The sequence below is a fragment of the Triturus cristatus genome, chromosome 7 (genome assembly GCF_964204655.1).
Source record: "Triturus cristatus chromosome 7, aTriCri1.1, whole genome shotgun sequence".
NCBI lineage: Eukaryota > Metazoa > Chordata > Amphibia > Caudata > Salamandridae > Triturus > Triturus cristatus.
Window position 1 is genome coordinate 1,802,772,703 of NC_140590.1, and position 121,850 is coordinate 1,802,894,552.

Below are 121,850 nucleotides of genomic sequence, written 5' to 3' on the forward strand. Positions count from 1 at the left end.
GATTTTCTACATTTGTACTCAGGGGAATTGAACCAGCTTCCTTTTTTCCTCTCTCTCTCTTTGATTTATATAATAAGTTATAATAATGACAGTACCTGAAAAGGAGAAAACAGAGAGAGCAGTACAATTACATACTACACAGAATGATAGTTACCGATAATGGTGTGGAAACCAACCCCTTGGCCTAGGAGCTGGAAAGGGTACCCCGGGACAGGTCAGGAGACCAAAGAATTCAGGACAGAATTCAGGACAGGATAGGTGACCTCTTCTAGATCCGACACCTGCGTCGCACCCCTCTCTGATACTCTCTTCCGCCTCGATTCTTCTGCAATCTTCTTCTAGCTCTTTACCTAATTCCTTCCTCGATTCTTCTGCGATGTTCTTCTAATTTAGCTTTGGTTCTAAGTTCTGAAGTTCAGTTCTGCTTTAGGATCTGCTCAATCTACGGACAGAATCTCAGTCTCTCAGCATCTCTGCAGCAAGAGCTCTATTTAACTAACTAAACTACCTCAATTATACTCTCCTAATGGAACCCCCCCCCCAAATGTTTCAATGTTCATGAAATGCCTAATTCTGATTGGACAAGCGAGGGGGGGATGATCATCACACCGTGCTAAGTTTTAATATTTTCTTAAAGCCTATTGTTCAATGTTCCCACCCCTCAATTTTCTTTCCCAACCTTTATTTTCCACCCGTATTCACATTTTAATCAATACATTGTATGCAATTTGGTTCCGTTCACAGGACATCATGCTTGTTCCCAGGACAGGTTGCTGTTTTCTTTTGGATGGCATTCAAGGTTTTGCATCACGGCTCTTGGCTGGTTATGTTTGCGCATGTGAAGTAATCACATGGTACACAAGCTTCAGTCCCATCCAGAGGCCCAAATGCGAACTAATAGAGAGGCCAAAGAAAAAGAATATTAAAATCAAAAATACATGTTTTCACTGTATACCACCTATATCTACTCTAATCCTATTTACTTATAAAAATCTTTCCAGTTAGCATCTTGGTATATCTTCATGGTTTAGTTTCAGCAAAGCATGCACATTATCATGTGGGTTTCAAGCGGCCATTTTAAGAGCAACTGCGCAACTGCAAAGATTTCCCTCCAGAAAGTACGTCATACTACGTAGATACAGTAGACGCATGCGCAATGAGAATTCCTGCGTTTAGCAGCCATTTTAGAGACACTCGGGTTACTTGTTAGTAAAACACATATGCTAGCTTCCCCTAGATTTGGATATACAAAAATGTTGTGCGAATTAGTATTTACAAACACAAATATTACGGGGTTATGAGTTATTCGAGAGAATTGCTTCAGAGCAAGTCTCTTTTATACGAGTCCTTGCTCCATCAGTGTGGCCGGTGACCATTTTGTATAGTCAGTGTCCATAGGCCTGCATGTGTTCTCTGTTTGCCAGACCTCAGGTTTGTTGTTGTTTTGACCATTTGGCTGGCAGCCATTTTGTGTAGCAAGCCAGTGTGCTTTAGCAATAGGCCTGCATTTCTGCTTTTTTGTGGCCATGCCTCCTTGTTAGTTGTGACCATGAAATGAAATGACATACCAGCATTTATAAAGGGCACAGCTACCTCTGGAAAGGTGTCCCGGCACTGGGGGCCCTCGGGAAGATTAAGCGAGCTATTGCCCAGAGTCACATGGTGCTGGGCTAACCTGCTGACGGTGCCAGGGAACAAACTGTGAACCCTGTGGTCCGGAGTCAGGCACCCTGGCAGCTGCGCCATGCGGCTGGCAGCCATTTTGTGTAGCCAGCCAGTGTGCTTTTGCCATAGGTTTGCATGTCTTCTTTGTTGTGGCCAGGCATTCTTGCTGGTTGTTGTTGTTGTGGCCATGTGGCTGGTGACCAATTTGTGCAGACAGCCAGTGTGCCTTTGTCATAGGCATGCATGTGTTCTTTCTTCACCATGCCTTCTTGCTTGTTGTTGTGACCATGTGACTGATAGCCATTTTGCGTAGGCAGCCAGAGTGCATTTGCCATAGCCTTGCATTTGTTCTTTGTTTATGGCCATGCCTCCTTGCTGGCTGTTGTTATTGTTGTTTTGCATGTAATTTTTATTATTTTGTACAGGAATAATGTTGCACAGTTGAGTACATCTCTGTGTTTTCTAATTAATGTTGAATATTCTTTTAATTCACTATGTAGCCAAGTCTGCCACTGGGCCTTACAGCCAGTAGGCCCAGTACTAGTCATGGGTGCATGAAACAACTGCTTCTGTGGTGTCTGTTGAAATTAAACATCATTTAGGCCATGGATGGATTGGAATAAAATACAAAATGGCTGCATGTGTTGTTCTATCATTATGGTGTGCCCATGCCTCCTTGCTTGCTGTTTCACCATATGGTCATTGGCCATTTTGTGTAGGCAGACTGTGTGCTTTTGCTACAGTCCTGCATATCTTCTCTTTGTTCCAAATGCCTTCTTGCTCAGGCTTGTTGTTATTGATGACCATGTGGCACTGGCTGGCAGCCATTTTGTGCATCCAGCCAGTGTGGCACTTTAACTGATTACCCGCTGCGCGTCCTGGAAACTTTTGTTAACTGCCTTTGACTATTTTTATGTGATATTAGAATCGTTTGCTGCTTTTAGACTTATACTGCTGTTGTTAAAAAAAGGGGGCATCAGTACTAATTGCACTATTAACGAGCGCGACACTATTTTTAACGCTGCTTCAGGATATTTTAATTTAGATTATAGGAAGTGCTTTTTAAAAAAACAACATCTTACTTGCGAATGTTGCACATGTCACTTTAGAATTCGGAACCACCACTATACTTAGTTTTCAACGCTATCAAGGTGTGCTGTTGTATTCGGTCTGTAAGAGCCGGTCACCGGAACTCACGCCATCTTGGTTAGCGCTCTAGTGGCCAGACGCACTCCTCACTACTTAAGGAGACGCGATGCAAGCTCGCAGTGCACGTGCCGGTGGCGTGCCAAAGGCGTGCCTAGCGCAACCCCGTCTGCACCCGTCCGCGCATTGATCGCGCTCAGCGCCAGCCACGCTGCATCTCCTACCCCTCGCCTTACCTACACCAGGGCTGAACTCTTCTCCATAGGTGCAGAGCGGCGTGTAATCACTGGCAATGAGGGAAAGACTGGGGGTAACAACATCTTGGAAAGTACTGGGATAATAGTTCTTAAGTGCGGCATGATTAATGCTAGATCCTTTGTTAAACACCATTCGGAAATCAATTTATTGGTTGAAGATTCTAATGTGGATATTATGTTTCTTACTGAAACCTGGACACGTTCAGATAGGGAAGTTGAACTAGGCTTAGCCTGTCCCCCAGGTTTTAAAATATTTCATAAACCAAGAGCAGTGGGGTGAGGGGGAGGGGTAGGAATTATTGTATAGAGAAATCTGGAACCTGGCAAATATGGATGTAGAGGAGGTACAGGGCTTTGAGCTACTTGGATGTTCAATCAAAGAATATAGTGGCCATCTGTACTCTGGAATTCTTTGCTACAGACCCCCTGAGAGAGTTACTCCTCAATATCAAGTTTTGATTGATGTGATATATAATCTGTCACATACTCATACTAAATTACTGATTCTTAGTGATTTTAACCTTTGGGAAAACGGTAACTTGGAGACCACTCTTAAAGAATTGTGCCAAGCCTGTGTGAATATTAACCTACACCAGCTGGTATTGCAACCCACACATGTGTGAGGTCGGTCATGTATTGGATCTAATTTTTGCTAATCATTCAGATGTAGCTGTGGGAGAGATACTCCCACTTTGCTGGACAGACCATTTCTTGGTTCTTATTTCCTTGAGGTTAGCTACCTCACAGGAACCTGCTCTTAACCCGACTCATATTCGTATGGGCAGGGAGTGGTCTAAAGTTTTTGCTCTGAAAGAGCTCCCACGACTGGTCAATGATAGTTGCTTTGACATCAAAAAAACGGTGGATGAGAACTATGAGAAATGGAGCAATCAGATTATTAGTACATTAGACCAAGTGGCCCCAATGAAAAAAATGAAAAGCAAAAAGAAGCCGTCTGGTCCCTGGTACAATGAAGAGCTGAGGCTCATGAAAATTGAGTGTAAAAGGGCAGAAAGGAAATGGAGAAGGAACTATGAGGAAGCAGATAAAGCTGCATTTAAAAGATTGCTACAAGATCCCGGCCTCCCAAGAATTATGCGATAATTTGGCACTGTTCTTTGAAGAAAAAATGTATACAATTTTAACTGGACTGGACACTCCTAGTGCAGGAGAGAAGGATAGCACAGCCGATATTCAGATGTCATCTAGTAGTAGCACTCTAGATGAAGGATATACAAGAAAACACATGCCAGTTCTAGAACTTTTTCAGTTCCCGACACAAGAGGAGTTTATCATTTCAGCCGGTATCTCCTCAGGCTCTCCTCTGGACCCCCTTCCACATAAATTGTGGAAGGCGTAGGCACTTACACCTATTATGCTACCAATCTCTAACTATTGGCATGGTCCCAAAATGTTGGAAAAAGGTGTGGTGTCCCCACCTCTTAAAGAAAGCCTCTTTGGACCGTTTGTTTCCATCGAGCTACAGACGGATCTCTTTGCTACCATATCCGATAAAGGTTTTGGAAAGAATAGTAAGTAAAGCGATCTCGAAATTTTTGGAGGAAAATTAACTTCTGGATGAAGTTCAATTTGGGTTCCGTCCAGGACACGGTACCGAAACCGCCTTGGTGACAGTTCTTGATGGCCTTCGAATGCGGTCTGACAATGGCCAAACTGCTATTTTAGTACTTTTGGACATGTTGGCCGCATTCGATACGGTCAATCATAAGATCTTGATCAAAAGACTAGAGGAGAACGGTATTAGAAATAAGGCACTGGACTGGTTGCGTTCTTTTCTTTCAGATAGGCAGCAGGCAGTAACCCTGCCGCTATTTCTCTCTCTCTCAGTATAGTTCGGTAAAACATGGAGTCCATCAGGGTTCGGCTATTAGTCCAATCCTTTTTAATATTTATTTGCGCCCTCTCATTTCCCTCATTAGATCGTTTGGCATTGAAGTCATCAATTATGCTGATGATACCCAACTTGTTTTCTCTGCAGTTCCTTTGGAAAAATTCCATAGCTGTATGCAGGAAACCAAAAACATTGGTCCTTGACCACTTATTGATACATATGAGCCGTATGCTTTGCTTAGTTAAATAATTTTCTGATCCTGAGCTCAAAAACAACAATCCTTTAAAGAATGGAGCTCACAATATTAAATATGCAATTCAATCTAACAAAGAACAACATCCAATTCATTGTAAATTACTATACATACGTTTATTATTTTGGGCGTGGTCTGATGGAGTGTGTTGGTTTCGGAGGGCGGAAGGCCACCAGGTGATGTCCCAGGCGGTAGAGGAGGGTCCAAGGAGGAGTACCTCTGTCTTCTCCGAGTTGAGTTGAGCTTAAGGCAGCTGTTGTTCATCCAGTCCGCGGTGTCTTTCATTCCTTCCTGGAAACGGAGTCTGGTATCTTCAGGGTTCTTCCTCATGGAGAGGATGAGCTAGGTGTTGTCTGCGTAGGCTACTTGTAACGCCCTGAACGTCTCAGGATCGTTTAACAGACACGATAATGAGGACGCAAGCACTTGTGAAGGGTTAGTTATTTTAATGAAGGCAAAAACAATACAACGAATAAACAAAAGTTATAGTCACTGGAATCCTCCAGGCTAAGTACGTTACCAGCCCACAGCACGGATGGTCCTAACCGTCCTCTGCATATACGCCGATCCCGGCGTATGCCAACAGAGGGCAGAAATGAAATGGCCGACAATGCCAATCGGTAGGCTGTGAGGGGCACGAAGAGTGTTGGGGAGAATCGAGGAGTCAGGGAAACACCCAGCCGGGGTCTCTACCTGAAGGGAGCAGCCGCTCAACCTCTTCCTCAGACTGCACCGGGACAGGGAGTCACCTCCTGGTGATGCGTCACCGATACCCCAATCAAAAGCAAGAAGACTGAACCGAGAGCAGCCGCTCGATCGATCCTGTGGACTTCCGAGTCTGTAACGCGGCAAACACCTCCTGGTGTGCGTTACAGCTGGCAGTCCCTGTATCTCTGGTCGGGCTGGGAGTTACGACTCCAACCAGCAAAAGCGCCACTGCGCTTTGACTCAGCCGAGTCAAAAAGCGAAGCTCAATGGTTGACCGGTAGAGCTTCCGGGTCCTTCACAGGTGACGATGGGGCAAGACACGGCCCAGGGAGTAACGACTCGACCTACCTCCGTTCTTGCCTTACTGGAGCACCACTCCGGAACACTGCTCTTCACGAAGCAGGTACGTCGGTGTAAACACAATATCCGACAGCGTTGTACCTCCCGGTTCCTCCCTTTATAGGGCGTGTTTTCCTTGAGTTATGTAACAGCTCTCCTGTTTACATAAGGGCGTGTTTTCCCTTGAGTTATGTAACAGCTCTCCTGTTTACATAAGGGCGTGTTTTCCTAGAGTTATGTAACAGCTCTCCTGTTTACATAACCTCTCAACCGCTAAGCCTCCTGGGAGATGTAGTCCGTTTACGCTGGTTACCGTTTTCCTCCCCTCGCATGACAGGAATTCTTGACAGTACATCCTCCCTCTCAGCGGCTCCCCACGGGTCCAGCGCTGGCAGGAAAACGCCGATGGAACAAGGAGACCAAGCGCGGAGCATGAACCCCTTCAGCCGGTTCCCATGATTGCTCCTCCGGGCCATAGCCGTTCCACGCAACCAGGTACCACAGCTTCCCCCTGCGCCATTTGGACGCCCGTATGCCCGACACTTCATACTCCACCTCCGACTCCACGCATACCGGCCTAGGTGTCCCAGACGGCTTGGAGGGTGCTGGTTTGAGCAATGATACATGAAAGACAGGGTGTATCCGCAATGACTGGGGCAAGCACACCTTCACGTTCACGGGACCCATACACTTGGTAATGCGATAGGGGCCCATGTACTTGGGATGGAACACACTGTTCTTTCGAAACCTCATGTCTCTTGTGGATATCCAGACGTAGTCTCCAGTGCGGTACAGTGGCCCGGGCCTTCTCTTCCTGTCGGCCGCAGCCTTGTATCGTCTCTTGGCCTCTATTAGGACAGCCCTTGAGCGCATCAACGTGTCTTTTATGTGTGCCACCCTGTCCGCTGTGGCGGGAATCCTGTCCTCTCTGAACGGATGTAGAAAAGGCAAGAACCTGGGATGTTGGCCATAGTTGCTATAGAACGGAGATGACTGTGTGGAGCTGTGAGTGGCGTTGTTATAGGCTATCTCTGCAACCCATAGCAAGTCGACCCATTCTTCCCTGCCCTGGTCCACAAAACATCGCAGATACTGTTTGAGCGTTTGGTTCAGGCGCTCGGTTTGGCCGTCCGTTTGAGGGTGGTAGCTGGTGGACAGGGCGGTCTTAACATGCAGCGCAGTGCACCAAGTCTTCCAGAATTGCGCAGTAAACTGCGACCCCCGGTCCGACACGATCACCCCAGGTAATCCATGCAGTCGTACCACATTCTTTAGGAGTAGTGACGCCAATTCCCCGGCCGTAGGGACTCTCTTGCAGGGGATGAAGTGCCCCATTTTCGTCAAGTAATCCACCACCACCAGTATTGCCGTCATCCCCTGGTCTACCGGTAGGCCCACCACGAAGTCCAGTGATATGCTATCCCATGGTCTATCCGGGGTCGGAAGTGGATGTAAGAGCCCTTGGGTTCGGCCATGGTCGGCCTTCATGGTAGCACACGTAGGACACTCCTGTCCCCACCTCCTGACATCCACTCTCATGGTTGGCCACCAGAAATGCCGTCCCATGCAAGCCACCGTTTTTTCAAAGCCCAAATGACCTGCGCATGGAGAGTCATGGCACCAGATGAATGCTTGTTTCCTTAGCCTAGGCGTGGGTATCAACAGGCACCTGCCCTTCAGGGGTATCCCGTCCTTCAGCTGCCATTCTCTGTGACTGAGGAGCCACCTCCGCCATGCGAATGACCTGATCCCTCTCTTTATTCCCCTCAGGAAAGTATCCGGTTGGATAACCCCCAATACCATCCTCGGGGAAATGATGGAACGCTCGGTCGCAGGCAATGGTTCCTTAACTGCAGATTGACGGGACAGGGCGTCCGCCTTTCGGTTTTCCGTCCCCGGCCGATATGTGATGCGGAAGTTGAACCCCGCAAAGAAGATCATCCACCGCAGCTGCCTGGGAGAAAGGTGTCTTGTGGCCGTCATGAACTGTAGGTTCCGATGGTCCGTGTACACCGATACCACATGTCTTGCCCCCATCAACCAATGCCTCCATTCGGTGAAGGCGTCCTTGATTGCGAGAAGCTCCTTCTCCGCAATATGGTAGTTGCGTTCGGCGTCGTTGAGTTTGCGGGACATGTACGCAACGGGATGAAGCACCCCTGTGTCGTGGTTGCGTTGGGACAAGATAGCCCCCAGTGCCACATCCGATGCGTCCGCTTCCACCACGTAGGGGAGATCCGGATCGGGGTGAGCCAACACCGGCGCCTTACCAAAGGCGCTTTTCAGGGCCTCAAAGGCTTTGTTCACTTCAGGGGACCAGACAAAATCCTTGGACTTCCTCAGTAGCTGTGTGATTGGGGCCACCAATCCTGAAAATCCATCTATAAACCGCCTGTAAAAGTTGGCGAAGCCAATGAAACTTTGGACGTCCTTCACGCTTTGGGGCACCGGCCATTCTTTCACCGCCTTGATCTTTCGTTCTGCCATCTCCTGTCCCTCTGGACTCAGCATCACTCCGAGGAATTCCACGGATGTGACGTGGAAGTCACACTTGCTGAGTTTACAAAACAGCATGTTTTCCCTCAGCTTTTGGAGCACAGCTTTGACGTGGTGTACGTGCTCCTCCACACTGGACGAATAGATGAGGATGTCGTCGATATATACGACCACGTAGATATCCAACTCCTCTCTGAATACCTCATTCAAAAAGTACTGAAAGGCTGCCGGGGCGTTGCACAGACCGAACGGCATGACGAGGTACTCAAAAAGGCCGAACCTGGTCTTAAAGGCGGTCTTCCACTCGTCTCCGTCCCTCATGCGCACCAGATGGTATGCCCCTTTCAAATCCAACTTGGTGTAGATACGAGCTTTCTTGACCTGTTCCAGAAGTACACTGATGAGAGGCAAGGGGTACCGATTTTTTATGGTTATCGCATTCAATGCCCTAAAGTCCACACAGGCTCTCAGCTCCCCATTAGCCTTCGGGATGAAGAAGAGTGGCGAGGCGGCCGGAGACTTGGACGGGCGGATGAATCCTAGCTTGAGGAGTTTATCCAAGTACCCCCGGAGATGCACGTTTTCAGGCTCCGTCAGGGCATACAGCCTGCCGCTGGGAACGCTGGCCCCTGGCACCAGGTCGATCTGGCAGTCAAACTGTCTATGTGGTGGTAGCACTTCCGCCTTCACCTCATCAAATACATCCTCAAAACTGTGATAAGCCTGGGGGAGAGCTACATCTTTTTCTGCCGCTGTAGCCACCGTCTGACTCCCGCTCTCATCTGCGTCAAGGGATTCCGTTCTTATTCCACAATGCAGGATGCAATACGGTGACGTCATTTCGATGCGATGTGTTGGCCAATCCACAGAGGGGTTGTGTTTCTGTAGCCACGGCAATCCCAATATGACGCCATATTGGGGCGCTCGGATGATGTTAAAATCGATTTGTTCCAAATGGTCCCTCCCATATCTCATCGGAAGGACCCCCGTGTGCTGCCCGATGGGCCCCGTCACCAATCGCCTTCCGTCTACAGCATAGACGTCTTCGGGTACAGCTTTGGGAAGAAGCACTAGCCCTAGCCTGCATGCCTCGTTGTGGTCCATAAACATGCCAGTGGCCCCTGAATCCACCATGGCCACAACGGGTATCCACTGGTCATGCACTCCCACGTGCACCGTGAGAAACAGGTGTCGTTGTCCCTTAGTGACCGAGTTGGAAAGTGAAGGGATGGATGAGTGACTCCGAGATGCCCCTTCTTTGGTCTGGGAGTCCTCTAGTTTTCCGCCGGTATATCCACCACGGCTGTTACCGACCGGTTGGCCCGATAACGTGACGTCTTCGGTTTGGCAGGGCATTCACGTACGTAGTGGCCTTTTTTGCCACAATATAGGCACAATCCTTGTTTACGGCGTGACTCTTTCTCCGTGGCTGTGAGGCTCGCTCGTATTGCGCCGATGTCCATGGGTTCTCCCTTGGATGTGGTGGAAGTTTCAGGACTTCCCACCGTCACATAGGATGGAAGGGATTTTCCTTTTCTCCCATGATCCCCCTTTCTTTCACTTAGCCTATGTTCCAGCCGTAATACCAGGTTGATAAGGCCCTCACATGTCTTGGGTTGAGGGTCAATATGAGCCACGGCGTCCTTGAGCTCATTGCACAGCCCGTGATGGAAGAGCGCCGTCTGTTTAGCAACAGGCCACTTGGTTTCCGCAACCAGCCTTCGGAACGCGTTGAGATACTGCACCAGGTCGTTGGATCCCTGTCTCAACTCAAGCATTTCACGGTCCGCCATGTACGAGTCAGCCCTTCTGTCGAATACCTTCATGAATTCCTCGCGAAAAGCACCCCAATCACATAAGATGGGGTCGTCCCTGCTCACCAGAGGTACGGCCCATTGTGCCGCGTTTCCAGCCAAATAGGAAATAAGGAAAGCCACACGAGCCTGACTCGTGGGGAACGCCTTTGGTTTGCACGATAAATGTAGCGCCACTTGTGTGAGGAATACCTGCACTGTGTTAGGATCCCCACTGTACCTCTCTGGTGTTGCCAAGGGGATGGCTACCGGCATTTCCACTACTACCGCAGGGGTCTGGTTCGTGAGGGAGGTGCTGGGCGTGAGCGGGTCCAATTGGATAGCATCCAGTCTGGCTTTTACATCGGCTGTTTCTTGCCTAGAGGCAGCCACTTCAACTTGCACGGTTGCTAAAGCAGCCAGCACATCATCAAGTGTTGCCATGTCTGTTATCGACCGGGAGACAGTTAGTGTTATTACGGTCAGATATTTTGTAACGCCCTGAACGTCTCAGGATCGTTTAACAGACACGATAATGAGGACGCAACCACTTGTGAAGGGTTAGTTATTTTAATGAAGGCAAAAACAATACAACGAATAAACAAAAGTTATAGTCACTGGAATCCTCCAGGCTAAGTACGTTACCAGCCCACAGCACGGATGGTCCTAACCGTCCTCTGCATATACGCCGATCCCGGCGTATGCCAACAGAGGGCAGAAATGAAATGGCCGACAATGCCAATCGGTAGGCTGTGAGGGGCACGAAGAGTGTTGGGGAGAATCGAGGAGTCAGGGAAACACCCAGCCGGGGTCTCTACCTGAAGGGAGCAGCCGCTCAACCTCTTCCTCAGACTGCACCGGGACGCGGAGTCACCTCCTGGTGATGCGTCACCGATGCCCCAATCAAAAGCAAGAAGACTGAACCGAGAGCAGCCGCTCGATCGATCCTGTGGACTTCCGAGTCTGTAACGCGGCAAACACCTCCTGGTGTGCGTTACAGCTGGCAGTCCCTGTATCTCTGGTCGGGCTGGGAGTTACGACTCCAACCAGCAAAAGCGCCACTGCGCTTTGACTCAGCCGAGTCAAAAAGCGAAGCTCAATGGTTGACCGGTAGAGCTTCCGGGTCCTTCACAGGTGACGATGGGGCAAGACACGGCCCAGGGAGTAACGACTCGACCTACCTCCGTTCTTGCCTTACTGGAGCACCACTCCGGAACACTGCTCTTCACGAAGCAGGTACGTCGGTGTAAACACAATATCCGACAGCGTTGTACCTCCCGGTTCCTCCCTTTATAGGCCGTGTTTTCCTTGAGTTATGTAACAGCTCTCCTGTTTACATAAGGGCGTGTTTTCCCTTGAGTTATGTAACAGCTCTCCTGTTTACATAAGGGCGTGTTTTCCCTTGAGTTATGTAACAGCTCTCCTGTTTACATAAGGGCGTGTTTTCCTAGAGTTATGTAACAGCTCTCCTGTTTACATAACCTCTCAACCGCTAAGCCTCCTGGGAGATGTAGTCCGTTTACGCTGGTTACCGTTTTCCTCCCCTCGCATGACAGGAATTCTTGACACTACTATGCTGAGCCCATGCTGTCTGTCAATGACGGCGAGGGGGGCCATGTTGAAGAGCGTTGGGCTGAGTGAGGATCCTTGGGTACCCCGCAGTTGATCTCTGTGGGTTCGCAGAGGAAGAGTGGGAGTCTGATCATTTGGGTTCTGCCGGTAAGAAAGGAGCGGATCCAGTCAAGGGCGGTTCCTCTTATGCTGGCGTCGTGGTGTCTGGCTGCGAGAGTGCAGTGGGAGATGGTGTCAAAGGCTGAGGAGAGGTCTAGCAGAATGCTAGCCACAGTGTGGCCCTGTGGCGGCGAGGAGGGCGGTCTCGGTGCTGTGATTGCTGTGAAATATGGACTGGGAGGAGTGGAGGATGGCATGTTCTTCGATTAAATTGTCAGCTGGGCATTGACAAATTTCTTGGTGACTTTGACTGCGACGGGAAGGAGAGAGATGGGACGGTAGTTTTTCAGGCGAGTGTTTCTTGAGGAGGTACTTGACCTCTGCTTACTTCCAGTCATCGGGGGAAGATGCTTGATTCGAAGGAAGCGTTAATGGTCTGGCATAGTTTGGGTGCTCTAGCGTCTCTGTGGTAGATGTGCAGTGGGCAGGGGTCCATGGGGGCTCCTGAGTGGGTGGTCTCCTAGGTCGTGGCGGTGCCTTCGGTGGTAGCCGGATTTCAGGTGGTGATGGTGGGCTGGTTTTCGGTGGTGGAGAGGGGGGTGTTGTCTGGAGTCTGTTCGCTGAAGTTTCAAAACTGCATGATGAAATGTATTGATTGCTGCTAAAGCTGAAGCTCACAAATCAAAATGTTCAATGTTATTGGAAGTCTTTGTTGATTAAAAAAAAAATATAAAAATAATTAAAAATAATGATTTTTTTATAAAACTAAGCATAACCCTCTCCTATACCCTACATTAAAACCTATCTCCGACATTACTCTTACTCCACAGATACCATAAGCTTACCCCTAACAGAGTTAACAGAATTATGTTTAGATAGAGGAGCAAGTCCATAAAGCACCTGATTTCCCTTACTGCTGGCAAGCCTGTATAGCCCAATAAATACTCCAGAGCCCATGACAGTGCCCCCATCAGCCTACGAAGAGGAACAGTGAACTGCCACTCGATCCCTGAAGCTCTTGCTTTTCCCACCTCGCCCAGGTAACTGACCATCACTCCTTTCAGCCAGAATTGGATATAAAGTACTAAATTGAAGATCAAACCAACACAAATTGAATTCCTCCTGCCCTCCAAAAGTTCCATACAACTACAGACTGAAGCCGGGTTCTCTGACATGCACCTAAATGGTTTCACCCCTCAGCTGACTGGCAGATATTACAAAATTCATTGGATTTACCTTTGCATCAGAACACACATTTACAGATAAGATACCCAGAGGGCAACAAGGTCCCTGCTCTCCTCTTGAAGTAAGTGAAATCATTTCTTCCAGAAGCTGATTTTAGAATAACAGAACATGTCCTGGTCCTGAATGTCTGATAAGTTGAACAAGAAATCCAAAATTCACAGTACCATATGTAGTATGATGCGCTGATACACATTTTTCTCAACTGATACAGGTACATGTAAAAGTATGATGATGTTTGGATATATTCTGTTTGTTAGAAATGGGATCTCTGGTTGGCTAAGGCTTGCGCCAAAGCCAGGTAGAAACCACCACTCTAGTCAGGGCAAGGGAGTTACACGCCCAAGATAACCCCTGCTCACCCCCTTGGTAGCTTGGCACGAGCAGTTAGGCTTATCCCGGAGACCATGTGTAAAACATTTGCACACGCACACAGCAACAACATCCCAGACACACTACAAAAGGAACTCCACACAAGGTTACATCAAAAATAGCCTTTGTATTCTCATAACACAGTAGAATAGTAATCACATAATATACATGGTGCCACCTGGCACTAGGTCATATTTACAAGGGATTATTTAGACCTGACAGGGCCCACTGGACCACTGTCAGAACCATCACAGAGTGAACTTAGTAAAAGTAAAACATATCATAAACGTACAACCATTAACCACTGATAATCACTGTAGTTAGCATCAGCATGTAACATAAACTACATTATGCACAGTATCATATTAGGCGCAAATAACATTTTGCGCCAACCGCACCAGCATAAACACATTATGCAATCCTCTCAGAAGTCTAAACGCATTAGACCCTAACCTCCTAAGCATACTCACATTAGGGGCATAAGTCTCACAGTGGAACATTATCTCACTAGCATATCATTAAAAAAAACACATTTAGAGGTATCAAACAGGGTGCATAAATCATACTACTTGAATCACATTTCCTAGCACCACATAAACACTGACCCCCTGGCCAACTGGCCATCTCAAAGGGGGGCTCAAACGCCCTGTGTCCAGAAAGTCAGGGCTGCTGCCTATGCAGAGAAATCCAGGGTGCGGCACTGCGCAAGCCTAAACGTAGCAGCTGCCCACTATTTGCTGGGCAGCTGGGAAAACTCACTGGCACCTCTGTGCCTCTGGTCCCACTCAGGGACTCTCTCATTTGTGCCCCTCTTGTTGCAGCTGCCCGCGCAGGTGCGGAGCAGCTGTGGCACCTTGATGCAAGCATGGGCACCTCTGTGCCCTCGGGGTCCTCACTGGGACTTGGTAGCAGACACGAGATGCTGGCAAAAATGTGGCAGCTGCCCTCTGTTATAGGGGGCAGCTGGGGCGGGAGCACGAGCGCTGACAATGCACTCCGACCTGGGAGCCCCCACTAGGCTCTCTGGAATTAATACTCCCCCCTTCGTTGGAGTGGCCCGCCTCTGGCGGGTCCACTCGGAAAATGGCACTACTGACGTGCCTAACATGGAGTCCTTCTCACCTGGGCTTGGCTTATGTGGCAGGACTCCTCCAGAGAGACTGGAGCGGTGTCTTCACCCGCGGGGCTCTCTCTCCTCCTGAGAGCTCCGCTTCGAGTCGCGCCGGCCATCTCACACCCACGGGGCTTCCTTCTCTGCTGCGGGGACCAGCCTCACTGCTCTTCACCCGGGCCCCCTCCTGGGACCCGGGGCTTCTCTTTTCCAGCGGCTGCCACAGCGGGGCTCTCCCTCGCTCATGGGAGCCCCGCATCACTACTGGCGCCGGATTCCTCTCTCGCGGGGCTTCCCTTCCGTCTCGAAAGCCCCGCCCATGAAACCACAGCCTTGCCTGCCTTCCGGGTCGCGCTGGGCAGCGGCCCAGAAGAGATTCTAGTAGCGGCTTGGGTCGTGGCTGTGATTTCTCGCCGGAAACGCGGGGTGGGCACCTGCTATTTAAATAAAGGTATAAGCGAGGTGGGCACCCGCAAAGCTCCATAAGAATGCGGGGTGAGCACCCGCCATTTTCCATGCATATAAAGCAGGGTGGCCTCCCGCAAAAGGCAGGATGGGGGAATCCCTACGCTGGGGATTCCCTCTAGAAGCAAAGACAGCAGCTGAGCGCTGCAGAGCCCACGCGCTCTTTTTGGGGGAAGGAAAAGGTCTTCCAGGTCCTTATGGCGTCCGGGGCATGGAGGTGCCCAGGGAGGCCAGCACACAGGGCCCTCCAGCAGGGAGGCAAGCCCCCATGGTGGTTCCTCCTGGGCCCCAGCAGCAGCGAGCCTCCATGATCACAGGAAAAATAAGTGAACATTTTCATGGGGTCACAGCCCCTATATTTATATTACAAAATCCCTTTGTGTCACAGCACAGGGCTTGGGGATACCAGTCAGAACTGATTTAGGGGGGGATTTGGAGCACTTTGTTTTGTCCAGCTCCTCTCCCCTTTGTCAGGTGGGGGCTCAGTGATCAGACACACCACAGGGGGCGGAGCCAGCATTGTACTAGGGAAGCACCATCCTATTCAGAGTCAGGGGATTTCTCCTCCCACCACTCTCAGCCCAGGTGTCCCATTCAGCCTAGCTGAGTCATCCCGCCCCTCCTGGAGCCACCCACGCCTCTCAGCTCCTGTCAATCACAAGCCGGACATGCAATTCACATCATGCAGGCAGACACATAGCACACAGAAATGCCAACTTCTAAATGTGGCATTTCTCCACCAGTCACCATAAATATGCACACACCATTGCGTAGCATTTATCCTCATGAGTTCATACACACTAAATTCGACCCTGCACTCCTCTCATACCAGGAATTACCATAGACACACATATCCCCCTTGCATTCCTATGGGAGGGCAGGCCAATCTCACCACACGCACTCAGAGAGCACACGCACTTTACACTGGGCCACAGTGCTAAAGTGTCCAGAGGCCTAAAACCACTACCACCATGTCAGAGCTTAAGGCAAAAAGTTCAGGGGTGAACCTGCCACAAAGGGCCAAGTCCAACACAACCCCCTTCCAGCCAAAACACAGGGCAGACCAATCACCACCGTGATGGGCTTCCCTGCTTGGGGCGATAGAACACGACGCGGCCCGCACTGCAGGGACACCCTCCGGTTCTGTGCCACTCTGAACCCACATGGTTCTCTCTGAAAAAGAACTCTCAGGCCCAACTATGCTACCCCACTGGTACTACCTAGTTGTCCACGGCCAGGACCAGGCCCTAGGCCATCCAGATACCACTGGTCCTTGCCAAACCACAGAGTGGGTGGCAGAAACCCCTGGCATCCAATAGCCATTCTCCACTCTCCCTCTCAGTGTAGTTCCAAACTACCACTGACACTTCAACCTAGGGTCTGCACCCTCAAGCTGACCAGAGATCATGGGCAAAGCGTCTCCTCACCCTACCTCCACTTCTGGGGTTCTGCACCCTCCCAGGGGAAGCACCCACCAGAACACAACTCTCCCACCAGTTCAGCACCTCTCTCCATGAACTGGTCTACCACCTGGGATCCACATTCACCGGATGCACCGGGGTCAGAGGCGTTGACTCCCTCCCTCTGCACCCCCTTCCAGAGTTCTGCACCCTCCCACTGCAGAGCAGGGTCCCTTCACTTAAGATGAACCCCGCCTGCTCTCAGGGTAGTACTACGACACTAAGCCAGGGACCCTAAAGTTCCCAGCTAGGCCTGCACCACCCCTTCTGGGAAACAAAGGGTCCCTATCCTTTAAGATGGACCCCACCTGTGTTCACAGGGGTACCCCTAGAAGGCAAACCGGTCAGGACACTGATTACAGCCGCCCTGCTGTCCAGGTTAGGAAACACCTGCTCCTGGCTCACCAACCCAGGGACGCTACCCTTTGGTCAGATGCCCGGCGAACCAGGACTTCACGGGGAGCACGCATGCCCCCCGAGGGTGACACATAACTAATGTGTTGTGTGACAGTCTGCTTGGCGCAGATCTCACGACCTCCTGTCCATCTGACAGTGCGTGCAGATTCCCCAGGACAGAAGTGGCATCACCATGGCCAATCATTGGCGACTCAGCCCTTCTGGCTGGCCCCTGACCCACTGGGGACTCTTTCTCCCTCTCACCCCTCACTCTGGACTTCTGCACCCTCCCAACTGGAGCGGTACTGCCAGACACCAGAACTGCTGGAGCTCTGCTTACAGATGCTCCACGTTCTACAGACACTAGGAGATCCTCCTCAAATGGTCTATCAGTACAGCCTAGGCTCCCAACCTGGTGTTCCCCTCGAGAACCATCCAGGTTTTGAGACGGGGTTTCGGGCACCTTGAGACATGCAGTCCCACACTCACTCCTTCTCCTCTGAGACAGGACGTGAGTGCCTACACCCCTCCTACTACACCGGGACCTAGCTGGGCTACTCTGAACCTCTTCCACCACTCTGGGCTGGAAGACACCTCAGCCACTCCTTTTGGAATCACTCCCCAATGCCTCTGCAGGGCCTCTAGCACACAGCCAGAGGTCCACCTCCCATTCAAGCTCCTTATTTCAGAGAACTCACACCCAATCGTCCAGTGCAACACACCACTCATCCACACACACCCCACCCAGATCGGTGAGACAGTTCCTTACTGCCCCTGAATCTCAACCTGCACCCCTCTTACTGAGCACCAGGTACCATACTCTGGGAACGGGACGGGGACTTCATGCACTGGACTCACTTCTGCTGCCACCACTGGATCCCACCCTTACTGGTGAATCCAGACAACTCACATTGCACTTAGGGGATAATCTACCCTCCCGAGCTAGTTACTCCATGCCAATTAAGTCCCCACTGTAGGCCAACCCAAGAACCAGCAGACAGCACAGGGGCAGTCACTCCTTCAGCATCAGGCCAACCCAAGAACCAGCAGCATGGTCCAAGGGCAGTCCCTCCTTCAGCTTCAGGCCAACCCAATAGCAGTCTGCACAAGGGCAGTCACTCCTCCAGATTCTCTGGTTTCTGTCCTTGGCAGGACAGCCAACTCATAGTGCACAAGAAACACATTTCCAAAGAAATGACACTTGAAACAAACTTAGACACAATAATCCCTTTCCATGTGACTATCTAAAATGCAGAGTTTTGTAATGCAGCCAGTTGTTGCTGTGGTACTGCGCAAACGCAAGTCCTATCCTCACCTCTGACAACCAATGTTAGAAATGGGATCTCTGGTTGGCTAAGGCTTGCGCCAATGCCAGGCAGAAACCACCACTCTAGTCAGGGCAAGGAGGTTACACGCCCAAGATAACCCCTGGTCACCCCCTTGGTAGCTTGGCACGAGCAGTCAGGCTTATCCCGGAGACCATGTGTAAATAATTTGCACACGCACACAGCAGCAACATCCCAGACACACTACAAAAGGAACTCCACACAAGGTTACATCAAAAATAGCCTTTGTATTCTCATAACACAGTAGAATAGTAATCACATAATATACATGGTGCCACCTGGCACTAGGTGATATTTACAAGGGATTATTTAGACCTGACAGGGCCCACTGGACCACTGTCAGAACCATCACAGAGTGAACTTAGTAAAAGTAAAACATACCATAAACGTACAACCAGTAACCATTGATAATCACTGTACTTAGCATCAACCTGTAACATAAACTACATTATGCACAGTATGACATTAGGCACAAATTACATTCTGTGCCAACCCCACCAGCATAAACACATTATGCAATCATCTCATAAGTCTAAACGCATTAGACCCTAACCTCCTGAGCATACTCACATTAGGGGCATAAGTCTCACAGCCGAACATAATCTCACTAGCATAAACCATAATATGCAAAACAACCTCATAATCATAAAAAAACACATTTAGAGCTATCAAACAGGGTGCATAAATCATACTACATGAATCACATTTCCTAGCACCACATAAACACTGACCCCCTGGCCAACTGGCCCTCTCAAAGGGGGACTCAAACGTCCTGCCTGTGTCCAGAAAGTCAGGGCTGCTGCCTATGCAGTGAAATCCAGAGTGCGCCACTGCACAAGCCTAAACGTAGCAGCTGCCCACTACTTGCTGGGCAGCTGGTAAAACTCACTGGCACCTCTGTGCCTCTGGTCCCACTCAGGGACTCTCTTTCATTTGTGCCCCTCACGTTGCAGCTGTCCGCGCTGGTGCGGCGCAGCTGTGGCAGCTTAATGCGAGCATGGGCACATCTGTGCCCTCGGGGTCCCCACTGGAACTCAGTAGCAGACACGCGATGCGGGCAAAAACGTGGCAGCTGCCCACTGTCGGGGGGGGGCAGCTGGGGCGGGAGCAAGAGCGCCGACAATGCCCTCCGATCTGGGAGCCCCCACTGGGCTCTCTGGATTTAATACTCCCCCCTTCATTGAAGCAGCCCGCCCTCTGGTGGGTCCGCTCGCAAAATGGCACTACTGACGTGCCTAACATGGAGCCCCTCTCACCTGGGCTTGGCTTATGTGGCAGGACTCCTCCGGAGAGACTGGAGCAGTGTCTTCACCCGGGGGGCTCTCTCTCCACCTGAGAGCCCTGCTTCGAGTCGCGCCGGCCCTCTTACACCCGCGGGGCTTCCCTCTCTGATGCGGGGACCGACCTCACTGCTCTTCATCCGGGCCCCCTCATGGGACCCGGGACTTCTGTTTTCCGGCGGCTGCCACCGCGGGCCTCTCCCTCGCTCATGGGAGCCCCGCATCACTACCGGCACCGGATTCTTCTCTCGCAAGGCTTCCCTTCCGTCTCGGAAGTCCCGCCCACGAAACCACAGCCTTGCCTGCCTTCCGGGTCGCACTGGGCAGCGGCCCGGAAGATATTCTAGTAGTGGCTCAGGCCGCGGCGGTGATTACTCACCTGCAACGTGGGGTGGGCACCCACTATTTAAATAAAGGTATAAGCGGGGTGGGCACCCGCAAAGCTCCATAAGAATGCGGGGTGGGCACCCGCCATTTTCCATGCATATAAAGCGGGGTGGCCTCCCACAAAAGGCAGGTCGGAGAATCCCTACGCTGGGGATTCCCACTAGAAGCAAAGACAGCAGCTGAGCGCCGCGGAGCCCACGCGCTCTTCTTGGGGGAAGAAAAAGGTCTTCCAGGTCCTTATGGCATCAGGGGCATGGCGGGGCCCAGGAAGGCCAGCACACAGGGCCCTCCAGCAGGGAGGCAAGCCCCCATGGTGGTTCCTCCTGGGCCCCAGCAGCAGCGAGCCTCCATGATCACAGGAAAAAGAAGTGAACATTTTCATGGGGTTACAGCCCCTATATTTATATTACAAAATCCCTTTGTGTCACAGCATAGGGCTTGGGCATACCAGTCAGAACTGATTTAGGGGGGGATTTGGAGCACTTTGTTTTGCCCAGCTGCTCTCCCCTTTGTCAGGTGGGGGCTCAGTGATCAGACACGCCACAGGGGGCGGAGCCAGCATTGTACTAGGGAAGCACCATCCTATCCAGAGTCAGGGGATTTCTCCTCCCACCACTCTCAGCCCAGGTGACCCATTCAGCCTAGCGCTGACTCATCCTACCCCTCCTGGAGCCGCCAACACCTCTCAGCTCCTGTCACTCACAAGCCAGACATGCAGTTCACATCAGACAGGCAGACACATAGCACACAGAAATGCCAACTTCTAAAAGTGGCATTTCTCCACCAGTCACCATAAATCTGCGCACACCATTGCGCAGAATTTATCCTCACGAGTTCATACACACTAAATTCGACCCTGCACTCCTCTCATACCAGGAATTACCATGGAGACACATATCCCCCATGCATTCCTATGGGAGGGCAGGTCAATCTCACCACACACACTCAGAGAGTGCACGCACTTTGCACTGGGCCACAGTGCTATAGTGCCCAGAGGCCTAAATCCACTACCACCATATTAGGCAAAAACTTCAGGGGTGAACCTGCCAAAAAGTCCAACACAGTTTGATACTGGGAACTCCTGGAGTAATGACGAAATATTTACAATTTTGGAATGATGGACAAAAAAACTTTGAGGAAGTTCATTTAGCCCTGAAGAAGACTCATTGTTTTTAGTGATAAAATGTGTTGTCTGTCTTTACCGTTGTATTACGAGAACGAAATAAAGAATAATGTCTCAGCTGTGGGTATCTGACTCTTGGATTTCTGGTTCTACTTATCAGAAATTCCCGAGCATTGGCTTTATTGATCTGTAGTCACATTGATGTTGTATTTTGGGGTGCCCTTCTCATTTGTTTGTGAATTATGTTATTAACTTATGGTTTTTGAGCGGGTAACCCAGGGAGTGCCCCCCCCCAACCACATTGAGGGCAGAGACACAGATCACAATCGTTAAAGCCGGAAGCGTTACAAACCCTGGTCCCCCCCACTTGGATGGAGACAACAGCCTGCCTCACTCCATCCCAAATACCACTTTAAGACCATTAAAAGGCATCACACACACTGCAGCATGTGTCATCAAGAGTCTGAAAATTGTCCACCGCATCATGACTAAGGCTGTTGGAAAATGTTCTATGGGTTCTGTGAAGAGTTTCATCTTCAGTTTGTTTCTGGATTGAAGAAGAGAAGGCTCAGTTCTGATGTCAATGTAGATCCCATTCCAGATCCTATGTGCGTAGACTGGGAAGGTGTGTCTCCTACTTTTTTCCTTCCTACATGTCCTTGCTCCCACTTTCTATGTCTTCCAGTGTTGCTTTGCCCGTAAAGTATGGCTAATTTTTCAGACATGTGTGCAGAGGTGCTAATTTTGAAAGGCCTTGGAATTAATATAGCTGGTCTAGAAAAACAGGTGGGTGTGGAAGAATGTCCATTGAAGTCATTATACTCGGACTTTGAGGGCGCAAAGGATGTTTTGGGGTGAGAGGGTGACCCATACAAAAAGAACAGTTGATGGACAGAATGCTGGACAATGTCAAACATTCACCCCAGTTCAGAGATCTGGGCTTAAGTCCATAGAGACCTTCAGTCAGCTCCATAGCTTCCTCATAAACTCTTACCTAGCTCTCACCCACACTCAATCACTATAGGACCTCTGACAGCTTGAGTGACCCTAAGAGGCCTTTACCCAGCCTCTGGACACTTATTAGCCGATCCAGAGAAACACCAAACTTACCCTCAGTCATATGTCAGCCCTCAAGCAGCTCAGTTGGCCCTAACGCTCCCTCAAACTGCCCTAAAATGTCATTGGCTGGGACCCAGGCACAGAAAGCTAGACATGCTACCCTCTCTTGGTCTTCATGGTCCCTATAAGCCCTTTTCACACCTTCAGCCCATCATGAGAGGACATTAACTGACTCACACTATCCCTCGGTCAGTCCTCACAGACCCAAGCCTCACTCGGACTCTGTCTGCTACCTTTCATCTAGCATGAAAATTTTGCATTTAAAATCCTAATTTTAAGTTGTAATATTGACATATTTGAGATAGCCAACGATGTTCCTCTGCTTAAGTTATATAGGTAAAATAAATATAGAATTAATGCTTGTCGATTTACGTCATTTGTTTGTGTCATTTCGTACATTTGCTTCAATATCGTTCTTGTCTACTTGCACTGTGACTACATTTCTTTAAAAGTCATCACAAATATACTTTCAGTGAATAAAGTAACAACAGCAGGACTTAAGGGTTCCTATTTTAATATAAATGAACAAGCAATGAAATTGAATAGCTGTAGCTTTAAATGATGCGCCTGCACGCCGCGCCTGCTACAGAAGACACGAAAACAACACGGATACATATCGCGCGCCAAATGACTCACTTTTAAAAATTCGTGGCGGGAATTTTGAAATTTCCAAGGCAAGAACCGCGCTCTGATGCTGAAAGGCGGAAGCGACCGTGAGAGCGGCAGCTTCTAACCCGCAGCCCCGTACACCCCTCCCTGGACAGCGAGCAGATGCGAGATCGGAGGACCCCCGCGGTCTGGCCGGCACCTGGCACTGAGGGAGGGGCCCCCGGAAGTACTCATTGGCAGAGTTTGCCCCGGCCCGTAAAACCGACATCTTGCTGTCGCTTATCAATACATCTGTCCCCTTTACGAGGCCTCTCACGGTTTGCCCAGGATCACATCATTGCAACTAGCCTGACTCTTTTAAGTTCAGTGATTTCATTTTATTTATACCTCAGTTTTTGTCTTCTTCAATTCGGAGAGGAGCATGGTGGGTGAGTGTGCGCCGATGACACCCCTGAAAGGGGGCCCGGGCTATGATGATTCCGGCATCGCCTTTTCTCCTGGTCAGACCCCGTCGGGCCAGACTCCCTCTTCGCCCGAACAGGTCCGGACGCACCGCAACGGCGTGTCCCCTACCCGGAAGAGGCTGGAATTTGATGAGCACGATGCCCTCTTAAACAACGGGGTCAGCACAGAGGAGCGGGAGCGGAACTCCGAGGAGACAGATGTGCGCCAAGCCGGACCCATCGGGGACAAGTGGGCATGGACGAAAGATGGACGGGTGCTCATTACAGGTGAGCAACGGGGGCAGCTGGGCCGATACACGCCCCCGAGATACAATGTATCGAGCCTGGGACACCATGTAGCCTCCCTTCCACACACATAAGACGCCCCCTGATGCTGTAAGCAGAGTGGGGTAACCTCAAGGTGGGACTCGCACAGAAGATAGGCCGAGGCCCCAAAACAAGAGTGGCCCCGTTAGGGAATCCTATAGCTCGACACCCGGGCAGTTTTGCATTTTTAAGGGCTTGCGCTGTGGGCACTTTCCAACTGAATTCAGTGTTCTGGCTGCAGGCAATGTTTGTGGTACGATTATGAAACCGCCAGCTAACAAAATCCTGCAGGGCCCCAAAGCATGTCCTCAGACAACAGTAATACCCGTGCACTGCCGTGCCACACGACCCGTGTGGCACTGCCAGCCCGACCGACCCTGGGTAGCCGTGTCCGTCACCATCATTTCATCCTGCTGCCTGTTGCTGAAAGCACATTTTACGTCTCCTATCAATCTTATCATTTCTGTGCAATGTGTGTGTGATGTAAAGTGCTGCGACGCCTTACATTGGTATGAGTGGCGCTATACAACGAAATGAATCTGAGAGACAGTGGTTATGGAGACTTGAAGGGCACTGTTAAAGGGAGCGAGTGAGGGAATCCGTGGCATAGGTGGTCACTGGGGGGGCGCCAACAGACGGGTGTTGCACAGGGCGCCACCAGTGCTAAAGCCGGCCCTGGTTGAAAGCACGTTCCACGTCTCCTGTCAATCTTATCCTTTCTGTTGGGAGGCCTTTGCTGCCTTGTCTTGTCGCCTGCCAGCTGAGCCTCGCTTCCCACACTGTTGGCTGGTGGTTGAGCGCGGTCTCAGCTCGCACATGACATCCCGTTGGGGTGTGCGCGCGGACACGAGATGCGCGGTAGACCAATGGATCTGCTGGTAGAAGGTGGGACATATCCCCACTGACAGGCTTGCATACATTGCTTCTTGCTGGTGTGTGTTGTTGTGTACGATGGGCCCGATTCACAGAACTAACTTAAGACAAAATCCTAAACTTACTACCATTTTGGTATTCACAGAAGGCACTTACTCATCAATGAGTAAGTGCCTTCTGTGAATACTAAAATGAGTAAATGGTAGTAAGTTTAAGATTTTGTCTTAAGTTAGTTCTGTGAGTTGGGCCCTGAGTGTACCTCCTTTGTCCAGAGTTAGTTTTGGAAGCCCCCGTTGGTGAAAGTGCACCTGCGCAATATGTGATCCATCTACCAATCGGGGTTTTCAGAGCGTGTCTACTCACCTGTGAGGGTCTCAAGGCGCTGGGATGGGCATACACATGCTTTTAGAGAGCTGAGGGAGGGGCTGGCTGCTTCGGTCATTCAGATGGCCTTGAGGCAGAAGGTATACTTAGCATGACTAAAAAGAAAATGTATTTTTCTAGAGGACCATAAATCTGTTACCCATGCTACTGCAGGGCACCAAATGCCTGCAGCAATTATTTTATTTCAGTGTGCTGTGGAAAGTAAATAAGGCCTTGGCAAGCCTTTTGCCTTTAAACTCTGATGACTCCCTTTTTTAATTCTGTTCAGAGCTTCCTGAATGAAACATATTTGATAAGTAAACCAACAATTTTTAAGTACTGAAAATCTTGAAATAAATGTACAGCTTTTAGGCACCTTTATAATGTTTGTTTTTTCTTCAGTATTTTGAAACTTTTTTCAGTTTTATTTTTAAAATGATGGTAAACAGACACCATTGGGAAGGACAATAGCTTGGGACTCCCATGATAGACGCAAAACGTATTCACTGTGGCAATGCTAGTTGTATGTGTACATTGCCTAAAACTCAAACGTGTATCTCATAATTGTGCCAAGTTAATGCATACACTGCAAATACCACAGGTCAGAAATAGAGGTATTGTGTACACACTGTTTCCCAGGTGTGCTGTCTGCAGTTCATGCTCTGACGTGGATATGTTTTGACTTACCTGTATGAGCTTTCATAACCTCAAATGCATAAAACGGGTGCACATCCAGTGCAACTGTTAATAACAAAGCCCGTGGTGTCTATTTAATGATTTGTTAAAATATTGCCGGAATGGGCAATATGTTTTTTTCCTAAACTGTACAGTCACCAAACATTCTTTGTTTTTATTTACAGCGCTGATCACACTTTCTGTGTTGTTGGTGGTTTGCTTTGCCGTAATAGGGTATCTTGCAGGTAAGCTTTTCAAGCTCAATCCCATAATAATCCATTGATGGCTACTGCATAGAAGAATGGTTTTCAGACTTTTTTAATTCAGTGCCCTACCCCCTCCTCACATAGAAAAAAGTTATCAGGGATCCCAGATTAACAAACTAATTGTCACAATTATTCCATAAAATTGACCATTCTGAACAAATTTATCAAGTCAAACATTGTGGTTATGTGCAGCTATCCCTTTTGGACGTGCAGTTACACCATGGCCAACATTCTAAAAGTTAAAAAGTATCCACCGTGTGATCCTTTATCAGAAATATAGGGGAAGAAGCCTGAGGGATATTTAGAGCCACCCCCCTCCCCCTCCACTTTGACATCAACTTTCAGCCAGGACATGGCTGACCAAATCCATTATTTATAGCCCATTGGAGAGCACCCAACTTTTACCGTATCTTATTTCACTAAAATACACCACTGTTTTCAACATGTTTATCACTGTTCTCTAGGAGCATTTTAAATGATCCACTTGCCGAAGACCTGGTGTACCCCGTCCCAAAACCATCCGGCCTCTCTAAGAGAGCTTCCCCCACAGTTTAAAGACCTCTGGATTAGAGTATGTCCATGTGCTTTTGGCTTCACTCGTATGAGTCTCTTCTTGGTGACCTCTCAACTCCACCTCTACCCTTCTCTCAGAATCATTTCTTCGGGGATACCTTTAGCTGGCTCACAATATAATTATAATCTATTTAAAGGCAGAACTGTTTTGAACATGCACAATTTTATGTAGTTCCTTTGTATTGCTAGTTTTAGGTCTAAACACCAGCAGGAAATGATCATCGACATACCCCATTCTTTAACTTTAGATCCACACACTAATGCGTTAATAAAGTATCTGTTCTCTGGTGAACTACTTTGTATTTATAACTACAGTTCATATAATTACACTAGATGTGGCATATGATGAAAGCCAGCCTGTAAGGAAGTATGAGAACTACACAGACATTAAAAACGGATACAAATAGATGTATATGGCACCAATCTATCCCTCAACCCTTGAAGATTTTAAATACTATTGACAAAACATTGAAGTATAAAAAGGCTTGCATTGAGGCTTGTTGCTCTAATTCTGATAAAAGTTTTTTGGGATGTAGATACTGACAATTGCAAAACACAGCAGTTCTGTATTTTGTTTCTTGAACTGTATTGCTAAACTTACTGTTTAATTTCTATAGTAAGGGTAAATATGGCTAGACTTGATCCATATTCTGCTTGGTGTGATGCATGAAAATACTACAAATTGTCCCCTAATTTCTTCTTTTATATTTGCAATTAAAGTCCTGTTTGTACTGTATTTATTTTGCCTGTAGCCTCCTCACTGGCACATTTACATATTTACAAAACCAAATTCACATCCATCTGAGAGTGAAAGTAATATCGGAATTTATCTGAACCACATTTGCCATTGGCTAAGAAAAAGATTCCTAAGTTCTCCAGGGGCCTTTCTTGATTGCATAAACATACTGTGGTGGCAATACCCCTTTGCTCCATACCCCTATGTCCAAATTCCATCACTTACACATTTGAATTGAACATATTATTTCATTGAGGAACAACTGGACATTTGTAGCGGGAAGGAAAAGTACAGAGGGGGGAATGCATATATCGTCCCCCCATGCAATAATTAATAGAAATAACAACTTCCAAGATTCCGGTGCAATTCTCATACGTTACAATTACTGCCCCATCCCCATTCACAAGAAATTTGGACCCTGTACCAAATCAAGACATGACTGTTAGCACTAAAGATCAATCAACAATTAAACAGCATGTCACTAATGGTGTCCATGCCTTCCATATTTTCTCATGTTTGTTTAGGCAATTCATAGTTCGTTGATTGCGAGCTCTAATATTCTACATCTGTCCCTTCTTCCTTTTAGCACTCTCTAGGCCTTCACCACCCTCGAATCCAATTCTGTGTTCTGTTAATTCTGACATTTATTATATCAATCTAAAGGAAGTCTTTTTCACATGTGGTCGTTCTCAAGTCTTCGAGTATGTTTAAGAGTGCTATTTGCGGGTTTGGAGTTTCAAGGTGAGGTGTTGCTCCAATCCTCTGAAAGGGTTCAAGCAGTCACCTCCCAATACCTTTGAATGACTTTGCAATTCCAGACCATATGTTGGATGTCTCGTTCCCAAACTCGACTTCTAAAACCGAGGAGAATATATCCCACTTCATACACCACAGTCTTGTCCTAGGGTAATAAATGTGATGCAAGTATTTCAAGCGTACAAGTCTATAGTGTGCTATGAAAACCTCCCTCCTATAATCTTCTATGTGACTCTTAGCTTGGAGAATGTGTTGGGTGTATAAAGGGCTAATGGTTTCCAGGCCCACAAAACACCTTTTTCTTGGAAGCCAGGAGGCCTGGACGAAGGGCTATTTTATTGTGTGATGATTGTATTGCTGAGCTTATGTGTGGGTCGTTTTTGGTTTGTGATTGAGTTATCAAGGCTACTTTAGTTACCTGTATTACAGGGTATACAGCTGACTCAATCGGCAAATTCCATTTAGAGTGAAGAGTATGCTGAGCATCTACCAATGGAAGCTGCCTTTTAAAGTCCTCAATCTATCCCCATAGCTTCTTTCCTCTTGTATCCTTTCTTCATGGGTCTTTGTTATTTATTTCAATGTCAATTTCCTTTATTCAGTTTAAAGAATCAAAGCCATGAAAGATCCATAAAACATTTAAAACAGCAATCTTAGGTTAACATTCAATTACTCTAATTCATGCCCGATAGTAAAGATTAAGAAAGCAAATTAATACATGTTGCAATCAATAATTTCCTCAGTTTATGTGAGATAGATGCAAAATGGCCTTTTTAACCTCCTCCAAACCAACAGACAGCGAGACCTGCTGGGATTGAAGACTCGATAGAAGGAGCCACAAAACCCATATTATATTTCCCTTCAAAGTGGTATGTCCACATCTCTGAGGAATATGAGAAATGACTGAACCCTTTCTCTGAGTTATTACAAAATGGGTGGTTGACTACTTCCCAAAACTTGCCACACTTTTTTTTTTTCTGTGGAAGCTAAAACAAATTCCTCCCATGCCTCATTCTCAACCTCTTGTATTTTTTTCTCCTTATTCCTGCTAGAATCTCTGCTTTATAATACATTCTTCATACTGTTTCTACACTCTTTGGTTGCTCTGCATGGCCTTGAAAAGAATTCTGGGTATCCTAGAGCAACTTTTGTGAAAGCGTCTGTGGGCAATAAGAGGTCCAACATGATTAGGAAAGAAAAACTGAACCACTATCATGATCGATGTAAAAGCCCTGAGGACTGCCAATACATTTGTGGTCACTCTTTCCCTCTCCCTCCCCCCCCCCCCTGCCCCCACTTCTGTCTTTCCTCCAGCAAAGTTCTAGTTCCAGGGCACAGATCTCTCTCAATTGAGAGAGAGAGCGAGGTCTCCGGTACTACTGTCTACCACCTTAGTCTTCTCCCTTTATTGATAGATGTTATTCCTGGGACAATAAACTTACAAACCGTTCTTACCCATGAGATGCCCACTCATCTTCAGAGAGATAGGTTATGATCACTAAAACTCATAGTATGCACCATAATCTTATCTACGTTGTTAAACAGTTTACGTGATACTATGATGAAGTTGGCCACTGTCATACAACCCTACCCATCATAGTTGGGGAAGGATCTTAAAATTCTGTAAATCAAGAGCCTAAAAAGAACAGATCCTCTTAAATTCACAGATACAATCATTTAAGAGCTCTGCCCAAACCTGAATGTTCAAAATGGAATTTGTTGTCATGAATGTACAAAAACAGGGGGTCAAAGATGTTACAAGGTCCCTGACCTGAATAGAGGTGAAAGTTTCCCATCAATATTGTCTAGCAATGAGACATGCCTCTAACCCTCTGATTCCCAAAGTACATGCATAATGCAGCCAAATGCTCTGAGGAATTAGAGCCAGAAATAGCATTATAAAAATTGACCATTAACCGTTCCTGCTGCCTGCAATTTAGGAGACCCAGTTTGAAGATCATGAGACTTGCAAGATATAGGTAGAGATATCAATATAAACAGCCTGCCTTTGGGTCTCCCCACAGATGAATCAATCACAGGAACAAAAAAAAGTTTGAAAACCTTCCACTATGAAAGAATTGCAGGTATCCCATGGTTCTTGGAAGGCAATTATGTCATACCTAGAAATACAATTTTGCCACTCGGGCTGCTTTTTTAGAACTTGCAAAATGTGAACTCAGGAAATTTAAACCAGATTTGAATATGTCAGATACAGCATTGATGATTGGGGAGAACATTCGCAGGTGAAAAAAGTGACAACCATTCTTTCTGTAGTCACTCCACATTCTCCAGCATGATCAGTGGCTCAATATTATGTGAGGTTTGGATATTCTAGGGATCAGAAATTGTGAGCTAGGAGTAGCAGCATCGTATGCCCATGGCGAGGAAAGACCAATAACAGGCAAGCAGGAGGGATAAAAGGTGCCTAAAGGTAAAGCCTTAATACACGGGGCAATATGATGCAACCCACAAATATTAGCCAAAAGGCGGACAGCAACCCTCGCCTGGTTAAAGTTGACAACTGCACAGTCCCCTTTCTATCATTATGCGAAAAGCCAATTTAGGGAATTCTTACCATTAGATTGACTGACCAAAACGTCAACCCCCACGTGTATTAAACCAATGAGTGCCTTTGTTATTTATATGTGTATAGTTTTCTGACACCCACTCCTGTAGGTGTTGAACATTCCCTAGTATGACAATAAAGGGGGTTGTCTCAGTGGGAGGGGAGCCGATTTAAAGCTGTACCAAGCATTTGGCCCCTCCTTTCTCCTTGCCATCTACACTCAATCCAAGGTTCATCAATATGGGCTTGCGCTGGTAAAGAAACACGAAGGGGGCGTATCTGAAGTTCGTGGGAGTAGTGGGTGGCAAGCCATGGCCTACTGAGGCTCTAGAAGTTTAGCAAAAGGGTGGGCTGCAGAAAAAGGATAATTGAGAACAGGCTCCCATGAGCCAGAAATATGAGATGCGGAATTTTCCTTACATGTTCTCTCAATGCCCCTCCTCTCCAGACTTGAGTTGTTAACCAAATCACTAGGGGTACATAATCTGAGATTTTGACAATCAGACCCCACCAAAGGGAGGTTAGCAACCACTTTCTTGATAGCTGTCATCCTAAAAAACATTCATGAAGACATGGCTTAATCATTGCGTTAATTCTAACCAGCAAATTGTCCATAAATACTCCCTGACTAGGACCAAAGTTATTGCTGCTGCCTGTTTGGGATCCCTGCGGAGATCTTAATCTGTTCAGTAGAGCCCTTCAGGTCACTGACCCCACCAATTTGACTTAATGATTGGTCCTTCTGTTTCCTTTTGATTGCAAGCGGGCCTCTATTGGGGGAGGGGAGGAAACGGGGCTCATATTACTATTGCACAAGTGACCTTCTTTGAACCCGCATTAGCAACAATAGGGGTAGGAGGTACTCTAAAGATATTAGGGCTTGCGCCAGGGCCATCCAAAGAGATTGGTGGGAAAATTGCAATCTCTACTGATGGCACTACAACAGCATGCAAACCAAGTTCCTCCTCAACTGACGATATCTCCCCAGTAATTGCCCCACCTCGGATACCAGAAAACTCCGAATTGATTTTTCATTTGAGGCAGTCTAGCAAGAAGACCCTGGTGAGAGGCTGCATACTGGGGGCAATGAGCGGGTGGCTTAAGTTTCCCCATCTTTGCATCACTTGTACAATTGTCACAAGTCTAGTCCGGGGCAGGTGAAAAATGAGAGGGTTGGCCAGTCTGGTCTCCTATTGGCACAGAAAGGCCTGCCTTGGCCTGGTCTTTGCTTGGGCAGAGCCCAGCAGCGTCCTGCACTGTGGGATCTGTAGGTGTGTTAAATATGTCTTGGAGTCACCACCTCTCCTCTCTCCAAGGACTCTGGACGAGGTAGTCCCAGACCAAGAGTCACACCAACAACCATTGTGGCTCTATTATCTTTGAATTTCCAATGTTTTAAATCTACATTGCGTCCCTGTGCATATAATGAGGAGTCTGAGACCATCCATGTCAGGAGTGAAGTGTTTACTTTTGCAGTGCCGAGTGGAGTGCATTTAATTCTGAAATCATAGGAGTTGAATCCACTAAAGGATCCGCAGAGTATCATTGTTGTGCCTTCTGAAGACTGTGCTGATGCATCTGTATTAAAAAAGAACTGTTTTATAATCGGTGTGTTTTTATTGAAAGAGTATGTGGAATTGCCTGTTGATAATGTAGTATAGGAAATCCGGCTTTTCTGCTGGTCACCCAAGATTCTTCTGGACTCTACTTTCTCTGGACGTAGGATTATGTGTACTCGTACCCCTGCTAAAGAGAAGTAATGTGCATGTGCTTCCGCTTTAAACCTGGTTAATTTGGCTTAACCTTGATTGGCACATTAAACATTCCTAACACTAAAGGCCATATAATATGGTGTTGAAATACACCCAAATACCACTTGTGGTACTGCAGCATCTATTGTGCCAGAGACTCCAGTGGCAGTGAAAACATGGCTTTAAACCTACCCTGTGTAGTCTGATGGCAGCAATTGACCCATGCTGCATAGACCTGTCAAAATCACCCATTTGACAGGTAGGAAACACTGATTTTAAAATATGAAATAAGACACCACTATGTGCATTTTGCTGGCCACAAGGTAGGGTGCATGATTTTTAAGAGTCAAACATGTGTCCTTCCAGTGACTATGCCCAATGACTTTGTCACTGGTCGGACTGTAACTGGCACACAGAAAAAATCATAGTATAGTATATAAACTTTAATTTATCAATTTTAACATGCACCAAATTAAGAAACAGTTCAAAGATGTATTTTCACATTTATTATAAATCCAATCTTATGGCAAATTTGAATTTTTATTAAATATATTGGAAATGTAACCTTTATGAACACCCTTTACCTGCCAGAGCATTCAGAAGGCTTATTGGCATTAGCTTTTGACAACCCACAGCCTGTATGTGGCCTGAATGAGGTGTGAATGTGGTGTAAAATTCCTCCTGGTAGTTAAATAGGTTGTCTTAATTGACTGGTCAACCTGAATGGGCAGGGATCATTCCTCTGAGCTCAGCAGAATATTCAGTGCGGGGACTAAGGGCATCTTGCAGGAACAGCAGTGTCAAATCTTACCTGACAGGTCTAGCTGAAGCACATCTAAAACTTTGGAACACTTGAAAGGGAGCAAACCCGATGCCAGGACAATTCTTGTGTATCCCCTGCCTGGGTGTTATAGGACACTGTTTTTTTCCTACAACACTTCTCTCTCCTGATTTGTTGTAAATACATGGCCTGTTTCAGGCTGGAGTTTAGTGATAGATGTGGGAGGACACTAGTGGTTTCCTTATGAGACTCCAACACACACAATTTGCCACCTTGAAAATGCCCTGGTAGGTGGCTTTTTATACCTGTAAGGCACTTTGGTAAATGAAGACATTCCTGTGTTCTTAATATTGAATCGGACTCAAAGTGGAGATCCAAATGGTCTATCTTAAAGCTAATCGCATCCAGCACATATGCTTTCCACAATGGACCTATTTTTAATGACAACCAAGTGCACTGCTGTGAAAACCTTCTTTATTGGAACAGAGTGCATCTTTTGTGGCAGCACATAAATGCCATTTTTAGGCAATCTGCGTAGTCCGCACAAATGTGTAGACTATCTAAATACTTCCTGACTTGGAACATTTCTTATCAATAAATCCAGTTTATTGTCCTGTGTTTGGAAGTGTTCTGTAGTAATCATGTCTTTCTGGAGATCTTACAGGATTTGAGTGGGCTCTTCCTTTGAGCTTCTCCCCAAGAATTTGGGGAAACAAACAGAATGCCTGTAATTTAGTAAGTGTGCTGGGGAGTTCCAGTGTTCCATATTTTTCTAATCAGCGGTTGGGATGCAACCCGAGCGATCATCAATAGTTAGAGAAATTGCAAGCATTCCCCCATCACCTTTCGTGTGTTTTACCATTACAGGATGAAGTGAACAGAGAAACAAATCTATAACTGGGGATTTTAGGGTGGACATTGCAGTAATTGCAGCCATCCTAACTGCATCGGACTTGCCCTATTCGGATTCCTTTCCAACTGATCCCATCCGATGGGCTCGGTTGGAAAGGAATCTGCCTCGGTTTTCCGGATGGCTACAGACTGGCTCGGAAAGCCTGTCCGCCATCCGGAAACCTTTCAGTCTCCCCCGGCCGGCTCTTTACGGCCGAGGGAGTACGATGTCAGTTTCCCACGGCCTTTCGGTGCCAGCTTTTCTGATCTAGAAAGGCATTGGGAAACTGTCTTTGCTGGGCCCCCATGGGCGTGAGACCGCTGAATAGCGGCCTAGGGGGCACAGATGGTGGCCCCCTGTTGATCCCTGCATCCAGTAGCAGGCACCTTGGGATGCCTGCCACGGGGTGCAGGGATGAACTGCACCTCTGCATTTAACTATGCGAGCATGCATTCTGTTTGGAATGTATGCTCCCATTGTTAAGTATAGGATTGCGACTGAACAGGGTTCGGTTGCATCCTACTTGCAGGTCTTGAACCGACTACAAGAGCTCTTTCGGTTCCAGGTCCTGACCGATTTCGGACGGACTCCGACATCAGAATCGGCCCGCCAGTTGTTTCCCATAAAAATAATTGTTTTTGAGTTTAATTAGCTCTATAAAAAGTAACATGTACATAATAATAAACATACCTAGCAAAAGAGATAGAAAAGACAACACAAAGTATACATGTTTAACAACATAAACAGAAAAGCTGTTTATACTTTTGTATATTCTGAATGGAAAAAGGGAGATGTACAAAATGAAGGGAGGGAACCGGAAATATGTTATATCAATACACAATTGATGATCGGAATGCAGCATATATAAAAAAAAAGATTAAGACTACAACAAGGAAAATAAATACAAAATATATATAACAAAAAAGCAGAGATAATTACAATTTACTGAAGATTAAAGTTTTAAGAACGAGTATCCATAACATGCTGTTTAGCAAGAATATTCAAATAATTAGTTGGTCATCCAATATAAGTCTCTATTAATCTGTAGTCTACACAAAGAAGGAAATGCAACATCCAACCTATGATAATGACAAACATTGTTCCACTTGGCAGAAAGAGATATACTTGTTGAACACTTCCAATTGGAAGTGATTTGCTGAAAAGCTAATGCTAGCATAAGATCAAATAAACCTTTGTCATGGGCCCGTAACATAAGAACATCAGATAAAAAAAGCAAAGAGGTGGACATAGGACTATGCAGATTACAGACTGTTCTGCCCTGCACGTACCCTCTGTATTTAAAATTGCGGTTTATGTCACTTAGATTGGGGGAATGGCACTTTCTGAAACATTTACCTCTTTGGCATCGTACATCAGATGAGCTACAGTGCAGGGGCTGCGGGGACCTGGTGGAGTCCTTGGAGCAGTTTTATGCCTCTGCCCTGCATTGCTGGCCCAGCGCAGAATAAAACTGAGGCCAGAGTGGAACAGATTGGGAGTCCGGTCCAGCAGGCCAGCAATTATCGTGGCATTGAACCCAGAGAACACAGCTTTAAACATAAGCCTTGCAATCTTCATTCACCGTGCATATCGCAAATTCAACCAGCAAATTACAGGCCCGGCAACAATCTTGAGGATGTGCACAGGTGATTAAAACAATAAGAAATCTATGAAGCTTTATTTCAGTACAACCTGTGTTCTCTGACCCTGCTATACTATGGAATGCGATCCCGACGACTCGATACTGACTATCAACAACTGACAGCTGCTTCAGTGAACTGTTCTCATCTAGTGTCTCTCTGCAATTCACTGTCTTATTTGTAGATTTTAGCAGCAACACTTTTTCTTTTTTTACATTATTAATTGTTTTTAACGATATTATGCTACTATCTGGTTTTAAAACGCGTGGTCCTATTACACTTTGGTCATTTTAATCTCTTAGTTTTGTACACGTATGGTATGTATGTCTTGCTTTTATGATCATTGTTTTAATTAAAGAAAGTACCACTTGGTGTTATTCAACGGACTGTTGAAATTTGAGACTATATTTTCCTCCAAAAACCACCAGTAGGAGGACAGAAAAAAAGGAGATGTAATACATTTCCATTTGAATGTCCACATGACCTACAGGCCTTATTGGTACCCTTTGAAAAATTAGCAATAGAGGCAGGGGTGCGATATAGTCTATGATACAAAAAGAATAGGGTCTGGGTGGTAGAAGCAGTTCGCTAAACTTTAAATATTCTGGATCCAATTTTATTCCATAATTGGATACTCCAGTCACATCCCCCAAGTCTGCTTTCCAAGTAAATTCTATCTTAGTTTTTGCAGTGGAGGGAATTGGGCTCAAAGTATCTATAAATAAGGGAATCTTTAGGAGCAAGTGTAAGTAAAGTTAGAAGCAAAGCTGGAGGCATTGGAGTCATGGGAAAAGATGGAAAGGAACAAAGAATATCCAAAATAAGTTCCAGAAGAATTGAAAACTTGTAATAAAATGACAGAGGACAGTTAAAAGTGACCTGGCATTGAGGAAAATAATGTGTTTTTCAACCATCAAATAAGTCCTAAACCCCCAAAATTCCCTTTTGTCTCCAAGACTGCCATTAAATGGGCCTATTACTGATAGTAATAAGACAGTTCTACCAGAGTGGATAGTACAAAAAAAGAGTCGCAAGAAAAAATCTGATCTTGATAATGAGGCTTCAACGGAGAGAATGTATGATTGAATAGTGGCATAAAACTTTAATTTTGAGGAGAAAGCTAGGGCTTCTTTAGCAGTAATTGGTGACGGAAAGGAAAGCTCAACATCCAACCACAGAGGCCATAAAGATGAAGAAGGAGGAGGAAGCCACTTGGAAGCCTATTTTAAACAAAAAGCTTTATGATATAACAGAAAATCTGGACAATTTGCACAACTATCTGCCCTAAGTTTCTTGAGCTGAGAAAGAGAAAATTCTAGACTTGTTGCCGTTCCAAAGAAACTTGGAGAGAGTCAATTCGTTTAAAATATATAGATGGACTATGTATTGGGATCGTCGATAAACTTCTATTTTATTGCCTAATTTATCATCATTTTATTCGAATCAAGGCGGCCCCACCATGACAACAAAAGGGAATTACAAAGAGACAAAAGCTTATCAATTCTAATTAAACCGTCTTTCATATTGAGTTTGCCTGAATCTATAATAGAATTAGTGAACCAAATTCCCAAATATTTGATCTTAGAATTATTCCAATGAAAACCTGTGGTTGCAAGGGAATCCTTAACACAGAATTTTGTAATGGGTATAAACTCAGTTTTATCAAAATTTACTTTACATCCTGAAACAGAAAAATCTGAAATTTCATGAAGGAGGCCAGGAATGAAAGAATCTTCATTGAAAAGAAATCGAAGAACATCATTTGCATAAGCAGATTATTTCAAACTCTTATCACCATAATGAAAACCTGATATAAGAGTATTCTTGTGTATATGAGATAAAAAAGGTTCAAGAGCTAAATCAAATAAAAGTGGAGATAAAGGAATATTATTGCTAAAACCCTCACTATAATGAAAACTAATCGGAAAGACCGCCATTAACTAACACAGAAGCTCTCGTAAGTGAATAAAGATATCCGAGAAATCATCTTGGTAGCAAAACCATGCCAGGCAAGGAATGTAAATAGCATCAAGAGACACTGCAGCTAAAGGATAAGAAAGAGAAAAAGCTTTATTTAATACATTAAAGAAAAGTCTTGCTTTGTTTGAGGTCAAACAGCCGTTGATGAAACCACATTGCTCCTTACCTATTAATCTGGGTAAAATAGGCTCAAGACGCAAGACATGTAATTTGGCAGAAATATAAAAGTCAATTTTTACAAGAGATATAGGGCGATCATTTTTACAATGAACAGGGTCTTGAACATCCTTAAGGATTAGGCAAATTGTAGCACCGAGGACAGTACCTCCGGCCTTACCAGCATGGCAAAAGAGTTGACAAAGATGTAGAGGTGTGGTGCAGCGGCCAAGGCAGCTGACTCCGGAACACAGGACTCGTGGTTTGATCACCAGTGGCAGGTTAGCTCAGCATCAGGTGACTGGGCAATAGCTTGCTTAATCTTCCTTACTGCCCCCAGTGCCTTGAGACCCTTAGGGGTGATTAGTTTGTGCTTTACAAATTCCGGGTTATAATATCAGATTAGAGAAATGTAGATATAATTCCACAGTAAAGCCATCAGGACCAGGCGATTTACCTTTTCTAAGCATGTTGAGAGTGTTGGATGATTCTGAAATTGATAAATCATTTTCAAGGGATAGGGAATCAAACGAGTCAGGAGAAGGAGGAGGGGTATCATCGAGATACACCTCAATAAGAGAAGATTGAGCATGGGAATCAGGAGTATAAAGCTGTTTGTAAAGTTTCGTGAACTCCTCCGAATAACTTGATCCTTGAGTAAATGTTTCACATCAGAGGAAAGAGCAGAGGTACTAGCAGTACGTTCTTTACAAATCTTTAAATATTTTGCTAAAAGTTTCCCTACCTTGTTCCAGCCTCAATTATAATGAGCACTAGTACGCCTTAAGATAGATCAGTCACTATCCATAGTTATTTTATTGAATTCTAGTTTAGCATAAATAAGCTCTAGTAAAGAAGAATCTGAAGATGTAGTATAGAATTGATGTTCCAGTCATTTAATATTAGATGATATGGATTTATGCTTTGTAAGAACTTGTTTCTTTTTCATAGAAACCAAATCAATGAGCAAAGGATATAAAGGAGAAAACAAATCTAGTAAAAGAGAATTGTGAAATCTCTACCTATTTGACTTGGGATGCGAAGGGAGTAAATCCAAAATTCACAACCACTGGTGCATGATCAGAAATAGCAATGAGTTCAATAGTGGAGGAAATAAGATTTTCTTCTAGGGATTTATGAAGAAAAATATAGTTTAGACGAGAAAGGGAGCCATGTGGAGTAGAGTCAAATGAATGTTTATTAGCAGTAGGATTGCATAACCTCCATGCATCTACTAAACAATTTTGTGAAATTTGAGGACTGAAATTGTTTGTGGGATTTGTGGGGAATAAAACAAACTAAAAAATTGCGATCAATAAAAGGATCCATAATCTCGTTTCTAGCACCACCTTGAATAAAAAATTAATCTATTAATTGGAGACACTTGTTTGTTAGGCCAGAATAAATAATCTGGTTGAGTCGGACCATAGACATTGAACACAGTAAATGGAATATTATTAACAAGAAGTTTGACAATGATACCAACGAATCAATTTCTTGAGAAATGACAGTACTATTTAGCAGGAGCGGTTCCTAAATGAGGGCATAGGGGGTAGAGCACCACCAGTCCCAAGGGAAGGAGAAGGAGATTGAAAGACTGGTCTGAGGCTGCAACACGTATACTGTCCAGTCTGGTGGCAGTGCAGCACAGCCATGTACAAACACACCGCACATGTGAAGTGGATCACTTCAATACCGCCCAAATCACACATGTATAGTGTGTGTCTGTGAGGCAGTGGTGAGGGCAAGCAGGTACTACCTAAAGCAGCAGTTCTTCCAGGGCTTCGGTCGAATACTCAGCTCGCCAGGATCTATGACATAGCTCAGAACATCCTTCTAGGATCTAGCCTCCTCCTCTGACTTGCTGACTCTTGATACTGTCGGCCTATGAGAATAGGAGGCGGGATTTCAAGTACTGTCCTTTGTTTTTTATTTCCCTGCTTCCTTCAACCAGCTGCAGCTGGGCCTGAGAGACACCTCTGGGGAAAAAAACCATGACCTAGCTGAAAACGGTAAGTACATGTATGCCTTGCCTTGATTGTCAAGCTGACTGAGAGGCCTGGTGTGTGTCATCTGCCTTCCATGGCTGCTAAATTTACAGTCTGCTGGGATAAACGGAACATCCCTCCACTTTCAAAGTTCACCCGCCACCACTGCAATTTAGCATTTTATGACCTAAGAGAATTACTCAATTCTTCTTCATAGATGTAGGCGAAACAAAAACTAAACCAACCCAATTTTATTTGAGCTTTAAGGTGTCTTCATCTGTAAGATGAGTCTCTTGTAAAATGACTAAATAAGGGTTAGATGGAGGTAAATGCGAATAAATTCTCTGCTTTTAACAGGATTAACAAAACCCTTCATATTCCAAGATATTACTATGAATACTATAAGTAACGTGTAAATGGAAAATTATATGATCAATAATCTGATAGAGAGAAGAAGTAAAGAAAAGGGAGCAGAGGAAACAACTGGGAAGAAGAAACAAATAGAGCAGAAGAAGACAGCACATGTCAAAACTGACGGCTGAAGTATGTACCTTACAGGAACCAAAAAGGGACAGGAAGTGGTGACACATGAGACGGCACGACCAACAAGGGAGAATGCACCCCCCCAGCACGTCATAAGGAACCATTATGAAAAGGATAACAGAAGACTCTTGAAGATCTGCAAGAACAGTGAGAAGAGTTAGTTCAAACTAAAAATAAAAGTTAACAATGAAAAACCTATGAACCAGTCAGTAAAAACAACACAGTAGCAATTGGCAAAAGCAGTTGAGAAGGAAGTACCAGCCGTGTCCATTGACATCATCGAGTGAGACTGAATACTTTTTGTGAGATCTGCTGGACCTTCAAAATTTGAAGTAGGGTTTTGAAATGTAACTTTAAACGTGCAAGGATAAAACAATCTGTAACATGCAACCATAGAACGTAATGTAGGATGCAAATCAGGAAAGTCTTTTCTATGCTTAGCTGTAGCTGTTGAAACATCTTGTGAGAGAAACAGTTTTGCATTAGACCACATAAGTTGCTAATTAGTCATAGCTGCTAAGAAAACTTGTAAATGGTCAGTAAACTTCAAAAATAATATGACGACACCACAAGGTCTTGTTGGAGCAGGTGACAAAGACAAGCGAGGACCTAAGCGGTGGGCATGCTGAATATTTAAGTTGGTAGTTGAAAGCAAATCCACAAGCTTCAGCAAAAATGAGGTGAAAAAAGAGACGGGGTCTCCGCCCTCAATACATTTTGGAAAACCTCATAAACTTAGGTTATTACACCTATTTCTATTTCCTAGGTCCTCAGAGTGCTTTTTAATAATAGAACATCCTTCTCCAAAGCAGTAATTTCAGAAACACTTTCCTACACATCAACACATTTCTCCAGCAAAGTTATTCTAGACTCCACAGATGACCACTTATCGTCGATAGTCTGGATCCGGCTATTTGTATGCTCAATGAAGGGTCGTAAGGTGCAAATTTTCTCCAACATAGGGGCTGATTCCGATCCGGGTCGGGAGGGCACCGACGCGATCCGGCCGGAAAAACTACGAACCGTACGCGTGTTTTCCGGCCGACTCATACAGCTGTACGAGCGAGCCAGTATGATGCGAGCTACATGAAATTCACCGACAGTCGTTTCCGGGTCTGAACCGCTCCGTACGTCTCGGTCGTAAGCTGACCATGGCGTGCAATGGATGCGATTCACGACCGAGCCAGTACGATGCACACGTCGGACAGCCTGTGCGAGCCGGAGTGTCCGGCTCACAAAAGCTCCCGGATTTGAACTTCGGGGCTTCTCGTCTGACCCCCCCCGACAACCGCAGCCGTACGACTCGCACTCAGTGGGAGACCTATGGGTCTCCCCAACACAGGCATGTACGGTGTGGTTGGCACCAACGCGTACCCACTGTTGAGAGCGCACTTGTTTGAGACGTACCCATTCAGTCAATGGGAGCCCATGTACGCGTCGTACGACCGGCTCCCATTGACTCCTATGGGAGTCTGACCGAACCGAGTCCGGCAGCATACGGCCGCATCGTACTCGCTCAGACGGACTGCAGGCCTCCGGCTCGGTCGGAAAACACTCCGGATCCGACTCGGTCTGAGTGCTTTCCGACCCGGATCGGAATCGGCCCCATAGTATGAAGAGAGACAGGAGACGGTAACTTTGGAGGAGAAGGAGGATCCTGTTTGAATTTTTTATTGGCAGAAGGTGACTGTAGCTTTAACAGTGGAAGCACGCAGGCGACCACATGAGAAGAGACAGGTTGAGCCATATCAATAGATGAACATGAACCTTCAGCCAAAGACACTGTAAATGAACAAGCAGAGTATTCTCTATTGTTCTAAGACACCTTACTGGAATGTAGGAGTTTCTTCGCTCTGCCCATAAATGACACATGCACCACCAAAAATTCTGTATGAATTAAATTGGACAACTGAGACCAACAAGAAACCCCTAAATGTGAATAAAGGCAAAGCATAATAAAAGACTGATATAAAAAAAAGTAGTAGTGACTCCACTCCTGAAGATGGCTCAAAGATTATAAACATAAAGTTCAAACAGTTTTGCTGGAGCCATCCCTCAGAATGAACAAGTTGAGCATTTAAAAAAAAAAGTATTTATAAAAACTACTTCAACTCAATGAAGTCTTGAGGGGAAATGTGCAAACGTGGTAACAAATTCAAAATGGCAGCCACAACTGTGCAGGATAGCGCCGACCGGAGGTTCCAACCCCAAACTGCCATGCCAAAATTCCAAAAAGTTAGAAAGCTGGTCTCTTAATGTTTACCTGCAATGAACCAGCCATTTCAGGGACACAATATAGCGGAAGCCGATAGGAAATGCGAAGGAGGTACTGGTGTGTTGCGAAGCCCCGTGGCTAAGCGGCAGTCTTTATTGGCATCTAAGCCACGCCCCTCCCATGAAAAACAAATTTGTTAAAGAGGATTTAAAATTCAAAAAAAGAAGCTGCTATATTGGAAATATATACACCCTCACAGGTAAATATAAATCCCAATAAATTAAAAGCATATTGCATTTATAATTTGGTAAGTTGGCTTTCAAGGAGCTCTCATATCTTCCATTTGGAGCAGCTTGCATTGTTTTAGATCATGAGCAGTTATTATTATGTGTTAACGATTTACACTACTGTTCCAACATGTCTTTTCTAATAGGTGTACCTTAAGTCTCTCATTATGCACTTTCTATGGTCCGGGAAGAGCTTGCTCCAAACTCCACTTCAGATGTGTGAACAGATGTTCATCCAAGCCTTCAGAATAGGAGGTTGTTTAAAAGTGTGATATATAGTTGAAAGGTATTGAGCTTTCTGAATACCCATCTTTCAACAGGTGCTTCACTTCCTCCTTGCCCTAGGGACTGGATTTGGACTAATGGAAAATGTTACTACTTCTCAAAAGAAAAGAAGACCTGGGAAGAAAGTCAAAAGTTCTGCACATCCCATGAAGGCACACTGGCCATTATCTTGGATCAATACACTCTGGTAAGAAGTAGTGGGGAAATATTACTTCTATAGTGTGCATCTCATGGGGGTTGGATTGTTCTTTAGGGTAATCCAGGCTCAGATGAACTTTTCTTCAGACCTCTTTTAACATTTGTTTTAACCTAAGATGCCATTCACCAAGGTACTATAACCAACCTGGTGATTGCCCTACTTGGTAAAAAATAATTTTATTTACTTTCCCCATCTACTCCTGGTTTTTTTGTTTTAATAAAGTGGGGTTGGCATTGCAACTCTAAATTTGCCCTATTTTGTTTCTCATTCTTACTTATGCCTTTTTAAAAGTGCCCGCTTAAGACCTACACCCCTTTCTTCTACCGTCCTAATTGTCTATGGGGCTGACTACCTTCAGTCAACCACTCCTTCAACTTTGCCCAACCCCCAGGGGCTTTGAGGCCCCATCTTTCACACACACTCACTGACACACACACTCACTGACACACACACTCACTGACACACACACTCACTGACACACACACTCACTGACACACACACTCACTGACTCACACACACACACACACACACACACACACACACACCACACCCCACACCCCACACCCCACCCCCCCTCTCCCCCATCAAAGAGGCTAAACTAACCTTCACGGCAGCTCTCCGGGAGGGTAGCCTCTGAGGACCCAGAAGGGTTAGGACTGCTACATCTTGTGTTGGCTGACCTTGGGTCAGCCAACAAGAAGAGACAGGAGCCCTTCACTCATCAGACTGGGATGGGGTCATTAAAAGTTGCTCACCCCACTCTGCGGTGAGGTGTCACTGATTGACACTCGACCATGGGCACTTCAGGGCTTAAAACTAAATTGCCCAGGTCCAAGACAGTCAGTGATTCTCCCCCTTGTCATGAGGGGGAGGGCCTGGAGGCACTTTTGTTGGCTGAGGAGGTCACACCCACAGGGCTGTGAAATCCTCAGCATGGCAAAGTTCGGCTCAGGCAGCAGAAGCCTGCACATTTAGCACATGTCTAGCTCCTAGCTGCTTGACCTGGACAAGAAGAGTGTCAGTCACACTGACCTTTGTTTCCCGACTCTCCTTGTTTGAGGGGGGAAAAGGTGGAAGACATGACTCCTCAGCCCATACGGATGGTCCCCGCAGCCTCCTACTACTCTACCACATTTTTTCTATTCTTCTGATTTTCTTCTTTGCCATGTTCTTTTTCTCCTTCTTTTCTTTTTCATATAGTCCTAGATGAAAGACTTCAGTGGCTACTTTTTCACTATAACCGCTTCATGTTCTTAATGTTAGTTTTTAATGATATATTCTAACAGTTTGTAAAACCTAGGAATTGTACGAGAAATTGTTTAATTTGAACCAGGTTCAGGCTCCTCTTTCCATTAATATCAACATATTTTCATCAAATTGGTATTTATCATAATGAAATTTCCCAAAATTGATTTTTGTTTTCATTTTAATTTTGGAGTTTCATAAGGAGGAGTTTGTCAGGATGGTTTGACCAAAACTTGCAGACCTAAAACTGTTACTCAAATATATTTACTTAATTCAAGGCACGGTACAAATATAACAACCGGTCTCAACTGCAGACTGCTTTGGGTAGAGGAGCATCATGGTGAGGGTGAGAAGGGAGGATGCTGTAACCTCGCCAGGTTCTTGTCAATTCCAGTATCCGACAGACTGAAACAACAAATGTCTTTCTAATTTGCTATAGGTAGGTTTGTGTAAGGGATGGGGAAGCCTGAGTGCCTGAACAAAGAAGACTTGCTTTCGTGTCTATACCTATGCCTATTTCTTCTTCTCCACACCATCCTGAATACAGAACCTTATTTATCAAATCATCTAAGGCCTGGAAAGATTTAATGGCTTTCACTTTTAAGGTCCTTTAAGTGGCCTCTCTAGCTAAATGTTATGTATTGATGGACAGCTTCTATTTCCACACCTGCTGCTCTCCATGACAACAGTTTCGATGAACTCTTCCTACCAAAATTCATTTTCTTGGTTTCACCTACAAGAAAAGTGTTGCGGTCAGGAAACTTGTAATATGCTTGGAGTGCTGCAGCGGAAACAAACTGCATCATAGTAGGCCAAACCGCCCGCTTGAGTACCAGCAAAATTAGCTAACTATACGGCGTATATCTTTCAATGAAACCTGTAAAAAAATATGGAATGCTTTCTATATGCCATGGGAATGATTCCACCTATTGAGGAGCTTAGTATATAGGGAAGTATATTTGCTAATATGCTCACCATTACACATGAGACTCTCTCTGCAGATGTTACAGGAGGCTCTGAAACCAATACAGAATGAACATGAAGACCCTTCAGCAGTTTCCATAAGCATGAAAGTGAATGGTAAATACTGGTGCAGTCTCTTTGATCATTCAAGCAACAACTCGAGTTATGCAGTGTTGTTGGCTGCCATTTATTTCACAAGTGTATAACTCTATACTTTGAGATAACTTGGGTACTCACTCACCTAAACCACCCCTAGGTACTCACTCACCCAAAACACAACGCCAGCCTAAACCAGAGACAGAGAATGCTAAGAGATAAATCTCCCATTGTGAAAAAGCAAAAGGGCTATGAGAAAATCCGAATCGGATCACATCAAGAACAAGCGTTCGTATGGGGATTATCAACTTAGGGACTGTAAAGTATCGAAGAGTCTAAGGAGTATCCATATACTTGGTGCGGCCTCCAAATTATTTACGAAACTCCTGGGACAGCAGATGCTGAGAGAGACAGAAGAAAGGAGCAGCCAAACAGAGTATCGGAGAAAGGAAGAATATGACTCTCAGAGAACAGAAAAGGGATAAAGTTGGCAAAGTGATGCTGTACAAAATGTAAAGAATGATGAGAAAAGATTTGATACCAAATCTCATTTTAATACAGAAGAAAGTGGCAGGTGTGACCACTAGAGCGCGACATGCTGCTGGAAATGCGCCTTCTGCAGAACAGGAGGTGGTCAATGAAGCTTCTAGATCGTGTTGGCAAAATAATGATAGTTTGACAGACTCACAGGGTGGGCTTGTAAATGCCCCGGAGAGATGATATAAAAGTGTTTTTGGCCAGGTTCATGAAAAGCCTATAGTAGCATCTTCACTGAGAATGATTGACCATAACTCTATGTTCGGGAACCACCCCAGGGTGTAATACTTGGAGTATTCTTGGGCGTAGCATCTGTGCAATTCAGGAATAAATATGGAGAATCAAAGGGTAATTCAATAACAAGCACTGGCATAGCCAATAGGTCTCGCCTTTGGGACCTTATAAGTATTTAGATATGCAGGACAAAATCCTTACTGCAACAACCATCACAACATGCAAGGCTAAGATAATGCAAACGAATAGGACCCATAATGATAAGCTTAGCATTATGATAAGACATCCTTAATGTGAACATTATCACAGTGTGCCATGAATAGGCTCCATCTTGTCTGTAGTCACCCCTGGACCCTACCCAATTTCTAATCCTACTCGCAGTATGCCAAGAATGATGGTTATGCCTGAGTCTGCATGGTGCAAAGGACGCCAACCCTTCAACATGACTGCAAGACCATACTAATGGCAATACATCTCTGCTGCATAATATCACATCACATAATATCACATCACATAACATAACGTACCATAACCAATGAGGACCACAATTATGACAAGAACAACATTATTTCAGGCATGACCTCTCTACTGTCAAAGGTTGCCGACAATATAACAAGCATGGCCAATGTTATGCCAAGTACAGCAATATAACATTATAATGTCAAGAGATTTCCACAAAATTCTTAGATGGTCCACCATTATGCCAAGATAGGGCCCATCATGCTAAAGTTATTTGCTGTGTGCTGGGGGCTACCCCCAGATTATAGAAGTGATAGGCTAAGATAAAAGGAGTAAGATTAAAGTGTTCACAAAGAATGGGCACTGCTACCAAGTCAGAGAGTCTCTGCCTCTCTCTACTCACACACACACACAAGACACATGTGCGCGCACACACATTTTGACATGCACACATAAAACATGCCTGCACTAATACACACACACACGCACATGCACACCCCCCCCCCCAATTGTCTTAGCCCACACTCTCACTGCGTCCAACCACCATGCACCTCAGCTTCGGATGTGGCATCTGCCAATGCTCACATTCATTCTGACTGACTGACTCAGTAGGGGCAGCAATTCGGTCACCCTGTACTTTTTGCCACATTGTGATTGACCTAAATGCAATGTTTGCACTGACAATCACACTAACTGTGAATATTGGGCCCCACCATTGCCTGGATGCTCTTTGGGGATGCATGCAGACGGTCATCTTCTAGACAGCTGACATATGTGGTTTTATTTCCTCTTTCTTTCCAGTAGAGCATTAGCATATGCACTCTCAAACAATTAAACTCAGTATGTGTGTGAAGGGCCACTCACCACATTAGACGTGTAGTTAAAACTGAACTATGCAATAAGCTTAAGCTCTACAGTTCCTCGTCCTATAAGTCTGCCCTACATAACACTAGACACTCCAAGTGACAGAGAGAATTTCTTGATGGGCCTATATGTGTGTGGTGTCACTGGTTCAGTGTATAAAATGGGTTAATTGGTTGTCCAAGTTGAGTGTTAGAGTATCCGAGAACGATACATGTATGGTAAATGACAGTACCAACCACTTACACTGCCCAGTAACGATTAACTCCCTCAAGATTCGAGCTCAGAGTATTTTCATGCTTTTGACTAGCACTGCCACATTAATTTCCAGTGATCCTGATTATAGCAAGGACAATATCCTGTAATGTAGTGAGATTTAGAGGGCATGTATACTTGAATATGCATGTGTTGTATGTGTGTGGACATGTATAGCCCACACTATGGAGACTACAATTGTAATAATAGGTGTGACCTAACGTGTATGTCAGTGTGAGTGTTTATGTGAGAGAGCAGTTGGTTTGTCTTTGCATATATGTGTGTTTGTGTCTATGCATTTGGTTACATGTGGTTCAATAATTTTTCAAAGTTGAGTTTTTTAACTCCTTTCCTTCTCTAGAGTAATCATAATTATCTATTCATACATACAATCTGAATACTCTATCACATTTGATGTGCTAGAGTTTGAATAGCAGATTGGAATACATTCTGAAATGCGTGTAACGTGTAGTATTTAAGCTTACCAACGGCTGATGCCATGTTCTGCTAATAAAAATTAAGCTGCAAAAGCGCCACAATCGTGGGCCTGCACACTTCATTTCAAAGCAATATAAAGATGACTTGTTCCCAAGAAAGTTTTATGACTACCTCGTTGTCGCTCTGCTACTCATCCGACCTTATTAATGTGTCTGATATTAACAAAATCATTTTCTTTTTGCGGATCTTGTTTTATTGGTTTCCAAATTTAGAAAAAAAAGAAATGATAACGAGCTGGCAAACAGGCTAACACACTCGTTAAGCCAAGTTGTTTTTATTGCTCATCACAAAGGAATCAAAATGTGCTCCGAGCACTTTCAGTGCAGATTTCCGTGATTGCCCGAGACAGCGTTTGCCCAACAATGTCCTAGAGGTCAGCTGATAAATAAAATATGATATGCTTTGTTCAGAAAGCACAACATCTGAATGCAGTGCCCGTGCTGTAAGAAGAGCCCTCTGGGAGGGAGCGAAAGGAATGCACTTGCAGAACAAAGGCAGACCTTCTGCTAATAATCTGAAGAATTAGCCCGGTCCCCCTGTGAGAAGCACGCAAGGCCAGCAGCAGATGGAGACAGTTCGGACACTGTTGCAAGCCAGGCTCCCCACAAACTGCTGTGAAGCTGCCCGCAATTAAGGGTCACAACACTTTCTTGTTTAACAGAACACAAGCAAGATGAGAAAAATAACTAGCATTGGCCGCGCGGCAGTAAAAGTAACGCCGCGCGCCCGTGAAAGCAAACGTCATCGCAATTGCGATGACGCGCTCTGTGCTCAGCACGTGAGGGATGCACGCACAGCAGCGTTGACTGCAGAGGCAGAGCGAGGCGCACGCTTGTGCGCGTAACCCAAAGCTGGTGGCCAGCATCAGCCTTTGGAAGCATTTCCAAAAGCCACTGACTAAATGTCTCGCCGAGCAGCGCATGCGCTGACTCAGCGAGACCTAAAAATCAATCGGCGGGTAAAGCTGACAATCCTACAGGCTGAGAGAACAGTGACCTATACAATAACCAATAAGATGGAAGGATTCAAGTTAAAAGGCACTGTGCATATGACCTTTGGAAAGAGCCAAACAATGATGTTTAGGAGCAGATCCTGTAGAAGTTCCAACTAGAAGAAGCACAAGTCAGGAACAAAAATAGTGGTAAGGGGTGAAGAATGCAACAAAAATAATGCAGCAAATGAGTTGTGAGGTATTCACTACTTATCAATGCCTCCTTACATGTAACTCAAACAGGAACTGATATCACCAGAAAAGATTCTACTTCATTTTAGTTTGGGAACCTCAAATAGAACTCTCTGGCAAACTACCTTCTTCGAAGGGGCAGTTTCTAAGGTTTGTACAAGCCCATTTCATGAAACTCATAGCAGCAACTTGGCACAAGAAGAATAAACCCAAGAATGACATCCTTTGACCAGGGCTTAACCTCTGAGTCCCGTCACCGCCAGTGTTGCCGGACACCCTACACAGCTTGCTGAGCACCATTCTGTGTGACAAAAAGCGCAAAACACCAGTGACGTCCAGGTGGTGAGGAGACTTAACTACATGCAAAGCACGGAATATTGGAGCATGCTGCAGATGGATTGATGCTCGTACCCTCTTCTCCTGAACACTTGCAATCTCTGGTATGCTCTTGGCACAGATGACACAGTATATCCCCACCAGGAGCTCTGTGCATATTAAGTTGCCTTTCAAAGAAGTGTCAGACTAACTGGGCAGCATGAACTGAAGAAGCATCTGCCCAAAAATGTAATCTAGAATGGTAATCTTTCCAGCAGATCAGAAATTGAAGACTCTTGGGGTAAAAAAAGGTCACCTGCATGGTAACAGACATGCAACCCTGCTCCATAGGTATCTGGACCCCTCATAATGATTTGTGGTCATGGGTGAACAAGGGTAACTTGTGTGAATCGTGACCTAGCTCTGTTGCATGATAATGCGGTCGTGTTAGACTGGGAGGGGTGCACCAAGCACTACCCTTGTGATGGTAGAGGGCGACTGCCCCTACCTAAAATGATGAGACAAACCGGTTTGTGGCAGCATAGCGTTTTGTGTTTCATAGGAATCAGTAGAGTGACAGACCTGTTTTACTGGAGTGATGCCTACTGTACCACTGATGTAAGGTTCTGTGTACTATACCCCCCCCCCCCCCCCCCTCCTTGGCCTGCGTGGATTGTGTGTATGCTGGACACCGCGTGATATTTGAATTTGCATGCTACAATGTGTGTACCGGTGTATGGTTCATAAACTGAAGGCCATTGGGTTCTATTTCGAACACACAAGGTTCAGAGCCCTGGTACTCCAAGTACAGCCTGTGGGCCACTTGCAGCCCACCAGCCATGTTCATGCAGCCCCGTGTAGAAAACAGCATACACAGACCGCAGCCGTTATTCTGCCTGTTCGTCCGTCCGTGTCTTGTTTTCGTCTGTCAGATTCCATCTGACAGTAGTGAGTTTTTGGATACCGAGGCGATAGCCTCATTACGCCACATTCATTTTGAGTTTTTTAGTCGCTGTTCGTTGATTAAGGGTCGCATTTATAGTTGAAAAAAAGCATCAAGGGAGCATGCTCCGAAAATCAGTGTCTCGCCTACTCACATGCGGTCCCCTCCCCATTTCTTGCTCAGTGATGTCATTCGCTTTCAGCACAATGGAGGATTTTAAAATGGATGCAGGTTGCTGGCTTTCCTTTCCAAACCATGATAGACATCCCTCAGCCTTTCCTCGCCATCCGTGTTTAGCTCCATTGCCTGCCATGCCCCACCTCTGGAATCACCCTGAATTCGGACTGACCACCCCTCAGCCTGTGGACTCTACACAGCATTTCCTGTCACCTGATCAGCATCATACACCCTGTGCTCCTCTGACGCCAAGCTGCCTACAGAAGGGCAATTTGTGCACCTCACTGAGGATCTGCAGCTGGAGTTTCATTTTCAAAAGTCAGCCAACTTGCAGCAGACGAGAGGTGCCCAGAGTACAGTGAGGCCAGGGCAAGGGGGGAGGTTGATGAAGCGAGGGTGGAAGCAATTTGGTTGTCTCACAATGCTTAGTATCTGAAACACATGCTAATTGCATATTCCTTCATCTCTATGCTGGGTATTATTATGGAAACTTTAAATAACTACACGTTTATCATCCTCTAACCCTTGGTAACACTTTGATAAAGTATACCTGTTGGGAGGAGGCCCATGCCTACTTGGGGATGCCAAGGCACACCACAGTTATCCATAATTGAGAGAAGGCAATTCAGTAGAACACCTAAGCCCTTTCTCTCTCCTACATTTGCTGAAAGTTTGGGCAGATCAGGCATCATTAATAAACACTGACCTTTGGGTCAGTGTTTATATGTGCTGCACTTTGGACCAAACCCCCAGTTTGAGGGCCAGAGCAAAGTGCATGAGTTACATTGCTAGCTATGAATATGAGTCTAAGCTGTTGACCCAATCCCTTGTGGGTGGGGTAAACATACTGAGAAAGAGCGAGAATAGGAGACAGACCGACATCTACAAAGAGATACCGAGCACGAGAGAGAGTGAAGGGCTTAGAATCTCATATTGTCTGATGGCTGGCTTAAACTGTTTTCCATTCGGCCGTCTAGACCCAAGACAAGGAACACAACACTCATTTGTAAAAACTGTGCCAACATTTCATGATGCTATCTGCTGTGGCAGTACTGACACAGAACACACACAGCATTTGTGATCAGGTACCTAACAGAAGCAATTTTCCAGTAGCTTCTCCCGTCCATAGCATGGGGTGATGCAAAATTTAGTGGCCTATGGACCCTTAAAGGTGAAGGGGCAGATTTACAACAAAGTAACGTCTCACGGTGCTGCAAGTCATTTTGCTGCGCCATGCTGCGTTAGTTTCGAAGCACAGAGATGCGACATATTTACAAGAATATGTCGCATCTCTGTGCTTCCCCTGCGCAGGTGCACAAACTGCAGCCATGCGCCGGCCCCCTTGCACCATGGTACAAGGATGCCTGCATCGTGGGGATATTGTTTTTGTGCAGGAAGGGACACCTTCCTGCACAAAAACAATCACAAGAGGCATTTTCCTCTTTCAATGCATGCTGTAGAATGCAGTACGCATTGAAAGAGGAAAAAATGAGGAGAAATGAAAACATTTCTCCTCAGTGCGCCTCGCAACGCCACCTCTAGGGTGACGTAGCATTCACACGCATCTCCAGATTTAAATTGCTCGTAAATCTGGAGATGTCTTGTTCCATGGGTGTTGCGTGGGAACACCCTCAGCAACACCCAAGGAACGCCCCTTCAACGTACAGTGCTGCGTGTGAAGGGGCTATAATTACGAGGAGAGGAAAAGTCACGCAGGGTGGCTTTTCCTCTCCTTGTAAATATGGAGGAGCCCTCTGCGCCACCAGTACGTCACAAAAAGTGACGTAGTGGTGGCGCAGGGGGCTTGTAAATCTGCCCAGAAGTTTGGCTATATATCTGACAAATACAGATTTCAGTTTTGTTACATACATCTAGTACTTTACTCTGCATGTAAGCGGAACACAATCTGCAATATTTACTATTTCTTTGTACTTAAATATTGTCTGTATTGCCACCGAACATGTATATTATCAACCTTATGTATTTGAAAGCCTCGGTGCATCTTGTCCATAACCTGTGATCAGTGCTTGGGAGGTGAAATCCCTAGATGACTGTCAGACTTTTCACTCTGCCTAGTGCACTGCTACAAGCCCACCTCACAGACACATTAAGCTCCCACACAACTCTGAAAGTAACACAAGCGATTACTGTAAATCTGCAAATGAATACAGCATGCCCTCTAAGAACTATACCTCTTGAGTTAGCACAGCACATTCTAGTGCTGGTGTCCACATCAGTGCACCAACATCCTATGTCACACATTATAAAGCAAATGGTGCACTGCAGCAGCTCAAAGCGTGGTTGCAGGTTTTTAGTTAGCAGCTTGCTAATCGTCAGTGTGTTAGCTGGGCCCATGTATAGATGTGAGTGGTTTGCTATGGTGATCTCAGTTTTAGTCCGGCTAAGTTGTTATTCAGTAACATACAACTGCCTGTGGACCTAGGTCAGTCCTGGTCTCTTCAAATGGTTACTTAGAAAATGTTCATAGCATCCTCAGTCCTCTTTTAGCTAGTCCCCGGTTCTGATTGCGCCGTGAAGGAGTACTTTGTGAATGCCATCCATGGTTTAACTCCACATGGTAGAATTTGTCCACCAAACTCTCCACATGCCATGTCCAGCCTCCGCTTAGCCCCACCTCTGATCCCAAATCAGCTCTGATACTGAATCACCCTGCCCCCACCCCTCCACGGTCATATGTGCGGCCCCAGTGATCCCCCAAGCTGTGCGTTTCAGCCCCGGAGGAATTGTTTGCGAGTACCCCAGGTCCAAAGAGACGAGAAGTGAGGACGGATATGAGTATAACTGACATTCCTGAGGCCTATGGCGAGACACACACCAAAGGAAAGGGAGCAGAGTATCCTCTGTGTACATCAAAGATCTCTTTGGTTCCAGGAAATGTTACTGGTCAGTGGGGCCTGGGGTCAAAGTTAGGGAGAAGGTGGGAGTGAAAAAGTTGACACTATCGACCATGGAATGTTGTTTGAGGTGGAGGCTTAGGCCTTTGAACCTTTATGAGGCATATTTCAATTAAGGCTGGCAGCCAGGTGTGATCCTCAGTTACTCTCTTGACCTGTGTTGTGGGTCAGTCAGTATTGGAGCCACTCCTGTTGTGGTCAACTGCTCTTTTGATAAAGGGCAGCAGAGGAGAGAGCACTTCAAAGGAGCTAACATCCACAACCTGAATTTCAAAGGACCAGTCTATAAATCACATTTGTGTCTGGAGTTGGGCTACAAAAGTTGGGAGCACCAGACTCACAAGTTGTTCAACAGCACTGTTCACGAGGAGAAGGAAGAACACCAAGACTTCTAGCTGCTGGAACCAGGAATCTGAACTAGGAACCAAGGTCTGCTACTTTCCCTGCAGGGTGAGGGGTCATCTCCACGGAAGTCAAGACCACTTGCACCAAGCCTGGAGCACCAGCCTTCTGCCTGCCTACCAAGACCAGTGAACCCTGTGAGGAGGAAGAGAGTGACTTGAGGGAGTGAGGCCCAGCAGGGATCATGGTAAGTGCATCCCATCAAGTGGATCCCAGTGAGCGAAGCACAATATGCCTGTTCCAGTCAGGACCACTTCAAGAGTGCGGTCTACTCACTTGATCTTGCCAAACTCTGTGACCTCCATGTGACCAGGAAGGCGGCCACGGTGAAGTACGAGCCATCGCTCATGTATGAGATGAAGTCAGCAACCAAAGTGTGACCAGAAAGGGGGACACCGTAAAGTGTGGGCCATTGCCAAAGTGTGCGCCAAGTTTGGAAAACCTCGTATCATGCGCTAAGGTCAGTTGGCAACCACCATGTCACAGAGAAGGGGACTGTTATTAAAGGAAGACTGTCACCCATGTCCAGGCGGCTGAAGGTGGTGTATCCACAGCCCCATGTGACCAGAAGGCAGGCCAGGTGAGCCAGGGCCGTTGCAGAGGAAGCCAGGAGAAGCACTTGCTGATTACACCTTCACAGCCCCCGATAAGACTAAGGAACATATGAATTCAGTTGGGATAAATGAAAGACCAAATGAATCTTTCAAGCAAAAGACAACTTCAACTAACAGGGCAGCCTAGACTGAAGCAGCATCTGCCAAAGAGGACTATCTAGAACAGAGATCTTCAAACTGTAGGGCGTGCATTCAGGAGGGGGGGGGGGGTGCTCAGATGGCTCAGAAAGTACTTGTAAATGAAGATGGCCTGGAAGCACAACAACTAGGCATGTTTCCAGGCTGTCTTCATTTACATGCAGTCCTTGATATGTTTAAAAACCACATACATTCTCATAATGGGGAAGAATGTATTTCCATCCGATTAGCTCAACTTGCAATTATTTTTCGTATACGGTTTCTGTATTAGTTTATATGCAGGCAACTGAAAGTGGAAAAATAAGACACAAAATATTTTGTTTCTTTTTGCCACGTGGTGGAAAAATGAACAAAATATCCTTCAAGTGTTTTTTGTTTTTTACTTTCAGGTAATCTATGTAAAATAATGGAGAAACCATAAATGAAAAATAAATGAAGATTAAGCTAATCAGATAGAAATACGTTGTTTACGTTATGAAATTTAAGTTGGGTAATGTGACCACTGCAAGTGTGAGTAATAGTGACTTGTGTGTTTAAAGTGCCTCAGCCTGGAGCAGAAAGCACTGTGAATATGCAAGTCATTATTTAAACAAGCATTTTCAATTCAATAGGTCTCGCATTTGCGAGCATTCAAGCTATTGGCATTGAGATTGACAATGCCTTTTCTTTATCTGTTTTTAAAAGGAACACATATATGAACGGCATTGTTGTTTTTAATGCCAAGAGCTCATACTCTTGCAAATTCGAAACCACTGTAATGGTGGCCACTCCCCTTTTTTTTAGACTGTTCACATATTCAGGTTACTGTGAGCAGCATCTAAACAAAGGGGCGCGGCCAACATTAAAGCGAAAGCGTGTATGGCGCTTTCACCCAAAGTAAAAAAAAAAAAAAGTTAATTTAAAAGGTTCTGTAGCGCGCCTGCTGAAGTGAAAGCGGCCCGCGCTGGTAATTAAATCATTAAGATTGGCTGCTAAAGTGATAGCAGCCTGTGCTGGTAATTAAATAGGCGCGGCCGCTAAAGTGAAAGCGGATCGCACCATATATTAAATAATTAAACAAGCGTGACCGCCATGAAGCGGACCGTGCTGTAATTTCAATAAAAATACATCACTATCAAAACAAAAGCGGGCGGGTGCTGCAATGTCATGGGTGGAATAGGGAAAAGCATTTAAGAAAATAGTGCTCACCAACTTATAACGCAGACCGTGTAACAACCGAAGTAAAAGGGCCAGTCCTCATGGGAGGTTACATCTAAAGACAAGGTGGTACTAAGGAGGGACTATCAAACCTATGTACGAATCAGAAGCCTGCATTTACGAAGTGCAGTGACCTAAGCCAATGACAAATATGGGCGGAGAGTGGGCAGGGCTCCAAAACAGCATGCCGCAGAACAGCACATACGCTGCCCAGGCTCAACCTAAAAATGTATTATACACAGTGTAAGTTAGACTGCTGCAAAATGATTTGATGTTTTACGATAAAGTTAGTGCTTTAAACTTATATATTTTAGTAATGGGTAAATCATACCTAGTGCACAAATTTGTCAGATAAAAGTACACTTTCTAGAACTCATCTTATAACACCCTGACATTAAGTATCAAAAAGAAGAACTCATTGTTCCCATGTAGCCTCAGGTGATTCCATCAGTTAAATCCTAAACTGGCTTCCAAGCAGCCTTTACATTTGGTGATTAACCTATTGCACACATTTACATTCTGTCAGGTAGCAGACACCCTGGTGAGAATGACTGTTTCATCCTTAGCTCTGTGTTCCTCGATGAGGTTAATGGCACAAGAAAACTCCTCCCCACCTCAACCCTGCCCTCCCTTCACTTTTACGCAGAGGCACTTCAAGGGCACCAATAACTGTTAAGGGGTGGTTGTTGGTAACTGCTGTTGGGAACTGCTTTTGTAAAATTAAAAAAAAACATGGGGCATATGGATCCCCGTAGATCCTGTCCACTTCGACCTCTGATAACATGCACATGTCCTTCAAGGTGAATGCAGTGGGTAACAGGGTCATGTTCAGACTAAGTGCTCTGATCGTCCAGATCTCTTGGGTCTCAGAGTAATGGTCAGGAGAAAGAGGAAAGTAGTGAGATGTTTGGGTAACATCAAAGAAAGAGCCCAAAGGAAGTGCTGCTATATGGGGGTCTGGGGATATTGTTTTAGATTACAAATGATAGAGACAGCTTCCTCAGAGAGATGCCTTGAGGAGGGTGAGGAGTTTTTGTGGCTTTTTAGGGCTTTCTTGTGCAGCAGGTGCATTGAGACCCAGGCTCACAACACCCCAGTAATGATCAATTTCTGTTTTGGGTTGATATATTTGTACTTTTATAAATCTCACATATAGCGTGGATTTAAAACTACAGAAAAATACCCTTGAAATTATCTCCTAAGCGCTGTGCTGGAGCTCACCCCTTCTTCTCCCACTCTCCCTTTTCTTGCCATACATTTTTGGAGGGGGGCCCCAGCACCAAAACATTTTGCTTGGGGGGGCTCAGAACAAAAAGGTTTGAAGAGCTCTGGTATAGAAAGGATAATCTTTCCAGTGTATTAGAAACTGAAGTCAACTTTGAAACATCAGAGAATCGCACATTTCTTTGTACTCGCACCCTGGTTTCCTTGGTACCCCACACAAAACGATAAGGCTCTAGAGCATATGACATCAGTTGGGAAAGACAGAAGTAATCTTCCGAGCACGAAGCAACTTAATGCAAAATGCCACAGGATTAGTCTGACGAGTTATAACAAGTATGCAAGAATTAATGGCCTAAATTTACCCTGCAGTGTATAAGCATGAAAAATATAAAACGACTGCTATCCCTTCATCTTGGCTTAGAGTGATTTAAACTTTCAGAAATAAGTTGCATAAGCTTCTGAAAATAATTCATATAATCATTATCTTCTGATGCCAGAGCATCTCTCCGAGAGGAAGAAGGAAAAACTCCTGGATTAATTCCTTGCATACTAAAAAGTGTGAATCCTTGGTAGTTCTACAAGTTGCATTATTATAAGAGATGTCCACGGGTGGTAAATGGCAATCCCAGTTATCTTGAGTTGCATTACAGCAGAATCGTAGAATTTTCTCCAAACTGGTCAGTTTGCTCTCTTCACCGATTTGAGTGTTGTGATCCAGAAGAATGAGTTTATAGGACTCCCACTGCCTCAGGTGGAAGGGTTCTCCAAAACCTTGAAAGATATTGTGGATGTATCTCAGAAATGATGGTATGAAGTATTCCATGAAGAAACAACCATCGATCAAAAATCATGAAGCCATTTCTTCACTGTTGGTAACTGGGAGAAAGGCATCAGAAATGGGAGGGGAACTTTTTTCACTTCCCCCTCCTTTTTTCCTGATTCAGAAAGAGTTGCTGAATCCCGTTTTTTAAGTTCGATAGAGTTGTCTGACACGTAAAAAGACTATGGAGCATAAAAAACACTTTTGCTACTGTACCTCGAGCGAATTTGAAAGCACTGGGTGTGCAACCACAAAAGGGCTTTGTATATCAGTCCCTTGGTTCTTTGTCTTCTGTACTCTAATTCCTTCTAGTCCTGAATTCCATAGCTCAATTCCATTTGATTTTGACTCTACCTCATTGCTCATTAATGAGCCCCAAATAAACAAAGAAACATGAAAGCAGGAAGGGGTAGACACCGCATTCTACACCTCCTTTGCAACTTGAGTTGGGCCTTCATTATTGTTTTCAGGGTTTTGTGCCCCAGTGTTCTGATGCCTCTGTTCAGTCTTGCAGACTGCATGATGGGGGTATTGGAGTGTGAGAGTCTGCCAGTGTTGAGTTGTGGGGGTCACTTGAAAAGGGGTTGAGCAAAAGTCAACACTGCTCCTGGAGGGATTTGAGTACACCTACAGAAGACATCATATACTTTGGAGCTGGTTGAATAAACCTACTTTATGCAGCTTTCTACACCTGGACAGTGAAGTTATTATTTGTAATGAGGATGCAAGTCAAACTTACGCCTGCGTAGCTCAGGAAGATTTGGTCCAACAGTTATGTAGCCATAGCATCCTATCGCTGTCCTGACCCTCAAGGTATTGAGTTGACCATCCATTCCGGTGTGCTGTCATTTGTTACATTATTTTCCCACTGCTGAACCTGCTCACTTCTTCATGGTCTAATGGCTTTGTCTCTAATGATGGTGAGCCCCAGGGTTAACCCCAGATCACCTTCTTCTACTCTTACTTGTGATATTAATTTGCCTGTTTCTAATTTCAGGATACAATAAGATGGTACAAAACCATTGACGATCCTTGGATTGGACTAAAGAACATCAGTAACGTATGGCAGTGGCCCAGTAGCATCCCCTTTTCAAATTCAACGTGAGTACCTTATGTGGACACCTAATACTTCTGTACAAAAATTGCACATATTAACTGGCTTCTCAACATTTGGCACACAGTGAATGTATAACTGGTGGAGTAAAATGACATAGCCATGGAGTAGCCGTTAGTGTTCCATGCTTGCATGGTGATGGTAAAGGGTAGTGTTCAGCAACAGAACCTTCACTCTGGTACAGTCACAACTGCTCTTTTTAAGTCTAGCTTGTCTGCTTAACTCATGTTAACACTACACACGACACTTGACAAGATATAAAAAAGCATAAAAGAAAATCTACTTCTAGAAGCTTTGGGTCAGCCCTCTTAAGCTATCGGCCTGTTTCGATGAGGCCGCTTTGGGCATTGGCTTTAGGTGTGTCAAGTTTTAGGATTACCCCCAAAGGATTTTGAATTTTTTTATTTTTTGCAGTTAAAATTTATATTGAATTTAAATTTCAAATGTAGACCAAGTTGCTGCTGACAGAACTATCCCTTCCATACAGCAGCAGCATTCATGATGGGCAGGTGTGTCTGTTTCATTTTTTTTTCTCAAGCACAAACGGTTGTTAGTTTTCTGCTGGTTGTCAGCATTCAAACTTTGTGTACCATGTCCTGTATTTTAATTGTTTAGTTTTAATGTAAACTAATTTTATTTATTTAAAAATAAAAGATGCACTTTATTAAATGCCTACTTGTGAAAGCACAAATACTTGCAGTGTGCCATTGAAATGCCCATTACAGGGCTGTGGATTTCGGAGATATGAGTATGTGGTTTTGAGCTACTTGGCTTTACTAGGCTTGTAGAAAAAGCACTTATGTTTTTTATGCAGATTTGTAGACCAGGCTATCACCCGTAGGGTATCCGGGTGCTGAGCAGGTGAGTCTAGGCTTACCTAGGGACTAGTTGAAAAGCCAAGCCTTCAGCTTCTTGTGGAATTCTTGAAGTGAGGAGAAGGCTCTGATGTGTAACTTTGGGTAATTGCATTACCTATGAATACCTTGATTTTCCAAAGAACTCGGAACCACAAATGATATCCATGCAGAGGTTGTAGAGATTACCACCAATCGCGACGGTGCAGGTAAGAGCAGTGGGGCGGAGGGGGGGGGGTCGACAGATGACGATGGGGGGGGTAGAAAACCACTTATTTGAGCTTGCCGCATTGCCGACTCAGCGATGCAGAGAACGCAAGGTAAGTAGCTTTCTTTTACTTTCTCTACTCATCATCTGTCAAATTCCCCACCCCACCGCTCTTACCTGCACCGGCTGCGACTGATTACCACACTCCAGTCGGGGCTCTGCCAACCCCTCACGGCACCATAGCCAAATACCCCCTACATGCCCAGGATAGCTAGACCTCTTAGACAACTTACCACACTACCCTCTTCCACTTGCAAATGCTTACTTAAAATAATTAGCTAGAAACACTGATTATATAAAGTGTGTGCCATGGTAGACCTAGATATTGACATATCCTATACATTTAATGCAATATCCAACTATAAAATGTCATAAAGGAGTCTGTGACCAATAATACACTAATTACGTAGTGTCAATAATATCCATTTCATGGATTGACAGAAGATATAATGCTGAGTTGCTGATGCGGCAACACCTTCAGATATCTGTGACAATAAACTCACAGTAAGACAAGTCAATTGTATGTTTAATAAAAACCTTCACAAAGAGTCAAAACATTGAAATATGTGATATTCAAGTAAAACCATATGATAAAACAATTGCTGGGAGCCGACTAAGGAAAATCAAATCCGTCTTGCTTTCCTAGTGGGTGGCCTGAGTTTCATTCATCCATCACTCTAGTATTTGCATTTGCGTCCTAGGTGTGCTAGGTATGCCCCGACGTGCCCCGGCGTGGGTCCCATGCTCACTGTGCCACTGGAACCAAGGTGTACCTGGCTGAAGAGCCCTAATTAGGGTACAACCGGTCATAGGTTTGTTGTTCCAGTTCAGGGAGAACCTGGCCTGGCAGTTCAGGCTGGATTGTTACCATGAGCAGCAGGGTTAAGACTGGTATGGCTGGGCCTGAACTGAGGTGGCGTAGTGGGCAATGGATTGGGATGCAGCCCAGAGCGATTGCCAGTGGCTGAGATTAATTCAAGCATTCCTCCCATTACCTTGTTGTTTTTGCAAATAGTTGACTAGCAGGGGTTCTGCAGCAGGCAGAGGGGACAAACATAAGAATTGCTTGAGGGGCCAGCAGATTCAGAGCGATGCCACTTTGTTGCTCCATCCAAATCATTGTTGTAGTGCAAGCACTGTTACCTTTTTCCTCTATAGCACAATAGTCATTACGTTCCTAGTAAGCATGTAGCACTTTACATGTCATTGAATCAGGAATGGGAGAGAATCCTTACTAGTCAGGCTGCCGAAGAGCTTCTCCAGGCCTGGGGGTACCTCTGGAGAAGAAACTCAGTGCACATATTGTGTGCATGGGCAATGTCTGAGTGATTGCAAAGGACACGTCACAGCCTGCAACAAATGCTATATAGATATATTTGAAAAGTGATCGGTTTTGAGAGTGCATCAGAATCCAAATAGTAGTTGTTGCTAGTGTGCAGTTCAACAAGTGGGGAACGCAGAAAATGCTGTGGCGTGATCCATCCTATATTGATGCTAATTTTAGAAATTGGTACTATAGTGTGAATTTAGGACATTGGAAAGTTGAGAGCTCAGTTGTGAATGATAGAGAGGCAATGGTGTTTACAAGCGGTCAGAGACCCACTCCCATGAATAGTTTGATGAAGCAGAACATATCATCTTCCTCTCCCTGTCCTCTGAACATAGGTCGTTTTCAAGGGTACTGGGAAGACAGCTAACAAGAGGAGAGGCTTTGCCTTCAATCCTCGCACAGCTTCTGCTGTCGCTGTTGTGCAGTGAACAAGCAGAGATGCATAAGGGAAAGTAGAGACCCCATGGCCCCTGCCTCTGCCATGTCAACCTGAACAATAGAATTAGGCAGACTTTGGGGACTCTTCTTTTTTCTGTGGCTCCCACTGTCGATGCAAGACATCTACTGCTAGGCCTGTGCACAATGATGGGTGGCCTTAGAGGTATTCCGTGATGGCTATGTGTGGTACGGGGAAGATACTGAAAGCCTCTGTGTCTTCTTTAACCTATTCTCTCTCCTGGAATAATTATTCTTCACAATTTGGAAATTCTGCTCTCCTGGAGCATTAATTTTTAATTAACCTGTAGCTCACTGTAACCTTATACCCCGCTGCTGAGGGATATACCAATTGCTAAAGGTCCTGAACCACGTAACAAGGGTTAGGGCCTTTAACAACCAATATAGCCTAAGGCTGAAGGCCTATAAAGCTATTAGAACATTATTTCCATTTAATGTTCTATATTAAACAGGGATGAACAGAAAGACATTGTTTACCCAGAGGCATTCTCTTGCCTTCAACGGAGAGCTCAATATTTCAGTGGTCTAATAGCAATTAAAGTCTTGCTCTATTATTATGGGCCCGAGCTGAATGTTGGATGGGGAATGTATTAGCCTGAATAGCCTACTGCCCCAGCCTACATGTCTGTTTATCACTGTAATTAAAACATATGGTAGTTCTTTAAGATAATTTACTTACTGCAAGGCCATCATCTGAAACACTTTAATAATCAGATTCCAATATCAGAATGTAGACTTGGTTCAGAGCTGGTCTTATTAATTAATGAAATATTTATGCAGTGCAAATCCTCGGACATATCTGCTTCATGGCTGTCTTTCTTTTGTACTTTCCCCACAGACTGCCTTTGGCCCAGGAGGATGATCCCAGACTATGTTGCGCCTACTTGAATGAAAAACAATACGGAGTACTGGACTGCAAAACAGAGCGCCACTTTATCTGCACCCAGTAAGAGCTCCTTTTCCATGGCAGGTACAGTCCTCACCCTCTTCTGCCTCAGTGCCATTTTGAAATGCATCTCATTCTGTAACATCTCCCAAATGCACCTAACTCTTTAAGATTTCTTTCATTATGGTTTTTGTAATTGTTCTGTGTGTGGCAAGGGCTGACATGTGAATTGCAACAGACTATCAACATCACAGTAGACCGTGAAAAAGAATTAGGATTATGGGCCAGATTTATCAAAGGGTTTTACCCACTCTGTGTCTATGGGGAAAATGTGTTCATACATATGGCCCTATGTCTTTTGCAGAATACACGAGAAGCTAGTAAAAATGCCTTCAATCTTGGGGTGACTCCAACCACAAGAAGTCCCTAAACGTTATTAATCAAGCCATGTCACAATTCAGACCACAAAGGTATGAGTTCACATAAGGTCACAAAAGCTCCCAAGACAGTCCTATTTCTTCAAGGCCACTCTTGCTACCTCCTCAGTTCATAGCAAGCAATAAGCCTTGTATCTCAAACCTAATTTTCTCATTCACTGTGGCATGGAGGAGCTAGTTGAGACTTAAAATTTGAAGAACAAGAGTTTAATCTCTCAAATGTCATTACTGCTATCTGGTCTGCTTGCTTATTGTTCAAGAAAGTGTACTGTATTGAATTGTCTTTTCTCCCAATTCAGCACATATAGGGGTAAAGAATATCTTGTCAACCAATTCTACATAAGGAAGGCAAAAGCCCCCAGAGTTTGCCATCTAGCCAATTTTTATACTTGCACCACCCCCTTTACTTTTCATTATAGCCTTTTTTATGCTGCATTTCAGCTGAATGCTGATTCAGTGCAGTGACCGAGCTAATTGATGGGTGTCCTCTACCACCAATGTTATTAACCTAGTCTCAATCCTTACACAGTGAACAGTCCTTCTGCCTCACAGATCTTGATTACCTAGCCCAACAAAACAAGTTCTTCCAATATGCTCCTATACCTGAGGAAGCAGTAGTGGAGGAACTGTAAAAGACCGCGTCCTGAAATACAAAGCTAATCAAATAGAAATAGCATAGAAAATAAAGAATCGGTCACTAAAAGATGGGTGAGGGTGGGACGGGGTTCATGACCGTGGCAAGGAAGACTAGCACTCTGTGTAAACAAGACACCAGTCAGTAACCAGGCCATTACCGCCTCGTCCATCTACCTGTCACAATCTTTACACAAGGAGATAATCTCCAAGCTGAAAGTAATTTTTTAATTTCCTCCCTCAAAAAGAAGCTGACACTACATAAAACTTGATGCTACACCTATGATTTTATTTAATATAGGGTGTTGAAAACTGAAAATTAAAGGTGATGACTGGAAGATAACACCTGAGCACTGAAATTGCAGATGCTCCACCACCCAACTGGAGACTGTTTGAAGAGGTGCCCAAGTGGCTATGCAACAAATGTCCTTCAGTGAGGCTCCCTTAAAGGCTGCCCATGACGATACCATCCCTCTAGCTGACCTGCCTTGGATGTGACTGGGCAAACCCACATTTGAATTATTGTGTCATTTAATGATTGCCAACTCAAATCTCACCTATCCTATGACTTGAGCAGATGGCCATCAAGAAGAGAGAGTAGTTTGGCAGTGAGAAATGTCAGGTCTGATGACTCCAATGGCTCAAAGTGGGATCCATTAAGACATGTAAGAACAGAGGAAGATCCCAGGATGGAATAGAACAATGGGCAACTGGTCTACGGAGGAAAAAAACTCTTTAAGTAGACAAGAAGCTAAAGAAGTGACTAAAGAAATGTCAGCGCCCCTGAAACCTTGTATCACTGTCCACTGAAGCAGCCTCTCAACCAAACCAAAGCCTTGACAGGAGCACATGAGGCAGGGGACAATCCTGTGTCAGTATCAAGATTTGAAATTATGCCAATGGAAATGGTAGGATCCTAGTTTAGAGGGTCTCTTGTAAAGTTGAATGCTCTCTGCAACTTCCCTAGAGCAACCTTGGACTAACCGAGCTAACCTCTGAAGAGCCATACCCCCAGTCTCAGCCATTTGAGGAAATCCAACAGCAGAAGAAGGTGTCAGCTAAAACAGAATTGGAAATTGGCAGTGAGGGCACATCACCATCTGAAGTAAGAGGGGAAGCCACTTTTTCCTTGACCACTCCTGCCCGGATGTTTCTCAGAACCCAGGGGATTAGCTGAAATGGAGTAAATCATAAGGGAGGCCTGAAGGTCAAGGGACAGGTAAAAGGTCTATTGCCGAAGCTTTCTTGAATCGGACTAAACTGCAAAATTGAGAAAGTAGAGAATCTGTCTCTGTGGTGAATAGATCCAGCCAGGGTTGGTGAATCAAAGGATAATCTGCTGGAAAATCAGGGGAGAGATACATAGAGACATCAAGTAGGGAACCTTTTGGCTCTGCAGGTCTCCATGTCCATTCTCCCCTTGCAATAGATATATCACTGGGAGAAAGATAAGATTCCTTTCCACCAAGGGACAAATATCTCAGGAAGGGAGATATAGCAACCACTGCATCCCGGTCCTGGCTGATGTAAGCTTGCAACTCCTGATTGTCTGTCTGGACACATACAGCCTGGTTCAGGAGGAAGGAGGAGAACCAGAGAAGAGTGTTCTGTACTGATACGCTCACCAATTGGATGACTGGGATCTCTTGTAACTATCTGACTATTTCATTTGCCCTGTGCCTTTGTGTTCCAATTTTGCTGGCATCTGTCCAGAGGATGGATAGAGGATAAGCAAACTGACTTCCCTTTTCTAGCTTCCTGGGGGTGAGCCCCATTGAAGATCCTGGCATATCGCTGGGATAACTGGGACCAATGTCTCATAATCCTGAGATGCCAGATCCCAGTGACGGAGAAAATGGTGAACCAAGCGATACAGATGAGACGGACCCAAGGACGGCTCACTAATATGGAAGCCATTTCTCCTTGGCTTCTTAACCAGAGTCTTAAGGAGGTCCAGCTTTTCCACAGCAGGGAGAAAAGATAGGTTGACAGTTTCCTTTTGCCTTTTATTCAGCAGAGAAACCAGGTCTTTTGGAAAAAAGGATCCAATGAACTGTTGGGTCTGTGAAGAATGAAGATTAGACTTCTTGAAAATGAAGAGGAATCTGTGTTTCTGAAGAAAGTCATAAATCTGATGTGTGCGCCTCTTCTTAGCAAATAGCCAATTATCAAGGTTAGGGTAAACTTGAATTGCTCTGGATTGCAAAATACTCCCCAAAGGAGTTAAGAGTTTGGTAAAGACACTTGGTGCTTAGGAGAGGTTGAAGGGGAGCACCTAGAATTGATAGTGATTCTCCACCACAGCAAAGTGTAGGTATTTCAGATGGTCTACTCGGATGGATATATGCAGGTATGTGTACAATATGTCTAGAAATGCTAGAAAGTTTCCTTACTTGATCAGGGGCAAGGTTTTCTGCAAGTCTAACATCTTTAATGGTCTGTGGGGAATGTATTGTTTCACCGTCTTGAAAACGAAAACTGGGTAAAAGTCTTCAGACGTTTTCTGCACAAGGAAAAGATAGAATAATAGGCCTGCTGCCTTTCGTTGGAGGAAACTGGACAAATAGCTGATTTCTTCAACAACGTTTGTATACCAATGGGAAGGGCATGCTGGCAGACAGGTCCCCTTGCAAGAGGCATCTGATGAAAGAAATGGGATGATGGGCTGGGAAATTCAATTTGATAGCCTTCTGATTCAGACTATTTGGCATAAGTCTCCATTATTGAAAGGTTCCACAGTTCCTGGAAAAGTAGGAGATACCCTCCAACTGGAAGAGTCTTGGTGTAGGTATGCTTCTGGGGTGGGAGAGTCAAGGAGAGTAGTTGGAACTAGGACTTTTGCAGCTTGAAGATCTTTCTGGATTCACTATGCTGTGCATTATTCCGCGTACTGGTGGTTGGGTCCAGAATCGTAGTCTTTCTTTTTTCATTATTTGTAGCCCAGGTGGGCTTCGACATCCCACCATTTGGTGTACTTCTCGTGACGTCGGCACGCTTCCTGCGGAAGCTCCACCTCGGGGCGCCATCTTCAGATTCTTTTTTCCGCCGTTGTGTCTGGATCGTCACCGTGAAGCTCCAGAGTTTTTGCGAAGAAAAGAAGAAAAAGCACGAGTTTCATCGAAGAAGAAGTTGAGAACGACTACAGAAAGGAAGATCAACAAGCCGGAACGATGAAGAAGTAGAAGAACCTCGATCTTTAACGTCCAACGGAGAATGCGCACTCAGGGACACCGATCGCAGGAATGGACAAGACACCCTTTAAATTCTGCCGTAACTGCCACCATAAATACGCGCAGAAGGACCAACACCCTGTCTGCAACCTTTGCCTGCCAGTCGACCACGAGAGCAAAGACTGCAACGCCTGTTCCGCCTTCACACCGAAGACACTCCGGGTGAGAGAGAGACAGATGAGAGCCAACTACAACATGGAGGGCAAGGGACAGGCCCCGTCGCTGTACGAACTGGGCCTCTCCACCGACTATGAAGACAATGTCGCCGAGGGACCTGATGACTTCACGGTCGCAGAGACCGATAAGAAAACGTCTGACAAGGTAGGAGAGATGTCGAACACTAAACCCTTAACAGGGCCCTGAAAAACAGAGTCAGACTCTCGAAAAACAGAGTCAAAGTCCTCAAAAGGATCACCGGCGCCGAAAATTTCGACGACCGCAAGTGGATCCAAGGACGTTAGGCCCGGCGGATCCTTCGAGAAGGACTCCCAGGTGGCGAAAACCAAATGTCGTCGAAGCAAGGCCAAGAACTGGGGCGCTTGACTTTGAAAGATAAGGTCGCATCGACACCGGCTCCGTTGAAAAGACCCGCGCTCGACGCCGAACAGGCCTCCGAACTGGAAAAGAAGAAGAGGAGGCTCGAGGCAGAAATGGAGAGCATCCTACAAAGGAAAAAGGAGTTTGATGAAAAAATTCACAATTCCAACTAAACCACCGTCGATCATCGTAGAAGTCGTCGAGGAACAGGAAGAGTTCGACGCCGACGAACTCTCAAACTCCCGGAGATGAAGAAGAGGACCTTTTACTATGAGGGAGAGGAATATGAGGAACAACTATCAAACTACGCTCGGCGCCGTCAGCGACACAGGACCTGGAGTGGCAGGACCTCGACACCGAAAATTCAGAAGAGCCTGTGGAGACTTACCCTTCGAGGCCTTCGCCGCCAGATGACATTGGGGCCTACAATATGGTTGTCAAAAGCGCAGCAGCAGCTCTTGGGGTTAAGCTTGAGGAAGAAAAGCCAAAAGCAGACTTTTTACTGGAAACACTGCTCCCCATCCAAACGAGGAGCCAGTTCCTCCCCATGCTCCAGAGTGTCATGAACCAGGGGAAGGATGCGTTCAAGGACCCGGCAACATGCAGGTCCATCACACCTAGGACGGGGGAAAAGTATAAGCACTCCTCCCAGGACCCTCCATACATCAAGGGATCCGTTACAGCGGATTCCATCATTGCATTTACTGCCAGAAAAAGGGCTAATGTCCCGGCAACCTGTGGGCCACCACCAGACAAGGAAAGCAGGAGGATGGACCTGACTGGGAGGAAAATTGAGAGAAACGCTGCGATGCACTGGCGCATGGCGAACTCCAATGCCCTACTGAACAGACACCAATACCAACATTGGGATGAAATGGGGGAGCTAATCGAGCACCTCCCCGAACAATACCAGCAAAGAGCTTCGCATCTAGTGGAGGAAGGCAAGAATATAGCGAATTCTTGCCTTAAAACGGCCTTGGATGGAGCAGAAACATCAAGCAGGTTGATGGCAATAGGAATAACGGAAAGAAGGCAAGCCTGGCTCAGGATCTCAGGCTTCAAGCCAGAAGTCCAGAACAACATCCTGAACACCCCTTTCAATGGGGAAACGCTGTTCGGAGCCCCGGTGGATGAACAAAAACTCACCCAGCTCAAAAAGGAGAACGAAACAGCAAGGTCCATGGGGGCCCTGCAATTCAGAGGGATGAGAAGAGGTACCCCGACACGGAGACCTTACGGAAGAGGAGGAAACCAGCCGGGAACGTCACACCAGACATTCAAAAAGGGCCACCAGGGCGACAATCACGGACAGCAGGGGCAGCAGAAACAAAACTGGCAGTACCAGCCTCGGGGCCAGTCCTTTCGCAGTATGGGGAACGGACGAGGGCAAAGACTAAGAGGGGGAGAACAACCCGCCTCAAAGTGACTTTACCCGGCGAAGCGTGCTCACCCACAAGATCGCTCCGAGGGTAGAGCACAAAAGATCCAAAAAGAGAGGGTTACTCAGACCAAACGCCAATGAGCATGCAACACCAGTAGGCGGCATGCTGAGCCGTTTCCTTCAGGAATGGAAAAACATAACAGACAAATGGATACTCAACATCATACAGTTTGGATGCTGCATAGAGTTGGAAAGGAAACCACCACAAAAAACCAAAGAGAAGGGAACACTCAGGACAGGAGCTAGTGCAACTCGTAGAGGAAGCACAAGAGCTACTCCAAAAAGAGGCCATAGAACCAGTACCAGTATATTAGAGCTCCCAGCCATGACTCGTACCTCAAAAGGGCTGATTTTTACCCTTGGCAGTAGCTGATTCACATGTTTTTTGAAACCCAAAGACTCTTCCTCTGGGAAATGGTCAGACATTAATTTTTTGTTTTCCAGACTTTTTCACTATATCTTCGAGTTGTTAACTGAAGATCTTGGACCCCCGCCCCACCAAATGGTATCCTTTTAACAACAGTTTTCTGTGTAGAATTTGCCTTCTAAGAATGCATACATATGTGACAACATGCACCAATAGACTCCCCTGAGACAGCAGCAGAAGCAGAGAAGTTGTCAAATTACATGTCTTTTCGACATGGTCATCCCCACTTTTGCCCAAAGGTACTGATGTTTTTGATTGGAAGTGCACTGGGACTCTGCTAAACAGGCACAATGCTCATTCTTTAAGACTACAACCATGTTGATTGTATCCCAATTAGCAAGGACTTTAGCACCCCTGTAAGATCCTGGTAAATGGAGCCCCTGGTACCAAGTTCATTGGTATAAAAGAGGGTCCCTAAGGGCTGCAGCAGGTATTATGCCACCCAAAGGGACCTACACGCAAACTGCATGCAGACTGCTATTGCAGGTTGCGTCAAATGGTGCAAGCCATTCTGAAAAATACAACATTGGCCACTCCCTGTGTGCAAGGCCCATGTCCACTACATGTACTATATGTAACTCGCCTCTAGAGCAGGCCTTTAGAGCCCTAAGGCAGGGTGCATTACAATTTATGAGGCCACATCTGCACGAGCAGATATGCCCCTGTGATGCCTAGTTCAATTTCTAGACATTGCAAGTGCTCAGGAAATAGTTTTGAGGACATATACTGGGCACTGGTCATTACGAGTTACCCAGTTACATAATGGCTTCACTGAAAATAATGGTGTTTGGTATCAAATACCTTGTCTCATTAAATCTGCAACAACAGATGGGTTGTTGGCACCCCCAAGGAAGAACCCACTCTCTCAGAGGCCAGAAAAATGCCTGCTCGGCAGAAGAGTTCTTACCTCCTCCAGCAGGATGAGGTAAGTCTATCAAGGCCAGTATATCAAGTATATCAAGGGCAGAGGCTTCAAAGCCTCTGCCACCTTTGAAATACAACCTCAGCTTCCCCAGACCTAAGGAATGCTGCCGCCTGCTCTGGGGTCCATTTGTCACCAGAGCAGGTGGAAAACTAGTTATTGAGGAGACGTGTTGCACCCACAGGCTAGCCCCACCCCTGAGGTGGGTTACCTGAAGTGAACAGCCAGAGAAGGGTTTCACCATCTTGTTTTTGGTGCAATGGGGACTTCTGGGTCAAGGTTATGCCCACTCTCCACAGGAAGTGGTCATCTAGGGGGCATAGTCGCCCTGTGGTAGGTTGCCCATTGGCTACTACCTCGTACTTTCCTAAATGCCCCAAAATTGAGTATTTGGGGTCCCCCGACACCAGGTCCTCAAATTCGACTTCCTGTGAACTGAAAGGGACAAAGAAGAGACACCTCAAGAACCACACCTGCACAGAAACTAGTACCAAACTCTGCCTTGCTTCTTGCTCATTAACAATTGCAAAAGTCAACTCATCTTGCAGCTGCACATCCTCCCCAACACTTGGAGGACTGTCCAGCATTTCAACAACCAGCGATCATCTCTCTTGGGGATGGAGGAACCAACCCCCTACATCTGCTGGCACTGACTGCATCTGTCTGGTTCACTGTGTTGCTGCCCATCAGGCCCACTGAGGGAGCATCACTTCAGGAGGAGGTATTTTTGGCTCTAGGAGGTCAGTCCCACCTCTAAGGGGAGTTTCGAGATGGTAGGCCCTCCAGGAGCTCTCTTGCACCTATACACTGAGTACTGGGGCACTTGTACCAGCCAAGGCTTATTTCACATCTACCCTGGACTCCACTGCCTTGAAAAAAAGCCTTCCTGTATGTTGAGGTACATCAGGACGGATGAGATCCATGAGCAAAGTGGCCCTGCTGTTTTGTTTTTCCCTCCTCTGCAGATTTACCAACAACCATGAGAGCCTCGAACTACAGTGGCCAGTAGCCAAGACCCTCTACACCTGTGCTCCACAGTCCGGGTCCATGACTTCTGACTGCATCCCTGAGCCTAGGTGTCCCCACGATCGGGGCAAGTACGGGTGAACCCAAATGGGGGCTCAAAGTCCCCTTTGAGATCCAGAGTGTAGTGTTTAAGGCTACCATCTTGATCAGCACCTGTGCACGCGATCACACCAGGGCAGGTAAAGAGAAAATGCTGGTGGTATTTAGAACCGTGGCCCCCTAGCACCTTGAGTCCCAAAGGGCACCTCTGAAACCCATTTACAAGTACCTGTTTGCTATATGTGCTTTTCTCCTTTAGGAGAGCATTGTAACGTTTGAGGCTCATGCCTCAAAACCGTTATTTCAGCTATGTTTCTAATTCTTTCTAAAATCGATATCTCTGCTGGTACTTGAGTTATTCCAAAGATCTTGGTGTCTGAATTCATATAAAAAACCTACTTTATTTTTATAAATTTGTCTGATTTCTTATTGAGTGTGAACCATTTATTATTGTGTACAACAAATGCTTAACAGTCCTTTCTGTTAAGCCTATGCTACTCAACCACACTACCACAAATAGCGCACTTGGGATCATTAAAGTAAGCCCTGTAAACTAATAAGGGTCATCTGGACGTTTTGCATTGTGTACCCGTACATTAGCATTGCTACATAGGAAGTCAGATGCCTACACATACGTGCTGTTCCATGATGGCTAATAGGGCAGAATAATCTGATCCTTCTTGCATTGGCTCCAGCAGTAGTGTCCCTCCTGGGTCTGGAAATCCCTTAGGAGAGACTGTGCTGTATAGGTGGTGTAGTATTGGCTCTGACGGAAAGGTTTACAGCAGCACCTGCTGCAGGGCAACTGTAGCATGGGGCAGGAGGCTCCTTAGAAACGGCACACTGGTCGAGACGTGTGAGCGCGCGATACAAAATGGCCGCCTCCCGATGAGCTCCGGCGCAACCTGTTTTTGCCTTTAAACGACTAATTCTTGTCAGAATTTTTGCCACAATGAGGTCGCTGCATTGCTAAAACCTGTACCTGTGATGTTGAGTGTTTTTTCGCGTTTTTGATCGACGAAAGTGGTGTTTTTCCTCTTCAAGCTTCTGCCTTCAGGTACTGCCATGCTTGTTTGTCAGGGGGGTGGAGTGAACATTCAGGAAAAGCCTGGTCTGGGGCCTAGCCACTCCCACAGTCCATCTTAGCTGCTGCACCAGCCATATTAAGGTTTTCTTCACAAATAACATTTTATTTTCTCCAATTTTTCTATTTTTACGAATTTAATCCTTACTGCAAGAAAATGGATAATAAAAATTCTCTTCATAATAAAAGGGGACAGCAGGTTTCACTTACGCCAATTAAATCAAAAGTGGTGGAGTCATCTGAACCTTCATTATCCTTAATCCTGGAAGAAATTCAAGCACTTCGTGCTAATACAGATTCAATTGCCTCCGAGATTAAAAATGTGCGAAAAGAAATGGCTAGTTTATCAATGAAAATCTCTGATAATTCAATTAAAATACAAGATAATAAGGTCAAACTAGAAGCTTTTACCCCACTTGTAGCGAAAATATCACCTATGTCTACGCGTCTTTTAGATATGGAAAATCGCAACAGACAATACAACCTACGCATTTTTAATTTGCCAGAGGATGTTAAGGGTGCCAACTGCAGATTATATTTGGAAAATCTGATTCCTGGCCTCCTACAAATCAAATTTCCAGAAAAATTTGAAATTGATAAGGCACACAGGATTCCTTCCCATCGCAAAGCTCAACACACAAAACCTCGACAAATGATCTTTTAAAGTCCTCCGGCATCACCATCTAGTCTTGATTAGGAAAGCAGCACGAGAAATCCCTTCATTGATGGTCAATGGGAATAAAGTATTTATTCATCAAGATTTTGCCAAGGAGGCAGTTTCAATTCGCAAATAATTCACTGCTCATCGTCCTCAACTAAGAAGTCTTGGTTTCAAATATGGTCTTTTTGATCCTTCAACAATGCGTATTTGGAAAGATAATCTTTCAAAATCTTTTCATCGTCCTGAAGAATTAAGACCGTTTTAGATCAACAATCACAACACTCCATGGATACTCATGTCTCTAATACTTGAATATTGCCAGTTATGTATTTTCTGACAAATTGATGGTTTATTCTTGTATTGGGTTCCAACGGTTCCGGTCATGCCTGTAAAGCATGTGTGCGTTTCATTCCTGATATTTATATATTCTGTTTGTTGTTTTATCCATGTTTTATTTTCTTCCTTCCCTTTTACTTATTCCGGAGCTACTATTTTCTCATACTCTTTCTCTATTTCTTCTTTTCCCCTTCTTGACCTCTTCCTCTCTTTTTCATTATGGCTAATGTTCACAATATTAAAGTAGTTTCATTAAATGTTAAAGGATTATGTCATCCAGTTAAGCGTACACAAATTTTAGATTATTTAGGTAGTTGCAAGGCAGATATGTTTTGTTCAGGAGACTCATATAGACGACAAAATCTTAAATTATATGAAGAAAAAGTGGGTTGATACTATTGTCTCTTCGCCTGCTAATGGCAAAATAAATGGTGTGGCTATTTTCTTCGCAAAAAAACTACATTGCCTAGTTTTTTGTAAAACTTCGGATGCTGATGGGAGATATATAATAGTTAAAATTAAAGTTCATGATTCAGTCATATTTTTACTTAATGTCTGTGGCCCTACTGCGGATGATCCTGTTTTCTGGTCTAATTTTACTACTGAGGTTCTAAAGTTGGGTAAAGTTCCTTTAATTGTTGGAGGTGATTTTAATGTTATTGCTGATCCATTATTAGATAGATTATCTAGTGCAAAATTATACCCTCTTAAGGTTTTTCATACTTTTAAATCATTTATTCAAACCACCAAGTTAGTTGATATTTGGCGACTGCACTTCCCTACAGAAAAATGTTTTACATTTTTTTTCAACCCACATAATTCTAGGATTGATTATTTATTAGTCTCCACACAATTAATTCAATCCGTGATTTCTCCTAAGATTGGTAACATTGATATATCAGATCATGCTTTGATTTCTTTTGTTTTGAATTTAAATTCAACTTTTGCAAAACAATCTAGATGGTGAATGAATACTGGAATCGTTCTTAATGAACATAATAAACTAAAACTCTTAATTGCCATTCAAGATTATTTCTTACTCAACCCTGAAGGTTCCACCTCTATGGTCAATAGATGGGATGCTTTTAAAGCATACATTAGAGGTGTAACTATTTCTATTACGGCCTATGAAAATAAAACATTTAATGCAAATATTAAAAATTTAGAAAAACAAATTGCAAAATTTGAGAGACTTTTTATTACGTCTAATGATCTCCAGTATAAAGTTAAACTACAAAAGCTTCGATATGAGTTTAACTCAATCCTTAGTAAGAGAGCTGGCATTCAAATTTCTAATTCTAAAGCTAAAATTTGTTTCAATGCCAACTGATCTGGAAGACTTATAGCTTATTATTTACGTATATAAAAAAAGATTAAACTCAAATAACTTCAATTCATGGCCCTAATGGCAAAATTGCTTTATGTCACAATGATATTGTTAAGGAATTTTTGGATTTTTATTCTAATCTATATAACAAGCCCGATTTTCATGATGCCTCTTTACTTGACTCTTTCTTAACTAAATGTGGTTTACCCAAGATTTCACAATCGGATAAAATTGGGCTGGACTTACCCATTACTACAGATGAAATTTTAACAGCCATAAAATCTCTTAAAAAGAATAAGTCTCCTGGTCCCGATGGTATTCCAGCTGAGTTTTATAAAGAATTTCAGTTACAACTTCTGCCTTTTTTACTTCAACTTTTTACATTTTTGGGTTCTTCAGGAACTTCCTCAGTTTCTTTTACTGAAGCTTTAATTATTGTACTCCCCAAACCAGATAAAGATCCCACCCTTGTGTCAAATTATCGCCCTATATCTTTAATTAATCAAGACTGTAAATGATATGCTAAAATACTTGCTTCTAGATTAGCCCCTGTATTGGACTCTATTATACACCCAGATCAATTTGGTTTTATGAAGAATAGATACACTACAAATAATACAAGAACCTTACTACATGTTATTGAACAAAGTTCCACTTTAACTTTACCCTCAGGAATTTTAGCTTTGGATGCTGAAAAAGCTTTGATAAAATTAATTGGCAATTTTTATTTCCAACCTTATTATCATTCAATTTTGGTGCCACATTTATCCGCATGATTTAGGCTCTATATTTTGCTCCTACTGCTCGTTTATTTATTAATGGTCAAGTTTCAAATCAATTTTCCCTTTTTAGAGGGTACAAGACAAGGTTGTTCCCTTTCCCCGCTTTTGTTTCTTATTGGTATTGAACCTTTCCTTACCTCTATAAGAAAATGTGATCATTTAAAGGAATCACTATTAAGGATGTTACTATCAAAACCTTAGCTTATGCTGATGATGTGCTTTTATTTATTAATGATCCTATATCCTCATTTCCTTCATTATTAGAAATTATTGCAAAGTACTCCATAGTTTCTGGTTATAAACTAAATACTAACAAAACCAATTTTTTTTCCCGTAAACATTTTGTGTTACCTATGAATTATATTATTTGGCAAAAAGATAAATTGAAATATCTTGGTATTTTATTCTCGTCATCCATAAAATCAACATTACCATTGAACTGTAACTTTATCTTAAATTATATTAAAGATAAAACGTCATGGTGGGGTAGAATGGATTCTATTAAAATGACTATTGCTCCTAAAATCTTCTACACCCTTGCCATGATTCCTACTCAGTTTTCATTAAAATTTTATAAAGATGTTGATAGAATTCTCTCCAAATTTCTTTGGAACAATAAGTTGCCTCGTATTGGTTATAAAAAATTTAAAATGCCCAAATGCAATGCAGGGTTTGGTTTACCTGACTTTTTTCTTTATCATAAAGCCTTTATATTAAAACAAAGCTCCATATGGTTTAATCATTCCTTTTTAAATAAGCCTCCTACTTGGCTTCTTATAGAGAAATCAATCATAAACCCATTTCCACTACTCACCTTGTTAGCCATGTCTAAAAAATCATCATTTTTTCACCAATCTATTATTCTTAAATCCACTAAACTAATTTTTAATGATTTGGATTAAATTTTTCTATCTATCTATCTTAGCAGAAATCACGGATTGAATTAATTGTGTGGAGACTAATAAATAATCAATCCTAGAATTATGTGTGTTGGAAAAAAATGTAAAACATTTTTCTGTAGGGAAGTGCAGTCGCCAAATATCAACTAACTTGGTGGTTTGAATAAATGATTATATTTTATTCAATTGTTTATGGACTCCATTACGTTTATTTCGTGCTAAACTTCTTCAATCTGCAACTGCATATGCTTTTTGATTGTCCTTTTGTTTTAAAATTTTGGTCTAATGTTTGGGATATTATAAAAAACATATTAAATGTCCATGAAGATGTTTCTTACAAATTGTTAATATGCAAATCTGTTGCCCTTTCACAAAATTTAACTGACATATAAGGTAAACTTTTTAATTTCCTAAATTCTGCTGCTTTAAAATCCATTACTTTTTGTTGGAAGGATGTTTTGTCATTATCAGTTCATGCTTGGTGGTCATGGGTCATTTTTACAAGAAGAGGAGCTCAGTTGTCCCTGAATGGGATTAACCATAACTCTAACTTTTTTCAATCTTTTTGGATACCTGTTGATGTTTATTTATCTTCTTATTTGTAATTGATTTTTCATTTTATTGATATTATATTACATTAATTGTATGTTAAAGTAGCTCAATTTATAATGGTTGCAATAGTATTTATATATGGTCCCCTCCCCTCCTTTTTAATTTTTCAATGAATATTTATATTTTCTTACCTATTGTAATTCATATTATCTTGTAAATTGTACTTTGTGATTAGGTAATTTCGCTTAATAATATTTTTTCTGTATTGTCTTTATTTGCTATTCAATAAAATATTTTGAACTAAAAAAAAAAGAAACAGCACACTGGTCACCGCTACTGCTAACCATGGTGCTGAAACTGCAAAGAACCAAGCCTTCCTCTTTAGTTAGTTTCTAGGTAATGCGATAATGGGGCTCCTAAGCTCTTGCTAGAACCTCCATCTTGAGACCAGGCAGCATTGCAAGAGGGCCCCCAAACAATCAGGAACAATTATTAAAAGTCAAAATGCTAAATTGAACAGAACACAAATGTAAAAATACCTCTCACAAGTTGGGAAGGTAATAATCACTGATCTACAGAAGGTAAAACAGAAAGTGGTCATCCAAAAATCCTCTGGTTGTGCATTCTGGAAGTTAGGGTCTACATTGGAGCAACATTTTTGTTGAGCTAAGTAATCAAGATCTGTGAGGCAGAAGAACTGCTCACTTTGCAAGGACTGTGACAGGGAGACAGACGAGGAGGTAATGTTCTGTAACTCATGACCTAAGCTAGGTAACCTCTTGTCTCCAAACTCTGCCCATTGAAAGCCCCACTTCACATTCTCAGTACAATAATGAAGCTTGTACTTGGACATGAAAATCTTCTTGAATGGGGTTTTCAACTTTTTTTCCTAGCCTTGGATATTAATAGTTGTAAAATTGTGTCTGACTTTGCCTCTGGCCCTTCTTTATGTCAGATCCTAGGGCTGCAGTAGTCTGGCTTTTGTTTATTTGAACACATTGCCCATTTACCCATCACCTTCAAGCGTGTTCCCATCAATTGACCCGCCTCCCCGAAAAACCTATTTTGTACATCATCTGTGGTATCCTCGATATACGTCAAGAGATACACCCAGCTACACAATGTTGTATTGTTATTTGCTTCTATAACCAGGCATCAGACTCATTTTGGTGGCCACTATTAACTAGAGTCAATCTCTGTCTTCGACGCAAGGGACAAATTAAGTACTCTTATGGGGACAGTGTCCCTTTAAACTAGAAGAAATTCTGCAGGCCTAGAGTCTTTTGGAGCAAGCTTTCATTGATGCAGTTCTGACCTTTTTATGCCTTATTGTGCTCTCTATCTGCTGATAAGGAATTGAGATTAGCTCATGGATGAAAACATGGAAGTACAATTCTGAAATATATGTTGTGTATAATTCTAATATGTGAATGTACCTAAGCAGTACGTCTATGACCACTCTTACTTGCAAGCTAATATGTATTTTACGCACAGGTGACTGCCTCTCCATACCCTACTGAAAGGATGGTTAGGCAGGAGAGTAGGCATTCACATACCTACTAGGTAACCTATGTGTAGTGTAATACCCACAGCCCGCCCTGGCTTGGGAGCCAACAGCAGTTCACATTCTGAAACTTTAGAGCTGGCAAATTGTAATCCAAAAAGCACAACTAAAAGTCCCAGAACTAATCAAGGTCAAAGGTTAGAGTGCTGGGGTTCCTGGCAAATAGGATTCTACATACCGAGTCTGAGGCGGACATGAACAAGCACTGAGGCCTGCTTCAAAGGAGATGGAGCCTAGGTTCAGAGGGTGGAGCCTATGTACAAAGGATGGAGGCTAGATTCAGGGGGTGGACTCTAGGTTTAGAAGGTGGAGCCTAGATTCAGAGGGAGAAGTCTAGGTTCATTCCAATACAAATGTTAGTTGCAAATAAGAGGTAAATGTCAGATACTGAAAGCACAATCCCAATGCAATTATTCAAACATTAAAAAGGTTCATTGATGGTCAAAGACGTACCTGTCCATACCTTATTCCAGCGTTCTGCGTCAAGAAAAGCGTGGGTGGTCATGTATTGTACTAAAAACGTGCCACAGAGCAGACATGGCTATCTGTTCTCAAGGCCAGTGGACCTTCCATCATCTTGCCTTCCCCATCACTCAAGTTGTACATCCCATGATCCATCCGAGAAACCCAGTGAGCGGCAGGAAGACAACATGATGAAGAGACAGATGATAACATTGAATTTTAAATGTAAAAATGTCAGCTCAAATCCATCTGGAGCTTCCTGGTGATTGTATTGTGTTAAAATAGTGTCTTCTATCATCACATAGGTCCTTAACCATTCCCCACTGTGTTAGCCCATGTTTACATAAGTTTTCACAATGACTATCCCTGCTAGTTTTGAGAGGGGTAACTAGCAGTGTCTCACCTAGTGGCTGTGGTATCTTTCCAAATGATTTACACATTACATTCTCTGTGCGCCAGCCACACCTTCATAGAAATCTATGCTTCTTCTGGGCTACGTGTTCCCAACATTTTTAAAGCTCCACCATGCCAACTGATGAGTAAGAAATTGATGTTTGGCATTAAAAATGTTTTGATTAATGAACACTGAGCATAGAAATTCCTTGATCGTTTTCATTTTTCCCCCAAAAAAATTCTGATTGGTGGATATCCCCAGCCAATCACCGCTGCTTGAAAATCATCCACAAGGCTCATATGCTCATGCCAGCGACTATTCCTAATAAACCCCTAAAAAAGGCCGTTTACCTCTGCAGCCCCTTAAAGGCATCAGTAGCTTAGACTTCTGTTGGAGAAGGAGACTCACCCTTCTAAATTTGTATTAAAAAGGTTCAAATGTTTTTTCTGAGCAGTTTGCTGCGGGCACTGCCCAATGCTAGAGATGGAGAGTACCAAGGCTGCCTTGTCTTGTTTCCACTTAATGCCTGGTTTATCAGCCATCCTAATACTCTCTTCATCTCACAACTGCAGGGATTCTGCACTAGGGGTGGGCGGAATTTGCGGAATCGCGTTACGCAAATCTCCGCGAAACGGTAAAAAATCTCCGCGAACACGCAGAAATTCCGCGAACACGCGGAATTGCTTGTTCGCGATGGTTTTTTCCTGTTTACAATTGCTGTTTGCGTGCTCGGGGAGAAATATCTCGCGAACACGCATTTTGAGAACGCGAACAAGCAAAAAATTTCGCGAAATCGCGGAAAGCAGACTTTTGAGCAATTTCGCGTTCTCCGCGGAACGCGAAATTACGCAAATTCCGCAAATTCCGCGAGCGGAACGGAATTTACCGCCCAGGCCTATTCTGCACCCCTGTGTCACGGAGGTTTTGAGCAAACATTATTTGTGCTAACCACAACTTCATTTCTTTTCCCCCCAGAGATCCCTGCATTGGGCTGAATTATGAGGTGATGACATCAATGTTTAGCACAACATGAAGACGGCAAATGTGCACGAGGACAGTACATTGTGACTGGACACTACTCTGCCATGGTCTCGGCTCTCTGATACGACGAAAACCTCCTACTTTTTGCACTTTCTGTCTCTCATTTGTACTACGAAAAGGGAACATGTTTACATCTGGATTGACCTAAAGACCAGCCTATCACTGTTACTTCTTGGAAATGATGCGTTTGATGATGGACCATTCCTGACGCAGAGACCGTTAGATTGTCTTTAGCCCTGGTGGTTCCCGCCACAACAATCTTTTTTGGCGCTCCCCTCGACGTTCTCCTCGAATTTCCTCACTACCACCCTGGAAAAGAGCCCCCCCCCTCTCGCATACGTTTTGATTGCATTAAAGTGCTAGTTAAGGTTGTTTTTACTAATCCACTCAGCTATCCATGAAAAATACAGCTTTGTTCTTCGCCGCCGCCGCAGCCACAACTGCCACTGGACAAAACTCTGATCTCTCTCTCTCTAGCAGCAACATTAATCACAAGGGTTATCGTGACATTTTTATTGCTGCCTGAAAGCTGGATGCACAGTTGCACGGCCCTAAAGCTGGTCCTTTTGAGTTCATTTCTCGCTATGTTATCCTTTTGATTGTAATATATGTGTTGTATCCTTGTCTTTAATGAACTTCTACTTCTTTCATTTCCATTGTCCTATTTAACTGTCCAGTCTTCCTAGTTCAAAGTTTTCCTTTTGCTTGACATAGTTTTAAAAACTTTGAATGTATTGTAAAGTCGAAAAACCTTTCCATGTAAAACAGTATTTGTAAAGCAAGAAACGAATCACCCCTAAGGGTCTCAAGGCGCTGGGGACCGTCGGGAAGATTATGCGAGCTATTGCCCAGAGTCACATGGTGCTGGGCTAACCTGCTGCCCTGGATTGAACCGAGAGCCCGGTGTTCCAGAGTCAGCCACCCTGGCCGCTGCGCCACACCTTGTAAAACAAGCACTGTCTATAGTGCTAATCAGCCGAGGTCAAATTAAATTAGCTATTAAGCAAAATGATTTTTTTAAGTCTCCAAAGTGCACATTGACATAATAGTCCCTGGCACGCCAGTGAATTACTTTGTGTATGGATTTCCTCGTCGAAGGGCAGGATGCTGTCACTCACAGTGAAGTTAACCAATGGCTAAAGTGGGCTGCCCCATGCTGTGTGCCACAGTGGGTGGTAGGAAAATGTAAGTGACACAACATCTGACCAATTGACAGAAGGGGCTGGCTGGAAGCCATTGTAAGTATATTATACATACAATTTTAGTAAAATCCACATGTCTTCGCTAACACCAGTTCTAACTAAACAAAACACAGCACAGATATAGGAGACACAGGACAAGCATGCTGTGTACATTTGCCTTTTTCCTGTATTAGTACAATTAAAAATCGAACCTATTGGCTTTGACAAGCATCTCTAATGAATCACAGCAAATACAAAAGGGATCAGTTCACAAGCAGATGCCCTGCCCCCTGCCTCGATTGTGTCTTGTTTACCATGATAATGGCCGCACTGCCCTGTAACTGATGCCCACAATCAAAGCAGGTGCATGTGGATTACACAGACCAACTTAAAAACAAATACCGACGTAGCACTGCTCAGACCAGCATTGAAACATATATATTACAGACATTAGCAGGTCAGACGTTTCCCAGGTCTGGCAAACTACCGACCCAGGGGACCTCAGAATAGTACCCAGCTCTGCAACAGCAGAACTGGAACCGTTTATGGCTGTAGGGCACACAGAACCGGCCTGGACACTACACCAAAGGTGATCTGTGACACCAAAACTCGCAGGGCAAGGCGAACCCAGCAGGCTGCAATGAAATCCCAGGTTTCCATTTTTGTTCCATTCTCATCACAGGGGTACATTCAAGAAGGCATCAGGAACTCTAGTCTCTTGCTGTTTCTGCTCAGACTAGCTACCTGCCCCGGTCCTCGTGTGCCTGGTCTGGGTGATTTCTCTGTTGTCTGTTGAGAAGAGGGACCTGGGCTCAGCCACGACTCGCGCTTTCTCCGGAACCTTAAATCAAAGTGCTTGCTTCCAATCGGTATAAGGCTCTTCCAAACATAGAAAGGTGGAAGCAGTGTACTGGACATGCATATAGTCTTGACTGCTTAATTTGTTTAAAAAAAAAAAAAAGTGCCGGTCCTCTGCAGCATGCACCACCCAATACTCCTATGGTCACTGCCAATGGCAGTGCCAAGACAACGACAAACCATCCCACTCCTACCTGTGTGACAATTCAGGCTATCCAAGGCCCCCAGACCGATAGTAATAGCTTGGACGCTGGTATTTGTCATTTCTAATGGTTGTAGTGCTCATCTGTACATTGACAGGTGTGCACTGGTGCTGTCCTGCTACATTGGCAGGTGTGCACTGGTGCTGTCCTGCTACATTGGCAGGTGTGCACTGGTGCTGTCCTGCTACATTGGCAGGTGTGCACTGGTGCTGTCCTGCTACATTGGCAGGTGTGCACTGGTGCTGTCCTGCTACATTGGCAGGTGTGCACTGGTGCTGTCCTGCTGTAGCAAGGTTGGTCTGTGGAACAGGACTTTCAGCGACAGGCGATGCTCCATGCGAACAGTGTCCCACTGCCACTTCCAACTCTTGATACCCAGGATTAAGAACCGCCCCGACTGGTTGCAAGTAAAACACTCCAGCTGACAGCCAGTCCCTGCAGCGGAATATTCCACCATAAAGCGAACTCGGGAGACAATACACTACCGCAGTGAATTTAGGAAAACTACTACTTTTCCAAACTGTGCAGCCAAAGAGTTTTTTCTAACAAGGGGGGGTGGGAGGCATGCTTGTAACTAGTCTAAACCACTGGCACTCACTCTGGGTAGCATACCTACCTCTTGTTTCTCACCCATGGAGCCACTCTAGACAGAGTCCTGCCTTATTCAAATCAGTGCTGACCCTGCGTCTCCTGCAAACAGTCCATCCTGAACTGCCAGGCAAGGCCCCTTCTAGAAGGGAACAGAAGCAGCCAGAATGGTTTGGGCCTTATAAGGTCCAATCAGTGGGGTTTAGCTTGCCCACTTAGGGCGTTTCATCAAGCATGAGTGAATTGGAATACACCTGAGCTAGCTCCAGCAGCACTGCAACGGTGTGCTCAGACAAGGGGCTCAAGCTCACTGGGCCATTGGACTCAAGCTGCACCCTACTGGTGAGGCCCAAATAGGCCATAATCGGTGTGAGTTTGCTTGTCTTCCTGTCTGGATGGGGCCTGGATGGGCAATTGGGAAGAGGCAAATCCCATGCCTCAATGAACTAGAATGCCACCTGAGCAATCGCCAATGGCAACGTTTAATTCAAGCGCTGCATCCAAAACCTGGTTAATGGGTTTTTCTAAATATCCATCTTTTGTGCAATTCAACAACTAGAAACTGCCTGTAAACGTTTGTTATTCATCCAAAATACATTTAAAATCCTGCAAACTTGTCTGTTTATTGTCTGCATTTAGAAATGTAAGGTCTGCAAACCTGGAGATATCAAAATTGGAGATTTTAAATAAAAGAAACGTGTTAAAACATTTAAATGAATCTGAAGTCATTGCATGCATGAGGTTTGTAAGTAATCTGCCAGGGAGACCAAATTGAAACATGTCTAAAATAGCACATGATTGTTTATGTAACAAATATTTTTTCTCATCATAGCATCTTATGAAGTGTGTAAGGCCACAGCTCTGCGAAGGAAGAACATGTTAAATGTATGTCCAGGATATGGCCATACATATCTTAATTCTTTTACAAACCCCTAGGAACAGGATTCATCTTCTTGATCTCAGAGAGATGAAGAATGGAGGAAGCCAAAAGGTGTTTTAAAACTGTGATCCCTCGCCCCACAGGTTATGAAGAGATCTCCACAGCAAGGTTTCAAACTGGCCTGTCGAACATAGATATCATGACTTTCTTAATAAGAATACAGCAATGCCCATCTTAACTAAAGCAAAAGACACACAATTGATGGACGGAATGCAGAACAAATCAAAACAATCACCCCCAGTCAAGAGATCTGGGTTAAATCCATCATTCTTTTGCTCACCATGCCACCCCAGTTTAGGGCTGGACTGTTCCCATTGGGTGCAGGGTCAAGACTGATTTGCATATGGCTGGGTCCAAACTGGAATGGCATGGTGAGCACAAAAATAATGGATTTAGACCCAGATCTCTGTACTGGGGTGAATGTATGACATTGTTCTGCATTTTGTCCATCAATTGTTCTTTTTGCATCTTAACTAAAGGGCATGTTTATGAGGAAGTCACGCTGCGCTGTCTGACAGGGAAAGAGCAGGAATGCACCGCATTTAAAAGAATATGAGACATTCCTTTATTTTTCCCTGGGCTGGCACTTTTTAGGCTGCCCAGCGCCAACGCAGGCACCCTTGCGCCATGGTGCAAGACTGCCTGTGTTGCATGCAGGACACCTTACTGCACAAAACAATCCTCAGAGGCATATTCTTCTTTCTGCTGCACACAATGAAAGAAGAACTAACGTGGGGAGATAAAGATATTTCTCCTTGTTACACCTCCCCAGAGAAGGTGCATCTTTGTGGTGTATTCCCAGGTCTACCACTTTTGGTAAATCTGGTAATGCATCAAAAACCAAGGGAGTTGTGTGGGAGCACCCACACAACTCCTATGTAATGCATTCCCAGGGCAGAGTGACGCAATGCAGCAATTTGCCTGTTGCGTTACTCCAGATTAATGAAGCCACTTGAGGCCACGTAAAGTGACCTTGTATGGCTTCATAAATTACATTTTTGAGTTGTGTCACGCATACATCATGTTGCGTGGTGCAAGTGCGACACAACTGGCCTCATAATTTTGGCCTTAAGTGTCTACCATTACAATCTCCGAATGAGGTGTCCATCCTTCAGGGAGTATTTTATATGGTGACGTTAATGCACTCTTTAGATTAAGAGAAAAAAACAGAACCCTATGTATGCCACAATCTTACTTCGTGTGATTACCACTAGTTTTTTTCTATCTGTATTCTATAAGACACTTTTGGTGCCAGGAAGATACATCGATGGACAAGAAAAATGTTCTGCAATGGTCAGGAATCAATTTGCTCTACTGAGCCAGACCATCATACAACTAGACTCAACTTGATGTCTTTTAAAAACATGGGGCCATATTTAACAAGGGGTTGCTTCGCTTTTGCACCATGCAACGTTGTGCAAAAGTGACGCAATCTCCAAGATGCGATTTATCATGCCATGCAAGGCCCCCTTGTGTGGCCCGGAGTGGCTTGATAAATCCAGAGAAAGGCAACGTTGCACAAAACGCTGGATTGCATTAGTCTCTCGCAGGGAAGCATGCCATGGGCATTGTTTGGATATTCCCAGGCAACACTCATGCATTCCCAGATTTACCATTACTGGTGGACCTGAGAATGTGCCAAAATGCTACACCTTGTTTGGGGTGGAATAACAAGGAGAAATATCTTTGTTTCTCCTCGTTACTTCCTCTGTCTATGTGTAGATAGAATATATGCCTCAGAGGATTGTGTTTGTGCAGGTGCCCCTTCCTGCAAGGAAACAATATTGCTTCAGGCACCGTTGCACCATGGTGCAAGAGTGCTTGCATTGGCGGTAGATAGCACTTTGTGTGCCAGTGATGGGAAATAGCAGGAATGTGCCATATTGTGATAAATACGACACATTCCTGCGATTTCCCTGTAACGCAGCACAGCAAGGTGACTGCATTTCTATTTAATAACTTTCGCCCTGGAGGCGTTATATTTCATCACTGTGTCCCTCATCATTCTTTGAGACATTGTGAGGGAGCAAGTGAGACATAGTAAAAGGACTGTTACCACTGCACGGGTAATGGTTGAGATGCTGCATGTAACACCAGCCAGTGCTGACTTTTTTTTCACAAACAACATTTTGCATTTAGGGACATATCATTTTGTTTTTTCTATTAAAGACATTAAGGTGGGAAAACATGGGATCTCGTTGGCGAGGACTGCTTCACAGAAAGTTTGTGAAGGATTGGTCAGCTTCTTAAATCAACTTAGACAATGTATACAAGGCCCTTAAGTTACAAGGGCCTCCATAGCCTCCAGGTTTATTATCATCCATGGACTTCTGGTCCAAAACCATGAACGTGGCTTCTAAAGAGGCAACAGTGATACAGCAGTGCTGGTTACAAGTCACCTGGAGCCATTGCTCTTTGAGCTAATTTGTGCCACTAACAACTAGGATCCACCACATGCAAATCACCCACTTCAAACCGGCCAGATCAATTCGGAATGCTCCATGACATCGCCTCTGAATGGGAAGACAAGCAACAACCATGACGTCAGCAACACAGACTGAGATTAACAATTCAAAGTCCAAAGAGGGAAACTTTTTCAGCTGTAACCCTTTTCACAAGGTAGTCCACTTACCGACTGAATAATCAAGCCACAAATAGACAATGCGATAACAAAAGAAAGAAGCTCTAATATTCCCAAATCAAGCCTAACAGAAATGCCTGCTACCTCCAAGGTGTTAATTAAATCTAGACTTCCCAGTGAGTAAATATAGAAAACTATTAATTTTGGGTGAGCCAATTTTTGCCTGGTACTATTGAAGGAAGTATGTTCTGGCCCTGGGAATAAGAAGTATTTGTCCCATTTAAATCTAAATGTATGTTTGTATGTTTTTATTTTGTCTTTACAGTCTTTCAACAATAGCAAAGTTTATTTGAATAAGATCATCCTTAAAAGCTTAACCACAACATGCATTCAAAAGCACATCATACATATACATGTGTAAGAAAACGTTTAATTTAATACATTCTTCGCTCAATATTCTACAAAATATACAGAAATCTTAACAATACCATTTTTTAAAATGTTAAATCAATTCAAAAGTCTTCAGTGTTAACCCTCTACTTCGATCATGTGCTTTACAAGTGTCAATAGATCTCAATTAATGACTTAGACCAATTTCTTCTCAAACTTCACAGAACCCATGTATTACACAAAGCTGATACAGGAACTGTTTTCAGTCTTCCAACAAATCACGAGAAAACATTAACATAGAGAGCAGTGCATTACTACAGTTCTACTCTTTTTGCTAGTAGAGCATTTTTTACCCCATGCCTTATTACGGAGTAAGTTAAAAAAAGATAGACCTAAAAATATATCAATTGCTTGTGGGGCCTGGAAATCCACCAGGCAATCTTCAGTTCAGCACTCTTCCGTATACTTAGCAGGTCCTCCATATGTTTTCTTCTTTAAAGATATTCACAGACCGCATCAAATTATATTTTCTCACTTTCCGTGCTATGATTAAATGAAATGCAATGTGTCTAGAGTTCAAATCCGTGAGCTCTTTGCTTATTTCATTTATCAGCAGATATGTCTTCAAATTTCTGTTACAAGCCACTATCTATTAACTGAAATTTCAAATGCCCCCTTGAGATATACTTCATTTCTTCAGAAAATCTTAAGCGGGAGACTTCTACATTTACAGAGGTGAGGCTAAACTTCAGCGGTGGACCCTATGTATTATCTTTTATTCTTTGTTTCAATACTTTCTATAGGGGTTACCTATCTGACACCTGAAAGGCCACATGGTGTTGCAGTACAACTTCAACAAAGTTTAACTCTTAAAGAAACAACTGCCAAACTACCATAGATTACATTAAAGCGATCCAAGCTTGTCATAGTTGTCTTTCACTGTTCACCTCATCTTATGACCTGGGAAGTCCAAATAAAGGATCATGCAAGTAACCTTCCCAATGCACTAAATGCTTTCATCACTGCTGTCCCACAGAGCACTATTGTTTCTTCAATGCATTCACTTTCAGCTCAGCAACTCTTCAGTATTCTTGCACAGAAGCCAGCTGCTTCAGCAGCCCCATTGGTAGATCATCTTTGAAAAGCAAGATACATACTGGCTTTCTGTCGCACATGTGTGACAATGTCTATATTTCCCTTCAGACTGCTGGGACATTTGGAAGAGGATTGGAGTGAGCACATGGTTTAAACCACTGCTCACTGGTCTATGTCCTGTACAATGGCCTCAAGACCCATTTACCCAGGCCCTCCTTTGTATTTATGTATGTGCTAAACATTGGCAGCATTGCCAAAATACACAGCAAACTTGTTCACTACACCCAATCAAAGGCAGCCTAGATGGCAAAAGAGAGGTCACAAAGCACCACTGAAGTAACAGAATACTGTGGGAGAAATGTTGTCCAACAAACATACTGTGGCCTTAATATCCACAACCAAAATATGATGAAGGTAGATAATGGAAGCTAATGTATATGCTTATTGTATTTACCTTCACATATATATGCCTTGAAGTATGTGTATAAGAGATGAGATTAGTAAATCTATATTTGACTTCACAACATGCTGGTTGTCAATATCTTGGCCAGGACATTTTGTAGGACAATATTCATGTCCTCCATTTTCTGGCATAGAAGCCCAGGCAACCCTTTCTCTAGCTATGGACCTTCTGGCAAGTTATTGTCGCAGAATAAACTCAAAGGAGGTAAACCAAATCCAAAAGTCTATCGAAGAAGAGATCACCATAATGCTGGTCGTTAGGCCTTTTCGAGTATTCACAGGGCTCCTAGGTACCCTATTGATATTTGTGTTAAAACAGAGGTTCAATGGATCTCTGCTTCGATGTTCATGACAGCGGACTCAATGCAATCATAGAAAAGGAACTGCACCCAATACCCAGAGCTGGCAATCTCACCCATAACTTACTGGCTGCCCAATATCTGACCATCTTCAAATTGACTTGGGAGTGCTTACATTACAATGCATGAAGTGCATGCTCTCAGGAGCAGTAGGCACTGACCGTGTCTGTGCAGCTATTTTACTGAAACTTGTGGCCACCCTGAAAAATAAGGCTTCCCTCACTAAAAACAACACTTTCCACATGATAAACTCTTCTAAGTATGATGTAAATAATTATATAAATGCCATATGTTAGTTAGCTCTTATTTTTCAAGAAAATAGTTTTTTGTGCAAATAAAATCAAAAACACAAAGTGAATGGTTCTATTTAATAAGACCTGAAAAGTATTAATGCTGTTACATACTTATCTAGCTCATATTTCAAGTATATGTGTTTCTTTACAAAAGCAACTTGTTTTCACGCCAAATTGAATTCTTACTCATTTTTTGTACATAGTGGATGTGCGGACATTTCCCTGTAAGGGAACACTACTATCTGTTGTTTATGTCTAGTGTTTCATATGCGGTTTATGTTGGTTTTTAGATGTGCACAATTCCTTTCCTACACTGCAACCCTAATTCATGGCATGCTGTTTCTCTGTGAACCCCCCTCGGCAGGCACTTCTATAAAAATTCTAGAGCCAAGTTGAAGCCATCTGCCAGCGACGCAACCACCCCACCATAGACTTCAAGTGCAAAGACACCCATAACCTCCGAATTTATTTATTTATTTATTTTTTTATTTATTTTTTTTGTCCTCATACATACGCCAGATAGTAAATGCTCTTGATGGGAACTATCCAGGCCCTCCACACTGACCATTTCGATTCCGATTCCTACCCTCAGGGCTACTGGATTCCCCCAGAGAAGGGCTGTCTCCTTATCCATTTCCATCAACCACTGGGAATCCCGTTGGTGCCAAGAAAGGATGGACCACAAACCCCTGGCTTAATCATTGGACTCATCAGTCTTCTTTAACCAGGCCAGAAGAGGAGACCAAAGCGTCTCCGAGCTTCTTTGATCACACGCAATATCTGACTGACTAATCCACATGATATTTCTCATACAATCAACAAATTTAGGAGGAATCTCAGACTTCCATAGTCTACAGATTTCTCTCCTGGCTATAACAATCACATAAAACACGAGTTGTGCAACAATATTTGAACAGAGTCCTGGTAGAGTACCAAAAAAGATCAATCAGGGACAACTTATATTTGGTATACCTAAAAGCTCTTCTAGAAAACGGCAGACAGACCCCCAGTAACCGGAAATCTTAGGACAATTCAAAAACATATGGGTGTCATCTGCTAACGGAAACTTACATCTTGGACAAAAGTGATTATCAGATGAAACCCGGGACAGTTTAGCCGGGGTCCAATAGACCCTATAAGCTGTAAACAAATGGTTTCTCTTCAGATTAGCGGGTTTAATGATTCTCTGAGACATGTGAAACGATTCTTTCCAAATTTCTTGTGTCTCCTCCGTATTCCCTATTAAACCATTGCCCCAAAGTTTCTCTACCTCTAATATTAAACTATCCCCAAAGCCAACCAGTGTTTGATACCAAAACGAGACTTCCCGTTTCCAGCCTCCCACCTTACGTATAGCATCAAAGATTGGGAAATCAACTGTCGGTCCCCAAGATTGTCTAGCCCACCACACAGACAGTTGGTAAAACTTAAACCTAGTCAGGGATCTATTCGTTAGATTTGCTAGAGACTCCCAATCCATAAGCTTAAACTCACAACACAGGTCGCCCCATACTTTGACCCCTGCTAATTTAAGAGGCTGAGATAGTTGATCCAGGAGGCATTCGGGAGTGCCTGGGGAGTCCCAGATTGGAGCATATAGATTGAAATAAGGGATCCCAAATAACCTCCGAAAATTAACCAAAACATGAGCTGCATTCATTATATAGGACTACATAATTTCAATGAGAGAAAGAGACCCTTGTTTTGTTCTTTTCTGCAGTGTCCTGTGTAGGAAATGCAGGTTTACAGCTCAGATTCCATCAAGATAGAGTTTAGGCCAGCCACAATTTTGACATGACTACAGAATGTTAGCGCTCTAGCTGTTCGTTCAAACACTATAGGGAAGCTACAGAACAACACTCGAGAATCAACTGAAAGGTTGCTGTGGCTGTTAAAAGTACACATTTTAGTCATCATGTCAGTTTTTTCTCACATGTATAAGAAAGGTAGACTGATAGAAAATGTGTCCTCATTTTAGTTTTCTAGAGCACTAATCATAATTTCTATGACAAAATGAACCCCTAACATCTTTAATTTCTAAAGGAAATGCTTTCAGTTTTACAGCTTTGATTCCATCAAAAAAGTGTTCAGATGTGTCACACCTCTACAATAAATACAGAAATGTGTAACACTTTAGTCATTAATTAGAACATTGTGGGGACACCGCACCAGTACACTGGGGAATCAGCTGACAGGCCGCTGCGGTTGGAAGTTCATGTCTACACAGAATATCAGACTTTATTCTTATATGGCTGAGGAAGATAGCATGAACTTATAGAAATGTGCTCTCATTTCAGTTTCTGGAGCACATAACATCTATGAGAAAATATGAGAGTTTTCTCCTAAGCATGGTTCAACAGATTCCAGCAGAGGTACACCATTTTTCACAGGGTAAAATCACAGCAATTCCTAGAATGAGTATACCATCACCAGAAAATGATTTAAATTGCGACTAAAATATTTTATCACCCTTCATTCGAGAACCTCATATATTTTATCACCCTTCATTCGAGAACCTCATAAACAGTCTTTGACTACAATGCATTTAAATGGGGATCATGACCCAGAGTCCTGTAATTCCTACCACAACAGGTTGTCAATTTTGTGGCCAGAAAATCAAAGGGAGGTTCTTTTGGGACCCACCACCACGGGCACTTGGGCATCTGGGTATGCTCACTCATCTCACATTTATTTAATTCATTTTCAAGAAGCAGGGACCATGTGCCATACTTGACTAGTCCACTTTAAAAAGGCAAATCAGAGTGTATATATGGACACCAATAGTTCAACTATACCTGTTTTAACTTCTTCATGGCCATGCTTAGCACATGTTCAAATGCAGATTTCTCAAACTGCTGACCAGATTTACACCAAATAATTTTTTAAGCAAAATTATCTTTTTTGCCAAATTTGGTGCAATTCCATTTAGCCATTTTTTCTGTACCTGGGACAGAAATTTCCTATGGGAAGCAATTTAGGAAGTTAAAGTTTTTGGAACCTCCCCCCCCTCATTCCCTTACCCCCTCCCATTTAACAGAGGAGTACAAAACGTTACAGGAAGGAGCTGAAGTAAATGAACATTTATGATTCAAGTTAGTGAAGGTTTGTCAAAAGGAGCCAATCTAATTAGCATAACAAATAAGACTCTTCCTTTGGAAACTCTGTGCTATCTATGACTACACACTGGTGGCCACACAATGTCATTGGTCTTCAATTGGTTAGATCACAGAATTTGCAGAACACTGGGCTTTCATGCAAGCTGCAGCTTGTGGCCAATCTTTTGGACACTGTTGCAAGGCCATGCATGGAGCTCCAAATAGTCTTCCATCACAGCAGTGATGAGGCATTCTGATGCTATTACAACCACCATACACCTCCGAGTTTGGTGATGTGCTCTTTTCTACGGAGGGGGATATGATCCTAGTGTGTTGGTCTTGTTGGCACTTGGCAATAATCGGATACCACAAACTCCACCAAGTCTCCCCCTTTTGTGTGTTCTTTCATGAATATTAAGGTGCTCCTTTCGATTGAAGCTTTTCTCACAGCTAGAACACTGGAACGGTCTCTCTCCTGTATGTGTTCGTTTGTGCCATATTAGCACCCCAGTTTGACTGAAGCTTTTCCCACATTCAGTACAATGAAAAGGTTTCTCCCCTGTGTGGGTTCTTTGGTGTGTAATTAGGGAAGACTTAGTTCTAAAGCCTTTTTCACAGTCTAAGCAACTGAATGGTCTCTTTTGGGGTTGGGATCTTCGTTGCCTCATCACACCATGCATCTGATAAATTCTTTTTTCACTTCCGTTCCATGTATTTGGTACACTGTTCTTCAGTGTGTTGGTTTGATACGTGGGATGGTTAGAATATTTTATTGTACTACCATATCCTTTGACTGGGTCTGATAGATTTATGCTGGTTGTTGTCAAGCAGTGGTGTGTTTGCAATGAGCTACTGAAACCTCCTTCAGTTTGAGAAATGTTCTTTCCTGCCATTTCCTGGTTACTTTGGGGACACACCCGACTTTCAATATGCATTGCCTTTTTGAAATACTGGAGCATCTTGGCTTCAGAATTTCCTGCGATTGATCTGAATGGTACTTCGTTATTACACTGTACATAATTCCCATCAATCTGTTTCCTGGTAGTGATTCCACTGCCTGTAAGATTAATCAACATATTTGGTATTATTATTTACATCAAGAATGTGACTCATAAAAAGCACTTGTGAACATGCGTATTCATTGACAGTGTGCAGCAGTGCTTAGAATAGAAGAAACATCTCAGTGGTAAATATTCTTGAGTAAAATAAAATGGCCAAGCAATAATATTATAGACAAAAAACTTTGAGAAGGTCACAAGTGAGAGACATGTTTACGTTAATAGGACTTTAGTTTAAAGGTTAGATAAGGTGTAATGAAAGTGTTATAATTAAAGTAACAACAATGATCATGTAAAGTAGCAGTGTTATAGTAAATTAATGGTTAGCTTTAAACAAAGAGGTAGGATTAGGATGGCAGAAAGGCGGAAAGACAGAGATAGGTTTGGGGGTAGGTTACAGAAAAGGGAGGAGTAAGAATGTGTGTGAGGTTTAGGTTTTCAGTTAAATCATTGAATGAAAAAGGAGAGGCAATAACTACCAATAGGGTCAAGAATGGAGGGGCGTGGCCAAGCCGAGCTGCAAGATGGCCGCCGTGTAACGGGGCTCTGCCGGCCGGACACCTAATCCGTCAGACAATCCGACCTTTGCCTTGCTTTTTGACCATTAAAATACACGGCGAGAAGTGCCCTGGTGAAGGGGATCCTAGCGGTGCCACTGCGGTTGAAATCGGCCTCGGAGATCCGGAGCTACACGGCCGGGCTGGCCGAGCGGCTTTTGGGCACCGTGCTGGGCGGAGTCTTCTCCTACGCGAGACCCTGGTCGAGGGCCGAGGTCGGGCGGATACGAGGCGGCTCTCGTGGACCCAGCTGAGACGTGGTGAGCCCTGCGACTGGCGCCCGAGTGGCTGCGGTGGCTTCCTGACGTGCTGTGGCCTGGCCCCTGCTGGGGTACTGGTACCGGGAGGAGGCCAAGCTGGCGGACTGGCTGCCTAGGCCTATCCGGCGTGGCTGCGCCCTGGTCCGGTGCCTGGGCCGATGGGCCTGCTGGAGTGAGGAGATGGGAGAAGGAAGCTGTGGCGCCCGCTGGGTGGGCCCGATCCCTGCCCGCAGAAGGTGATATCCGGCTGCCGGAACCTGCCGACGACCTGCTCTAACCATCGTGTGCCTGCGGGCCGGGGAGACACGGCGCTGGAGAGGCTTACTGGGCGAGAGGACGGTGAGGCCGCTATTGTTACCCGACTAAAGCAGACCCGCGCCCTGAATGTGACGAGAGCTGGCCTGGTCTTCCCTACTTGGCGGTGTTCCTCGTGTGGAGGGGGTGACTGTGTGGTGACCACTCCACCTTGCGCTTGGTGGCCTGCTTGTTGCTTGATACCCCTCACCGCCATTGTTGGTAGGTGGCGGGCCCTCGGGGGGAACCATGGGGAAATCGGACGCCAAACAGAGGAAGCTCCCCTTCGAGAAGCAGACCTTCCGCGGCGCCGATGCGGTGCCGGAGTCGCAGACGGTGGTCCCTGAAACACAGTTGGACCCAACACCGGACGATGATGTCAAAAGTATGTTCCGTGACCTTAAGGGCTGCCTAAAGGAAATTGACGGAAAACTCGACTCAATGGCCCAGCGGCTGGATGGCATATCGCACAGGGTCGACAAACATGAGGAGCGTATCACGGCGATGGAAGCGAGAATCGCGGACCTCGAGGAGGGCCACGGAGACACCCAGGAGAAGTTACTCCGAATGGACAGGGTCCTGGAGGTGATACGTGGGCGCAACGAAGATTTGGAAGCTCGCTCCCGCCGAAATAATGTACGAATTATTGGGGTTGCCGAATCCACTAACATTGGAAATATGGAACTATTTGTGGAAGGAATGTTCCGTGAACTGTTTGGAGAGGGACTGTCGGCCATGTTCTTGGTTGAACGCGCACATCGCACGTTGGGGCCGCGACCCGTGCCGGGGGCTCCGCCGCGGCCAATCCTGGCCCGGGTTCTTAACTACCGGGACAGAGATACCATCCTGCGGTTGGCACGTGAAAAGGGGGAACTAACTTTTCAAAATATGGCTATCTCCTTGTTTCCGGATTTTACGCAGGCTGTGCAGGCCGCCCGGCGCAAATTCATACCGGCCAAAAAAATCTTCCAGAAGGTGGGGACTAAGTATGCGATGCTGTACCCGGCCAAGCTGCGGATCCATCATAAAGGGAAGCCCATGGTATTTACTACGGCGGCTGACGCGATCAAGTTTGCGAGACAGACGGAACGTTCGCAACGTGAGAGGCGAGATGACCAAGAGAATCCGCCGATGGGACAGCTAAGTGACATTGAATAACATGACACAAAGACACGCGTGCCCATGCTGGGTCGCTATACTACATTAATGTAGGGCGCGCGCCCTATGCCCAACAGTGAGTGTCTCTGAGACCTGCAGAGGGTGATAGGTCCGTCCCTGAGCTGAGAGACTGGTCTGTTCATGCACGATTAACGCTACTAGTACCCTGCGGAGAACTGTGATGAGAAGCATGCAGGGACTTCCAGGCTGTACCTTGAGATACTGCTTTAAATGCTAGGCGGCAATGTCCGGCCACCCGGTCGTTTATAGACTGGGGAGTGAGCCGGTAACCCCACGCCCCTGTGGGATGATTCCCGAGATACTATTGCAAGACAATTCCAGTTGGGGGGGGTGGTGGGTGGGGATGCTATCTCAACCTGATTGGGGGGTTGGAGTGGGTGGAGGGGGGTTGGGGTTATTGTTGGTTGGCTCTACATCACTACACTTTCTGGCTACACCACTACATGACGATGCGGTCCAGACACGGGCAGACTTACTGTGGTTGCTGATTCATAGGACGGGAGGGCGGGGTACCTGCGGGTGGGCCCTTCTACTGGGTCCCTCGGTGACCACACGCCTACATGAGAAATGCGCACACAAGCCGCCCTGACCGCATTGCGCTGTCTTACCTGGAATATCCGTGGTCTTAACGATCACCGAAAAATACGCTTAACCCATGCACATCTGACGCGACACCAAATCGATATATGTTTCCTACAGGAAACCCACTTGACTCGCGCCGCCGGGGACAAGCTTAGAAATGCACGGTGGGGAGAGGTACACACATCGGGTTGCTCCAACTACTCCCGTGGAGTGGCCATTCTTATCCGTAAAGGCCTTCCCTGGCAGACGTTCAAGGTGCAAGCTGATTCGGATGGGCGCTACATCATACTACTTGGGCAGCTCTTTCATATGCCGATCACTTTGATTAATGTATATGGCCCCAACTCGGATGACCCTGGTTTTTTCCGGAATGTCTGGCACCTGGCGCAATCCCTGGGTGGGGGGGCTTGCTTGTGGGGTGGAGATTTCAATGCTGTACTTTCACTGGAGCTAGATAGGGAAGGGGTGGCCCGCACGCATCATCCGCTAGCGGCTGGCCTCATCCGTGGCCTAATGGCAGATTACACTCTACTAGACACGTGGCGCGTACTGCATCCCGCGGTTAGGGAAGGCACCTGCTTCACCCCGCACAGGGGTGCCTGGTCCCGCTTGGACTACTGGCTCTTAACCCCGCAGGTACATGTATGGGTCTCTGCAGTCACTCACAGGGCACGTACCCTCTCCAATCACTCTCCTGTCGAACTAACTCTGAATGTCCCCAAACCATACATCACGCCCTTCACGTGGCGGCTACCACCACATGCCCTGACAGATCAGGTGTTTCGGGAAGAGATTCATCAGCAAATACTTGACTACTTTGAGCTGAATGAGGGATCTGTGGCTTCGCTAGGCACGCTGTGGGACGCATTTAAAGTGGTGGTAAGAGGCCACTGCATTGCGGGGCAGGCCAGGGTCCTAAAGACTATCAGGTGTTCGCTAGGCAAATTAGAGGATCGCCTGCATTCCTTAGAGGTGAAATACTGTTCGGACCCCTCGGCGGCCACTTTGGCCGAAACTCGCACAACGCTAACGGAATATCAGGAGGAGGCTGACAGGGAACTTAAGTTCCTGACTAAGCATGCTGTGGCCCGTAGATATGGTGAAGGGGACCGCCCGGGTAGAACACTCGCCCTGCTCCTGCGCGCACAAAGACCATCTCCCTTCATATCCTCAGTGATGACACAGGGAGGGGATAACGTATGCACTCCCCCTGAAATCCTAGATACGTTTCGGACCTTCTACAGAGACCTCTACAGGTCGCGGGAGGCCCACACGCCGGTGGAGCTTGCTGAATATTTGGATACTGTACAGCTTATCTGGTTCAATGCGCACCAAAAAGGCTACTTCGATCGGCCTTTTGAGGCGGATGATGTGCGGGAGGCCATAGGCTCCTTGGTGGCCGGAAAGGCGCCGGGCCCGGATGGACTGCCGGCGCAGTTCTACAAGGAGTACGCAGATCTCCTGGTCCCCCGGCTGTTGGCAATGTATGCTGAGGCGGTCGAGTCTGGTATGCTCCCAGGGTCGCTTAGAGAGGCTGTCATCATCACCCTCCTGAAACCGGACAAGGATAGCCAACAATGCGACTCCTACCGGCCACTGTCATTAATTAACACTGACGCGAAGATTTTTGCGAAAATGCTGGCCACTCGGCTACAGCCGGTGTTGCCCCTCATGATCCGTCCAGATCAGTCGGGATTTGTGCCGGGCAGATCGACCTCTCTCAACCTCCGTACCCTCTTTGGAGTACTACACTATTTGGCCCCACATGTTAAGGCTGCGGCGGTGCTACTGGACGCCACCAAAGCGTTCGACTCCCTGGAATGGGGCTTCCTGTTTCCGCTGCTGCAGCGCATGGGTGTGAGTGAAGCCTTCATTGGCTACATTAGACTGCTTTATACCGGCATCACTGCTAGGGTGAGAGTTAACGGGCTCGTCTCGGCGCCCTTTGCAATTCAGAGGGGTACCAGGCAGGGATGTCCCCTGTCGCCCCTGCTCTTTGCTATCGCCACGGAGCCTTTGGCTGCTCGCATCAGGCAGCATCACGCGGCTAGAGGCATTGGGTTCTCGTCGAGGACATTGACGATATCACTGTATGCTGATGATATCACGTTATATGTCACTGATCCTCAGACGAACCTCTCCCCTCTGACGGGAGAACTGATGCATTATGGTCAATTATCAGGGGTGAATATAAATTGGGAAAAGTCGGTAATTATGCCCCTGACGTCCGGGACTCCCCGCTTTACTCCGGATTGCCCGCTGAAATGGGCCACTGGCCCGGTGCGATACTTGGGTATTTGGATAAGCACGGATAAACAGCAAATATGGACGGAGAATTATGGACGGGTGATGAGTTGGGTGGAGGAGAGGGTCGACCGCTGGAAGCACTTGCCCCTTTCGCTGGCTGGCAGAATTGAGGTGGCCAAAATGGTGATCCTGCCCCAACTCCTCTACCTGTTTGGGAATATTCCACTACCCCTGACTGCACATTTTTTGCGGCGGCTACGCTCGCAGATGGTGGAGCTGGCCTGGGGGGGTAAACAACCGAGGGTGGCATGGGAGACCCTGACTCTCCCACAGCGACAGGGAGGCCTGGCTGCGCCGGACTTCTCCTTATATGCTTACTGTGCACAGGCACAATTCCTGCATTACTGGGCACATCCCACACCGTTTCAACCACATGTGGCGATAGAGACGGACAGAGTAGCCCCGCTGCCGCTAAATGTGGCACTTTACGTGCCACACACCCGGAGATGCACGGACATAGACCCGGTACACGCACTCAGGTGGGCGTGGGATGGGCTGCGGCGGAGGGCCGGACTTGACCTTCTTTATTCACATTCTGTGCCCCTGCGCGGGAATCCGATGTGGCCACCGCTGCGCAGCATGCAGACCGGGGAGCGAGCTGAAGAGCTGGGTCTCCGCACTGGGGGCGATTTGTTTCCGGGAGACACCTTCCTAACTCCGGAGCAGATGTGTAATGCAGAGGCTCCGACGGTGCTGGACACGATTCTTTACTATCAGCTCCGTCACTCGTGCCGGAGGTTGTCTCCCGCGTTCCCGGCGCCGCCGCCGGCCCTGCTTGCCTTGGAAAATGTACTAGCTGTGGAGTCCGGGCGCAAACTTATATCCCGCTTGTATGTGCAAATGCAGACTTGCCACCCTGTGGTTCTTCCGGCGGCGCGGGGCATGTGGGAGGCGGAGCTGGGTACGGATATTTCGGATCAACATTGGGACTTGTGCTGTAAGAATCTTGAGATTTTGTCCCCCAACTACAGGCTGCGCCTGATCCACTTCAAATATATACACATGACGTACCGTACCCCTAGCCGATTGCACCGAATGGGTTTAAGAGACACGGATGAATGTTGGCGCTGCTACACTCATGGCGCCACCTTTCTGCATATGGCATGGAACTGTCCTACATTGTCGTCATTCTGGGCAAGGGTAGTAGAGATTATATGCGAAATCACTGGCCTACAGATCCCGTGCACCCCACAGGCTGTGCTGCTTGGTATTTTGCACATGGTTAAGCCCAAACACCGTAAGCTACCAGCGATGCTATTGTTACTAGCTAGAAGACAAGTTGCGATGCACTGGGGAGTTGCTACGTCACCTAGCATTCGAGCGTGGGTCACAAGCGCAGTCTACTGCCAGACACAACTTGCCCTGTACTGGGAGCTTATGCCGCTGCGTTCACGACCTAAGGACATTTGGGGGCCTTTCACACAATGGTTGGAGCAAGCTACACTGCAGGCGCTGTGACTCGATACTATTCCCTAAGGCGGACGCAAGATGGCGGTGACCGTATTTCTCAGGGGGACTTTTTTGGGTGATGAACCGGTTTGAGGTGACGCATGCGGGCGGGATGGGACGCTCGGCTGCTGAATGCCACGCACCTGATAATGTAGCACTGAGTTCGTGTGATGGTACCCAAATTGTGATGATCTGCTTGGTGTGGAGGCGTATCGTCATCACTTGTCATATGTACACAATATTGAGTGATGTTGTTTTAAGTTTGTTTTTGAAAACTGCAAATAAAAAGAATTTAAAAACAAAAAAAAAAAATAGGGTCAAGAATAGCTCTCCTCCTATTTTTAAATGGAGAAAGACACACAAAAGTAACTCTAAAATAAAATATGGAATTCTCAAACTGACCGTCTGTGATATTTAAAAAAAAAATATTAGTACCCTAGATTTCTCATTTCTAGGTTAAAGTCCCCACATTAATGTCTTAGATATTTTTACTCTCCGCTAAAAGGGGAGTCTACTGTGTTGTACATAAAACGTTACTCCTTGTAACAATGTCTGTATTGCTAAGTATGAAGATGTTAACATTGATTCCAGAGTCTACTGTGCACTTGCTTCTCATGAATAATCTGGAGTCTGCAGAAAGCGGGATTCTCCAGGGACCTGTGTATTCCAGAAGAGTCTATTTCACGTTCACAATTTGGCAGCTCAGCTCTTTGAACTTTCACAGCCATTCAAACCCATTTCTATAAATGTTTGATATGTTGTATACACCAGCAACATACGTATGGGCATAGAGGTGTTTATTACAGAGACAATTTCTCTCACCAAAGAAACACCCAGAACAAGAAGTAGTGCATGTAAGCAAAGTGTGGGTGTTCATCTGTTGTGAGCAGATAAAAAGGGTCTGTTGGGAGCAGAAAAAAAGGGTCGGTTTAGTAGTGCATTTGGGAACATGCCATTGAGTGCCTACTGAGCAACCACAGAACTCTTGTTTAACATGTTTAGATTACACAATTCCATACTGGATTCAACATATTTACAATTATAGGCTACACAAACTTAAGAATCTGCCCAGAAATATTCATTTTTCAGTTGCATACCAAAGCAAGCAGAATTAGAACGAAGGCCTCTAGGTACAAAGACACACCTCATACTGCCATGAGTGTGTAGTTTTATGATTCAATGGGCGGCCTCTTACTTTACTTCTGGATCAGAGTATAATTCTGAGTAAACTCAGAAAGCTGTTCAAAGAGAGTTAAAACTGCCTCTGGTGGGTCTCATTGACAAGAACCCCCTTAGTTTTCCGGGAGTACTGAAAGGTGTACCAGCATCTCTTAGAGGTCAAGAGCACAGGTCTCCAAAACACATAATTTAAAGAAAACTGGAGGGGAAAGATGTGTCTGAAGGGAAGACTGTTTTGCGACTAATGTCGGATTTTGTCAACTATGACTGATGTGCAGAATGGACACATATGATGCTGCACACACACGCAGTCTCACACCTCCAAATCCTTATTTTCCACTGCCATGAGTTGCATGTCCAAATCTGGTAAATTTTTACTTGGCAGTCACTCTTTAGGAAATGCTCTCCTTCAATATTTAAAATATTACAGCTTAAAAAAGCCACAAAAACTGACAGACTAATTTAACTTCTACAAGAGATGGTTTGTAGTGATCAGAGATTACAATTAGTCGGTGGTTGTTGGAAATAACCATCTTTTGCATGGTGTGCCCCCAGATTTTTGCTGGCTGTAAAACTCTGAGATTTACTTCTGCTTTACCCCTGCTAACCAGTGGTAAAGCACCAGTGCTCCCCCTTTGTACATGATGAAATTGGTATACACCCAATTGGCACACTTAACTTTCATACAAGTCCCTAATATTTGGTACTATAGTGTACCCAAGGCCTGCAAGTTAATTGTCACGAATAGACTGCAGCAGCCACTATGCCATGCACTACAGTGACAGTGTAAACTCAAACGCAGGCCTTAACTGGCTGTGCAGTTTTACATTTGCAAAGTCAACTTTTCAATATAAGCCCTTTTTGGCAAGGTTAAACCTTCATTTTATTTAATAAGTCATCACCTCTAAGGAGGTCTTATTATAGATAAGGCAGGGTGTGTGGTATTTAAACGTAGGACATTTAAATGTTTTATTTTACACATGTCCTTACCAACGGAAAACCCTGGGATGAGATATCAAATAATAATACTGTACCTTGGGAATTTGATTAGTAAGAAAAATATTTAAACAACTACATTTAATAGTTATTACAAATCCAATTCTATGGTGAATTTAGATTTTTTCTAAATGCTAAGAAAAAAATAACTTTTAGAAAATTATCTTTTCCTTGTGTAAAACCCCTTAACGCTAATCTGCATTTTGCTTTCCCGCATCTGAAATCTAATAACTAGCATTTTAATGGCCCCCTTGATGAGGTGTGAACTTAATCCCAGAGTTGAGTTAAAGGCCTTGGGTGTGTGGATATGGTGTGTGCTTGACAGGATGGCCTGTGGGGTGGGACCAAGAACTTTATTAACTTCAAAGAGGCCTACACTTTTACCAACAGATGTAGCTAACACCCAGGCCAACCTCTTGCCATGGAGGCTCCAATCGCAGTCTGCCTCTTTTTGGAATTATAGTGTCAAAACTTGCTTGGCAGGTCTGCTGATGTTTGCATACAACACTTGCGGTGCACTTCAAAGGAAAAAAACAGGATGCCAAACATATTCTTGCTGAAAACCCTACTTTTTCTTTTACCAGAGATTCTAACTCTGGGTTCATTGGGGGGTGGGGGGACTGTAGCTGCATCATACTTGATGTTAATGTTAGATGTGGGAGGGTCGTACATAGCATACTAACCACATACACTCACAGTCTTAAGAGTTCATCTTTAGTGTGGCCAAAGACTTTTGCAAGCTTCAAAATGCCCAAAGTGGCTTCGGTTAGCCACTGGAACCTTTACCCCAATGATTAGGGTGTCCCCAGAGTTCATTCCCACAAACTAGCTTGTGCCAGGCATACATGTGGCATCTCCAGGCACTCACTTCAGAACATACCTGGACCTGTGGAAGATCATAAGAGGATTGAACTAGCAATTAGGACCCGGGAAGAGCCCTAGATGACTGGACCTGTTCTCCCTCTTGTACCCATTACAAAGAAGTGGACTCCAACGGTCATAAGGCTTGCCTCATGTTCAAGCTACAGGGATACAACCAGTTACACAAGGTTTTTCCCGCAACTGACCAGTGGCAACCAGACCTGGATTGTGCCCTGCCGTTGGCTTCTGTCTGACATCAGCGAGTCTCTAAGTGCCTCCCCTGAGTTCATAGGCTTTAGGCTTGTACTACTGTGGTTGATTGGATCTTAAAGGACTAAATCAGAAGGTAAAAGTGTTTGCCCAGGACACATCTGGCTGGTGTATCTGACCCCCGCTCCATCGTGGTTAGTGTCAAATTATGCCTAGGTCCTTTTCTACAGTGACAATTAACTATCTGTGGCACCATTTAAAACATTAGAAAAAATCCAATCTCCGGTTCCTCATATTAAGTTATTTGCATTTTGGTGCCATTTATTTTTAAATTCAATCTTATTCTATTTTTTTTAATCCTTTAGGATTTTTATTGTTTTGAATGTTGACTTTAGTACTGCAAACATGCTTTACGCATTGACTTTAAGTTAAGCATGTCTGCTCTGTGCCATAGCTACCAGGGATTTGAGCTCAGGATCATTTAGTAACTTTATTGCTTTTCTCTGACAAAGGTTGTGATTATTACTTGGGGTAGGTACTTAACTAACCAAATTTAATACAATGGTAATAGGAGTCACAGGGATTTGAGTGATAGCCTGTGGTGAAAGAAAAGTCACCCGGCTTCAGATGCTGAATGCAACATACAGAATGATTTTTACCAGGGTAAAGAGCGATCTATTTTGCACTAACTATATAACTATATACATGACTCAGAACCAGTGCTGCACTATGCAGAGACAATGTCTCTCCCATTTTCTTCGGCTGGCAAAAAGCATCTTTGTACATCAGAAAAGGACAGTTTGTGTTGGCCATGAAACTATAGAAGATGCTGGTCTATCCCATACAGGGGCAGTACAGATTCTGTAACGAAGGGATTCTCTATGCACATCTACTGATCAAAGGTTTATGTTGTGAAGATGGCTACTTCTGGGTGATAACAGCTGCTGTGTGTCTTAGATATCTAGCATATAGTTTGGTACCATTTGTAATGTGCACAACTGAGTCTGGTAAATCGGTCTACCTTTACGTGCTTGACTCAAACCAGATGGTGGTTCAGTGCAACACATCAAACGTTATAGGCACAAAAAATGCATGGATTAGGTATTCTCTGCATGGTCAAAAGGAATATTTGAGCAGTAAAATCAATTGTCCTTCCCTAACTATGGTGTCACTGAGCGATGACACTGGTGAAAAGAGATACAAGGCTCTGCATCCGTAGTGGAAGATACAGAAAGATTTTTAGGACGCATCACATCAGCCCTGGCACCCAAGCAGGGACAATTATCACTTCGGGACTTAAGTTTTCATCCTTCGTCCCACTCGAAGCACATCTGAAACAGCAGGTGTCCCTTTCTAAAATTTGCAATGGCAGCATTGTAGGTGGCCACTGGATTGGGAGATTTTCAGGAGTTAACAGCTGGTAAGAGGGCGCTGCTCTTTCTATCTGGAAAACCTGTAAAGGGATATGACTTCAATGTTCCTATTTCTACCCATTTCAGATGTTTTTGGGCCGATTCACAAATGGTGTCTATGAGTAGATAAAACAGTACAGATTTACTCTTTTAGTTAAGATTGATTATTACCAAGAAAATTGTAATATCTTCCACATATACATAATGGCTCCTGTCATGTTCTGTCTAAGAGACAAATAGGTATTTGAAAACAGTGAAAATCATGCATCAACAAGCTCAGCATGGCTGGAGCCTATGCTTAAGAGGAAGAACCTTTTACTCTACTGCATACACATGCAGTACGCAAGTTATCTGTTTCAAACCTAAACAGAAATTTGCTAACTTTTATCAAAACAGGTCAATAGTATACATCAGCTTAGCTTCTAAAGCATGTAACACTCAAAGTGAATAGGAATGAACCCACATAATGTTGTACATTGCTCATAAGCCTCAGTATGAGCAAAATAGTTATTCAATTGTATATATGATATTTTTGTAAGGCATTCCGAGTTCCACATAGATTTGGACTCCCAACTATGCTTTTTCTATTTGCTAAACCTAATCCAGGCAACAATGCCACTAATAAGACTATGCCACCACTCTCACTGGACAAACCTCTTCCATCCCAAATCACAGCTGGACTAAACGTGTTGCGAGGCTCAGATGTCAGATCAATTAATAGAAACAAGAGCTCAACTTTGGATGTACCAGTAATGGGGCGATCGTCTGTGCTGGATCCTTTACCACAAAAGGGGGCAATGAGTAAATTGAATATGCTACTTACCGGTATGCATCTGTTCTTGGCATGTAGGGCTGCTGACATTCATATCTGTGCATAGATCGCCGCCTAGTGTTGGGTCCCGATGTTTGCACGTTGTTGTCCTGGAAGAGTCTTCGAAGTATCACGAGATAGGTGACTCCTCCCCTGGACCACAGTGCGCATGGGCATCCTCTCCATCCTTAGATTGTTTTTTCGCCATTGTGGCAGTGATGGAGTAGATACAGTAAGTGATGACCATGCTATATAGTAATTCTGAGAGCTGCAGCTGCGACAGGCGCCGGGGAGGAGGGTGGGCGATATGAATGTCATCAGCCCTACATGCCAAGAACAGATGCATACTGGTAAGTAGCATATTCAGTTCGAGGCATGTGGGCTGCTGAATTCATATCTGTGCATAGAATACATAGCAGTACCTCCTATTAGCGGCGGCCACCAGTGCCAGCTGCAGCAGTCTGAAAAACTGTTTTGAGAACAGCCTGTCCTACAGCTGCCTGCTGTTTTGAGTGTACATCCACGCAGTAGTGTTTGGTAAATGTATGTACAGTGGACCATGTGGCTGCTCTACATATTTCCTGTAAAGGAATGTTTCCCAGGAAAGCCATGGACGCCCCTAACTTTCGTGTTGAGTGGGCTCGCGGGGGAATCGTTAATGTGCGTTTAGCTTTTTGATAGCAAATTTGAATACATTTAACGATCCATCTGGCTATACCTGCTTTGGAAATGGCGTTGCCCTTGTGTTGTGGAGAAAAGGCAACGGAAAGTTGTTTTGTCTTCCTAAAGTCCTTAGTTCTGTCTATATAGTACATGAGGGCCCTCTTTACATCTAGTGTATGGAGCATTCTCTCAGCGACATTTTGTGGATTTTGAAAGAAAACAGGCAGTTCAATAGTTTGATTCATGTGGAACTGCGATATTACTTTAGGCATGAATTTGGGGTTGGTACGTAGTACGACCCTGTTTGCGTGAACCTGTATGAATGGCTCTTGAATGGTTAGTGCCTGGAGTTCACTAACTCTTCTTAACGAAGTGATTGCTACTAGGAAAGCTACTTTCCAGGTGAGGAATTGAATTTCACATGAGTGGAGAGGTTCGAAGGGTGGACCCATCAGTCTGGTGAGGACCAAGTTGAGGTTCCACACCGGTGCTGGTGGGTGTCTTGGGGGGATTACTCGTTTAAGTCCCTCCAAGAAGGCTTTGATGGCAGTCACTCTGAATAAAGAGAGGTGCTGCCTGTTTTGGAGATAGGCTGCTATTGCGGTTAAATGGATACGTATTGAGGTGTATGCGGGATTGCATCGGTATAGGTGCAAGAGATAACAGATTATGTTTTGAATGGATGCGTCTAGCGGGTTAATGTCATTGTTGTTGCAGTAAATGACAAACCTCTTCCATTTAGCCGCATAGCAAGCTCTGGTAGTGGGTCTCCTGGCCTCTTTGATGATCTCCATACAGTCAGGTGGCAGGTTGAGGTAGCCAATCTCTAAGACTTCAGGAGCCAGATTGCCAGGTTCAGCTGTTGCGGATCTGGGTGCTGAATCTCGCCATGGTTCTGCGTCAAAAGCGCGGGTTTGATCCGCAGCCTTTGATGCGGCACCACGGAAAGTTCTAGAAAGGTGGTGTACCATGGCTGGCGCGCCCATGTGGGAACAACTAGGATGAGCGTCAGTGAGTGCTGTCGCAGTTTGCGTGCCACCAGCGGTATTAATGGCGCTGGGGGAAAAGCGTACGCAAATCTGCCGGACCAGTTCATCCATATCGCATTGCCCTGCGACTGTGGATGTGGGAACCTGGCGGCAAAGCTTTGGCATTTTGCGTTTTCGCTTGTGGCGAATAGGTCTATCTCTGGGTGACCCCACTGTTGGAAGTACGGTTGGAGAACTGACGGATGTAGCTCCCACTCGTGCATCTGGTGGCTGTGTCTGCTTAGCAGATCCGCCATCTGGTTGTCCTTGCCGGGGAGGTGTTCCGCCATGAGGAATATGTTCCTCTGAATGGCCCACTTCCACATGCTCTGAGCCAGATGAGACAACTGTGGAGAGTGTGTTCCTCCCTGCTTCTGTATGTAGTACATGGCAGTCATGTTGTCCGTCCGGATCAACACGACTTTGTTGCACAAGTGTACTTTGAATGCCTTCATGGCTAGGAAGATTGCCATCAGTTCCAGAACGTTGATGTGCATCTTCTTTTGTTGCGTTGTCCATAGTCCCTGCACTGTGTAAGTGAGTACATGAGCTCCCCAACCCTGGAGAGAGGCGTCCGCGGTCAGTATTATTTGTGGAACAGGCTCTTGGAACGGTCGGCCCTTGCAAAGGTTTTGTGGATTCCACCAATGCAGAGAGTTGTGTGCCCGACCGCTCACCAACACTAGGGGCCTCATGTAGGTGGGCTTGCATTTACCACTTCATAAATACCGAATCATACCGATTCGGTATTTATGAAGTGGTAAATGCTATGTAGGTAATGAGTCGGTAAATATTACCGATTCGGTAAAATTCGGTAATTACCGAATCGGTATTTACCGATTCGGTAATGAGGCATACCTTCCCATTGATGGGAAGGTATGCCTCATTACCGAATCGGTAAATACCGATTCGGTAATGGGGGGAACACATGCAAGGGTGGCAGGGTGTCACATTGACACCCTGTTGCACCCCTGATTCGGCCATGTGTGCACATGTGGCACACATACATGCCCTAAGGGCATGTATGTCTGCCACATTGCACACTTCTAAGCGCTTTAAAATGCTTAAACACATCCATTCATTATTTACCACCAACTATTAGTTGGTGGTAAATACCGACTCCTAAAAACACCCACACACTCCCCCTACATCTCATTTCTGTATTCGGAATTTACCGAATCGGTAAAATTACCGATTCGGTAATTTTACCGATTCGGTAAATTACCGAATACAGAAATGAGCCCCCTACATCTCAAAAGCCAAAATACCGGTCGGTAACGGTATAATTACCGAAAATCGGCCGTTACCGACCGGTATTTGGCTACCTACATGAGGCCCTAGGTCTTTTAATTGCACGTGAGCCTGATTCCATTGACGTGCCAAGCACTCCTGAAGCGGGCGCATATGTAGTCTTGCGTGCGGGACTATGAAAATGCAGGAGGCCATCATGCCTATCAACTGCATGAACACTCGCGCAGGAAGGGAGTGGTTTGGTTTGAACTTTGAGATCAGCAGTTGCATGCTGTTGATCCTCACTAAATTTGGCTGAGCTGTGGCTGCCAGAGTGTTGATGGTCGCGCCCAGGTACTGTCGTACGTGTGCGGGTAGGAGATGTGATTTTGGGTAATTTAGTGAGAATCCCAGACTGTGAAGAAGGTGAATGGTGAGGGACATGTGGCTGGCACATTGCTGGGCTGACTTTGCCTGAACAAGCCAGTCGTCCAGGTAAGGGTAGACGTGAATGTGTTGTCTCCGCAGATGTGCAGCCACTGTAGCTAGGCACTTGGTGAAAACCCTGGGTGCTGTTGTCACTCCGAAGGGGAGAACTTTGAATTGATAGTGCTGTTCCTGAATAGTGAACCTGAGATATTTTCTGTGTGACGGGTGTATGGGTATGTGGAAATACGCATCTTTGAGGTCTAGTGTAGCTAGGAAGTCTCCCTGACTGAGCAGCGGGAGAACCTGCTGTAGGGTGAGCATATGGAAGTGCTCTGAGAGAATGTAGTGGTTGAGGGGTCTGAGGTCTAGTATAGGTCTGAGTGACCCGTCCTTTTTTGGGATTAAGAAGTACAGAGAGTACACCCCTGTCCCCTGCTGGTTGATGGGCACGGCCTCTATCGCACCCTTTTGCAGCATACTTAGCACTTCCTGCCGCAATAATGCTAAGTGCTCTACGGACATAGGACGGTGCTTTGGCGGTATGTTGGGTGGAGTGGAGGTTAATTCGAGACAGTAACCGTGCTGGATAATGTCCCTGACCCACCTGTCTGTGGTGATGGTTTTCCACGTGGACAGGAACCGCTGGAGTCTCCCCCTGACAGGTGTTATGTGGTCGGGGGGAAGGGAGAGGGCGTCACTGTTTGTTTTTGGGTGAGGACCTGGTGTTGCCGTAACCACGTCCTCTGCCCTTGGTGCTGGAGCCACGATATCCACCTCTGTTGGTTTTATCGTAGGTACACTGTGTTCCCCCTTTAGTGTATTGCTGCTGTGACCCCTGGCTTCTAGCTGCTCCCCTATTCCCAGGGCGACGAAAGGAGCCACTACGAAATTGCTGTGTTTGCAGAGCCCCCATTGACTTCGCAGTGTCAGTGTCTTTCTTTATTTTCTCCAAGGTGGTGTCAACTTCTGGACCGAATAAGTAGTCGGGGTTGACTGGCTGATTCAGGATGTTGTTTTGAATCTCCGGTTTGAATCCGGAGATTCTAAGCCAAGCGTGTCGGCGTAACATGACGCTGGTGTTAATTGCCCTTGCTGCTGTGTCGGCAGCATCCAGTGCGCACTTAATGGATGCGTTGGTAAGAAGTTGTCCCTCTCTGATGAGGAGCTCCGCTGCCTCTTTGTATTCCTCTGGCAGATGCTGGAGTAGCGATGCTAGCGTGTCATAGTGTGAACGATCATAGCGTGCCAGGAGGGCCTGTGTATTGGCAATGCGCCAGATGTTTGCTGCCTGAGCTGCAATTCTTTTGCCCGAGGTCTCCAGCACCTTGGACTCCTTGTCTGGGGGAGGAGCATCACCTGTCGTTTGCGAGTGGGCTCGTTTGCGAGCGTTAGCAACCACCATGGAGTCCAGAGGTAATTGACCTCTAATGTACATAGGGTCTCCGGGCGCAGGTTTGTATTTTTTTTCAATCCTGGGGTTTAGCACCCGTGCCCTGGTCGTGTCCTTGAAAATGTCCTTTGCAGGTTTGAGAACACCTTTTAACATGGGCAAAGTTTTGACAGTTCTCTCGGAAGCGGCGAAAGTGTCCACTAAGAAGTCTTCCTCAACCGTGTCAGAGTGGAGTTGTACGCCATGATTGGCGGCAGCACGTTCTATGAGGGCATTGAATGCAGCAGTGTCCTCTGTGGGAGATGTTTTGGCGCTGTAAAGCTGCGTGTCCTGGGTATCTGGCGCGGTACCCTGGTCTGTAGGGTCATCCCATACTTGATCTGGGTCCTGCTGCTCTTCAGGATCGATATCCCTAGCTTAGGTGGTATCATCACCCATGTAGTCCTCCATTGCGTCTGTTTCGGAGGGCGTAGGAGAAAAGGACTGGGGATCCTGATAGGAGGTTTGCAAGCGTTCATACAGAATTGGTTCCGACTTTGCTGGCAATTTGTGCTTCAGAGGTATTCTGTAGGAGTCCAAGGCCTTCTCTGGCGTGATCTTCCGTTTGCGGAGCATCAGTCTGCCAGTGTCGGCGTCGATGAATTGTGGCTGGGAAGGCTCAGAAGGTGAGTGTCCAGTAGATGGGGACTGTGTCTGTCGGACACGTGTTCGGATCTCGAACATCTTCGGTGCCGTGGACGGCGGTAAACCAAAAGTGATGTTGGTTGGCGCCGAGGGTGCTTTTGGAGCCTTGTTCGTGTCGGGGCCCGACGTGGATTGGAGGGCAGCCTGTTCTCTGATGCGTTGCAAGGACGCCGCGACTTGTCGCACCGAGAACGCCGAAGGTTCTTTGGTGCCGGTCGGTGCCGTGGAGGTAGGCGTCGACTGCTTTGCAGCCACAGGGTCATCGATCCGAAGAGAGGTATCAGCGGTCGACGGAGTCGATGACTTGGCGTGTGCCGCCGTCTTCGAAGTGGACTCAGATGGAGCGGCCATTTTGAGTTTGGTGGTCGGGCCGACTGCTTCGGTGCCAGGGGCCGAGGCGCTTTTTGTGGGACCGAGGGCCTTCCTTTTCAGGTCGGCACCGATATCCGCTGCAGCGAGTTCGGCGCCGAAATCCCTCTTAGTGCGTTCGGAGCCGACGGTCTGTGTTGGCGTCGAAGGAGTGGAGGTCTTCGATGCCTTCGAGCCGACTACGGCCAGTTTCACTTTCGGTTTCGGTGGAACTGGTGCGACGATTGGTTTCGGTTTCTTTGAAGGGAATCCAGTCGTCTTTGGTAATAATGGCTCGTGCTGGATGTTCGAGGCCGGGCCCGAAGGCGGGGCCGAAGAACTTTGGGATTGATCTCGGGTAAGGCCCGGAGGCGATCCCTCGACCTGAGCCGTAGAATGACGCACTTTGACGGCCTCCGTATCGACGGGTAGGCCTGGCTCTTCGCTAGAGCTATCTTCTTCGGCCCCAAAGGCCTCATGGTAGTCTCCTACCTCGTCGACGGCTTCTTCCCTGTGAAAAAGCACTTCGTCGGCGTCTTCCGATCAGGAATAGTTTTCAGAAGCGGGGCTGGAGTTTACTTCTTCCACGCTGTCAACATCCTCGTCCTCGGTGCTGAAGATGTTGGCCGGGGCAGGCGCCGACTGCTGCGCCTCTAATCTCGCTGCCCGTCGATTCCGGAGAGTCTTCTTCGATCGGAATCGGGCACAGGCCATACATTTCGATTCGTCGTGATCCGGTGAGAGACATTTGTTGCATACCGGGTGGACGTCGATGTGTGGGTATTTAGCGTGGCATACAGGACACCGTTTGAATGGGGTCCTCGATTCCATCGTCGACATAAAGTCGATGTTCGGACTAAACGGCTCCGAAGGGATGGAAGAAGTTTCTAAACTAAGTAAGAAAGCAATCGATACCGAACGGGAACAGTACCGACGAAAACTAAAGGCCTTTTGGCCTTAAACTAAATTTTCCTAACTTGAGCTAAGATAAGCACATCCGAACCCAATGGCGGAAAAAAACAATCTAAGGATGGAGAGGATGCCCATGCGCACTGTGGTCCAGGGGAGGAGTCACCTATCTCGTGATACTTCGAAGACTCTTCCAGGACAACAACGTGCAAACATCCGGACCCAACACTAGGTGGCGATCTATGCACAGATATGAATTCAGCAGCCCACATGCCTCGAACTTACCTCCCTGGTGCTTATGATTATAATTTTAAACCCATTCACAAACCATCGAGCAACGAGAAAGGTTTTGCTGGGACACAAATGCTCTGATAATATGGCTTGGGTTGAAATGCTTACCTTTCGTCAGGCTCACAATCCAAACAACTTTTTTCTATTTAAATGTGTTAGACCTGGCATCCTTTGCGTGGTTTCCCCAAACATTTTGCATTCTGACCTCCTGTTTTCCTGACTTTATATTCGCTGGCTTTAGGATATTGGCCACTTTACCACTGCTAATCAACCAGTGCTTAATTGTATAGGCTCTGTTCTCTAAACAGGGCAACATTGGCTTATCCATAGTTGCCATATTTAATTTAGTTGTAAGTCCCTAGTAAAGTACACTATGTGTGCCCAGGGCATGTAAATTAAATGCTACTAGTAGGCCCGCAGCACTGACTGTGCCACTAACTCGGTGGCCTTTAAACATGGCTCAAGCCTGCCACGGCAGAGCATGTGTGTGCAGTTTTAAACTACCATTTCGAACTGGCAAGTTAACCTATTTGCCAGGCAAGCCATTCTTTTTATTACATGTAGGCCAGTTAATCTTTAAAAACGAATATCTTGACTTCTACTTAGTGGATTTTGTTGTTTTGGTCTTCTTTTACTCAAATACGTATACTCTATTTTTCTAAACTAGTGTGGAGTCTTTTGTGGTGTTACTGTAATTTGAGTGTTTTTTTTGTTTTTGTTGTCCTCATTACCCAGATGTATACCAACCAGAAGCCATTGATCACTTCCCGACAGCGCCTCTAGTGATCTTTTGACAACCAGGCATGATACCCTCTACACCATTGCCTTCTGTACTCGACCTTTGGTATCCTAAACCGGCTGGATGGCAACCTCCAGGGTTTATTGGCAATACAGCGGAGAGGGGGTTAATCATTGGACTTAGTTGGTTAATAACTGTGCCCACTCCTCATAAGAAAGCCAGAATGCATTCCGCTTACATTTATGTGTTCTGTCCAGCTTATTAATGTATTAAATTGAAGCCAGCCATTCTGTTGCCCTAGGGGAAATTTCTTTGACCCAGTTTTTACAAATCTCCCTCCGCGCCAGTAGTATTAAAAGAAATATCAATTTTCTCGAATTATTTGGAAGAGATCTATAATTCTTTGTAAGCCCAAAAAAAAACATTAATTCGCTCACCTCGAATACTTCCCCAAGTATAGAAGAGATCGTATCACTTACTTCCAGCCAAAATCCTTGAATCTCCGGACAAAGGAGAAACATATGAATATCATCACCTCTTTCCTTTTTGCATTTCGGACATCTAGCTGGTGTTCCACTCCCCAGTTTAGACAATCTGTACGGAGTCCAATAAACCCTGTGAAGACAGAAGAGGTGGCTCCTCCTTAAATTTGCGGGCCGAACTGTGGTATATAGTAAATCACATGATACTTGCCATAGATCTTGAATCTGTTCTCCTGGCAAGCATTTCTCCCATAGCTCCGCTGGCATATTAAAATCACCATCCGCAATCTCCATTAGTAACCAGTAGAGTTTTGCAACCTCTCTTTTCACAGGTCCCCTAACTAAAAAAAGCTCTTCCAATTTATTGGATAGTCCTGCTCCACAGCCGTCAGTGAGACTCCAACTCAGCATTTGCAAGTACTTGAATCTTGAAATCTGACCATTAGACAGTGTTTGGATCTCCCCATATCAATTGGCTCCACTCGGTAATTCCTGCGTTCTTTAATGAACGTGCCATACAGTCTCTTGTCCATTCTGGGGATCCAGGGGAGTTGAAAATTGGCGCAGACCCACTATAATAGCTGATTTTTAATTCTCTTCTAATTTTATACCATGTTTCCGCTAGACTTCGTAAACTCTTTAAACAATTTTTTTTAAAGAAACGCGGATCACCATATTTGTATATAAAACCATATTCTCCCCCTTTTATATTTTTTAGCATTGCTGTATACATCCTTCCTATTTCTGAATCCTCTGGTCCCTTAAATAGCACTTTTCCACCTTTTAGTAAAAAGACCCTGGCATAGTATATTAAATCTGGCAACTTTAGGCCCCCCTTCTCATGTTTACGTCTTAGTTTTTTCCACGAAATACGCACACCTTTAGAGGCCCAAATAAAACTAGATATTTTAGATTGTATTTTTTTTAGCCACTCGTCTTTAAAGGCCAGTGGGATAATCTGGAAAAAAAAAGTAATCTTGGGGAGGATAGTCATTTTAACAATGTTAATTCTTCCATAGATAGATAGAGGCAGGTGGGACCATCCCATAAGTAATTTCCCTATCTCCTTGTTGACCCTTTGGAAATTAAATTCTGGGATTTGCTCTATTTTCTCCGTGATCTTTATACCCAAGTACCGCATTTCTTTTTTAACACAGTTGTCTTGCATAGTAATATTCCAGGCCATAATGACAGTTTTCCTCTGATTAATTTCATATCCTGAGATCTTTCCAAATCCCTCTGCCAACTCATACACTTTCGGGAGTGCGGAACTGAGGTTGGAGGTATAAACCACCAGATCGTCTGCATATAACCCCACTTTTTTTCCCCAACTCCTGGAACAAAAGGGGAGTATCTCCTCATGCTTCCTGATTTTTTCTGCCAAAGGTTCAATGTATAAGTTGAAGAGCAGGGGGGATAACGGACACCCCTGTCTCGTCCCTCTAAAAATATTGAATTTTTCTGTTAGCCTCCCATTTATTAGGATTTTTGCTGTAGGGTTTTTGTAAATTTGTCTTATGGCCCTGCAAAAATTTCCTCCTAAATTGGACAGAGTTAATATTTCATTTAGGTACGACCAGTTCACCCGATCGAATGCCTTGGTTGCATCCACTGTAATGACCGCTAATGGCGCGTTTTCTACTGTAGCTAAATCAATAGCGCCTATTAGGCTGTATGTTAAGTCCTTGATATTCCTTCCTCGTACAAACCCCTTTTGATCTTCATGGAGGAGTACTTCGGCTACTCCGTTAAGCCTATCTGCTAATATTTTTGAATAGATCTTATAATCCGAATTTAGCAGTGAGATAGGTCTATATGAGTCGCAGCAGTCCGGTTTTTTATCAGGTTTGAGAATCAGAGTCACTATGGCCTCATTCCACGAGGGAGGAATCTCTTCACCCTTTTCAAAAATGGCCGTAAATAATTCGCTAATCGCAGACAACAAATATTTGCCTAATTTCTTGAGGCCCCGGTGCCTTACTTGATTTTCCTGATTTTATGGCATTTTCTATTTCTTCTTCTGTAATTGTCTCATTAATAAGGCTCTTTTCGAGTTCCGATATCCTATGAGGGAGTTCTTGCTCAAGCCAAGTTGATACCCCTTTCCCTGTTATACAAAGATCCTCCTTATATAGTTTCTCATAGTAGTTTAGCAGCGTATCCTCTACATTAGCCCCCACTATAGATGGTCCTCCAGCATTGTCATGATTAATTTCTTTTATGAAACTTCTGGCCTGGTCACTTTTTATTTTCCAGGCAAGTAGCTTGCCACAACCCTCCCCATAATTAAAATGGGCCCACTTGCTGGCTTGCCATCTCTCTTGCAGCCTTCTTTCTATTACCAAAAATAAGTCCACTTTAAGGGTTTGGATCTCTAGTTGTCCTGCTTCATAATCTACTTCCTGGCATTGTATTTTATGTTCCAGACACTGGATTTTGTTTTCTATACTGGTAATTTCCAACCTTCGCTGTTTATTTTTATATAACTGAATTGCTGTAAACCTGCCCCTTAAAAAAGCCTTATAGGTATCCCAGACTATCCCTACTGGGGCACTGCCTAAATTATTAAAAAATAACTCCTGAGATTCCAAGCCCAATTTATTCATCGTCTCATCGTCAGCCAGTATGGAACGATCCATAGTCCATCTGCGTTGAGTCACTGCAATTGGCAGGGCTAACATCAATGTTATTGCTGAATGATCAGACATGTGTGCACCCACATGCCTCACATTACACACCTGATCTTTTATCTTCTGGTCCACCAAAAACAGGTCTATTCTAGACTGATGCCCATATTTCCTATTATTAAAAGTAAAACTCTTTATGGGACCCTTCTTTTCCCTCCATATGTCACATAGTCCCAGGGACTTCATTGCATTTTTAATTAGTGCCCTAGACTTATTATGTGTTACACTTCTACTTTTAGTTGAGCGATCCAGACTATCATTAAGGACCACATTAAAATCCCCTGCCACTATAACAGGATCAGGGAAGTCCAGTAGTTCAGCAAGCAGGCCGCCAAAAGGAGTAGGGTCATCAGTATTAGGCCCATAATAACCCACTATTGTATATGGCTGATCGTGGTATTTAACTTTTACAATTACCCACCTTCCAGCCCTGTCCACCTTACTATCAACTACTTTCATTTGGGGGTTGTTTTTAAACAAAATTGCCACACCCCTTATGGTGACCTGCTGTTCTGTGCATACCATGGTTTGGACCCATCTCCTATTCTTAAACAACTCTCTCATCTCATCTCCCATTAAATGTGTTTCCTGCAGCAGAATAACTTGGGCAGAGGAATCTTTCAGGTATTGCAGGATACTCTCACGCCTATGGCCCCCCCTTAATCCATTTACATTCCATGATAGGAACTCTATCAATGGTTTCTGTTTAGCTGCCATATTTATATCCTTTTTTTTTTGTTTTTCTGGCTATGTTTCTAACTAGGTTTTGCTGGATAATGAGGACTTCATTTTTTTTCCATTTTCTCCCTATGCTCCCACACCCGTGCACCAAAAAGGAAAAGTGCCCCCCCCCTGACCCTTGGGAAACACCCCTCTTCTATTCTAAAGGCCAAGGCCTAGGGAGGCCCTGATTGCGGTAGGGTTATAAGGGTTTTTTACATACTCCGTGCATGCTCCTCCGAAAGGAAATAATACTAACTTTATACTCAGCTTAATAAAAGAAAACGTTTGGAATGTATATTAAACAGGGAAGATGCTTCGGTCATACACCAGCTCCTGATATTGATTTTATAAACTCTTCTGCTTCCTCAACCCTGCGAAAAGTCTGCATCTTATTGTTATACATTACACGAAGGCTGGCCGGGAATTTTAGTTGGGCTGTAGCTCCCAAGTTTTTAAGTGGCTCAATCAGTTTTCCCAGTTCCCATTGCTTGGTAGCCGTTAATTGTGAGATATCTGACCTAATCTCAAAATTGATGCCATCCACATTCAATAATCCCTTTTTCAAGGCTTTAAGAAGAATTTCTTCCTTAAAACTATACGTGTGGAAATTTATCAAAATCTTCCTTGGTTTAGCTCTATTAGCAGCCTTTCTATATGGGTCTCTATGCACCCTCTGTATATCAGAAAGAAGTTCTTCCTTTGTCCATTTAACCTGTAGCCCTTCCTTAATCAGATGGATCACAAATTGTCTTATGTCTTCGCCTTCCGCTCCTTCCGGAACTTTAAGCAGCCGGAGGTTGCATCTCCTTTGGTTGTTTTCCATTACCTCCATTTTATCCTTTAACTGCTGCTCATTAGTCCTGAGGTCTCTGATCTCTTTGGTGTTAACCTCCACTTGGGATGCCAGAACGTTCATCCCTATCTCCAATTGGGCAGTTCTTTCAGTCACCTCATCTAGTTTTTTCCCCAAATTCTCACAGACAGTCCGAATTTCTCTCTGATTTGATTCCGATATTTCAAATCTGTTTCTAACCTCGGTTGTCAATAGGCAGATCAGATCTGCAACTGATTGCTCCTGAACCTGTGACGGGGGTTGGACTTGCGGCAGGGCAGTTTGACTCATTTCAGTTATAGGATTACTTCCATCTTCATTAAGTACCCCACTAGGGGGGTTCAGGTAATATCTTGGGAGTCGCTGTCTGCAGCTGGGCAGAAGAATTAAGTTCAGCCTCCATCCTTCCCTGACTGAAATACTGATGTTCTAGAGAATTCGGAAGTCCTGCCAAGACCTGAAATCTATTGGTGGTATTAGTATTAACTGTCTCAGCCTCTCTTTGTGGTCTAGAGTCTGGGGATCCTGCCGTGGGATTCTTTAGGAGCAGTGTTTTCGGGGCCACTTTGAAAAAGGTTCTGAGGGAGGGGGTTATTTTAGGATTTAGTATCTGAGTCTCTCGACTACCTTTAGATCTCCTCCTCTTTTTTGGAGTAACCCACTCTTCTGTGCCCAGCACCCCTTGTTTTAAAACCAAAGGACACGGCTTCCCTTTCATATAATTTTTACTTCTACCACTTCTCAGCTGATATCGAAGCTGTTCCTCTTTTACTCCCTCTGCCTTTTCCACTTGTTTGGCAAGAGGGAAATTAACTCTGTTTAAAGTCCCGTGTATACTCTTAGCTTTTACCCCAGCCTCTTTATACTCCTCTGTAGTTTCTACCCTGACCCCCTCCTCCTCCTCCTCCTCAATGAGTTTTTCCACAATAGGAGCAAACTGACCTTCTTCACCATACAATTTACAGTATTTAATATGTTTGCCCAAACTGCCCTGCTTTACTGCGTCTCCTTCGCTCTTTGCATTTATTTTTGTACCTGTTTTTAGCTTGTAGGATCCTCCGCTGCCGGGTCGCTGCATTAAAGCTTTGCTTCCTCTACCAAGCTCCCTCGCAGCTCGCACCCAGCCAGGATCAAAAATTGCTGAGCTCTGCCGGCAACCCAGGCTCGTAGAGTAACGAGCCTCCTTTACGCCCTCCAGGGCTTCTCGACCTCTTGCTACCTGGTGGCTTTCCGGAAACCACCTCCTACCGACAGATCCAGAACCCGGGGGCGGGAGCAGGGGCGAAAATCGGAAAAAAAAGAGACTCACCGAGGCAAAACGGCACCAACGAAGGAGAGCCAGCACACCCGCCGCCAAAAAAAAAAAACACACCAGAGAGGAGCGTCGGATGCCGATAACCAAACGCCTTTCCTTTGTTCTGCTAATCCATTTTTAGCTGATGTTTTATTTTATATCTCACATCACCGTCGCCATTGCTGAGCTTTACAACGGAGGTTTAAGCAGCCTCATCTGCCACCGCAACTGCAACCGCAACCTGGAGCCTCCGCGACCACTCGCTAAGCGGCCGCCATGTTTCCTGTAATTTGATTGTTGCACAAATACTTTACACATTGCCTTTTAAGTTAAGTCTGACTTCTCTGTGGCAAGCTACCAGAGAGTGAGTGCAGGTTAATTTAGGTGGTGTATCGGACTTACCCTGACTACAACTGTGGCTCCTGCATGGATAAGATGTATACTCTGCCAACCAGTAACTTCAATTTCTGTTGTTCAGTACCTTACAGTAATTTGATGTACACTACTATTAACATTTAGACCAATTCGAATAAATTGTCTCTGATCCCCATTGGCATTTTCTTCCAGCTCTGTTCAATTGGCATTTTTTATTTCTCCTCGATACGCATTTTTCCATTTTAATCTAAATCATGTCTCTGACTGGAGGTCCCGTAACTGCACCTGCAAGCATGGATTTGGAGTTTTCCAAGTTAGAGAAGTACACAGTACAGCAACTCAAGGATGTTTGCAAGGATTTTGAGGTTCCTACTTCACCAAGAAGGTAGAGCTGCAAAAGGTGCTGAGTGCCTTGGTAGAAGCTAGGGGATTAAGCACATGAGAACTTTAAGGAGGAGGCTGATGGGGAGATAAAGGATGATGATCAGGAGGACCAGGATTCAGTGGTGAATTTGGGACTGCCTGTGGGCCAGAGGGCTGACACCTTGCAAGGAGCAGTGGTTCCTCCGGGGCCAGGGAACAGCATGTCCTCTAAACGGCTGATCCCAGAGGAGCTGGTGGACAGGAGGGAGGGGACAAAATTGATATTGAAGCTGGCTAAGCTCAAATTAGAAAAAGAGAGAGCCTTAGGGGAGAGAAGGCTGGCTCTGGAGAAGGAGGGAAAGAGAAAAAGGTTGGTAATGGAGGAAAAGAAGACAATGTTGGCTCAGGAGTTGAGCCTGAGAGAGCTGGGCATCAAGAACAAAAAGGTGGTGTCCAGCAGTGATAGTGGTAGCAATTCTTCCATGGCCTCTGACATCCAAAGGTCTGGTGTCTGACTTTTTGGTGGGAGAAGAGATAGACCGATGGTTTGAGACCTATGAAATGGCACTCCAAATGCACAAGTTCCCTGAGGCAGATTGGGCGGGCTAGTCTTTGGAGACATTTCCCTAATGAGGGGAGGGACACTACTGGCCCTAGAAAAACAGTAGCAGGCTGAGGTATCCCTCTCATGAAGGAGGTCCTAATCAGAAAGTTTGGTCTGACCCCAGATACATTTAGGCAGAAATTCAGGTATATAGTCAGAAGATTTCCAAACAGACCTGGGTGGATTGTGTGGATTGATTTTGCAAGGCACTGGGTGGTTGTCTGAAGGGCAGTGAGGCACAAGATGATCAGGGGCTGTATAATTTGTTTGTAACAGAGTATTTGTTTAGTCTTTGCTTTCCAGATCTGCACCAACACCATTTTGATAGGGGAGGCACTACAAAGGGGATGCTAAGTGTCCTAAGCGGGCACAGCCCCCCACCGGTAGGCAGTCACTGGGGTTGGCTAGTGTGGCGC

The 121,850-nt window shown here is 45.0% G+C and overlaps 2 protein-coding genes across 2 annotated transcripts; one reads left to right on the top strand and one right to left on the bottom strand.

Moving 5' to 3' along the window:
- The first annotated feature begins 23,174 nt into the window (after positions 1–23,174).
- LOC146813216 (killer cell lectin-like receptor subfamily G member 2) lies at positions 23,175–84,701 on the top strand. The gene is made up of 6 exons (XM_085620093.1): positions 23,175–23,821; positions 25,957–26,016; positions 43,222–43,373; positions 59,459–59,562; positions 63,322–63,453; positions 81,098–84,701. The coding sequence occupies exons 1-5, from the start codon at positions 23,512–23,514 to the stop codon at positions 63,431–63,433; spliced, it is 738 nt and encodes a 245-aa protein (XP_085476219.1). The 5' UTR covers positions 23,175–23,511; the 3' UTR covers positions 63,434–63,453; positions 81,098–84,701.
- Positions 84,702–93,513: 8,812 nt separating this feature from the next.
- On the bottom strand, positions 93,514–94,284 carry LOC146813217 (uncharacterized). The gene has a single exon (XM_085615314.1). The coding sequence runs from the start codon at positions 94,282–94,284 to the stop codon at positions 93,514–93,516; it is 771 nt and encodes a 256-aa protein (XP_085471440.1).
- Between the last annotated feature and the right edge of the window lie 27,566 nt (positions 94,285–121,850).

Coding starts and splice junctions, on each gene's coding strand:
- LOC146813216 (XM_085620093.1), top strand. CDS start 23,512: ATGGTGGGTGAGTGTGCGCCGATGACACCCCTGAAAGGGGGCCCGGGC. Junction 26,017..43,221: donor CGTAATAGGGTATCTTGCAG/GTAAGCTTTTCA, acceptor ATCTTTCAACAG/GTGCTTCACTTCCTCCTTGC. Junction 59,563..63,321: donor ATCCCCTTTTCAAATTCAAC/GTGAGTACCTTA, acceptor CTTTCCCCACAG/ACTGCCTTTGGCCCAGGAGG.
- LOC146813217 (XM_085615314.1), bottom strand. CDS start 94,284: ATGTTGATTAATCTTACAGGCAGTGGAATCACTACCAGGAAACAGATT.